This window comes from Mus musculus, chromosome 17 (assembly GCF_000001635.26).
Source record: "Mus musculus strain C57BL/6J chromosome 17, GRCm38.p6 C57BL/6J".
NCBI classification, from domain to species: Eukaryota; Metazoa; Chordata; class Mammalia; order Rodentia; family Muridae; genus Mus; species Mus musculus.
Genome location: NC_000083.6, coordinates 19,468,092 through 19,574,472, shown reverse-complemented (window position 1 = coordinate 19,574,472; position 106,381 = coordinate 19,468,092). Strand labels below are relative to the sequence as shown.

The 106,381-nt window shown below is 37.3% G+C and overlaps 1 protein-coding gene, 1 long non-coding RNA gene and 1 pseudogene across 2 annotated transcripts; all 3 read right to left on the bottom strand.

The window, feature by feature from the left end:
• Gm18710 (predicted gene, 18710) lies at nucleotides 41,207-41,749 on the bottom strand (annotated as a pseudogene).
• On the bottom strand, nucleotides 42,413-69,662 carry Vmn2r100 (vomeronasal 2, receptor 100). Its single transcript, NM_001104562.1, has 6 exons — nucleotides 69,442-69,662; nucleotides 52,930-53,224; nucleotides 51,800-52,591; nucleotides 50,873-51,088; nucleotides 48,434-48,557; nucleotides 42,413-43,317 (listed from the first exon to the last, which is right to left on the bottom strand). The coding sequence occupies exons 1-6, from the start codon at nucleotides 69,660-69,662 to the stop codon at nucleotides 42,413-42,415; spliced, it is 2,553 nt and encodes an 850-aa protein (NP_001098032.1).
• A 15,118-nt stretch (nucleotides 69,663-84,780) lies between these two features.
• On the bottom strand, nucleotides 84,781-101,770 carry 4930549P19Rik. Its single transcript, XR_003952401.1, has 2 exons — nucleotides 101,709-101,770; nucleotides 84,781-85,378 (listed from the first exon to the last, which is right to left on the bottom strand). It is a non-coding gene; the product is annotated as an RIKEN cDNA 4930549P19 gene (long non-coding RNA).
• Nucleotides 101,771-106,381: the final 4,611 nt, after the last annotated feature.

Genomic DNA, 106,381 nt, shown 5'->3' with positions numbered 1-106,381 from the left:
CTGAGTAAGCAGGATATGCAAACCAACTAGCTTCTGTTTGAAAAAAAAAAAAAAAAAAAGACAGAGATATACTGGCTCCTAGTACAATCGCCCATCTGTTTCAGTGGAGACATCCATTTTAGCAGCCATGCCTAGAAGTTCTGACTGTAAAGCAGAAATTTGGAGGAATCGCCTACGTTGTCTAGGAAATGTTGGGTAAGTTCCTATCAAGTATCTTGCTTGTCAACAATTTGGACTCTGTACTGTCATCAGTAAAGGTAAAGTGGACAGTTTTCTCAAATTTGTAGCAAAGTCAGGGGGAAGATTGATTTTTGCCCATCATCTTCTTTGGAGGAGATTCAGAGTGTTGCCTTTCTTGATGTGTATCTTTATCACAAAAAAGCTTTTTTTTTTTTTTTTTAATATCTTAAATGCCACAATCCCAAGTTATCTGTAGTCTGTCTAAATTCTTTCTGGATAGAAAAAGTTTTGCTTGTTTCTTGATACTCATTCTAAGCTTAAGCAGACAATGTTAGGCTTATTCACTTAATTAAGTACATCAATTCTGAGCATGGCTCCAGTGGTAATTCTTAATGCACTAAAGGATTTGAGTATTTGTAAGGTGACTGACTTCCAACATGAATTTCTTAATTATTACTATCAGTTTATAATAGTAGCTTTTATACGTGTAGAAAGTTAAACTAAGGATTTTAAATTCAAACTCTTTTATTATCAAATTAAATATGTAATCATGGACATAATTTAAATGGTAACAGGCCACTAAACTGAATATGAATATAAGCAAAATTTTTTTTAAAAGTCCATGCATGGGTTAAAGAGAAAAGGTTAATTCTAATTTACCAAAACTGTCTTCCAGGATATCATAGAGAAGTCTTAGTAGCCAGCATTGACTTTGACATAGCAATAGGTACCAGTCATATATTAATGGAAGAGACATAAGTTGTGCTTCTCAGAGATAGGAGAACTACTCACTTTTTAGGCAGTAGTCACCTTCTTCAACCTTCTGATGGATTGTATCTTCTGTCTAAATCACTGCCATTGGAAAAGGATTTTCTTGGGAGATCAAAAAAATCGGTTGTTCCTTATTTAACAGCTTGGTGATGAACAACTGGCAAAGAGATAAGTAGTTAGGCATAAATCTTTAATTATTGTTAATCTAATTAGGTCTTTATGACATTAAATTTTCAATCATCTTCCAAAAATCCTTATCAACATATCTCCAGACATTTGTCCCTTTAATATTCTAAATGGAGATATAATATTCTACCCTTCTTCTACTTTTCATCACAAAATTACCTCTAGTTTCACACCCTAACACTAGACAGAAGAGAAAGGAGAGAGGAGAAAGAGAGACAAAGAATCACTGGATATTTTTTCTTCCATCTTTGACCATCAACAAACTGCAAACAACCTCGCTATATGACCAAAATTTGTCAGCAGCAACCTTTCACCCCACCTCTCACAGGAATGAGAGAATTGTTCTCTACAGAAAGTTTCTTCAACAAAATGTTTGGAGACACAAAGTAAATAAGGATATTGGCAAAGTGTTGGGAGCACTGGCTCTTTCGTTCATTATAAAGGCCTTTTGGAAACATCTGACCAGAAAATTACAAGCCCACATGATGCAGTCATTGAATCTGGAACAACTAGGGCTAGTATCTTTGAAGCTGTCTTGGAATGCAGATTTTGAGGGAACAGCTCTACCAGGCAGGACCCTGGAAGAGTTGTTGATATTACCATCTTCGAAGTGATTCTTGTCAGGATATTAAATTTAATGGTGTCTGTGTGCTTTTAATTTGAAAATCTGCAATGCTTTAAAAGTAACAATGTAGGGACACGTTTGTACTGATATATTATGAAATGTGTGGTATGCACAAAGCAGCTAATATTTTCTCTGCTCTGTGCATGAGCATGTGAATGAAATCTGTTGATCTTTTTAAGCCATTTTGGAGTGCATAAAGTAAGTGTAATAGTGGGTCATATCACCAATTGTGACTTACTTCTGAGTTGATGATATGTAACAATAAATCAAGGATTCCAGATTGTCAAAAGCTTCATTAGCTACTGTACAGACATTTATGTCTCCTTCAGTTATCTCACTGATTGTTGCAAGTGTTCTGGGAAAAAAAATGAGTGTTGTGACCTGTATGGTTATCATTAATACCTAAACCAGGAAGAAGTTTCAAGCATTCAGATATTGTTGACCTCTCTTTCTTTTGAGTTGTTCCCATGTAATGGGTTCAGCTTTTATGCCTTCACCTGCTATGTTGTCATTTTCATCTCTTCTTTGTACTTTCCATGGTAGGAATCAAGAGTTTTTAGACTGTGTTGCTGACATACAAAATTTTGAAGTTAATAAATCATTATAAAACATGTCTCTAACTGGGCAGTGGTGGCTCATGCCTGTAATCCCAACACTTGAGAGACAGAGGCATGCGGATTTTTGAGTTCAAGACCAGCCTCATGTACAGAGTGAGTGTTCCAGTATAGCCAGGGCTATAGTGAGAAACACTGTGTCGGAAAAAAAAAGAAAGAAAGAAAAAAAAGAAAAGAAAAGAAAAGAAAAGAAAAGAAAAGAAAAGAAATAAAGAAAAAACGCATCTCCAGGAGGTCTCATATCCCTCATTTATTATTATCTTGTTTAAAATCCAGAATCCAGTTAGATTTTTCTAAAATTGTTTGATCACTAGGATTGTACAGTGTACCCATAATAGGTTTTATGTTATAATATGAATTTTTTTAATTTAACTGCATACATAAACCAGAACATTATCAGCTTTAATGTATAAAAGTACTCCCATGATAGCGATCAGTAAGACTTAAGGATTTAATTCAATGATGAGCCAAAGCCAATTAATATCACCCAGTAATTTTCTGAAATAACCAGTAGTTGGTAACTGATCTTGTATAATCTCTACTTTACCTTACTGAATTTTCTGAAGACATAGCAAACATTGTAAATAGTTGATAGAATCCCCACTTTGTATTTTTCCAGAAAAAAATTTGCAATCACAAGTAAGGCAAAATATTTTTACTTCAATTAGTAATTTTTTAAGGTATCAATATTGGGATAATTCAATAGTATATCATTCATTTCATGATGTGATATAGATTGGGGAAACTGTTTAGTATTATTTATAGTATATGCTTTAAAATTTTTGAAAAAAGTAATAGCTGTTTAGAAATCCTTATGCCAACTTTTCCTTGACATCTTTTTTTTTGTGGGGGGGCACACTCAAGAGTAATTCTCTTTGTCCTGTTACTTTAAGGGTATAGTAAATGAAATAATCTTTTAAATTAATCACTAAAATATATCATGACTTAGATACCAAAAATTTTAATGATAAATCATGTTACAGAGAACAAATGGGATGAATTTATTTATAGCTTCTAATTCTATTCACATTCATTATTATATGAATTTTTAATGAAAAATATTGGAGATTTCTAAGCATAGGTGGACTCTTCTATACATCCAGTTTCTTTCTCTTCTTGGACCAACTCTGATAAGGCCTGTAACTTTTTTTTTTTTTAAACTTAAATGCCACTGTTCTACATGACTATATTTGTTAGTTAACCATTTCAATGGCATAATGCAGTGACCCATTTCAAACATTTGGAGAGTCAAAATATGTTGTTAGTTGTTTTTTATAATATTTTCCAATCTTTATCTGGAACATGCCCTTATTTACTGCTTCTATATGAAGTTGAAGAAACATTAGTCTATTTGTTCCACTGGTATAATAGATTACTTCCACATAATTCCAAGACTGTATCTGCTACATACAGCTTTCATCTCAACATTTGAAATTCTGGACCAATACATATAATCTATTTTAGACTCTGTTTTGTCTGAGGAAATGTCCCAGGCCCCAGTACAGGTAGACTTTTTGAGGTGACCAAGTTGAATTTCAAGAGTCATGTCATGTGAAATTATCATTACATTTGTCCTGGCATTTACTAGGCCATCAATCCCAATTCCATCTAACTGTAACTTTAACTTTGGCCTAAGATCTAGTTTAATATTTATAGCACTTACAGTTAGCCAAAATATGTTTTTCCTGATATTCGTAAAATTTATTCTACATATTAGAATTGGTTTGCCCCTTTTAAATGAGTTACATATAGGTAATTTTAGAGCAAATCACTGTCATATCAAGCATTAATGTTTCAATTTGCTCTCTAGAAGGGTATCCCAATGAATGGCAGAATAAATAGCTCATTTAATTTTATTTGGGGAGAGAGGGTCCAGAGTAAGCCCCCAGGCTATTTTATAATAGTAAGCAATTTCCTCATATTCATATGATGAACTATATTCATAAGCTCTGTGTGCCTTTTTGATTTCTTATACTTGGGCCAGGAAACCTTCTCTTTGATAATTATAAACAATGACTTCATGAAGTTTGTAAGCAAACGTTGGAACTAGAAAATATCAACTTGAGTGAGGTAACCCAGACAGAAAACTACACACATTGTATACACTTACTAATAAGTAGATATTAACCCAAAAGTTCACAATGCCTAGGCTTTCTTATGCCTATGGGTCATATGGAATAAATAAGGAAGGAGCATGAAATAAGGATGATTGTATCAGAAACTGGAGGAGATGTCAGAGATGTACAAAGGATCAGGAAACTGATCAAAATTCGGTAGCAGGTGAGATGAGGAACTGGGTTTGGCCAATGGAGGATCCCAGACACCAGAAAAGTGTGAGGTTCCCATGACCCAGAGAAAGGGTCTTTAGCCATGATGCACAGAGAAGGGGGAGATAGAACCTATGGAGACCACCTCCCGTAGATAGAAACTGTCCCAGTTCGAGGGATGTGGCTACCAACCTGTCTAAAAGCTTTTTTAACCCAGAAATGTTCCTGCCCAAGGAAGAACAGGGACAAAAAAATGGAACAGAGACTGAAGGTCAGGCCATTAGGGGACAGCCCCAACTGGGGATTAATGATGTTTAAAGACAGCAAACCCAACACTGTTGCTGTGGTCAAGTGGCATTTGCTGACAGGAACCTAGTGTTGTGGGCCCTTGTGAGGTCTAGCCAGTAGTTGACCAATGCAGATGCAGATACTTGGAACCAACCATCAGACTGAACTTAGGGAACCTGGTGATGGAGCTGGCAGAAAGATTGGAGGAGTGTAGGGGGATTGCAACCCCATTAGAAGAACAACATATTTTGGCCAGTCTATCAAGTTCTCCCAAAGGCTAGACCACCAACCAAGGAGTACACTTGGAGGACTCCATGGCTACAGATGTATATGTAGTAGAGCATGGCCTTACCTAACAACAATAGGAGGGGAGGACCTTGATCTCTGGTAGGTTTGTTGCCCCCATGGAAGAGGATGCTGGAGTGTTGGGCCTGGAAAGTGTGGGTTGTTATGGAAGCACTCTCATAAAGGCAAGGGGGAGAGGGAAGTGCAGATGTGGGATGCTGAGGTTGGTGGATAGGATTACTGGAAAGTTCAATATCAATGGATGAGGATTTTATGGGAGGGGTAATATGGAAGTGGTATATCATTTAAGATGTAAATGAATGTTATGATGAATAAAAAAAAGATGACAGGAAATTGTTAGTATCACTGTACTAGAAACAAAATGATCTAACTAGGCTGAGCTATCTTGCTGGCCATTCGTGTCACTTTTAGATAATTCTAGGTAGCTATGAAAAAGAGGGGCAATTTAATTAGAATTTGCAAGCATATTTAGTTTCTCATTTACATTCCATTTCTGTCCCTTTACCCAGTGGATTCTTCACTGAAAATTTTTCGTTTAGAAATTGGTTTATTTGGTTTGCTGGTGTCTAGTTTCTTGAGTTCGTTATATATTTTGGAAACCATCACTCCTTCATATGTACGTATAGCTGCTTTGGGAAATATTAAAAAGAATGGCAATATCCTGTACTATGCCCACCACCAGCAGGCCACCTGGCACCAGTGGAGTATTCTCATCTAGGATGACAATCTCTCCCAGAGCTCCTGATGTCTCTAAACACAGCTCACTAAGATCCCACTGGTGGGTCACAACCATGACAGCTTCAAACTTCAAAACCCCCATGTCCTTTTGATGCAAATCTGGCAAACCCATGCTTTGCCAACATACCTTTCTATCTGGACCACAGTTGTATAGCCATGTGAAGGAAAACAACACACAAACTTCGGTCTGAAATGATGGTAACTCAATTGTTGGGTGCAACAACTAGAATCCTAATCTTGTTAGCTATATTAAATCTAAATCCTCTGGTAGTACATCCTGGTGAGTCCATCACACAAACCTGGAGACCATAGAAGCTACATCTTATCCATATGCTATCCCCATCTAAAAGCCCCTAACTATCTTCTGCTTCCTCTCTTTCTCCATCCAACCTGGAAATCCTGTCTCCTCACACAGGGATTGATCCCTTTATTCTTTCTGGGAAAAGTTCAGTAATAGTCACCTGAGTATGTGACTCATTCTCCTTCTAGGAAACCCCTCCCTGGAAAGCAGAATTAGCCTCAAAATATAAGCAGTACCAGGGCCGTTCATGGCATGCAGATAGTAAAAATTTCTCCCCATTAGTGTTTAGGTTTTCTGGTATTTCTTTTGTTGTTGAAGTCTTGCTTTAACCCAAGTGGGTCTGATAAAACACAAAGCATTACTTTGAAAGTTATTGTATTTCTTGATGATAGCTTAGTGACTGAAAGATATACCATGCTCATGGATTGGCAGGAATAATATAGTAAAAATGGCTATCTTGTTGAAAGTAATATACAGATTCAATGCAATCCCCATCAAAATTCTAACTCAATTCTTCACTGAGTTTGAAAGGGCAATTTGCAAATTCATCTGGAATAACAGAAACCTAGGATAGCAAAAACTCTTCTCAACAATAAAAGAACCTCTGCTGGAATCACCATCCCTGCCTTCAAGCTGTACTACAGATCAATTGTGATAAAAACTACATGGTACTGGTAGAGCTACAGCCAGGTAGATCAATGGATTAGAATTGAAGACCCAGAAATGAACCCACACACCTATGGTCACTTGATCTTTGACAAAAGAGCTAAAACCATCCAGTGGAAAAAAGACAACATTTTCAACAAATGGTGCTGGCTCAACTGGCAGTTAGCGTGTAGAAGAATACAAATTGATGCATTCTTATTTCCTTGTACAAAGCTCAAGTCTAAATAGTTCAAGAAACTCCACACAAAACCAGAGACACTGAAATTTATAGAGGAGGATGTGGAGAAGAGCATCAAAGATATGGGCACAGGGAAATATTATTGACTAGAACACCAATGGTTTGTGTTGGAAGTTCAAGAATTAACAAATGGGACATAATAAAACTGCAAAGATTCAGTAAGGCAAAAGACACTGTCAATAAGGCAAAATAGTAACCTATAGATTGTTAAAAACTCTTTATCAATTCTAAATATGATAGGGGCTACTATCAAATATATATAAAGAACTCAAGAAGTTGAACTTGAGAAAAACAAATAACCATATTAAAAAATAGGGTACAGAGCTAAACAAAGAATTCCCAACTGAAGAATACCAAATGGCTGAGAAGTCCCTAAAAATAGTGTTAAACACCCTTAACCATCTGGGGAATTCAAATCAATACAACCCTGAGATTCCACATCACACCAGTCAGAATGGCTAAGAACAAAATTTCTGGTGTCAGCAGATGTTGGCAAGGATGTGGAGAAAGAGAAATACTCCTCTATTGCTGGTAGGATTGCAAGCTGGTACAACCACTCTGGAAAGCAGTTTGGTAGTTCCTCAGAAAATCAGACAAAGTACTACAGTAAGATCCAGCAATACTACTCCTGGGCATATACCCAGAAATGCTCCAACTGGTAATAAGGAAATATTCTCAACTATGTTCATAGAAACCTTATTTATAATAACCAGAATCTAGAAAGGTCCCAGATATCCCTCAACAAAGGAATGGGTACATAAATGCTGGTACCTTTACACAATGAAGTACTATGCAGCTATTAAAAACAATGAATTTATGAAATTCTCAGACAAATGGATGGCTCTGGAGGATATCATCCTATGTAAGGTAAGGTAATCACAAAAGAACGCAGATGATTTACACTCACTGATAAGTGGATATTAGCCCAGAACCTCAGGATAACCAAGATATAATTGCAAATCGAATGAAACTCAAGAAGAAAGAAGACAAAAGTGTTCATACTGTGTTCCTTCTAAGAAGGGGAACGGGATGCGCATGGGAGGGGTTACAGAGACAAAGTTCAGAGCAGTTACAGAAGGAATGACCATCAAGAGAGTGCCACTTCTGAGGATCCATTCCATAAACAGCGACCGAACCCAGACTCTATTGCAGATGCCAACAAGAACTTGTTAGCAGGAGCCTGATAGGCTGTCTCCTGAGAGGCTCTGCCACTGTCTGACAAATACAGAAGTGGATGCTCATAGTCATCCATTGGATAGAGCAAAGAGTCCCCAAAGAAAGAACTATAGAAAGTACCAAAGGAGTTGAAGTGGTTTGCAGCCCCCTAGGATGAACCACAATATGAACTAACTAGTACCCCCAGAGCTCCCTGGGACTAAACCACCTGTCAAAGAAAACACATGGTGGGATTAAAGCTCTAACTGCATATGTAACAAAGGATGTCCTAGTGGGTTATCAATGGGAGGAGAGGCCCTTGGTCCTGTGTAGGATCTATGTCCCACTATGGGGAAATGCCAGGCCCAGAAAATGGGAGTGGGTAGGTTGGGGCACAGAGGAAGGTGGTTGAATAGGGAATATTCGAGAAGAAACTAGGAAATGCGATAAAATTTGAAATGTAAATAAAGAAAATATTTACTAAAAATAAATAAAACTTTAAAAAATAGAAAATGCTTTATTTTCTTCACTGTATATTTATGACTTCTTGGTCAAAAAAAGTCACGTGTCCCATGGATATATATATTTATTTATTTATTTATTTCTGTGAATTCATTCAATTTTATTAATCAAAGTATCTATGTATATACCAATATCATACATATAATTTTTATTGCTCTATAGTTCAGTTTGATATTAGAATTGTCATACCTCTTTAAGTATTGTGTAGTATTGTAGATGTCTCAATTATTTGTTTTTCAATGTGACTCAGAACGTTTTTCCAGGCATATAATAAATTGTGCTGGAATTTTGGTGGGAATTGAATCTGTAGTATTCCCTTGGTAGGATTACTATTATTATTATTTTTTAATCCTTTCAATTCATGATGGGAAAATCTTCCCATATTCTGATATCAATACTTTCTTTCTTCAATGACTTGAAGATCATGTCACACTTGATTTACACTTCTTTGGTTAGAGTTCCAACAGATACTTTCATATTATTTGTAGCTACTGTGAAGGGTGTTCTTTCGTTGATTTTATTTAAAGTCCATTAACCATTTGTATAAAGGAGAGCCACAAATAATTTTGAGATAACTTTGTATCAGTATACTGTACTGAAAATGTTTTTCAGATTTGGTAGGTCCTAGGTTAGATTTTTGCTTTGGTTCATTTATATTATTATATCATCTGCAACTTGCTGTACTTTGACTCATTTTTAAAAAAAAAATATTTGTATTTTCCTTGTCTTATGGCTCTATCTAAAACATAGAGTTCTATATTGAATGCACATTGTGTGAAAAGACTTGTCTTATCCCTGATTTTGATGGAGTTCTTTTACATTTATCTCCCTTTAATTGATGTTGGTTCTTGGTTTGTTGTATATTGCTGCAATTTAGAATAGGTATGTACATTTTATCTCTAATATGTTCAAGAAGTTTATGATCAAATGGACCTAACTTTTGCAAAAATTATTTTCACCATCTAATGTGTTTGTCATTTTCTCCAGTTTGATTATATGGTGGATTACATTGACACATTTTTTTTCAACCTACATCTCTAGTATGAGGAGCTATCCTTGATCATGGTAGATATTTTTTATATGTTCCTAGATTCCATTTGTTATTTTTTATTGAGTACATTTCTATCAATATTCATGAGGACAATTAATCTGAAATCCCACTTTTCTTCCCTGATTCTTTGTATTGTTCAGATATCAGTGTAAATATGCCTTCATGAAATTAATTTGGCAACTTCTCTTTGGTTACTGTGTTATGAACTCATTAGTGGGTTAATTTCTTAGGCCTTCTGTGAGGAGCCGCCCTTGCAATCACCATTACAAGATGGCGCTGATATCCGGTGTTCTAACTGGTAAAGAATTAGTCTGTGCATGTGCTGGGGTAATTTTCCATTCCTTGTGCCCTGCCTGTCCTGTGGCGTCATCTGGGCTGATAGTGAGCAGCCAGTCAGGGTGAAAAACATCTCCAACCCCTCTTGTGGCCTATTTAAGGACGGAGTTTCCTGTGTTCTGGGCCTCCTCCCCCAGAAGCTAATCATCTTTCTCTCGAGATGGATTAAAGCTATGCTGCAGAAGAACCCGTGTGTGTCCTGTGTTTGTGTCCTCGCTGGCGAGACTCCTTATATAGGAACAGCTTTCTTTAAAAGTCTAGTAGAATTCTGTTCTTAAACATTATGCAACCCTGCATGGTGGTTCATGCCTTTAATCCCAGCACTTGGGAGGCAGAGACAGGCAGATCTCTGAGTTCTAGGCCAGCCTGGTCTACAGAGTGAGTTCTAGGACAGCCAAGGCTACACAGAGAAACCCTGTCTCTTAAAAAAAAAAAAAAAGAGTTAAACATTATGCCCAGAGTTTTTCTTGGATATATGAGTTCCAATGACTGCTTCAATTTTATTACAAGTTATAAGTCTACTTAAATGGCTTTTCTGTTATTTATTTTAAATTTTGTAAGTGTTACTGTCCAAGTTTGGGTTTAACTGCTGTGAGCAGAAACAAAAACAAAGGCCAAGGCAACTCATAAAAGAAAAACATTTAATTAGTGTTAGATTATAGGTTTTGAGGTTCAGTCCATTATCATCAAGGCAGTATCATAGCAGCATCAAGGCAGGCAGATCTGTACAGTAATCTGTGTAAGTTCTACACAGTCATCTGAAGGGTGTTAATAGAATACTGGCTTTCAGCAAGTTAGGACTAGGATATTAGACCCCAAAACCACAGTGGCACACCAAGTCCATCAAGTCTGTACCTCCTAATAATGCCACTCTCTCTACCAAGCATATTTAAATAACCACAACCACACCCTGGCTCCCATAGGCCTGTGCAAACATATGAGTCTATGGCGACCAAACCTAAACATAGCATAATACAAAATAAATTTAGTGTATCTTCAAAAATCACTATAATCTAAAGCAGTCTCAACAATGTTAAAAGTCCAATGTTCCACGTTTCTTCTGAGATTCATCTATTCACTGTAATACTCAAATCAAGAAAGGAAACCAGCTGGGCAAACTCCAAACACTGTATCTCTTTTTCTGCTGTCAACACTGTCTCCAGGTATCCAACTCTTTTTGCATGTTTGTTGAACACATCAAACTCTTTCTTCTGGGATTGTTCCACACCCTGTTAGCAGCTTTTCTCAGCATATAGTCCACATCTCTGGCTTCTCTAGCATATTGGGGTTTCTAATACAACTACAAAGTTCCTGCATCTTGTTTCAATGTCTGGAATAATCATATGATCTTCTGTGCTCCACTAAATGGCTGGCATCATTTCTCCAGTTCTTCCCTCTGTAGTGCTCTAAGCTTAGTTTTATCCATTCCACTGTTCCTGCTTTCTTTGTGATTGTCCCATTTTACTGGCATCTATAATATGCTGGGGCCTTATGCTTCAACTAGGTTTCACCAATAGCCTCCCATAGGCTTGCTTCATGGTGCCAAACCTCAACTTCTGTGCATTACCTCTTCAGTCCTGGAACATCAACTGCAACTGAGGCTTCACTTTCACCAATGGTCTTCCATGGCCTCTTACAGTGCTTTTCCTCAGCTACTCTTCTTGGATCCTTCATGACTTCAAACACATGCCAGCAGGGTGACTATTAACAATATCATGAACAGTTGCAGCACAAGGTACAACTTTGACTTTTTCTGTAACACAGCTTCTTTGAGCTCTCACAAAATACCTCCCAGAAGATTCCACCCACTGACACCGATCTCTTCTAAAATCATCACTAATTTCATAGCTCCAGCTAACCAAAATCAACTGTCCCATCTGCTTTTGACTATAAATCCAGAACCATATGACCAAAGTTACTGTTTTTTGCTGCTTCTAGGGCATGTTCCATGGGTCCCTTGTTAAATTATAATGTATTATGTTATATTATATTTTATTAATTATACTATATATCATTAGCTTTCAGTTTTCCAGCTCCTTCACAGTGTAAGCTTTGGTGTACTTAAACCTAATCTGTAGATTGAATTTGAACGTATGCCCATCTTCTAAGTGCTGCTTTTGAAGGTTTTTTTATACTACATATGGATCTAAAACAGGAACACAGATCTGCTTACCACAGGCTCCTAGAATTTAGGGCATATACTGCCATATCCTGTACAAATTTACCCTAAAGTCAACACTCCCTTACTTTAATTTAATATCCTTGAAAAAAGGATTCAGCTCCATTTGACTTCATGGTGCCCTTTTAATACTTGAACCATATCTTTTATATTCTTTTATTTTTATTCTTGCTATGCAGGTTCAAAATGCTTTTCATGAGACTTAACCTAAGAACAAAGTTTCTGCTGGCCTTTTTTTTTTTTTTTTTGAGATTTTGTTTGTCAATGCAATTAATATAAATCTCTATTCATTAGTCTCAGTACACTCCTCAATAAAGAGCAGAAAGCTGGAAATTCTTCAACAAAATATCACAAAATAGTCACTGGGTCTCATATTGAAATTCTTCTCCACTGAACCATCTCGGTCCTTGCCTGCACCACTCAAATCAATCTCAGCAACCACTGTTTTCATACTCTTACTTGAATATAGCCCATTAATCCCCACTTAATATATTCCATTGCTTTCTAAATCCAAAGTTCACAAATCCACATTTTTCCATACAAAAGCATGGTCAGGCTTATCAATACAATCCCCAGTCCCTGCTAACAACTTCTGTATTAGTTTGAATTTTACAGCTCTAAACAGACACCAAGACCAAGTCAACTCTTTTTATTATTATTATTAATTATTTTATTTGCTTATATTTCAAATAAAACCCCTCTTCCTGGTTACTTATCTACCACCCCCCCTACGTATTTCCCCCTTCCCTCCTCCTTTTTGCCTCTATGAAAATGCACCTTAGACCACTCACCTACTCCTGCCTCACTGCTCTAGCATCCCATTATTCTGGGGCATCAAACCTCCTAGGACCAAGGGCTTCCTTTCACTGAGATGTCAGACAAGGCCATGCTCTGCTACATATATATCTGGAGCCATGGATTCCTCCAAGTATGTTCTTCAGTTTATGAGTTCTGGGTAGCCTGGTTAGATAACATTGTTCTTCCTATCATGTTTTAATCCCCTTTAGCTCCTTCAGTCCATTCCCTAGCTCTGCCATTGGGGTCTGCAGGCACAGTCTGGTGGTTGGCTGTGAATCTGTTCATCCTTATTGATTAAGTGCTAGTAAAACCTCTCAGGGATCAGCCATACTAGGCACCTAGCAGCAAGTATTTCATGGCATCAGCAATATTGTCTGGGTTTGGTGTCTGCAGAAGGGATGGATCCCTAGGTGAGGCAGCCTCTGGATAAACTTCCCTTCAGTATTAGTTCCATTTTTGTCCCTGTCTTTCCTTTGGATTGGAACATTTCTGATTTAATTTTTTTAAGATGTTGATCTGATAGGATGCATGGAATTATTTCAATCTTCTTGCAACTGTATGTTGAATCTTGCTTTGTGGCCAATTATATGGTCAATATTGGAAACCATGAGGTGCTAAAAAGGTAGTGTATTCTTTTGTTTTTGGAAAAACAAACAATATCAACCAACCAGACTGCCCTGAGCAACCAGGTACTAAACCATGGAACAAATGATCCTCATGGAGGCACCCATGACTCCACTTGCTTCTGTAAGAGATGATGGCCTTATCTGGCATCAATGAGAAGAGAGGCTTTTGGGCCTGTGAAGACTTGATGCCCCAGCATAGGGAAATTCTAGAGCAGTGAGTCAGGAATGGGTATGTGGTTGGAGGAAGCCCTCATAAAAGCAGAGGCAAGGAGGTGCTATGTAGGGTTTTCAGGGGGAAACAAGGAAGTGGAATATCACTAGAAATGTAAATAAATAAAATAATGAATCAAAAATTTTAAAAAAGTAGGATGGGAAGTTGGCTCCACCCCTTACTTGGGAGCCATGCTTATCTACTGCAGGTAGTCTCTACAGGTTCTATCTCTACTTTTATGTGTATTTCAGCTAAAGGCATCCCTGTTTGTTTGTTTGTTTGTTTGTTTGTTTGTTTGTTGGTTTGTTTGTTTGTTTCTAGAGACTTTTTTCTCTGGTACTTTCTAATAGCTAACCCCAGTTACCCATCCCCCTTTGCAACATATTTATATTCAATTTCTTAACCATCTGTAATTTAATCAAGTTACTTTCTACACCTGACGCAGCCCTCCTTTTCTTACATCTTACTATACATTACCTCCCTGGTCCCTCTCTTTTTCTTCATCCTGTGATTACTTTTTCACACTTTCTATATAGGATTGAAGCATCTACATATTGTCTTGATTCATATTAAGGTCCATATGTTTCATGTGTCCATATGGTTTGAGGGAAAATGGATATTCTGAGCTTTTGCACCAATATCCACATAATATAAAATATTATTGTATTACTCTCACCAAGCAAGAGAAATATCTGCATGACAAGAAATTCAAGTCTTGAAAAAAAGAAATCTAAAAAGACATCACAAGATGGAAAATTCTCCCATTCTCATAGATCAGCAGAACATAACATAGTAAATTTAACATAGTAAAAAATGATATTTTACCAAAAGCAATTCCTCACAAAGTTAGAAAAAACAATTATCAACTTGGAATTCCAAAAAGCCCAGGATAGAATAAACTATTTTCAATAATAAAATAACTTCTCAGGGAAGCAATATTGCTGACCTCAAGATGAACTACAGAGCAATAGTGATAATACTTGCATGCTATTGGTACTAAGACAGGCAGGTATCTCAGTGGAATAGAACTAAAGACCCAGAAGTAAATTCACACTCTTATGGTCACTTGATGTTTGACAAAGAAGCTAAACCCATCCAGTGAATAAGGACAGAACTTTTAACCAATGTTGCTGATTAAAGAAGATGACATCCTGTAGAAGAATGAGAATTGATCTATACTTATCTCCTTGTATAAAGCTCAAGTTCAAGTGGATTAAAGACCTCAACATAAAACCAGATATGCTCAGTCTAACAAAAGACAAAAAAAAAAAAAATGGAATAGCGTGGAACACATCTGCACAAGGGAAATATTTCTGACAAGAACACTAGTGGCTCATGCTCTAATATCAACATTTTACAAATGTGATCTCAAAAAAAAAAAAAAAGAAAGAAAAAAAGAAAAACTTTTGTCTGGCAAAGAGCACTGTCAATAAGAGAAAAGGGTAACCCAGAGATTGCGAAAAGGTCTTTATGAACCTACATCATTTACAGATCTAATATCCCAAATATACAAAGAACTCATTAAGTTAAACTCTGAAAACAAAATAACTGTATTAAAACTTGCGTACAGAGAAGAACTTTGTCAGGAATAATTTGATACTGCACCAAGACCTGATTGGTAGTGAGTTTTGCAATGCTGCTCATCTGCTGCTTTAGAAACTGAAGGAGACAAGGTGCCAAGAGAAGCAAGGCTCCAGTGGCTAATATGGGGTCAAGTAGGGGAAGAACCCAGACTTCCAAGGGGTTAGAGTACCATGGGGTCAGGGTGTTGGGAGTATAGTGTGCCTGGAGGTTCCCTCAGAATTCTTTGAACATTTGTATATCTTGTTCTACCAGCTCATATTCATTGACATAAAATCAATATTTCACCCCCAGCAAAACCCAAGTTCCTCTCTGTTCAGCAGTCAGTAAGTCCAGGACTGTCCAGTTTGGAGAGTAACTCCTGCTAAGGAGGTTAACTGGTGTTGAAGAGACTCAAGGCTGTCTGTAGTGGAAGCCATAGCCTGGTCAAGCTTGTCTTGGAAGCCACTGGCCAGAAATTGTATTTGGATGAGGGTTGCTCCAGTTGTTCCTGTTGCACCCAGTGAGACAGCAAGGCCTAGTCCAATGAGCAGACAGATGAAGATCTCTATCTTCTTTTGGCTTTCTCCCATTTGCAAGGAAAGTTCCAGAGGGACAGTTATCACTGGAGTGCAGGAACCTTGAAAAGGAGAGGTAATACAGGTACCTGTAGTGCCTTTACACCAGAGGAGGGCAGAAGGGTTAAAACACTTAATTGGTGATGGTGATGTCATGGACACATGTAAGATGGGGTATTTCAGAGGGTCCTATAAGGCAAGATTTGGGAGGTGAAAAAGAGGAATGTCCTGTGTTTTCCTCATGGGTAGGGTTCAATGGAGATCATGAAGGGAAATGTTAATGGAAATAGCTGCTAGTAATGGTCTGGAGAGAGAAGCACAGAAAAAGCATTGGGAGAATTTTTATTGGGTTTTTAAGGGAAGGGTGTCAGCTGTGTATTGGATGTACTGTAGCCAGGCAAGTGTAGCTTGCAGCTCCTTCTGAGACTGATTTTCCTGTTGGATAATATTAGCGAGGATAAAGGCTGAGTTGGAGGCAGGAACAAGCTCACAGGAGATGTGCAGGTCAGCAACTGAGTATTTGGCATAGGCATTGGGTAAACGTTTACCCGTGACTCCTGTCTGCCAACGTGGATTGCTGATGGAAAGCTGAAAATGAGTTTTAAGGTTGGTGATCATGGTGCCACCATGACTGGTGGATTCTATGCTGCAGCTTCAGTATCTGCAACCTCCCTATGTGGAGACCTCCTGGAGACATTCACCTGTGTTTAGGTAAGGATAGCAGAGAAAAAGCCTGAGCATAGTGGATATAGAATCTGGGTGTAGAGGAATCTCAATCCTGCTTATACATCCTTTGAGTGGACAGTCCTGGGTTACTATAACTTTGTTGTATCTATTGTAGGTTTCCCGAGCATAGAATCTCCAATGGTAGGTATTGGGAAGACTAAGGAGATGCTGATCAGCAGCAGAGTTAGGATGAAGGAGGACAAAAACAGCCAAGAGAATAAAGAAGACAGGGCCTTGTGGAGGGCACAAGACCCGGACAGCAGTCACCAGGTCATGGATGTCTTTCCAGGAGATCTTCTTGTGCTTCTGGGTGTGATGTTTCCTTTGCCTCCTCCTCTTCTGTCCTTGTTCTGTCAGCAAGAGGAGGGCCATCTTCTTGGTTGGTGGGATAGTGTCAGACATTTCTGGCAGGAACCCAGATAGGCTTAGGCTGGTTCTGAGGAAAGACACAAGCAAAACCCCTCCCAGTGGTAAGGAGGGTTCTGGCCTCTTCCAAATTTCATCCGAAGGATATCACCATTGTACTAGAATGGGTGAGGTGGGGGCGAAAATTCTGGTGTGTGCCAATGGAAAGAGATAGGAAGATTTTTGGAGTTTTCATATATGTTAAATACATTTAGGGTATTCAGAGCCATCATTAATTTTACATTAGGGGAATAGGTGGTTGCCTTTTGTTTTAGGAGCTGGGCTTTTAGGGTTTGATGTGTTCTTTCTATTATTCCTTTACCCTAGGGGTTCGGGGGAATTCCTGTATGATGGGCAATTCCCCAGTTTGTGCAGAAGGTATGAATTGAGAGCTAGTGAAGGTCATTATCAATTTTTATCTGTTAAAGAATGCCGGTGATGGCAAAGGTGGAGTGTATATGATGAATCAGCCTTTCTGAGTTTTCACCTGTTTGGACTGTAGCCCATATAAAGTGTGAGTATGTATCAATGGCGACAAAAACATAATTCTGTCTACGGAATTGGGGAATATGGGTGACATCTATTTGCCATAAGGCATTGGACTTAAGGCCTCAGGGGTTAGTGCCCATCATCTGTAAAGCTGGGGTGGTAATGAGGGATGCAAAAGAGGAGCAGGTCTTTATGATCCTTTGGAGTTGAGCAAGAGGGATGTGGGGGAAGTGGGCCTGAAGCTCCTTTTTATTTGTGTGTGTGCATGAATGAAATTGATCTGCTTGCTCAGTGGAGGCCATGAATGTCCCTTTTGAGGAAGTTTGATTATCGAGTGGATTTCCCTCAGATATAGGACCTGGCAAGGGACTGTGAGAACAGACATGCTGGATATAGATAGGGGAATGCCTTTTCTATAGGAGGATGGAGACATGTATGAGTAGAGGGGAAAGTGTGTTGGTGTCTACTTTCATGAAGAATCTTGACAACCAGGGGAGCAAATTGACAGCATATACACTGTCTGAGAAGAGGTTAAGGGGGCCCTTGACTTCTTTTAGAGCTAGATAGATGGCATGTAATTCTTTATATTGGGGGAGTGACTGGTAGCTCTTTGATTTGGAGGTTTGGGGGGTTCATCCTCTGGGAAGTAGTATATTACTGCTGCAGCTCCTCTCTCTCCCATCAGTAAATATTGAGGGGGGTCATGTTTTGGGCCTTTTTGAGAATAGTTTTGGGGGGCAGCCATCACAACAGAAGGAGGGCAGGGGCTCATTTCTAGTCAGGTAATGGTTGTCAGTTTCTCCTTGGAATCGTATTAAGTTGATAGCAAAGTGGGAGTGATTTTTGATTAGCCAATGAATGTAAGATAGGGAGAAAGTGATGATATGAATGTCAGGTTCTTTCCCTAGGGTTTGCAGGGCTCTACCCTGCCATTTCTAATCATGCTAGTGAGTCCGTCTACCTCATTTAAAATTTGGGATGCACCACCCATCAGGGTATGTAGCCATTCCAGCACCCCCTGAGGTTTTTAAATGGCTACCACAAGTGTAGGGGAGCAGTTACAGATGAGGAGCTGTATAGGTTTTGCTGGGTCATACCTAGAAAGCGCCATATTTTTTAGGGCTGCATTAACAGAATTTAGAGCTTGGACTGCCTCTGGGGACAGTGTTCTCAGGGAGGAGGGGCATTTGTCTCCTCTCAGGAGGCTAAAGGGGGGTTGAAGGGTACTTGTAGGACAGGGGAGCTAGGGCTGAAGCCAATTAATGTTGCCCAGAAGGCTCTATAGGGAGCTAATTTTTGAGGGAAGGAAAGAGTGAGTTTGAGGGGACATATTGAGGTAAGGGAAATGACTGTTCCTAAAAATGCAATGGGTGGAATACGTTGGATTTTATGAGGGGATATTTTGAATCCTACGGCAAATAGGGAGGGTATCAGCTGGTCCTTAAGTTGGGAAGGGGAGGTGGCAGAGTCTACCCAAATTAAAATATTATCCATATGATAGATATTGAGTCATTTGTCTAAATAGGGTTTCATTGCAGCGGCTACAGTCTCCTGACAAATGGTAGGACTGTTAGCCATTCCCTGAGGGAGAACAGTCCATTCATATCGTGAGTCTGGGCCAGAGTTGTTAATGGGAGATACCTATTGCCTTAGTCAGGGTTTCTATTCTTGCACAAACATCATGACCAAGAAGCAAGTTGAGGAGGAAAGGGTTTATTTGGCTTACATTTCCATACTGCTGTCCATCACCAAGGAAGTCAGGACTGGAACTCAAGCAGGGCAGGAAGCAGTAGTTGATGCAGAGGCCATGGAGGGATGATCCTTACTGTCATGGCTCCTCTGGTTTGCTCAGCCTGCTCTCTTATAGAACCCAAACTACCAGCCCTGAGATGGTCCCACCCACAAGGGGCCTCTCCCCCTTGATCGCTAATTCAGAAAATGCCCCACAGCTGGATCTCATGGAGGCATTTACCCAACTGAAGCTTCTTCCTCTGTGATAATTCCAGCCTGTGTCAAGAAGACACATAACTAGCTAGTACACCGAGAATGCAAAGTGTTCACAGTCTCTGGAGTAGAGAGGGATGGAAAAAAAAAAGTCTTTTATGTCTATTACTAACAGGGTAACATTGGCAATGGATGGCTGAGATGTGGGGTAGCCCTCATTGTGGGGAGTCCCAGACTCACATGGTTTTATTAATTGCCCTCAGGTCTTATAATAATCTCCATCCCCCTGAGCTCTTTTTTATAGCAAACACAGAGGTATTACATGGACTTTGAGAGTGGCAGTGGTATTGTAGTAACAGTTGATCTTCTACCAGATGTGTGAGGGCTCTGAGCTTCTCCGTTGATAGAGGCCATGGTTGGACTCAGAGGGCTTCATCAGAGAGCCAATCAAGGCAGGGAGTACTAAATCTGACAGAGATCCCATTTATCAATTCTTGATCTTAGAGCATGAGCCATTGGAGTTCTGTTTCAGAAATTTCTCCCTGTGCCAATGAGTTCAAGGCTCTTTCACTGTTACTCTCCTATTATATTCAGTGTATCTGGTATTATGTTGAGGAACTTGATCCACTTGGACTGAGCTTTCTGCCAGGTGACAAATGTGTCTATTTTCATTTTACTATATGTAGACAGACAGACCAGTACAATTTATTGAAGATGCTTTATTTTTTTCCATTGTATATTTTTGGCTTCTTTGTCAAAAATCAAATGTCTCTAAGTATTTAGTTTTGTTTTTGGGTCTTCAATTCTATACCATTGATCAATATGTCTGATTCTGTACTAGTCCCAAGCAGTTTTTAATCACTATTTCTCTATAGTAAAGCTTGAGGCCAGGGATGGTGATTCCCCCAGCTGTTCTTTATTGATAAGAATTTTTTTTTTGACAGATACATCCATTTGCCTAAGAATGCATTGTCTTTAATAGCTGAGTAGTACTCCATTGTGTAAATGTACCACATTTTCTATATCCACTCCTCTGTTGAGGGACATCTGGGTTTGTTCCAGCTTCTGGGTATTATAAATATGGCTACTATGAAAATAGTGGAGCATGTGTTCTTAGTACCAGTTGGAACATATTCTGGGTATAACCTGTCCAGGAGACATATTGCTGGATCTTCTGGTAGTATTATGACAAATTTTCTGAAGAAACTCCATACTGATTTCCAGAGTGGTTGTACCAGCTTGCAATCCCACCAGCAATGGAAAGTGTTCCTCTTTCTCCATATCCTCGCAAGCATCTGCTGTCACCTGGATTTTTGATCCTAGCCATTCTGCCTTGTGTGAGGTGGAATCTCAGTGTTGTTTGGATTTGCATTTCCCTGATGATTAAGGATGTTGAACATTTTTTTCAAGTAACCCAATCACAAAAGAAGTCACTTGATATTCACTCACTGAAGAGTGGATATTACCCCAGAAACATAGAATACCCAAGATACAATTTGCAAAACACAAGAAAAACAAGAAGAAGGAAGACCAACACATGGATTCTTCATTCCTCCCTAGAATAGGGAACAAAATATTCATGGAAGGAGTTACAGAGACAAAGTTTGGAGCTAATATGAAAGGAGAGACCACCCAGGGACTGCCCCACCCGGGGGTCCATCCCATAATCAGCCACCAAATGCAGACACTATTGCATATGCAAGCAAGATTATGTTGAAAGGACCCTGATATAGCTGTCTCTTGTGAGTCTATGCCAGTGCCTGGCAAATACAGAAGTGGATGCTCACAGTCATCTATTGGGTGGAACACAGGGTCCCCAATGGAGGAGCTAAAGAAAGTACCCAAAGAGCTGAAGGAGTCTGCAACCCTATAGGTGGAACAACATTATGAACTAATCAGTACCCCCAGAGCTCTTGTCTCTAACTGCATATGTAGCAGAAGATGTCCTAGTCTGCCATCATTGGGAAGAGAGGCCCCTTGGTCTTGCAAACTTTATATGCCCCAGTACAGGGGAATGCCAGGGCCAAGAAGTGGGAATGCATGGGTAGGGGAGCAGGGGGAGCGTTGAGGATATAGGGGACTTTTGGGATAGCATTTGAAATGTAAATGAAGAAACTATCTATTTAAAAAAATGAATTGTTTTTGCTTCCACTTCCATATTTGCTAGGCACTGGCATAGGCTCATAGGAGATATTTTATCAGGGTCCTGTCAGCAAATCTTGTTGGTATGTGCAATAGTGTCTGGATTGGATGGAACACAGGGTCTCCAATGAAGGAGCTAGAGAAATTACCAAAGGAGCTGAAGGTGTCTGCAGCCCTATAGGAGGAACAACAATATGAACTAACCGGTACCCCCAGAGCTAGTGTCTCTAGCTACATACGTAGCAGAGTATCACCTAGTCAGCAATCAATGGGAGTTGAGGCCTTTGGTCTGGTTAAGATTCTATGCCCCAGTATAGGGGAATACCAGGGCCAAGAAGTGGGAGTGGGTGGGTTCGGAAGTAGGGAGATGGGGGAGGGTATAGGGGATTTTCAGAGAGGAAACTAGGAAAGTGGATAGTATTTGAAATGTAAATGAATAAAACTTCTAATAAAAGAAGATTTATTTTTGCTTTTCTGGGTGTTTTGTTTTTTTTTGTTTTTGTTTTGTTTTGTTTTGTTTTTTTGGTTTTTTTTTTGTTTGTTTTTAATTTCCAAATGAATTTGAGAATTGCTCTTTCCATGTCTTTCAAAAATTGTGTTGAGATTTTGATGGAGATTACATTGAATATATACATTGCCTTTGGTAGGATGACAATTTTTTACTATGTTATTTCGCCAATCCATGAGCATGGGAGATCTCTCCATTTTCTGAAATCTTTGACTTTTTTCTTGAGCAACTTGAAGTTATTGTCACACAAGTCTTTCATTTGTTTTGCTAAAGCCACCCCAAGATATTTTATATTATTTGTGGCTATTGTCAAGGGAGTTGTTTCCCTAATTTCTTTCTCACTCTGTTTATCATTTGCATAAAGGAAGGCTACTGATTGGTTTCAGTTAGTTTTATATCCAGTCACATTGCTGAAGTTGTTTATCAGCTGGAGAAGTTTTTTGGTAGAATTTTTGCGGTCGCTTATGTATACTAACAAATTATCTGCAAATAGTGATACATTTATTTCTTCATTCCAATTTGTATCATTCTGAAGGTTCCTCAGAAAATTGCAAATAGATCTACCTGAACACCCAGCTATACCACTCTTGGGAATATACTGAAATGATAATGATACCTCAGCTTGCCGAAGGGGCATGTGTTCCTCTAAGTTCATAGCACCCATATTTGTGATAGCTGAAAACAACCTAAATTTCTCAAGACAGAGAATGGGTACAGGAAATGTGGTTCATTTACATAATGGAATATTACTCAGCAATTGAGAAAGAGGACAACCTGAGTTTTGTAGGTAAATGCATAGAAGTAGAAAATATCCCCTTGAGTGTGGTAACTCAGATGCAAAAGGACATGCGTGTTATGTACGCACTAATAAGAGGATATTTGCCAAAACAATAAAAAATATGCACAACAAACCCATAATATAGTCCACAGAACTCAAAAAGTTCATCAAGCTTAAGTTCCCAATAGAGGAAGTCTCAGTTCCTCTAGGGAGAGTAAGAAGAAAGCAACCACAAGTGGGGAGGGAGGTTGGACTTGAGGGAGAAAGAGGATAGTGTGTAGGGAAGAGAGGGGAACCTGATTTGGTATTGGGTGAGGGAAATGGACTGAATCTCTGAGGGTCAGAAGAAAGAATGGAAACAGGCAACCTCAGGTTGGGGGAACCCTTCAAAATGCAAAAGATCTCTGGGAAGTGTGAACCTCACAGGAATCAAAGGAAGAGAGAGACCTTACATGAAACGTCACATAGTAGGGAGAGTGAACTTATACAGACTGGAAGACAGGACATCGGTTGAGGGATGAGATTGCCATCCCCTCCCCCCCACACACACACACACAGATAATTCAAGTTTGATTCCCAGAAATAATAGGCAATTCACAAGCATCCACACTTTGAGGATACAATACAAGTGCTGGACTCAATGGGTACAAACATGAAAGGCTCATATATTCACACATAAAAACATACACAAACATACACAAAAAGTGAAAGAAAAGGTAGTCATAATAATATCAATGTGATGAAAAGCAATAGAGGTGTTGAAACATAAAAAGCAAGATCAACAGCCTGGCATCCTAGGTATAGGAAAATTGCTTATCCTACCTACTTGAGTACCTCTTTGATATTAATTATAATGCTATTGTGTGAATGCATGCATGTGTTTTGAAATTAACTTTGGTTTATATTTCAATGATTAATAAAGTTCTTTGATATCACAAACAAATGATAAAAATTAACAAATATTAATTTTAAAGGAAAGCAGACAGATAAAAATATAAATGAAATAATATGGTCTATAGGATAAAAATTGATAAGTAGGATGCTTAATTTGAGATATAAGATCAATGACAGTTTCTCATGTATAAATATATATTCAAATAAATTCATATAAAATTTAAAGATACATATGATTTTTGAGAATTCTATACAGGTGGTGAATTAAGTAGTAATCAGTACTAATTGAAGAGAGGATCACAAAATCTACAGCCACAGTATAAGGAACAGAGGCAACTTCAATAAAACAGATTTGATCACTCTCTTGCACAACTAATTTTTAAAGAACATGCTTTATAATCAATATATTTTGGAAATGAACACTAAATTTACCAGTTCTATTTCTGTTATTATAAAATGATTCTGTCATTTCTCCCTCCCTTTTTCTCTATGCAAATTTTTATGCACTTCCTTTCTCATTTTAATTTCATGGAGTCATCTTTCATTAATTGCCCAGGAGGATTTAAGCTTAAAAATCACAGACACAAACATACAAACAGACACACACAGGCATGTCCACACATACCCACACAAACATATATGCACCACACACACAATTATAGGTAACTAAAGAATGATGTGAAATAGTTTACTCAATGTGTAATATTCTTCCACAGGAAAGATTATAATTTTCCCCCAGAAAGCTTTTTACATAAAATCACTCTAAAACTGTCTCAATAGTTATGAAATGTGAATATTTTAGTTAGATATACACATCCACCTCTATAAGATTAATAATAAAACAATAATTACAGTGCTGACAAAAGGACCATCAGTCCTTACCACATTGAATACTTGCCAAACTTATGCCACAGAGCCTGCAGTACATACTATGAGCTGCTTTTATATTGTACTTTATATGTGATACTATATAACTCTGTGGTTTATGTCTTCTGTACACACAGAGGAAAAGAGAGCTCACCAAAAAAGACATTACTGCCAATGAAAAATGCAAATTGAATGAAGCAGTGGTTAGTTACAACAGGGTAGACAACAAGGAAGAACTTCCGTAGTTAATTCAAATAAAAATAAGACCACAAAGTACTTGTGTTTGCATTCAAAATCCAGTCAATGTTTTTGTACTGAAAAATTTTATTGCTGAAATTCAAAGTGAGAGTAAGATTAATTATAAAGCTAATAAAGAATCACAATATAGTTAGGAGTGAAGCCATATCGATTGCTAATATACAGGAAAGCCATTGACTTGTTTGAGGTAATTTTATATCCAGCTACTTCATTTAAGCTGTTTATCAGGCTTGATAGTTCTCTGGTGGAAGTTTTAGGGTAGCTGAGAAAGTCTACCATAACAGGGAGACAGGATAAAAAGGAGCAGAGAAAGAGAAAGAAAGAGATAGGGAAGGAATATACAGAGTCCTGGCTCTCAGGCTACAAGATGAATACAAGTTGTTTGAGACCTTGGACATGGCACCCTAGGACCTCGACTGGTGGTTCAAGTGCCAATCTGCTTGTAATATTCCTGCCTGTGAAGAAACCTGGGTCCCAAGACTAAGCAGGACTGTCTAGAGGGGACTAAACACCTCTTAGAGGAGATTAGAGGAGACGAGGAGAGGAGAGGAGAGGAGAGGAGAGGAGAGGAGAGGAGAGGAGAGGGAGGGAGGGAGGGAGAGAGAGAGAGAGAGAGAGAGAGAGAGAGAGAGAGAGAGAACAGAGTCAGGGCTGGTTCCAGTTTTAGTTTGACTCCTCCTCTTGATAAATCACCCTCATCCACCTTGTTGAGACCCCTAATTGCTTTCCTGCTATTGTCACTGTCATTGATAGTGGTAAGATCCCAGTAACAACCAGTTAACACGAACAGGCCTATAAAGAGTCCAAGATTGGACTCTAGAGTCACCAAAAGAAAGGGGGATGATGTAATCCCAAAATTACTGATACTAGAGAGACTTCAGTTTTGTACAGACAGTTTGCATCTGCGTTCCCTGCCAGAGGCTCCCATCCTCACTCCTCTTCCCCTAGCATTAGAATAGAACTCAACACTACTGCTGATAAGCAGGAAAACTCCAGTTGCTTGTCCTTGAGACTTTAGAGAAATAAGCTCAAGGGAGAACATGGAAAAAGTAAAAGTTAAACAGAGATCAAGTCACAGACAGTTACAACTGGTCCTAAAATTAGTCCTTGAACAGATACCTTGTTAATGCCTCTCACGCTTCAGTACTATTCCACCCTCTACTCCCCTTTTCTGTGAATATTCATACTATTCCTATGTACATAAACCTAATGTTTTCTGGTCTCAGGGTTGCTTGCCAGCATTCATGTAGTGAGTGCTAGGTGGGTAAACTGAGTACGAACTTGAAATTAAAAGACTCTTTTTCGTGTTGCAGCAGACTTTGCAATTCTTGGGCTTTTCTGAGTTTCCTGTTAACTCAGGCACAACAAATTGTGTCTTGGGTATTCTGTGTTTTTAAGCTAATATCCATTTATCAATGAGTGCATATCATGTGTGCTCTTTTCTGATTGGGTTACTGCACTTAGGATATTTTGTAGTTCCATCCATTTGCCTAAGAATTTTATGAATTTTTAGTTTTTAATAGTTGAGAAGCATTCCATTATTTAAATGTACCAGATTTTCTGTACCCATTCGTTTGTTGAAGGGCATCTAGGTTCTTTCCAGCTAATGGCTAGTATAAATAAGGCTGTTATGAATATAGGGGAACACATGTCTTTTGAGTATATATCCAATGTTACCTCCTTCCAGCCTAGCAAGGCTGGCTGTGACCATCTGCTGTTTATGCAGTGCCACCTTCTGTGCTGCTCCTTTTATGTGCCACTACCTGCCTGAGGCCTAACCTGCCTGAGACCAAACTGGTTCTCTTCCAAGATTTTCCAGAGTTAACACCGAACTGTTATATTAGCTAGTTTCCATTAAAAGGTTGATCTGTCTACTTCAAAAGAACTTTACTTGTCTAGGGATGGGCCTCCCCTCTTCTTTATAAAGTGTGTTTGCTGACATTATAATTGAACCTTGATCAGAATGGCTGTCTTGGTTTCATCTTTCTTTTGGCCCCCTAGCTCCCTCTTCTCTTCCAGATTCCAAGATGCCTTTCCAGACAAGAACCCAGACATGTGAGCCACTGGCCGGCCACAACAGTTCTGGCGCCCAAAGTGGGCTGAGAAACGGCAGAGGACATTTAGAAGAAGCACTGCTGGTTTGGAGCTCCATAGAAGAAGAAAATAATTAAAGGAAATTCATACCAGGGAAGGTCGGTATGGGCTAAGTTGAAACAGCGTTTAACCTGAGCACTAATTCACTTAGGTTCAGCAGTGAGATTTATCAGGAGCTAGGAACTTAACAGGCGATTAGCTGTAGCTCCCAGAAGCTACATTTTTAGGCATGAGAAAAGAAAGGGTTTATTAAAGGAAGTTAATAATCAGGCGGACTGCATCATTCGGGAGGAAAATGTCCCAAAAAAGCAGAGAGAAATTTCAGGAGTGCCTGAAGTATTCTGCCCTTTTTGTGTCTTGTCTAATGTCTGGTGCACCAATCTGTTCACATGTTCAACTCATGTTTGTTCGTGTCCAGTCTGTATGAATGAAAGTTCTGTTTTATTTTGGATAATAAGGATGGCTAAAATACTTTTTCTACAAAGATGAGAGCTGACACGTGCTTCAACCAGGAAACAGACACATGGCAGGAGGGCCTCTGGTAGAAAAACTGTTCATTATAGGAAAAAAAGGGGGGGAGGGGGAGAATCTACAGCCTCTTAGTTTCAGGGTAAAAAAGCTGATGAATGTTTTTTTTTGTTTTTTTTTTTTTTCCTGGAGAGTTCTTTACAATCATGATTAATGTGTTTGGCAAATGATAAAGTGCTTTTTATTCTATGATTGTAACTAGAAAAATTAATATTCTCTAATTGGTTTAAATGTAACTGCTTCATTTGGGTTTTTTATTGGTAATGTGCTCTGAGTGTTTTCACTATCAGCTTCTTACATTGCTACAGATGGTTAGTCTTAAAATTGATAACTCAAGTTTCATGTCTTTCTAACACGTGGCATAAGGCAGGCCAAGAGGCTGGGTCTCTAAAGATATTTCTAGTTGAGATAATAATTAATGTGGTTCCTATCCTAAAAAGTAAAACTAAAGGTAAGATTTAAAACAATGTCTCTTTATTAAAGCATTAAAGCTTACAAGTATTCATAGGTATTAATTGGCAGCCAAACTTTGTAACATGATAGTAATGCTTCTAATATTGATTTTAAACATGATGAATTGTTTTAAACTTGGGTTTTGCTTTCCCAAGGTTGTAGATATTATCCTAACGTTGCAAAAGAAACTTGAAAATTATGGTTAAAACTGCCAGTGTTCCATTGACTGCAACTTGCAATTTGATCACAAATTTAAGATTTTCTACTCACCCATATATTGTTAATTAAGATTGTTACAAGAGTAATCATCTTATGAGAGCACTAATACAGCTCTCTGTGGCCATACAGCTCTCTGGGGCCATACAGCCATACAAAGCTCAGAGCAGCCTCAGCAGGGCTTGTGTGACTTTCTTTTGTCTTGCAAATAGTGCCTAAGGAAGCTCTTGAAACTTGCCTCTCCCCGCCTCCAGGGGAAATTTGTTTTTGCTAAACAAACAGTGTTGCAAATCTATCCAGATGTTGTTCTAAATAAAGTTCTAATTCAAAGTTTATAGAAGGGTCAATCAAACTGTAGAACTTAGAAAGGCATTACAATCTGGCTTGCCTACTTCATGTAAAGTTATTATAGCTTTAAAGGTTCATTTTTGTTTTTGTTTTCCCTTGCATGTTAAAGGGTTTGCTTCAAATGAACTGGTAATCACTGGAAAATTTTGCCTCTAGGTATGGCTAATATAGCTTTACATTCTGTAAGAAAAATCTTTATTGTCTCTGCTTCTATACAAGAAGCTAAGAGTTTGAATTTTTCAGTGTATATTGTTTCCTAAGTGAAAAGTATTTTACTAACTAATACTTTTCAAGGGAAGTTTACCTTAAATCCTTGCTCTCACCCAAAAGATTCATAGACAATATCTTTTTATTACTTAGGGTTTTAGTTTACTACAAAAGGTTTTACAAAAAATAAGAAAGCTTTTATAATTGTTATTAATTATATTCATTGGTAATTAACTATTAGCTATGCCCAAAACAATTTCTTGGCCAGAAAAAACATTGTAAAGTCATTTTTCTCATCCTCCCAGCCAATCATTGGCACACGTGGGCCCAGCTAGCTGCTGGCTGCTATGGGGCGGGGCCTTGAGACACACAGTTTCCCAGAGCTATAGTATTGTGAGAGGCCGCTATAGGCAGGCAGCCTTACAGAGAACTCAGGAGAGGGTCGCGTTCACATTTGCCCCAAGCCTCCACCTGTCCAGACCAGAGTGGCCATATTTTCAGAGTAGTCATATTTTTCCCACTAAGGCCCAGGGTGCTCCGCGACCCTTGTTTGAGTTTTCTAGCCTGAGAAGAAGGCCAAGGTGGCAGCAGCAGTGACAAAAGCGACTGTGGCAATAGGGCCAGCTCCCCCCCAATGCCAGGACCAGAGCTGCCACAGAATGTCTTGTCAGGTGAGCACCGTCTTCTCAGCTTTAAAATTACAGGGCTCAACAGCAAGTTAAAATCCAGAGTCCTTTTCAAAGTGACTTCACATGCCAGGGCATCAGGTGGCCAGGGCTAAAGAAGACTTAGGGCAAATGCCCACCCCCACCCCCAGGCACCCTGTGGGTGTCAGGCCCTAGACCACAGAGACACAACTAGGCAGGTGGGCAGGGCCGAGGTAGCACTCACCTCAAAACACAGTTTCATCATCCTATTAAAGCCACTGTGATACTAATAAAAAATTGTAAAGTATATTCGTGTATTTTAGAAAACCTATAACAAAAATTGTGTCTTAAAAACCTAAGTGTCTGTTCCTTGTTTCAAACAGCAATTAATTTGGTTATTACAAAATATTAATGATTGACCTATTATGTACCATCATTTTAAATAGATTAGCAATCAATATACCAAAGATGAGTTGATTGTTTTTATACATGCTTTTTATAACTTCTACAATGGAGTCATCTGCTGTGCTGCTCCTTTGATGTGCCACTACCTGCCTGAGGTCCAACCTGCCTGAGGCCAAACCGGTTCTCTTCCAAGATTTTCCTGTTATCTTCGCTAGTTCCTACTAAAAGGTTGATCTGTCTACCTCAAAAGAACTTTACTCGTCTAGGGATGGGCCTCCCCTCTTCTTTATAAAGTGTGTTTGCTGACATTATAATTGAATCTTGATCAGAATGGCTGTCTTGGTTTCATCTTTCTTTTGTCTGCCTAGCTCCCTCTTCTCTTCCAGATTCCAAGATGCCTTTCCAGACTAGAGTCCAGACATGTGAGCCACTGGCCGGCTACAACAGTCCAGGAGTGGTATCACTATGTCCTCAGGTAGTACTATGTCCAATTTTCTGAGGAACTGCCAGACTGATTCCAGAATAGTTGTACCAGCTTGCAATCCCACTAAAAATAGAGGACTTTTCCTCTTTCACCACTCCCTTGCCAGTATCTGTTGTCACCTGAGATTTTTTTTTTATCTTTGCCATTTTGATTTGTGAGAAGTGGAATATCAGGGTTGTTTTGATTTGCATTCTCCTGATGACTAAGGACACTGAACATTTCTTTAGGTGCCTCTCAGTAATTTGGTATTCCTCCATTGATAATTCTTTGTTTAGTTCTGCACCTTATTTTTAATAGGGTTATTTGTTTCTCTGGAGTCTAACTTCTTGAGTTTTTTTGCATACATTTTCTTCTTTTTAATTTTTTAACATGGCTTTTTTTTCAAGTTTTTATTAGATATTTTCTTCATTTCCATTTCAAATGCTACCCTGAAAGCCCCCTATACCCCCCAACTCCCACCCTGCTCACCTACCCACCCACTCCCAATTCTTGGCCCTGGCATTCCCCTGTACTGGGACATATAAAGTTTGCAAGACCAAGGAGCCTCTCTTCCCAATGATGGCCGACTAGGCCATCTTCTGCTACATATGCAGCTAGAGACATGAGCTCTGGCGGTACTGTTTAGTTCATATTGTTGTTCCTCCTATAGGGTTGCAGACCCCTTTAGGTCCTTGGGTACTTTCTCTAGCTCCTCCACTGGGGGCCCTGTGTTCCATCCAATAGATGATTGTGAGCGTGCACTTCTGTATTTGCCATGCACTGGCATAGACTCACAAGAGACAGGTATATCTGGGTCCTTTCAGCAAAAATTTGCTGGCATATGCAATAGTTTATGCGTTTGGTGTCTGATTATGGGATGGATCCCCTGGTGGGGCAGTCTTTGGATGGTCCATCCTTTTAACTCAGCTCCATACTTTATCTCTTTAACTCCTTCATCGGTATTTTGTTCCCTATTCCAAGGAGGAATGAAGTATCCAAGCGTTGGTCTTCCTTCTTCTTGATTTTCTTTTATTTTGCAAATTGTATCTTGGATATCCTAAGTCTCTGGGCTAATATCTACTTATCAGTGAGTGCATATCAAATGAGTTCTTTTGTGATTGGGTTACCTTACCCTGGATGATATCTGTATAAATTTTATATTAGCCCTCTATGGGATGTTAAGTTGGTAATGATCTTTTCCCAATCTTTTGGGTGCTGTTTTGTTTTATTGATAGTGTCCTGTGGGGCTGTGGGTGTTGGGGAAGAGGATGGAGGGACTAAGGCCATGTCTGGCCAGAGTTCCTTTGCTCAGGGCAGGCAGGCATGGGAAGACTGCAGGATGCTTTCCACTCAGCCTTGGGTGAGCATCTGGCTATGTGAAACCACTGATCCCACTCGGCAGGGGTTGGACAAGGGGCAGCCCCCATACCAGGTTTTCAGTCTCTGGCATCCCACACTGGATACAGCAGAGGAGATGAGAACAGAATGTGGGCCCCAGAGCAGCATCTGGACCCATAGATACAGGAAGAGAGGGCAGGGGGAGAAGGTTCCCAAGCAGGTGAGTGTCCTTAGTTTGGTCGCTGGCTGGAGTACAGGAAGGCCTTCTGAGAGGAGATTAGGCACAGCTCATTAGAAGAAAGCCTATCCTATTGTCCAAGTACAGTGGGCCTTGATGAACAGAGACAGTCTATGGTTTTAGAGCTTTATGGTAGAAAGGCAGGGAGAAAGAGAGAAAGTGGGAAGGGAAGAGAGAGAGAGAGAGAGAGAGAGAGAGACAGAGAGAGACAGAGAGAGAGAACAGCCATGGTCAAGAGGAGGGAAGGGGGAAACAGAGAGAAAGAGGAAAGGCCAAAGAGTAAGAGGTTATAGAGAGAGAACAAGGAGAGAGCAAGGTAGGGCCAAGCAGACCCTCTAATACTGGGCTTGTTATCTTGTTGTTGCTAGGTAACTGGGAGCAGTCTAGCTTGAAGGTCAGAAGCTTGGAACATTGTGTACTTGACTAAAAGCCACACTTCTCCTGTGGGGGGGCTGTGGTGTGGTAATTTTGACACAAGCCAGGGTTCCAGGAGATATGAGGGAATGCCTTTCGTCCCATGTAGGTAGGAATTACTATCACTGGGTTTCACCTGTGTTCCACCTCTCAACTCAATTGGAGACCAGCCTGTCTGTGAATATAGACCATTGCCCCACAGTGTCCTTTGAGTTACAGAAGCTTTGCAATTTTATGAGGTTCCATTTTCAAATGTTAATCTTAGAACACAAGCCATTGGTGTTCTGCTCAGTATATTTTCCCATATGCCCATATGTTTGAGGCTCTTCCCCATTTTCTCTTCTATTAGTTTCAGTGTATATGGTTTTATGTAGAGGTCCTTGATCCACTTGGACTTAAGCTTTGTACCAGGAGATAACTTCCAAATGGAGAAGGTAGATAAAGGACAGAAGGAGCTGAAGGAATTTGCAACCACATAGGAAGAACAAAAATATCTATCAACCAGAACCACCAGTGCCCCTAGTAACTAAACCACTCACAAAAGAGTACAAATGGAGGTACAACAGCCTCAAATGTAGCAGTGGATGGCCTTGTCCTGCATCAATGGGTGGATAGGCCCTTGGCCTTGGGAAGGCTATATTCCCAAGTGTAGGGAAATGACAGAGCAGGGAGGCAGGAATGGGTGGATATGTGGGGGAACACTTTCATAGAAATAAGGGAAATGGGGGAATGTATAAAGAGCTTCTGGAGGGGTGGCTGGAAAGGTAATATCATTTAAAATGTAAATAAAAAATATCTAATAAAACTAACCAACAAATGGATCAACGTGTGTTCTTCTATATGCTAACCACGCACCATTTGTTGAAAATTCTGTCTTTTTTCCACTGGATGGTTTTAGACCCTTTGTCAAAAATCAAGTGAACATAGGTGTGTGGGTTTGTTTCTGGGTTTTCATTTCTGTTCCATTGATTTACCTGCCTGTCTCTGTACCAATACCATACAGTTATTATTATTATTATTGCTGTGTTATCCAGCTTGGCATAAATGATGTTGATTCCCCCAGAAGTTGATATCCTGGGTTTTTGGTCATTTCAAATGAATTTGCAAATTGTTCTTTCTAACTCTATGAAGAATTGAGTTGAAGTTTTGATGGGAATTGCATTGAATCTGTAGATTGTTTTGGGAAACATGGCAGTATTTACTATATTAATCCTGCCAATTCATAAGCATGGGAGATCTTTCCACCTTCTGAGATCTTCTTCAATTTCTTTCTTCAGAAATTTGAAGTTTTTGTCATACAGGTCTTTCATTTGCTTGGTTAGAGTCACACCATGTTATGTTATATTATTTGTGAATATTGTGAAGGGTGCTGTTTCCCTAAGTTCTTTCTCAGCCTGTTTATCCTTCCAGTTGAGAACAGTTACTGATTTGTTTGAGTTAATTTTATATCCAGACATGTTCTTTGCATTACCCCTCAATCCTGGGACATCAACGACAACAGAGGCTGCACATTCACCAATAGCCTTCCACAGCTTCTCACAATGCCAGATCTCACCTACTCTTCATGACTCCTTGATGCCTTCAAAATCAGTACCACCTGTGTGACTCTTACTCATTACCAATTACACCTGATGCATGAGGTATAACCTTGGCTATCACTGGAACACAGCTTCTGTGAACACTCAGAAAATACTTCCCAGAAGATTTCACCTGAGTGATGCTAGTTTCTTCTTAATCACACTAATTTCTTAGCTCCAGCTGACACTCAAAAATTGTGCCAGTAGTCTTTTTCTCTTCTTTAATATAAAGACAGAATCAAATGACCAACATTGCTGAGTTCTACTGCTTCCTGTGGCTGGACCTTGCCCCCTTGTTATAATACATTATCAACAACTTTATGTTTTCCAATTCTATCACTGCCTAAGCTTATCTGTGGCTGTACTTGGTCTGTAGATTGACTTTGCACTCATGCCCATCTTCTAAGTGCTGAGATTAAAGGTATGTGCCACTATGCCTGCATCTAAAACTTGTTTTGTCCCAGATTGACTTTGACCTTATACCTGCTTTCCTCACTCTCCTAGAAATAAAAGCATGAACTACCCTTACCTAAACTTAACTTGGTGGGATCTTTCCCAAGGTCACCACTCCCTTACTTTAATTTAATATCCTCAAACATAGGATTTGTCCTCATTTCACTTTCTATTGTCCCTTTACAACTTGAACCATATACTTTATATTATTCCTTTCTTAACCATGCTATGCTTGTTTAAATGCTCTTCATGAGACTTAACCAGAGAACAAAACTTCTGATGGGCTTTTATGAGATTTCTTTTACAATGCAATTAATATAAATCTCTTTAACTTATTCTCAGTAGACTCCTCAGACAAGGGCAGAAAGCAACCAAATTCTTCAACAAAATAGCCTAAAAACAGTTACTAAGCCACATATTAAAATTCTTCAACACTGAATTCTCTTGGGCCAGGTCTGCAACATTGAAATCAATCTCACCAACAAGGTCTTTCATATTCTTACTTGAATAGCCCATTTAGCCTCACTTGAAGCATCCCACTTCTTCCCAAATCCAAAGTCCCCAATTCAAAATTCTTTCAGACAAAAGCATGGCCACGACTATCATAGCATTACCCCAATACCTGAAACCAAGACATCTTAGTTTGTATTTTACTGATGTGAACAGGAACCATGACTTGAGTAATCTCTTATAGAAACAACATTAAATGGGTTTTAGCTTACTTGTTCAAAGGTTAAGTCCATATCCATAAATGTCAGAACACGACAGCATCCAGACTGCCTTGTTACCGGAGGAGCTGAGAGTTGTACATCTTCATCCTAACAATATACTGGCTTCCAGGCAGCTAGGATGAGGGTCTTATAGCTTACATGCACAGTGAAACACCTACTCCAATGGATCACACATTCTATTAGTTGCCCTCCCTGGACTGACTCTATACAAACCATCACAGTGAGGTAATCCAGACACAAAAGAACATGCATGGTATATACTAACTGATAAGTGGATATTAGTCCAAGACAACTCTTATAAAAACAACATTCAATTGGGGACTTACAGGTTCAGAGTTTCAGTGCATTATCATTAAGGCAGGAACATGGAGGCATCTAGGTTGTCATGGCTCAAGCAAAACTCAGAGTTCTGTATCTTTATCTGAAGACTGCTTGCAGAATTACTGGCTTCCAGACAGCTAGGACTAGGTACTAGAGCCCACACCCACAATGACACCCCTACTCCAACAATGCCAAAATTCCTAAATAATGCCACTCCCTGGACTGAGGATATACAAACCATCAGAGTTATCTAACAATAAAATTGTCCATTTTTTCAATATTTTCCAAGTGTGTGACTACAAGTTTTTGAAGTAATACCAAAAGTTTCTTAGAATTTCTTTGGTGTCTCTTGTTATCATTTTCATTTCAGATTTTGTTAGTTTTGATTTCTTCTCAATTACTTTTAGTTAGTTTAAAAATTGATATATCATGTTGATATTTTCAAAGAACCAGCCTCTGTTTGGTTGATTCTCTGTGTTGTTCTTTTTGTTTCCATTTTACTTATTTCAGCCCTGATTTTGATTACTCCCTACCATCTTTTGCTCTGGAGATTGTTTACCTCTTTTCATTCTATAGCTTTTCAGTATACTGTTAAGTTGCTAGTGAGATGCCAAAACTTTTAAATTCAGACTCCATTTAGAGAACCTGGCATAAGGTTGAACTCAGGTAAACTAACAAGATGGTACCTAGCTTAAGTTTTCAAGTTGCCCCCAAACAAAACCTGAGCCTAGCTTCAGTCTAATCCAGGTGTTTCCAGGTTATACCTTCAATAAGACCAGTGTCACCAGGTTATTCACCCAAAAAAATCTACACAAGCCCAACACTTGCCTAATGACTACCAATGCAGAGGAGAACAAAGATTAAGTTTATGATATAATTACCAGCACCAGCAAATTATGTAAAACTCCACAGTTTCTTTTCAATGAGATGTTTGCATGTTGAGGTATTCCCTGCTGGCTGCTTACCATAAAGCCTTGTTCTGATAGAAATTCAGCACTCTTCTCTCCACCAAAATCATCCTGCATGAAGGAGGTGGTTTGGGGTATGTGGTGATGGTTAGAGGGCGAGCTAGTTAGGATTGTATAATGACCCTGCTGTTTATTGCATCAGATAGGCTCCTGTCTGCTTTTGGGGAATCACTAACATTTTCCTGGCACAACACTAGTATGTGTCTCTCAATGTTTTTTATGAAGGATGTTGATATTTTGAACTTTGATCATATCACTGCTTTCATTGTGTGACATAAGTTTGGGTATGCTGTGCATTCAATGTCATTGAATTTAAGAAGTCTGTAATTTCTTTCTGTGTTTCTTCCTATATTAGAGTGTTATTCACTTACATGTGTTGTTTGACTTTCTATTGTTTCTGTTGTTGAAGTACAGCTTTAATCCATGGTGTTCTGATAAAATACAAGGTATTGTGTCAAGCTTCTTGTATCTGATTAGATTTTTGTTGTGACTCAGTACATGGAAATATTTGGAGAAAACTATTTGAGGTGCTAAACAGAAGGCACATTTTTTTTGTGTATGTGTCTGGGTGAAATCTTCTGAGAGTATCCATTTTGCCCATTTGATTAACAAGTTTTATTTATTAGTCCCACTTTTTTTCTAGTTTCTGTCTGTATGACCTGTCTATTTTTAAATGTGGAGTGTTCAAGTATCCTATTTTTAATGCAAAAGTTTAAGCATTAGTAGTGTTTCTTTTTATAAATTTGGATTCCCTTGCATTTGGAATTCATTTTATAAGCAGGCACACACCCTGACACTATTGCTGAAACAACTTTGTGCTTGAACATAGGAACCTATGCTGCATGGTCTGAGGCCTAAAACACATATTTAGCAGAGGACTGCCTTGTCTGGCCTCAGTGAGAGAGGAAGAGCCTAATATTGAAGAGACTTTATGCCCCAGGAATGGGAGATGCCGGGGGTGGGAGAGCACTACCTCAGAGGTAAAGGAGAGGGGTAATATGGTGAATAAATCTGGGAAGGAAGAACAACAGGGGGCATATTTTGGGATGTAAACTAATAAATAATTTTACAAACTAATCTAGAGGCATGTTTTCCCAAGACTTGACAGCCCATTCTCAGGCTAGCAGCTTTTGAGGTTTCAAGGGCAGTAGATATAAGTAAAATCTCCAAGCTCAGGTGGGAGCTTTCATTTCCCAACTGGTGCATTATCAACTTTAATGGCCAAAGTACCAGTTGTCATTTGAGGCTGAGAAAAACTTTCAGGCCAATGCTGCTGTTGTCATTTCAAATTCTGACATAATATAATGTGTGTGTGTGTGTGTGTGTGTGTCTTGGTAATTTTTTTTAAATTTGTCTGATATTGGTCTTATGTTGTTTCTTGGTCATTGGACACCACAGTGGCCCTTTGCAAGCTAACTTTTCCAAAAAGAAGAGGTCATGGTAACTTGATGGTTTCATTTTGTTTTGTTTTGTTTTTTAATCATTCTACCACACCATTCTTTTTCAATCAGTATTAGTGCTATGTAAGGGAGGTTTGTGTGTGTGTGTGTGTGTGTGTGTGTGTGTGTGTGTGTATTTCCTTTCTTTTTTTATTAGATATTTTCTTTTTTTACATTTAAAATGTTATCCCCTTTCCTAGTTTCCCCTCTGAAAAATTCCCTATCCTCTCCCCTCTCCCCCTGCTCCCCAACCCACCCACTCCCATTCCTGGTCCTGGCATTCCCCTATACTAAGGCATAGAACCTTCACAGGACCAAGGTCCTCTCCTCCCATTGGAAACCGACTAGGCCATCCTCTGCTACATATATAGCTAGGGCCACAAGTTCCACCATGCATTTTCTTTGATTGGTGGTATATAGTTCCAATGAGCTCTGTGGGGTACTGGTTAGTTCATATTAATGTTCCTTCAATGGAGCTTCAGTCCCCTTCAGATCTCTGAGTATTTCTCTGGCTCCTTCATTGGGGACCTTGTGCTCTGACCAATGGATAACTGTGAGCATCCACTTTTGTATTTGCCAGGCACCTGCAGAGCCTCACAGGAGACAACTATATCAGGCTCCTGTCAGCAGAAATTTTAATACCAGCCATTTTAACTTTGTTCGTATATATTTTTTGTTATAGAGGCATACCATATATGAAACCACCAGTCTCATATGCCATCTAATTGCCTGAAGGCATTTTAAGAAGAAGCTTGAAATTTGATCTAGTTCCCCCTTCTCTAGCCCTCTCAGTCTTGTTTGAAATTCCAAAATTTACATTATTCTGATCACATTTTTGTTCCTTTGTAAGTCTAAAAGCAGATCTTCCAAGCAAATCTTAAAACCATTTCATCATAGGGAGATCTATGAGATACTTATATTTGTCACAACCTCCACAATGCAAGGGAATCTTCAGGTAGACCCAGATAAGGATGACTTTCTTAAAGCAGGATAGGTTGGTAGCATACTTAGAAAATCCCTGGGGAAACTTTGGAAACTATACTTGGAAGGTGGCATAAATGGTTCTTAAGAAATTTCCCATCAACCTAATATTCCCAAGACTTACAAATAATAAAAGCTTTCATCAGGCCTACAACATGTGGAAATCCAGAACAAAATTGAAAAACAGTTGATCATGATCTTAACATGGAGGTCTGCTTTATTGGATCTTTATCAAACAGCTGTGCAGGCTTTTTGACTTTCACTGTTCAGAATAGATATGGGGGTGTCAACGGTTTTTTTAGTATTATGGGAGGTGTATTTTTACCTCTAAGTCTCATGGTGTTTCTGCCATTGGGTAGACCTAAATAGATTTCCAATGAAGACATGGTTTCATCATCAGCCAAATAGAAAAGTTACCAAGAAAATCTTGAAAGGGTATAACCTAGGATATAGTGATAAGAGGAAAGAATGACCATGTCTAAGAGAAAAGTCATATGCTATTTTTCTAACAATTTTATATTTTTTTCTTTCATATAACAGTGGGATAGAAAGAAGGCAATTTTAAGTATAATATTTATTATTTTTACCAAATAATAATGAATCATGGAGGAATGAGTAGTAATAATATAGAAGGCTATAAGTGATATTTGATTTTATTTAGTATTTTATACCAATATATAGAAAATTAGGTGAGAGCAAATTGAATGAATAAAAATAAGGTGAATTGCTTGTATTTAAAAATGATACAAAATACAACATGAACAAATTGTGACACCAGCAATTCTCAAATGAGCTGATGCATCAGAAAAGTAAATATTACATAATATATATGTAAATTTCTAAATTTAAATACATGTGAATGTAGTCAGCTAACTTTCAACCAGCTGGACATGTCACAAACTTTGTCAAGCTTTGAATATGGGCTCTAAGTGGATTGTTCTGGTTGACTCATATTTCACTTTGATAATAAAATACATTTCTAAATTAACCTTCACACCAAATTAGTATAAAAACATAAAGCCATGAACTAGAATGCTTTTATATTATACAAGATTTCATTTAAATTATGGCAGATGGAGGATTTCAATATAAAAGCAGAAATTCAATCAGATCATTTTGAATCAACTAAACACCTTGAGGGATATATATATATATATATATCAATATCATGTTGATTGTTTTTAACATGGTATATTGAAATTTGAATATATAATAGATTTATACACTACCTATATGACAATTAAGTTTTTTGTATGATTAATTAATAAACATTCTAATGGATTTTAAAACTAAATGTTTTTTCTATTTCAGACAGACAGAATACTCATGAAGCTCAATAAACTTAAAACAATACAAGAAAAGAAAGAGTTTATGTCAAGAAAGGACACAAATATTTGACATGATCCAGGAATGGAGCCATCAGGTCAAGGAGAATCATCACAGAGATTGTGGTTTTCTTTCTTTCTTGTTTTAAAATTAAGATAGAAATTTATTAAAATCCAAAATAATATGACTATAGTTAGAATTTTATAATATGTATCTGAAGGAATATCATCATTGGCTCTGAGACATTCTAAAGGTGTCATTGTTCTGGACTAAATTCTTTAGTAAGAATGCACAGGAAGCAAAATTACAGAAGCAAGCTGGCTGAGTCTGGAAGCTGTAACAGGAGGGTGCACTAAGGTATTGTAACATTCCAAACAGGAAGACAAGTGTCAACCATCTTTCTTACCTATCAAGCCCTGGACAGTAAGTCAGCAACACAGAATGAAGGAATAATAGCATGTGGTTAACAGGGCAAATGTCCCTCTAATTTGTCTTTATAACTGATTTCTTTCCTTTTTACCATGGGTTCCATCATGTTGACAAAACAATTGGTTTTATTTGTAAAGTTGAGTAAATAAAATGTCCTGATCAGAGTGCTCAATTTTGTTGAAGGTGATCAAGGTTCAGATTTTTAAAAGGTCAACTGGGCTAGTTAGTGGAAACCATCAACTGGGATATGAAAGCATCAGCATTTAAAATGTGTAAGAATTCCCTGGGATTGCTGTGAGTGATGTAGACAATTAAAAGCAGACAGATGAATTTTGATTAAACCCATTATTTCTAGAGTGAGCTGGAGGAAGTTCAAGAGAGAGTTTGGTTCCTAACACTGTCCAGGTCCCCAGGGCACAGTCAGAAGGTCTCCTCCTCCTTTAGATAGTGGAAGACAAATGAGAAGACTTTTTTTTTAGTAACTCTTTGAATACATCATCCTGTATGTCTGATGGGCCAGGCTTCCTAGGAGAAATAGGGTCTTGGTGCTTGTGGCAATCCCAGATCCTTAGCCATGAGTGTTGTTCCAAATCAACCTTGGTAGTTATTAGATGAGGGGACTCCATGCATAACCCCAGGAACAGGGTTCTAAGTGTCCCTGGACAAGCATCATCCAGAGCTCATACTCAGGATGTTAGCCAATAGTTTGGGGTCAAGGCCTGAACTGATTCCAGGGTTCATAGCTTCAGCAATTCCAATCATATTTATAGCCGACAGCGTGTTGTTGCAGATATTTGCAGATTGCCCAGTCCCAACAGCTCCACAGTATACCACAGCAGCAAATTCATCTTCGACTCCTCCCACTATAAATGTAGGGTTTCTAGACCGAGCAGCTCCTACACCACCGGAAACAGGCAGGTCTATGAAAACAGCTCCCATTTTCTCAACTTCTTTTGCCAATATTTTTCTTTTCTTTTCTTTTCTTTTCTTTTCTTTTCTTTTCTTTTCTTTTCTCTTCTCTTCTCTTCTCCTTTTCTTTTATTTTCTCTTCTTTTTCTTTTTCCTTCCTTTTTTTCTTTCTTTCTTTCTTTTTTTTTTTTTTTTTTTTTTTTTTTTTTTAGTTTTTTTCTTGAGTTTTTTTGAGACAGGGTTTCTCTGTGTATCCCTGCCTGTCCTGGAACTCACTCTGTAGACCAGGCTGGCCTCAAACTCAGAAATCTACCTGCCTCTGCCTCCTAAATTCTGGGATTAAAGGCATGTGCCACCACTGCCTGGCTCTTTTATCAATTCTTTTTGAACTGAAGAATCAATAGTACTGCAATCTATTAATAATGAGCCTTTCTTTCTTTCTTTCTTTTTTTTTTTTTTTGACTGTGAATGTGTGCATCAGAGATGGCCAGCACTAGGGTAAGAACCACAAATGTGGCTTTCAAACACAGAAAATGAATGGTTTTCCTACTATAACACTAAAATATAGTTATATTAAGGAATAAAACCTTATATAATTTTCTTCACACTATAACTGTATAACATATTTTATAAAGATAGATGAATGACTCCTTTTATGAAGTTGTTAATATAAAAACTATTTTTGTTTTTTCAACCAAATTTTAGAAAAAAATCTTCCTTCTAGTGTGAGGTTTTTTTTTTGATGTGATTAAAGGAATTCTTGTCTGGTCTCAACAAGATAATGTAACACTTGGGACCAAATATGAAGGCAAGGAGTGCTGTGCTGGAAACCAAAATAGAGAATACTTCCATAGCCACCATGATCTTCCCTTTAGTGCTGTGGTAAACAGGAAGAAAGGTGACCCAGACACAGAAGAACACTAGCATACTGAATGACACAAATTTGGATTCATTGAATGTATCAGGCAAATTTCTCGACAAAAAGGCCATAGTATAACTCCCAAGGGCCAATAAACAGAGGTACCCCAGGACAGAGTGGAAGGCAACAGCTGATCCCTTGTTGCACAAAATGATGATGTGTCCATGTTCAGTATGAGCATCTTGGTCAATGAATGGTGGAGATGTTGCCATCCATATTCCACAAATAAGAAGTTGGATCAGGGTGCAGATAGGAATGATGTAGTTTGGACCCTTTGATATCATTAGCCACCTTACCATTCTACCTGGAAAACTGACTTTAAAGGCAAGGACCACAGTAATAGCTTTGGCCAACACAGTAGCAAGGGCCATAGTAAAAGCAACTGCAAAGGTTGTCTGCTGAAGGATGCAGGCAGCTATGTTTGGCTGACCAATGAAGTTCAAAGGACATAGGAAACAGAAGGTGAGTGTGATGAGCAAAATGTAACTCAGAGCTCGATTATTGGCCTTTACAATCGGAGTGTCTCTGTATTTCACAAAGATGCCAATAACAAAGGCAGTGAGTGCAGATAAACACAAAGCTATGCTTGCTAATGCCATCCCCAAGGGGTCTTCATAGGCCAGAAAGCTCACAGATTTTTGATAGCACATGCTCTTCTCTGTATTTGCATAATGACTCTCTGGACACTTCACACACTGATCTACATCTGGTTAGAAATGTAGGTTAACATGAGAACTTGACTCTAGGCTAACGAGATTCATTTTATGCTGAGAATTTTCTAACTACAGCGACTGTCACAGAAGTGACTGTACTTGTTTTCTCAGGGACAAAGTAATTAGTACACCGATATGCAAAATTCTTGATTCATAAACTTCACCTTGTTCCTTATATATTTCTTTCCATATTTATGTTCACATATAATAGGTTTTGATGCAACCTTTCTTTAATTACTACCATAGCATACTTTCCTTTCCCTCAGTTTTTACTCACAACTCAATGAGCTCTCTACTGTTATTTTTTATATTTTAATAACCACTCAGTCCATTCAGTAGTGCCAGTTTATGTAAAATTGGCAATGGGTTCATTGGGAAAATATGTAGACTTTCAAGCTATACTTTTTTAAAAGATTAGTATTTTATCTTTTCAGGTACCCACCAACTTCCAGTAAATTACTTAACAACATTCACAATTGTGATTTAAATTGTACTAGGAAATGCCTCTGTTCTCTTTTCCTACAATATCACTCTGCCTTTAATGACAATGCTGTACCTCTTTTGAAAGTAACTGGAATACTAAATTAGATTGCAAAAACCTACTGAGGCCCTGATAGTACTCATGATTCACATATCCTTCGTAACTTAAATATAGAAAATTATCTAGATTAGAGGAAGAGTTTTTTGAAAAACATTTCAGATAATTAATTGTTATATGTAAATACTAAATTTCCTTTTCTCCTTAAAATTCCTTGTGTTTTGAAATTCTGTTCATTCTCTGGTGGATTTTATGGAATATATAACCTATTACATTAGATAGTGCTAAAAGTCACCAAATAATATGTTTTCATAACATTTAAAGCAAGCATATGACTGGACCTCTGAACTAGTAACCCAGTCCCAATTCAAAGTTTTCCTTTTAGGAGTTGCCTTTGTCTCATGGTGTTTGTTCTCAGCAGGAAAGACCTAACTAAGAAAATGGATTACACAATATTTCTCTTTTCTTAAAATATAATAGATAACCAGAGAGTCAATGTTATTTCATTAATAACATTGAATTGATATTTTAACTTATAAAAGATAGTAGTACCATACTGTTCAACTTTCTATCAGCAATATCTTTAAGTTTACAGTGTTTAACATTTATTCAAGCTGCATACTTTTTTACAACACAATCAATTAACAAACACTGCTCAGATTTGTTTTTAATGTGTGAACAACAGTTATTGTAAAACTTTTACTTTACATACTCATGTGTGTGTGTTTATGTGTGTGTGTATGTGTGTGTGTGTGTGTGTGTGTGTGTGTGTGTGTGTGTGTGTGTAAGAATTTTGGTGGCTGAAACTTTAAGAGTGAAATTTCTTATTATTGAAAGTTGATATTAAAGGAAGATAGTGTGGACACTTCATAAGAATCAGAAGCCTCCATATGAAGTTGAGAATTGTTTCAAAATTTGTGAAGAATTGTGTTATGTTTTTGATGGGGATATTGAATCTGGACATTGCTTTGGGTTAGAGAGTCATTTCCACTATGTTAATTCTACTGACCTAGAAGCAAGGGAGATGTTTCCATCTTCTGATATCTACCCAGAAGTAAGAGAGACGTTTCCATCTTCTGATCTATTACAAGAGTGTAATTACTGTCTTCGGAGACCTGTAATTTGTCTCATACTGATCTTTCACTTACTTGGTTAGAGCTATATGAAGTTGATGTTATTTGTGATAATGTGAACAGTATTGTTTCCCTAAGTTCCTTCTTGGATATTTTATTGCTTATGTATAGGAGGTTACTGATTTCTTTGAATTAATTTTGTATCCAGCCACATTTGTGAGTAAAAATATCAGCTGTAGGAAGAATTCTGTAGAATTTTGTGGATCCAGAGATTGTTCAATATACAAAATTCCATTAATGCAATCCACTATATAAACAAACTCAATGAAAAAATCAACTGATTATCTCATTAGAAGCTGAAAAAGCATTTGAGTAAATACAACACCCCTTCATGATAAAGGCATTGGAGAGATCAGGAAGCCAATGTCCTTACCTAAACTTAGTAAAAGAAATGTACAGCAAACCATCAATCAAGCTCAAATTAAATCGAAAGATACTTGAAACAATCCCCCTAAATTAAGGGACAAGACAAAAATGCCCACTCTCTCCCTTTCTATTTAATATAGTATTCAAAGTTCTAGATATAGCAATAAAACAGCAATAGTAGATCAAGTGGACAAAAACTTGAAAAGAAATAGTCAAGGTATCACTATTTGTGGATGATACGGCAGTTTACATAAGTGATCTCAAACAATCTATCAGATTCCTTCTATGCTTAATAAACAACTTAAAGTGGCTCTGTAATAAATTAACTCAAACAAATTAGAAGACTTCCTCTATGTAAAAGATAAACAGGATAAGAAAAAAATAGAGAAACAACATTCTTTACCACAGGCAGAAATGGTATAAAATATTTTGGTGTAACTCTTACCAAGCAAATGAAAGATATGTATGACAAGAACTTCAAGTCTTTCATGAAAGAAAATGAAGAAGACCTCAAAAAATGGAAAGATTTCCCATGCTCATAGAGAGGTTACCTCATTCAGCATTGGAAAATTGGATGAAATTATAAAGTATCATACTGAGTGAGGGAACCCAGGTCCAAAAGGATATGCATCATATGTACTCACTAATAATGTAATATTAGCCAAAAAGCAAAAAGCACTAAGGATACAACAAACTGAGTTTAAGAACTTTAAGAAGCAGAATGTCCAAGACAGGGGAAATGAAGGAATGGACTAAGAAAATGTAGGAGGGGGGTCACAGAGTGTGGACCATGACTGGATTGTAAATAAATGAATGCATTCATTAAATATGGTATGTGCTTATAGATTTAGAGTATTTGTTTATTACCATAACAGCAAGAAGCATAAAGCAGACAGGGATAGATCACAATAGAACACAATTTAAATGCTTAAATCCTGATTTGAAGGCAGCATTAGAAAAAAATAGAGACTAGCCTTATTTATAATAGCCAGAAGCTGGAAAGAACCCAGATGTCCCTCAATAGAGGAATGGATACAGAAAATGTGGTACATTTGCACAATGGAGTACTACTCAGCTATTAAAAAGAAAGAATTTATGAAATTCCTAGGCAAATGGATGGACCTGGAGGGCATCATCCTGAGTGAGGTAACCCAATCACAAAGGAACTCACACAATATGTACTCACTGATAAGTGGATATTAGCCAAGAAACTTAGGATACCCAAGATATAAGATACAATTTGCTAAACACATGAAACTCAAGAAGAACGAAGACCAAAGTGTGGACACTTTGCCCCTTCTTAGAATTGGGAACAAAACACCCATGGAAGGAGTTACAGAGACAAAATTTGGAGCTGAGGCGAAAGGATGGACCATCTAGAGACTGCCATATCCGGGGATCCATCCCATAATCAGCTTCCAAACGCTGACACATTGCATACACTAGCAAGATTTTGCTGAAAGGACCCAGATATAGCTGTCTCTTGTGAGACTGTGCCGGGGCCTAGCAAACACAGAAGTGGATGCTCACAGTCAGCTATTGGATGGATCACAGGGCCCCCAATGGAGGAGCTGGATAAAGTACCCAAGGAGCTAAAGGGATCTGCAACCCTATAGGTGGAACAACAATATGAACTAACCAATACCCCGGAGCTCTTGGCTCTAGCTGCATATGTATCAAAAGATGGCCTAGCAGAGAGGCCCATTGGACTTGCAAAGTTTCGCCAGGGCAAAAAAGTGGGAGTGGGTGGTTAGGGGAGTGGGGTGGGGGTATGGGGGACTTTTGGGATAGCATTGGACATGTAAATGAGGAAAATACCTAATAAAAATATTTTTTAAAAAATCAAAAAAAAAAAAAAAAAGAAAAAAATAGAGGTCAGATGTCACTGGGACTTATAAAAACTAAAGCCAGTACTTGGCCATACACCTTCCCCTAATAGACCACAACCCCTAATCTTCCCTAATGGGTCCAGTAACAAAATTAAAAGTTGCCAGGCGGTGGTGGCGGTGGTGTATGCCTTTAATCCCAGCACTTGGGAGGAAGAGGCAGGCAGATTTCTGAGTTCAAGGCCAGCCTGGTCTACAAAGTGATTTCCAGGACAGCCAGGTCTATACAGAGAAACCCTGTCTCGAAAAAAAAACAAAAACAAAAACAAAAACAAAAAAAACAAAAAACCAAAAAACAAAATAAAACAAACAAACAAACAAACAAACAAACAAAAAAACAAAGCAATTAAAAGTTATGTAAAACTCTAATCAAAGAGAAGCCAGAAAGTTAGCAAGACCTTCAGTGTACAAAATAACACTATTTACTGAACACAGAGAAATTGTTCCAATAAATTCATAATACATGAAAAATGTGTTAGATGTATGCCAGCTTAACCTAGACCTAATTTCAGCATAGATATTGGAGGTAGTCATGAAGACACCCACTCCCCAGAAACTGTGAGGTATGAGCAGTTGTTAGCTACTGGGAGGAGACTAAGTTTTCTTTTTCAGTGGTTGGTTAACAACTTTTAATTGACATGTACACACCTAAGTATAGATGAGTATCATGAATTGTATTAGATAGCTTAATTACAAATTTTGGGAGTTATGGAAGGAAGGCATAAATCTGGGAGGAGTGTGAGTGGTGAATGTGATGAAAACATTATATGAAATTACCAAACAAGTAAAAATGAGAAATGAGCTGTTAATATTCTCTATGCAGATACAACAGATCTGAGCCTTATATGGTTCTTAAAAATCATTGAAATACATTTGGAAAAACTAACATTGATATTTTATTAAAATGTATTAAATGGCAGAGTGAAAATGAACATCATGGAGAAGTACTCGGGAATATATTGTATCTTCAAATATCAATATTGGCACTGTATTAAAATATATATCAGGAATGATTTATAATGGCTGTGGTGAGCTATTTTAAGGGATGGTGATGAATTATGATATTTAAATTCCTTTAAAATAATATAAAATTTGTATTTGACTTCCCCTCAGATCTTGCTCATTTGCTAGCACATTGTGGAATAAAATAGATAAATAGGATGTTAACTATAAAATCTGCATTTACCTGTCTCATTAGAAATCTCATTGTCTGCACAAGGAGTGCACTTGTAGCAGCAGATGGCCTTGCCCTCCAGGGTTACTTTCCTGAATCCGGGCACACAACTCTCACTGCACACAGACTTGGGGATCTGAGAAGAATGAAAAGAATGTTTTCTAATGCTTAGAGTTTTAAGAAAAAAAATCATTAAAAATCATTAAAACAGACTTTTTGAAGGTCATGCACTAAAGTATTGTTATTAAAACCTAGAGTTATATAAAAGATTAATTGTAGTAATCTGGGATGGGAAACTGGGGGTAGCCACCTGAAAGTCCCAGATGCCTGGAAAGCAATAGATTACCAGGATCCTACTGGGATGACATTAGATGCAATTCCCCACAAAGGGGCAAGAGAACCTGTAGATATCATATCCATAGGTCATGTATGACCCTCAATTGAGAGACGGGACCACCCATCTGTCTCAAATATATTAGAATAGAATTGCTCCTATTTAAAGAAAATACAGGGACAAAGAGTAGAGCAGAGACTAATGGAAAGGTAATCTAGAGACTGTCCCACGTGGGGATCCATCCCTTATGCTACCATGAAAACCCAGACACTACTGCTGATACCAAGAAGTGCTTGCTGGCATAAACCTGATATAGCTGTCTCCTGTGAGGCTCTATCAGAGTCTTACCAACATGATGTAGATGCTTACAGCCAACCATTTGACTAAGCATAGAGACCTCAATGGAGGAATTAGGGGAAGGACTGAAGGAGCTGAAGGGGTTTGCAACCACATGGGAATAACAACAACATAAACCAAGCAGATGATCCAGAGCTCCCAGGGACTAAATCACCAACCAAAGAATAATCATGGAGGTATCTATGGCTCCATCTGCATATGTAGCAGAGAATGGCCTTATTAGGGATCAGTGGGTGGGGAGGATCTTGGTGTTCTGAAGGCTTGATGCCCAGAATAGGGGAATGCTAAGGAAGTAAGACAGGAATGGGGGTAGGTGGGAAGCACACTCATAGAAGCAGGGTGAGGGGGGACAGGATAGGGGCTATGTACACAGGAAACTGGGAAGGTGGATAACATTTGAAATTTAAATAAATAAAATATCCAATAAAAAATTTCAAAGAAATTTTTTAAAAAGTAAAAAAGAAATAAAAGTTATTCCCTTGTGAAGGCTAATATGTTTAAATTTTGATCTGAGAATTATCATACTGTTAAAAAAACTGGAATCTTAATGAATTATAAACAATTTTGTGAAACATTAGTGATTAGGCACATGATATAGAAGTCCATGGTGTACATCTCTTCTAACACTATTGTACTTTCTGATGCCTGTGTTGAGCATGTTAACTTCCACCATTATTGTGAATATTGATTATCAGTAAGAGAGGATTTAAAATTATCATGGAAGCAAACAAATGTATATTTGCAGGAAGAAATATACAGATACATTTAGCTAAGGTGAGGTCCCTTAAAATTTAAGTGTCACTATTGTACATCTATGATAAATGCAGAGGAGATAGAATGCTGCAGTATTCATTGTTTCCTGCATTCAGAGAATATTATCATCAGCACCCTCTTACATTTAAAAATTATACATTTTCAAATATAAAGCCCTGCACGCTTAAATTGTTCTGTAAGTTATTTCAAGTTATCATTAAACATTGAATGAGATAGGACATATTGAGTATCAAAGGACAATTAAGGAATGCTAGTGGAGTCATGCTAGAGTATTTTGAAAGAAAAGTATTCCATAGAGGTTAAAGCATTTGACTTCTCATTTCCTTATTGGAGACATCATATGGCAAGTTGTTGAAACTTTAGGGGATTCAGACTTGCTGATGAAATTATGACAGAGTGGTTTGGAATTGAAATATTATAACATTTCCTCATTTCCAGGTTTCTAATTTTATTTACTTTTAATACATATGGATAGAATCATTTTCTTTCAGTTTCTTAGGCCTGTGTCCAGTATGACCAATTTTTATTATGCTTCTATCCATCATAGACACTTATACCTCTGAGGCCATAAAACAAAATATAGTCTTTCTTATGAAAGTCATTTTTAGTCATGATTTTTGAACATACAATACAAAATTAATTTGATATTGTTTCATGATATTAATCCCAAATGAGAGCTTTTTCTCTAGCACATGAACATGAGTCATTTGGAGATGAAAATTTCCTCTTACTACATGTCACAACCCTAATTTGAAATTAATGGAGGAAACCTAATCCTTATATGAGTTATCAATGGGGGAGTAATTTAACACCATATACTTCTATAGGTCTGTCAAGGAAACTGAAAAAAAAAACAGTACACTAGTATAACTTTATGTTATTTTATCCTCAAAGTGTAATGGAACATGAGCCAATCATCATTATATCAGAAAACATAATTGTGTTAGTGATATAAGCACAAAGAATTTAGATAATACTTAACCCACTTCTGAAAATATTTCTGGCCATTGGATTATCTGTTCAGATAAAGACAACTGTTGACCCTGGGGAGCACTTGCAGAATATGATCCTACTTTCACTTTTAGTCCAAGACCTTTTGGTAAATTCCAAAGGTTAAGAATTTCATATTCTGCATCTATTGCCAGTTTCCAATCAATACTCCTGTTTTCTCTCACCTCAATATTCTTGAGGAAAGTGTTAAGCTGAAAGAGAAACATAATCTGATATTACATTGTGCCCAAGTGGCTGAATAAAATGTGGATTTTGTAATGCATCTTATTGTTCATAATTTCTGAAGTGAACATCAACATTAATGAATATTCCATTAATGATTGGATAGTAAAAATGTGATTATTAAGAATAAAATTCTGCTTATAAGTATTATTCATCTTCACATGAAAACTTTGAACCAAGCTCAAGAAAGAAATCAATGACAACTGATCTTTGAAAACATCAACTTTTGAAACCTAGCAATACCCACTTGATTTTAGAATATCTTCAGAGGACCAGAGTCTAAAATGAGGATGCTAATGTCTAGAATTTAATTAGAAGGCATCATTGATAAATGAACCAAACAACATTGTTTCACTTAGGTGTCCCTGTTTTAATTATTCTTGTAACAAATATATAAAGCAATGACTTTTTAAATTGCAACTATTACCATGAGAAGATTGTACAGCTTGATAGTGATAACAGGAACTTAATTGTGACTAAGCACATTTTCTCCTGGTATCTTGCACACCATTTTGCAACATCATACACTTAAATCCATCTTGCCTTCTACATAAGGTTATAAATACAAAAAATTCTGTGATTATGGACAAGATAAACTGAATTTTACAATACCTAGTAGTGTTGTTACAAATTTCATATGTCAGAGTTTTGAAAATAAAATATAATCGAAAGGTTATTACCTGCCATGGAATGAACTCCATCCCTTCTCCATTTTCAAATGGTTGCCTTTGAAGTTGCTGAAGTCTCATCTCATGGAGACTGTGAGCCACAGCATATACACCATTGTAAATACTTGTGCTCTCTTCACTCATGGCCACATCAAATATGTGACTAGGTAATATATCTAAAGAAGCATTGCTTTGACAGTTGTCCAACACATGACAATTAACATCAGCAAATGAGCACTTGAAGAACAAATACCACAACTTAGGAAGATAAATGTCTTTTGGGTATTTACTAGGATTGACTGTTTGAATAAACTTGGTAAACTCAAAATTCTCTCTAAAGTTGTGCTTAAAAATAAGGCTTCCATGAAATGAGTCTAACAAGAAATAATCAGTAATTAATTTAATATTGTATTCAACGTTCATGACCCAAACATTCCATGTCAATAACCTTTGCCCAATATTTCTCACTAGACCTTCTAGAGAATCAATGTCACCATAAATAATTATTACATTTGTCTCTTCCATATTTTGCCAGAATTTGGTAAAATATGAAGTCCATGTGGCTGGAATCATTTTTACAAAAGCTATGCAGATTCTTCTTCTCTCCATCTCCTGTTTAAAATCTGATAGCACTTTATTTCCTTTGTGGTCATCAGGAAGAATGAGACCAACCCAAGACCACCTAAAATGAACCATTAAAGAAACAATTGCAAGTGTCAGAGATGTGTCCTTGGGGGCAATCTGGTAGAGTGAAGAATACTGACTACGGTCACTCAAGAGAGGATCATAAGGTCCAAAAGTAATCTGAAGAGATGTGGAAAGAAAAATAAGAATATTAACAGCAAACAAAATTTTATTTCTAAAGCAGTAGATTATATCAGGAAAACATTTTAAAGAGACATTCCATTTACTACATTTTACAGAAATTTATGTTAAACCTCTAATTTCCAAGGACTTACATAGTTACATTTACTCCACCAACCTTTTTCTTACAAGCAAAAGAGAAATCTGGACTGAATTGTATGGGTCTCTGTATTGCTTTGATGTGTGGATAATTGATCAATCACTCTTTCAGTTTAAATATACCTATAATATGAACAAAAAGAACTGACTCTTAGTTCCCACAATCCAAATTTTCCCACCTGTGGAAATTTAAAGAGGTGAAGCAATGTCCCAATTTGAGCAGATGTTATCCATGATGTTCCTGTGAATGCAGCAGTAAAATTTCTCTTTTTACAATTGTAATTAGGTAAAACCTTTCTTTCCACATGGGCTGTGAGCCAAATACCAGCATTCATAAGAGTGTCCTTCTCAGTGAATCTGACATTGTAGAAATCAAATCCGAGAGATATGTTGGGTAAAAGATTGGGGTTCCCATTTATCTCCTCAATGGCAAAGAGCAGAGCCAGAATATATTGGTAATTCTTAAAGTTATACCTGTGTACGTGGCATAAAAACACACAAGAGGATGATGATATGAACCACACACATTTAATACAGTAATTTTTATAGTTCAACTTTGAATTTATAAAACATGTAAATTAATTTCTTCACCATTAATAGATGAACAAGATTAGTTATATAAGTTAAGTTTAGGCAAGATCTTTTCCCCTACTACTCATTATTTTGAAAATCCTCTAAGCATATATTATTAATATTTCATAACTTGATTCTTTGCACATTATTTAAACAAGTAAGTAATCATTTTTCCCCAAAAAGCAGATCTGTTGGATCTTGATGTCTGGCTTTCTGGGGTCTTCAGATATGAAAACCCACTACTTGATTATCAACATAACCAGTTTTTTTTAAAAACAATATCTCAATTAAATAATATTCTATAGGTAATTTCATTGCATGAGGTCATTTTAGCAATTTCTCTGAAATAATTTTATTTTTTGAGTATGGCAGCATGGAATTACTAGTATCATAGAACAACTGTTGAAAATCCTGCTTCCCAGGGAGCTCTGGAGATACTGGGTAGTTCATATTGTTGTTCCTCCTATGGGGCTGCAAACCCCTTCAGCTCCTTAGATACTTTCTCTAGCTCCTTCATTGCAGACCCTGTGCTCTGTCCAATGGATGGCTGTGAGCATCCACTTCTTTATTTGTCAGACACTGGCAGATCCTCTCAGGAGACAGCTATATCAGGCTCCTGTCACTATGCTCTTGTTGGCATTCACAAGTGTCTGGCTTTGGTTTTTGTGTATGGGATGGATCCCCAGGTGGGGCAGTCTCTGGATTGTCATTACTTCTGTCTCTGCTTCAGACTTTGTCTCTGTAACTCCCTCTAAACCACCAACCAAAGAAAACACATGGCTGGACTTATGGCTGTAGCTGCATATGTATTAGAAGATGGCCTAGTTGGTCATAAATGGGAGGAGAGGCCCTTGGTTCTGTGAAGGTTATATACTCCAGTATGGGAGAATGCCAGGTCAGGAAATCAGGAGTGGGTAGGTCGGTGAACAAGGTGAGGGGAGAGGGGATAGTGAAACTAGAGGGGAAACTAGGAAAGGGGATAACATTTGAAATGTAAATAAGGAAAATATTTAATAAAAAATAAAATAAAAAAAAGAAAAGCTTGCTTCTGCTTCTGTATCTGAACAGATTAGATTGAATGAATGTAGCACCATGCTCTTTATATTTGTATTATAATGTCTATTTATGGTAATTTTATGTGATGCTGTGTGCATGCTTGTATCTTAGTATCTACAGTTGTATAGAGTTCAGAAAATATGAATTCAAAACAAGGTAACCCCAGGTTCATTCCTAGCTATTCACCTTTTGTAGTATATTTTATTCATTTTATGTATTTATGCATTTATGCATTTCATTAACTTAGTGCTCAGTTGCATGCTTGGCTTACTCACCAACACAAAGTCTATGACTTGACTGTAAGTTTTTGTGTATATCACACTTGTCTTGAACTCAGAAATACCCACCTGTCATCTCTTTTTCTAAAGTACTGGGAATAAAGACTTGCACCATAATATCTACCTGCTTGATTTTCTTTTTCTTATTACATATGCCTAGATCTCTACACAGCAAACCATTAGAGATTCCCTTGTTTCTCTCTCCTACCCTCCATATAATCACTGAATTACAGGCATGTACTCATCATCTTTTAGGGGCTATGAACTCATTTTCTCACACTTGGAGAGTTCTACTCTCTGAAACATCTCTTCATTTATTTAATAATAACTTTCGAGAAAAAAATGCATTTTACTTCAAAAGGCCCCAAATCCCCACTCACAAGAATATATAACTTAATTTCTCTGTCAAAGTGTGTTGATCACAGAAAACAAACTTCATTAAGGTTTAATTGTATTTATTTTTCTTCTCCCCCAGTGGTTAAAAATTTAGTGCAAAAGCAGTGCAAATTAACTAAGAACCAGAGGTTATCAATAACCTCAGGGGGGGAAAAGTGTGTTCTCAAGACAAATGAAAAGTTTTATTTATGATCTCACATTGGAAGTTTTAAATGCCAGTGACCTGTGAATGGTCAAGTAAATCAAAGCGCCAGCAAGAAAAATGGAGTTCACCAAGAAATCCAACCCCTATCTAAGAGGGAATTCTTCTTAGTGTTTTATTGCTGTGAGGTAACACAATGAGCATGGCTACTCTCATAAAGGAAAACATTTAACTGGTCTAGCTTACAATTTCAGGGTTTTAGTCTATTATCATCTTGGTGGGAACAGGGAGAAAGAAATGGTCTTCAAATTTTATCTAAGTGTTTTGCATCTTAATCCAAAGGCAGCAAAAGTAGAAACTGGGGTACAATGGATAGACTTGTTCTATTCAGATATGTAACCCCACCAATGAGTAAAACCCTTCCTCTAACAAGTCCATGCCTATTCCAGCAAGGCTACATATCCCAACAGTGCTATTCAGCATTGTCAAAACATCTAAACAGAATAGTCTATTTGGCCATTCCTGTACTAAAATCTTAATTCCACTCCTTGACCACGATAGTTCTACAGCCATAAAATAGCGCAAAATGCATCTAGTCCAATTTAATTCCCATAATATAAAACAGCCTCAAGTTTTTTTGAAGTACAGACTTCAAAGTCTATTCTAAAATTCATGCAACCATGCAATGTAGTAGCCCTAAAACATTAAAATAAAAAAGTACATCACATACTTCCATCATATAATGTCACAGAATTTACAATACCATTTCAAATTTGAGAAAAAGAATATAGTTAGAATTTTCTGGATCAAAGCAAGATCAAAATCAAGCCAAACAAACTGGAAAACCTGCAATGGCAGAATGATTGAGCAGCAAGCTCCACTCCTGAGCAAGCAAGTTTCAGGCTGGTGGAGGGGAGACTACATCTCCTCCCTGTTGTTAATTAAAAAAAAAAAAAATTAAAAAAAAAAAAAAAAGAAAAGGCTGGCCTGAGGCATAAAATTTATCTATGCTCAATAGTTCTGCCTGCATTTTTAGGGCTAAAGAAAAAACCCCGTCTCTGTGGGATTTCTTAACTTTCCTTATTGTAAACTGTATCTGGATAAGACTGTCCTTTCTGTCCTAGTAAACAACTAACAGAATAACCCTGGGATGTAGAATCTGACATTATAATGCTAATTAGTACTGAATAGGTAACTTCCTCGTTGAATTTTAAGTAGGGCATTGGAACCCTGGTGAAGGTTGATTGTACGAATTTGAAATGCACTATATTATGAATAACACTGAGTAGATAGTCCTCCACATTTTTGGATGATTGGAGGGAACAGGGAGAAGGGGGTTATGACCAGCTCCGTATTACATGGCCAATTGGCTTTTTTAGGGTGGGAGGCTGTGAAGGGCTTGCCCTTCCAAAAGTACGGTCTCCAACCTCTCCCCCCACCCTATTAATTAAGTTTAATAAGGCCATGCTTAACTGAGGTGTTCAAATGATTTTCTCATCCGTAGATGAGTGGGCTTTTAACCTTGGCTTGGGTGGAAATTGACCTGATTCCTCCCATGGGTGCTGTCACGCCCCACACCTGTGGCTCTTGGTATCTTTTGGGGAGGGGAGGCAGAGCCTTAGAAAGATATTTTTGGTTGTAACTGGAAATAGATACCAACCTCCATCCAAACCGGGTGTATCTCACCTGGAACTCAGAAATGGTCAAGCTGGACCTTCACCTGCAGTAAATCTCTGCACCAAGCAATACCCATACTGTATTTGTATGATCACGAACCAGTATGCACAATTCTGAGTATTTTACAGCTCCTAAAGGAGAATTGTCAACCTCAGATTTAGCAAGGCCTAGACAAGAATTATGTCATTAGTAACATCACAATTTGTGGCTAAAATAGGAGCTGGAAGTAATCCTCCTCATCTCTGTTATTCCCACTGCCTGAGGAACTAAGGGGACCTTGTAGTAACACCAAGGATGAAAAACCAGAGGCCAGCTAAGGGACTAAGCCCGCCTATCAGAATAAAAGCTAATCTCTTTTAGTATTAGAAATATCTGCCCTTTTAGCTAAACCAAAATCTCAAATCAGACCCAAAGCTATGAGACCTGGGATAACAGTCACCACCTGTATGCTCTTGGGGTCAGGGATGCACGCTCGCTTTGGTCTGGTCCGGCAGGAGGATGTTGATTGACCTGCTTAAAATAAAACAAGATCTAGACAATGAGAAGGTAGCAATGCAAATCTTTTTTTTGGGGGGGGGGAAGTCCAGGTACTTTATTCAGTTGCGAATTAGCAATGCTTAAGCTCAGAAGGTCAGAGACTCTTGGAAGTGGGGGATGTGCTCTGAATTAACTTGCTAGGTAATTAAGAATATAGGAATCTCTAATATTGGACTGAATATTAGACCAGTCTAAGACTGAGTTAGAATGACTGGTCACACTGAAGAAAAGAGAAAAATCATTATGACTCTATTAAATGACTAATCTCACTAAGTTAGAATATACAGTCTCTGATGTACTATTATCATAAAGTTAAAAGGCTAGAAGCTAGTCTAAACTGGAAAAACTTTAAGCAAGGATGGATCAAAAACATGTATCTAATTTAGTTTTTTAGTCATTTTAATCAGGACACTGAGTCAACTTACCTGTCAGCTCGTCACACAAATTAACTAATATGCTCTTGCAGCGTTCAGTGGAGAGAACCTGTTTTTCTTTTCTTTCCTAATAAGTTAGCTGTTTTAGGATCAATCTATAAGCCTATAAGTAGATCTTTTTTTAAGATACTATAAAGCATTTATTAAATTCTTTGACATTTAAATTTTAAATTTTGAAAATAAAGGTATGATTTAAATAGTGTGCATGGGAATGCCCTAAATAGTATGTATGGGGATACAATTTTTCTCTTTTTTGTCTTTTAAGAAGTTAAAGTTTTAAAGTTTCACAATATCTAACCTTTTGAATTAATAACTTGTTGAGAAAATATTTTAAGTTCTTGGCTGTAAAGGGGCAGTGACTAATTGCACTTTCAATCAGTTTTCTTAAGGAGCGGTTGTAACTACAAAGATTGAAAAGTTATTAAGAGTCACATGTGCATGATTTATTTATTTATTTATTAACTAGAATTTAGAGCATTAATTGTAGCAAATTATTAAGTAAAAGTTCTCAAGAATAAACACTATTATGTGGAAACAAGCAGTAACTGAGGACACTAAAAGGAAAGAATTATACATGCACAATTTTTAAGAATATTAAAATATTATCTTAAACTATAACTGTTATGAATATATAAAGAACGAGGTTATATATCTAACCTATTTTATATGGACGGCCTATACACTGTCTCAGATATAAATTTATCCTGGCATTGTTTTAAAAATGTCCAGGCAATTAGAACAATTTAATAAATGTCTAAAAACCGCCTTTTTAAAAGGACAGCATGTTTTATGAGTTGTATATGAATAAGCAATTGCAAATTTGAGAATTAATAGCATCTGAGGGACGAACAATCTTAAGCAATTGTGAGCTCAGAGATATAGCATTGACTATTAATATACAAATTAAAGTTTGATAGTTTAGTATTTTAATACACCATCTACAGCACACAACTAGATTATTTGTGCTGAAACAGGGGAAACTGTGTGTCTCAAGACTCAGCCTCACAGCAGCTGGCAGCTAGCTGGGCCCACTTGGGCCAAGGATCGGCTGGGAGGATAATAAAAATGACTTTATAATAATGTTTTTTCTGGCCAAAGAATTGTCTTGGGCACAGCTAATATTTGATTACTAATGAATATAATTAATAAAAATTATAAAAGCTTTTTTTAAATTTTTTGTAAAACCTTTTGTAGTAAACTAAAACCCTAAGTAAAAAAAAAGATATTGTGTTTGAATCCTTTGGGTGAGAGCAAGGATTTAAGGTAAACTTCCCTTGAGACACATTAGTTAATACTTTCTACTTAGGAAACAATATATACTGAAAGATTTAAACTTTTTGCTTCTTGTATTGAAGCAGATAATATTTTTTTTTTTACATATTAAAAAGCCATGTTAGCCATACCTAGAGGCAAAATTATCTAGTGATTACCAGTTTACTAGAAGTAAAACTCTTTGAATTTAAGCATTATTTTAAACATCTGAATAGATTTGCAACAAAGATAAAAAGAAATTTTCTTGAACACAGGGAAAAACTTTTTCAGGCACTGTTTGCAAAACACAAGAAGGCCACAAGCTGCTCTGGGGCTGCCGAGAGCCCTGCATTGACTCAAACGTAAAATATTTTTTAATCTGAGCATCTTGGCCCTCCTGCAATAAGGAACGATTCTAGAGGAACAATTTAACTGTCTACGCCTCTAATTTTTGATACTATTTTTAAAGATGACTTACAGTTAAAATGTTCTTTACAACTTTAGTGTTGTGAAAAAATTGACCGTACTGCAGTTTCCTGCCAGGCAGCAACTATAGCCAAACTGATTGTTTGAGGGTCTAATCTATGCACAAAGACAAACATAGCTAGATAATGCTGTCTCAGTTTTGTATGAAGTGAGCTGTATTAGCGATCTCATAAGATGATTACTTTTGTAATAATCTTAATTAACAATATATGGGTGAGTAGAAAATCTTAAATTTGCAATCAAACTGCAAGTTGCAGTCAATGGAACACTGGCAGTTTTAACCATAATTTTCAAGTTTGTTTATGCAATGTTAGGATAATATCTATAACCTTGGGAAAGCAAAACCCAAGTTTAAAACAATTTATCAACTATAAAATCAATATTAGAAGCATTACTATCATGTTATGAAGTTTGGCTGCCAATTAATACCTATGAATACATGCAAGCTTTAATGTTTTAATAAAGAGACATTGTTTTAAATCTTATCTTTAATTTTACTTTTTAGGATAGGAATCACATTAAATATTATCTAAACTAGAAATATCTTTAGAGACTCAGCATCTTGGCCTGCCTTATGCCACGTGTCAGATAGACTGTAAATTTGAGTTATCAATTTTAAGACTAACCATATGTAGCAAAGTAAAAATTATTAAACTTAACAAACAACTTATGAGCTGATTGTGAAAACACGCAGAGCACATTATCAATAAAAAAGAACCAAATGAAGCAGGTACATTTAGACCAATCAGAGAATATTAATTTTTGTAGTTACAATCATAGAATAAAAGGCACTTTATCATTTGTCAAACACATTAATCATGAACCATTTATCAGTTTTTTTACCACAAAACTAAGAGTCTGTAGACGAGCCCTTTTTTCCTAAAACGAACAGTTTTTCTAGCAGGGGCCCTCCTGCCATGTGTCTGATTCCTGGCTGAAGCACATGACAGCTCTCGGCTTTGCAGATAAAGTTTTTTATACCATCTTTATTATCTAACATAAAACATAGAACATTCATTCATACAGACTGGACATGAACATACATGAATTGAACATGTGAACAGATTGGTGCACCACACATTAGACAAGACACAAAAGGGGACAGAGTACTTCTGCTATTTTAAGGCCCAGAGAGAACAAAGCATGGCACTCCTGAAATTTCTCTTTGCTTTTTGTGACGTTTTCCTCCTTCATGATGCAGGGTTTGTTGTTGTTGTTGTTGTTGTTGTTGTTGTTGTTGTTGTTTTAACTGCAGCCATCTGCCTGATCATTAATTTCCTTTTAATAAACCCTTTCTTTTCTAATGCCTAAAGATGTAGCTTCTGAGAGCCACGGCTAACCGCCTGTAACAGTTCCTAGCCTCTGTTAAGCTTCACTGCTGAACCTAAGTGAATTAGTGCTCAGGTTAAATGCTGTTTCAACTTAGCCCGTACCGACCTTCTCCGGTATGAATTTCCTTTAATTATTTTCTTCTTCTATGGAGCTCCAAACCAGCATTTCTTCTAAATGTCCTCTGCCGTTTCTCAGTCCCAGGTTGGTTTGCCAAATGTTGTGTCTGGCCAGCAGCTCACGTGCCTGGGTTCTACCCTGGAAAGGCATTTTGGAAACCTGGAAGAGAAGAGGGGCTAGGCTGCACGAGATAAGGACAGAACCAAGACAAGGCTCTGCTCAAGGTTCAATTTTTACTATTCCGACACTCCGTTATAAAGGAAGGAGGAGGGGCCCGATTTTTGCCAAATAATCTAGGAGTAAGGTTGCAGGTGAACATGTAATGGCTTCGGAACAACAAAACAGCAAACTCCAGCAGTGGGTGTGGCAGAACGATTGAGTGGCAAGCTCCACCCATGAGCAAGCAGGTTTCAGACTGGGGGAGGGGAGACTACAGTTTTAGTACACTTTTCTCTTCCATCTATACATTGTGAATTTTTGGCTATCAGCTTTGTAATTTTCTTCATGTCTTCATATGCTTAAACACTAGTGACCACATGCAAGTGTCAATAAGAGGCTGTATTGAGATTTCCTTTGCCAATGGAGTAAATCCATAGCTCTACACTTAAGCTTCACAGTCAGTTTTTGTACTAGGTCAAAATGCAGAATTATGGGGCAACGGGCTATGCAAAGACAGTCTGGTCTCCAGTCGAGCTGAGGTGTGGAGCCCCAGGACCCGGTGGTAATAATTTACCTACATGTGACAGTAGGCGTCCCCTCATGTCTCCTGGACTCAAAGCTTCTGTTGAAGTTATCGTCCCCACAGCCCCCATAGGAGAAGCATGGCTTTTAGTCACATAGACTGTCTCCCACTAGACTCCTCCTCGTTACCTAGCAATGACAAGCTTGGCCCCACCTCCCTCGTTCTCTCCTCTCACTCTTACCCTCTCTCCCTGTTACTCTCTCTTTCTTACTCTCTAGCCTTTCTTCTCTCTCTCTCTCTCTCTCTCTCTCTCTCTCTCTCTCTCTCTCTCTCTCTCTCTCTGTCTTTTCCCCCTTCTCTCCTCTTGGCCATGGCCAGTCTCTCTCTTTTACCTTCTGTCTTTCCCCCTAACTTTCTACAATAAAGCTCTAAAACCATAGACTGTCTCTGTTCATCAAGGCCCGCTGTGCTTAGATGATGGGATAGGCTTTCTTCTAATGAGCCGTGTCTAACCGCCCATCAAAAAGCCTTCCTGTGCTCTAGCCAAGGACTGGACTAAGGACTCTCACCTTCGTGGGAGCCTCTCTCCTGTAACTCCAGGGCAGAGGGTGTCGACTGGGGACCCCTTGTATTGGGGGTTGCCCCTTGTCTAGCCCCTGTCAGTGGAGTCCAGTGGCTTCACACAGCCAGATGCCCACCTGTGCCTGAGTGAAAAGCGTGTGGAAGCCCTCCTGTGTCTGCCTGCCCAGAGCATAAGATGAACTCTGGCCTGATGCAGGCTCTTTCCCTCCCCCTCACTCCCCTACACCCCATTGCTCAACACAGAATCATTCTTTTCCAAGATCTCTGAAGAGCAGTCTCTAGGAAACACTAATATTAATCTCCTCTGTGTCCACTTGAGCCAGGATCACAGTCGTCAAATTACAATCAGCAACACCTTTTTCCACATTCTTTTTTGGTTGATTCATTAAGCAGCACTTAAAGGATTTCACTAGTTTCCTAAAATTAAGTCCCAAAGTCAATATTCCCCCAAACATAAAAATATTGCCCTTCAAAGAAATAAACTTTTATCTAGTATGAATTTCTGTCTTTCATGCATTTGGTGGATGTGAAGGCACCCAATAACCATTACAAATCTTATGAAGGAAAACTGACAATTCAGAGTTCGTGTCCCATTTCTTCATGGTGGGAAGCATTGCAGTGTGCAGGCAGAAATGGTCTTGGTCAAGGAGCTCAGAGTTCTAAATTTTTATTCACAGGCAGCAGAACTAAAGACCTTGGGTACAATTGAGCTTCTTGGAGTTCTAAAACACCCCTGCATAGGGACACACTAAGTCTAGCAAGGCCACAGCTACTCCAATAAGGCCACTCATTATTGGCCAGGGATTCACACAAATGAGTCTATGGGACCCATTTCTACTAAAAGCACAAAAAATATTTCTATTTTATAAATTCTGGAAGAAGACTACAGAGATGATTTGATGATGTTGTAAGATTTTCCTATGTTACCTTCCTCAAAAAAATTAACACTTTTCTTTTTGTTAAATCAATGACTTACATTTATCCTTACCTTCATTCGTAGGACCAGAAACATAAAATGTACTTGACCATGTCCAATAGAGAAAAGGCAATTTCTAAATTGAAGCAAGATTTGTAATTCTGAAAGTTTGGGCTAAAATTGTAAAATAGCTATAAAACAGTGACACAGTTTTTAAAAAGGGGCTTGTCCTTAGAATTTAAATGGCAATAACTCCTGTCATTAGCTCCATTTATTAGGCAAAGGATTGTTTTGTGAGAAAAATTATTTTAACGTCTTAATAATTAAGGGAACCTGTTTGAGAAGGAGTCATGAGTAAATATTTTTTTGGAGGTTAAGTCCTATTGCTAAGGGTTGCCCACTGTACCTGTAGGACAGTTCTCTAATGAGAAATGGATTGGTTGCCTGAGGCTGTTGAATTACCTCTATTGTTTGAGGGGCCTGAGATAGGTTCCTCACAGTTTCCCTGGTTTGAAAAGATTCCTGTGTTATTAGGTGCTACATTAGCACCAGATAAGGCAGTGCCATTTTTATGAAAGCAGTTTGGCACTCTTATGCCAGTGGTACCCTTTCAGACCAGGAGAATATCTAGTTGGATTTCTGCTCTGAGTGGGGCAAGGAGCATTAAAATTTATGGCACTTCCTGCCTTACTGGGACATTATTTGCTTGTTACTTGAATAATTTTGTGAGCCAACCCTGATTAATTAATTTTTGTCCTTGATTAGTAAGATTCTGGGTAGTGTTTTGGGCTTGTGAGGTTGTTGTAATGGGTTCACCTTGAAAATATGAAATAATAACCTAAGCACATGCTTTAAATAAATTTCATGATATTGAAACACTGATGATAACTTCTAAAATGTCTGAAAAAAATTCTTGCTCGTTCTGAGGGTAAAAAGCTGCTGGTTTAGGAGATTGACATCAGTAGCCCGGCACCGAGGGATGAAGTAATGTGGTCTTTGATCTATATCATCAGGAACTGTGCTGCACTGAACTTTCAGTCTGCTAGTCAAATGTCTCAGGAAGGAAATGGGACACTTTGAAAAGTGATTATATAGATTATTTCTAAGTTGAAAATCATATCTGATGAAAGGTATTTGAGAAAATCAGGAAAAGCAGAAAGATCCTAAGTGATGCAAGTGAATTTTTTCTTGCTTCTTTTCCTCTTTGTCTAAGAAGAGTTCTGTCCAATAAATAAATAAATAGATAGATAGATAAATAAATAAATAATAATCTCCTCAGTTCAGTTCCTCTAAACCTTCTCTTTGTCCTTAGAACTTTTATATCTTCCAAGATACATGATCATATGTTAAAAATTTTTATCACAAGTTCACACATAAGTCAAATCATAAATTGAAATAGAAGTTTACAGCAGAGAATGTTTACATGCATATCCATTAGGAGTAATTATGTGCCTAAGCTTTCATTACCTGTCACAGCTTCACAGGTTCACTGAAAGTTAAAAATCATAACTAACTTATTAGTGAAGTTTTATATAAATAAACACAGTCAATATTTCATCTTCTGCTCTGGCACCTATAATATATTATAGTTCCCTTTTTATGACCTTTGCTTACTTGTTTTACAACCTCTTGGCATGTGCTCTGAGTAGTAGAAAGTGTGGTTACTATCGAGAAGCAATTAACTTGTGACAGGTGTGAGAGTGTCAGAGTTTTCATTGCAGTTATGACTATCAGAAAGGACCTAATAGGAGTCCCAATATAAAAAAGAAGTTTAATAAACAACAATATAATTTCATGAATTCTTATAGGATCATCATTAATGCCAGGGCCAGGAAGCAGGATTGGATGGGTTGGGAGCAGGGTGGGGGGAGGGTATAGGAGACTTTCCAGATAGCATTTGAAATGTAAATGAAGAAAATGTCTAACAAAAAAAAGAATTAAAAGTCATCTATTTGTCTGTATAGCATCATGACAAGACAGTACATCTTTCTCAATCTGCAGAGATCTGATCAAAGAAGTGGACAAATACCTAGTGATTGTCATGTATGTTTGATAATAACTAGAAAAGCATATTTACAGCAGCAATTTTTCCTAAACTGATTTATTCCTAGGCCTTACTTGTTGGAGCTTCATCATACATATAATCTGAAGTGAAATCATTTCAGTAAGATCACCTGGTAGTTATTAGCCTGTTCTATGATGGCTCCTGGCAAAATTTAAAGTTGGGGATTAGATATATGGGCAGAGAGGGTTGGTACTGGACTTGTTGAGGGCTTTAGAGATGATGATCCATGCACTGAATTGCTAAAACGTGTAAATATATTATCACTATTAAGATTTTCAAGAAAAAAAAATTATGGTGGGGAGGAAGACTTGCTCAGCAATTAAGGGTGTCATTTTCCCAGAAAATCCAAGTTTGATTTGCCAAAATAGTATTAGGCAGCTCACAAACATCCAGATCTTGAGAATCCAATACAACTACTGGACTCAATCGGTGAAAATATGGAAAGCTCTATATTCACACATAAACAAAGACACAAATACACACAAAAGAAAGAGAAAAGGTAATCATAATAATATCAATATGATGGCAAGAAATAGAGGTGTTGAAACATAAAAAGGAAGATCAACAGCCTGGTAGCCTGGCTATAGGTAAATGGCTTTATGTACCTAACTGAGTGTATCTAGGAAATTAACTATGTTGCTATATTGTGAATGGATGCATGTGTTTTGAAATTAACTTCATTTTTTACTTGAATGATTAATAAAGTTCTTTGATATCAGAAACAAAATAACAAAGTATTAGCAAATATTAATTTTAAATAAATGCAGACAGATATAAATATAAATGAAGTAATATATTTCAAAAGAAAAGAATTGATAAATAGGATGTTAATAAGATAAATAAGATAAATGACATATTCTAATGTATAAATATTATATACTCAAGTGAATACTTTTAAAACTTTTAAGAGACATATGATTTTTGAGAATTCCATATATGTGAGGAATTAAGTAATAATCACTACTAATAGAGCAGAGGAACTCAAAATCTACAGTCACAGAACAATGATCTGAGGCAACATAAAAAAAAAAAAACAGATTTTATCCCTCTCTTTTGCACACCGAACTTATAATGCAATTGCTCTATAATAAATATATTTTGAAAAGAAAACAATTTTTATCTTTACTTTTCTTAAGATTATAAAATGATTGTATCATTTCTCTCTTCATTATTTATGCGAATTCTTATACACTTTTTCTCTCATTTTGATTTCATGGACTCAACTTTCATTAAATGCTCAGGAGGAGCTTAAACTTACAGAAGAAACACACACACACACACACACACACACACACACACACACACACACACACAATTGCAGGTAACTAACGAATGCTGTGAAATAGTTTACTCGAGATAAAATATTCTTCCATAGGAAAGATTTTAATTTTCCCCAGTAAAGATTTTACATAAAATAAAATTGCAACTATCTTATTATTTATTCAATGTGAATGTTTTAGTTGGATGCACACATCCACTTCTGTAAGATGAATGGTAAAGTAATCATTATATTGCTGACAAAAAGGACAATCAGTCCTTACCACAGTGAAGACTTGTGAAACAAACTTATGCCACAAAGCCTGCCGTATATGCTATGATCTCTTTTTCATTGTATTTTAAAATTTGATCGAATATACCTGTGCAGGTTATGTGTTCATTAGAATACACACAGAGAAAAAGAGAGCTTACAAAAAAAGACATTATTGCCAATGAAAAGTGCAAATTAGATGAATGAAGGCCCGTGTTTATAGCAGGGTAGACTCCAAGGAGGAACTTTTGTAGTTAATTCAAATAAAAATAAGGCCATGAAGGAATTGTGTTTGCATGCAAAATCATTCAATGTTTTTGAACTGAAAAACTTCATTGCTGAAATTCAAAGAAAGAGTGACATCAATTTTAAAGCCAATTCAGAATCACAATATAGTTATGAATACAGCCATATTTACTGCTAATATAAATGAGGAAAAACATGGTAGGCAGGATCCAGAATGGCATTATCTGCATGAGAAATATTCTAGAAAATTGGCTTGACCTTTAAAATGTAAAATTATTCACAATGGTGAATAGCTCCAGTAAAATACTAAAGTATATTAAAAACAAAATAGCCTAGAATTAAATAACTTATGATACATCAATTTTATCAAACTATGAAGAGTAAAATTGAATATAATTTTGAAATTAATTTTGACGTATATGTTCAAACCCATATTATACTTGCTGTGAAGGAAAATAATACACTCTCATAAACCCCTAGAGAAAATTTTCAGTTTGACTTGAAAATATTCAGGATATATCAACCAATGCATTGAAGAAATTGGCCAATAATATGACTTATGCCTTGCAGGTTCCTAGTGCTTTACCTGGGGACCTAATATTTATGTTAGTACTCATATTCCAGGATGAGAATATTTGTAAGAACAATTTTACCTTCACCTACAAATGTGGGCTACATCAAAAGAATGTACACGTATGCAAATCATGAATGTAATAACAAGTTTGAAAAGACTGTACCATGCATATGACTATAAACTAAGCCACTTTTCTCTTAAAATTATTCAATACTCATAAGGAACATATATACAACAAATACACTTAATACATTATAATAAAAGTGACTGAATTGTGTCTTAATTTAACTTAGGTTTTTCTGATTTTTGTGCAAGTACAGTGTTTTTCTCAGGAATCAATCCTCTTATTTATGACTAAATCAGACTAATTGCTCACATATCAGGAAGTAGAGTCTTTTCAGTGAAGGTCTTGCTGTTGCACAATATTAAGAGAAGCACATACACATTGATACCTGAACCGCTGATAAGATAAGGCACCAGAAACATGAATTCATGAGGAGTATTAATTATAATAAAGTAGAAGAGGCCCTATCCAATAACCAAAATTGCCCTATCTACTAAGCATATGAGAAAACATTATGATTTCTTTTTAGTCAGCATGCGGTTCCCTTAAAAATTAGAAATGCTATGAAATATTTTATCCAAATAAAAACTTTTATATACCTGTATTTGATATGTTTTACAAATTCAGAATAACTTTGTCAAACAAATAAACAATTAAGTTTTAATTTGTATCTAAACATTTTCCACCTCCATTGTCTTTAATTCAATGCCTTAACACTTCAAAAACTTTTAGCAACCACAGTGCATCATAGAGCATAATTAACCTTTACACCTTATTTTTCTAATTATTATTTTGACAAATTCATTTTTAGAGATTCTAAAATCCTTCATGTATTTCTTTTGGTCATTTTCTACATGTTAATTTCTGACACATACTGTCATGTTTTCACAGGAGTTTATAAGTGGTATTGTTCTATTTCCATGCCTATCCATACAGATATAAGAAAGTATTCTTAGGAAAGGAAAATCTGGTTTGCATAAAACATCTTATTTACTTTATTGAGGAACATACATGAATATTTTTGTACAGATCAGCAATACCTGTCTGACACTATCCATTAACCTGAATTATTTAACACTAAGAAACAGCACCAAGATGAAACTCTCATAGTCACTAAGTCTTGGTAGATACATACATTAAAATGAGAATAAATACACCTGGAGTAAACAGGTGAACACAGGAAAGATGTCCGAGAATAAAAAGTAAATTATCAAACACTAATAATAAAACAAGAGATAGACCAAATGTCTCTGGAGCACAGAAGTATTCACAAGTATTTGTGACATTGTTAACTCTGGAGTCAACAGCATGTAACACACATGACCTCTTCACTCAAGTATCTTAACAAACACTCAGAATGTATTGTGTTTAGTGACATAATCTAATATCACAGGCACAGTCAAGATTTTCAAATAACTAAGAACAACAAGGTAACGATAAGGAATAAATCATTCTTCCTGGAAATCATAACACTGAAAAGTTTTCAGACATTGTGACATAACAAGAATGGCAAATAAGAGGTTATGGATACCATTCAAAGAAGGAAACTAAAGTGAATACAGTTAAAGTTTCCATTTCCTTTCCCCCTGAATGAGGAAAATAATCTACCAGGAAAATAAAACTGATAAAAATATGTTAGAAATTCTAAGAGTGACTTTTTCAAAATAAAAAATAAACAATAAGTAAATTTTAGTGACTACAGCCTCTAAGTCATGAGAATTCAGACTCAATAAATAAATAAATAATTGTACGTACTGTATGTAATTGTCCAAATATTGATATGGTAGAGTTGAATGTGGCATTTTCTTCTCAGTGTAGAAAGTATGCAGGGGGAAAAAGGCACCAATCACAACATCTCCTTCATGGTGAAATTCTTCAGAAATTATGTAATAACATCTACTGATATTAAACATAATGGCAGATATAAATTTGGGAATTTGCAAGAGACAGAAGATAAAAATACAGGAGAACATCATATTAGTACATGGAACTAATTGATTCAGAAGAGTGTCCAGTACATAAATGCTCAGTTTATGCTTTTGTGAATATGAACAAATGTTTTGAATTTGTTTATGACTCAGTCAGTCACACTAATCATTCCAAGGGATTGAGAATGCCACTGAGAATTTTTAAACTATCTTTTCCCATGGAGTCTGCTGATGAGTCCCTCTCTTCAAGTGAAAAACAAGTTGGGAAGTAATTTTGTTCATATTCTTCACTACACAAAAGCACTATGACTTCATCAAAGACTACAAACAGCAAGAGATCAGTGTTGATATTCTCTTGGGATGAATTGACTAACCATATGAAGCAAGAAACTTTTAATATGAAAAAAAAGTTATGCTGATCCCCACAGTTTCCATCACAGGTGTCCAACTAACTGAAAAATGAAAAGGCTAAAAAGAAAGCATTACATATATAAGTACTCAAAATTAATATATTGCAGTGCTTTTGGTGGCAAATAACAAGTGTGAATTATGGAAATCACCCTCCAAGACAGTTGATACAATATGCATTGGTATAGGTAATCCCAACATTTTCTGCTTTTGGTCTAAGTCAGGAACTTTGTGTGTAATATCTGTAAACATTATACAATAAGAAAACATATGAGAATTGTCAGGGCAAGAATTATTATTACAATGTGTAGGTCATTTGTGTTTACAACTTTGATCAAATTGTTTCTATTCTATCTTATATACTCCAAAGTTCTGTAAAGGGTTTAAGTCAAATGAGCACAATGAAACGTGCATTTAAATTTTATACTTAGAAGATAAGCTAAGGAAATGTCAGTTTTGGGGTTTGTGATAATGACAATATTATCAGTACTTTGCTGATTAATGTTAAGCTCTTTACTTGGGGATGTCTATCATTAGTCTACATTTTAAACTCATAAAATTACTGAGAAGGAAAATTTTCACCTGAGTAAGCAAGATGTGCAGACCAAGTGACTTCGTTTTAACATAAAAAAGTCAGATACATAATGGCTTCTGTGCCAGCCACTGAAAGTTTAGATGTGTCAGTAGAGACATCAATTTTGGCAGCTGTGCCCAGATTGTCTGACTGTAAAGCACAAATTTGGAGGAATCTCCTACTTTGTCTAGGAAATGTGGGTAATTGCCTATCCATTACCTTGCTTGTCAACCGTTTTGACTCTCTATTCCATAAGTTAAGGTAAAGGGACTTAAATTCTAGTGGACAGTTTTCACACATTTGTAGCAAACTCAAGGTAAAGATTGACTTTTGCCCATCATCTTCCTTGGAGGAGATTCAGAGCATTGTCTTGATATGACGTGTCTCTCTATCACAAAAAACTTTTTTTTAAATTAAAATAACTGCCACATTATCAAGATCTCTGTAGTGTATGAGAACTACCGAGCTGTCTAAAAATCTATCTAAATATAAAAATATTGCTTGTTTCTTGTTAGTTATCCAAAGCTTAAGCTGCAAAACATATTCAGCAATTAATGTTAGGCTTATTCCTGCAATTAAGTGCATCAATTCTGAGCGTGATTACAGTGGTAGTTTGGAATGCACTAAAGGATTTGATCATTTGTAAGGTGAATTAATTCCAACATGAAATTCTTATTATGAACAGTTTAGAGTAGTAGCTTTTATAGGTATAGAAGCTCAAAATAAGGATTTTAAATTCAAGCTTTCTTATTATCAAATTAAACATTTAATCATGGACATAGTATATAAGGAGACAAGCCACTTAACTGAACATGAAAATAGGCGCAGAAAAGAAACCAAAATAGTCACTCAATCAATTAAAGGGAAAATAATAATTCTAATTTGCCAAAACAGTTTTCCAGGAAACAATAAAGAAGTCCTAGTAGCCAGCTTGACTTTGACATACCATAGGTTCCTGTCCTATATTAATAGGATGCGCACAAGTTGATCTTCCCAGAGATAAAGAAAAATAAATCCTCTTTTAGCAAGCAGGCACTTCTTCAAAGTTCTGATGGATTGGGCTATGTGTCTAAATCACTGACCTTGGGAAAGGATTTTCTTGGGGGAATAACAAACAGATGTTGTTAATTATCTACATTATTTAACAGCTTAGATCTTATAAAAATCATTACAAACCTAAGAAATTCCAGACTATTGTCATCTTCATATTCTAAATGTAGATACAATATCCTACCTTTTTTCCTTTCACCACGTAATTACCATTTGTTCACACCCTAACACTACACAGAAGAGAAAGAAGAGACAAGAGTGAGAGAGAGACATTCCTTAATACTTTTTCTTTCATCCTTGACCATCAACAAACTGCAACCAACATTCTTGTATGATGAAAAACTGGAAAAAAAACCAAAAACCAAAAAACAACAACAACAACAACAAAAACAAAAAACATCTACCACATCTCTCACAGGAATGACAAAACTATACTCTACAGAAAGCTTCCTGCTGTGTGGAGGCAACAATGTGTTAGGAGACCCAAAGAAAATAGGGATATTGGTCAAGTCTTGGGAGAGCTGGTTCTTTCATCCAGTGTACAATCCTTTTGGGAACATCTATTACCAGACAGCTACTAGCCTACCTGATGCAATCACTGAAGCTAGAACACCAAGGTTTAACATCTTTGAAGCTGTCTTGGATGAAGATTTTGAGGAAACACCTGTACTGAGCAGGAATCTGGAAGAGATGTTGATCTTACTATCTTTGAGAAGAATCTTGTCAGGATGGTATTAACTTTAATGCTGTCTGGTGCTTTTGTTCTGAAAATCCACAATGTTTTAAAAGTAACATTCTAGGGACATTATTGTATGTATGTACGTTTGAAATTTGTGGTGTGCACAAAGCATCTAATACTGGTTCTGCTCTATGCATGAGCATGTGAATGCCATCTGTTGATTAAGCCATTTTGGACTGCATAAAGAAACTGCAATAGTGGGTCATATCCCCAATTATAAATGGATGGCATGTAACAAGAAATCAAGAAAAACAGGTTTCCAAAAAGATCCATTAGCTACTGTAGAGATATTGATGTTTCTTCCATATAATTATAATTTTAACTTTGCTTAAAGATTCCATTTTAAGCATTTATAGCTCTTCTGGTTTGCCAAAATATGTATTTCCTGATACCTTTAAATCTTGTTTTACTCATTATAATTTCTCTGCTCCTTTTAAATGTGTTACTTGCAGTTAAGTTTAGAGTGCATCACTCTATCATATTACACATTAATTTTTCAAGTCGCTCTCTAGAAAAGTCTCCTCATGACTGACAGAATAAATAGCTCATTTCACTTTCTGGGGTCCAGATCAAGGGCCCCCAGGATGTTTTGTAGTAATAAGGAATTTCCTCATATTTCTCTGATGAACTACATTCCTAAGCTGTGTGCTATTTTCATGTCTCTTACATATTCCAGGATACCTTCTTTTGAATTATCGTTAGAGTTAATATTATACTAAGGTGTTGTGGAAAAACGAAACATAGAGACATCTATACAAAGATATTGTCAGAAAGAAAATGAAAAACTCTTTTCTAATTACTAAAATATAGATATCTTAGGGTTTTACTGCTATGAACAGACACCAGGAATGAAACAACTCTAAGGAGAACAATTAATTGGGGCAGGCATTCTGTTCAGTTTCAGTTCATTATCATCAAGGTGGGAACAAGGCAGTGTCAAGGCATGCATACTGCAGAAAGATCTGAGAGTTCTACTACTTCATCTAAAGGTTGCTAGCAAAAGATTCACTTCACAGCAGCTAGAATGAGGGTCCTAAAGTCCACATTCACAGTAACACACCTAGTCTAACAAGGCCAAAGGTACTCCAACAAGGTAACACCTCCTAATAGTGTCACTCCTTGGCGCAAAGATATTCAAACCACAAGTGAAGATAATATTATTCACATGAAACTACCTGTTATATCATCTGTCTCTCCCATGGTTCTAGTAAAAATTAATGTTACTTTAGTGAGTCACTTCTCTATCAGTAGATTATCTATAAATACCTCAAGACATGGGTGTCTCAGCAAGACACATTACTATTTTACCTGTGGCAATCCCTAATTGTGGTAAAGATACATTTTGAAAAAGCCAAGTTGGATTCTAGTAACCTTGTGAAAACATTGTTACATTTGCCCTGGCATTCACTAGGTCTTCAATGTTTTAAACCTAGTTTTCCTTTTAACATATGTCCCAGATCATTTATTGAAGTTAGCTAAAATACTTATTTCCTCGTACCTTTAAAATATCCATTTCTGTACCCTGGGGTTGGATACACATCTATTACAAGCATCTATCACAACACAATGGTATACATGTTCTATGGTGTGTCTCAAGATGACACACAGGGACATAAAGGGGAGATAAGGAATTTAAGCTTTAGCTTCATTATTTCATCCTTTGAACATTGTTCTGCACACACTTTCTTATGGAAGTTTGCTGTTGGTTATGTAAATAGTGGGAGATGTGATGATATAATGGGACTGTGTGAGACAAAATATATCATTACAGAACATCTGGATGGAGAAGAAGAGGCAGGAGTATTATACAGTAACTAAAGTCAACTGTTTTGGCTGCAGTTATTGGTAACAAACTAAGGTAGTCCTATCATTGATGAATAACATTGTAATAAACACAGACTACACTAGAGATTCTGTCTAAGGCAAAAGATAAGAGTACTGTGGCAGGACAACTATCTTTCTGTGCTCTTGTCAGGTGACATCTTTTAAGACATGTCTCCTTAACTTCTTTGACATGAGGTACTATAATCTGAAATTATAAACCAAATGAGCATTTTTTCTACTATCCTTTTTGGTTGGAATCTTTTTTTCATAGCAACAAAAAATGAAACACCACCCTATTAAGCTAATCTGGGATAAGAGTGTAAAGGTCTGACATTCTTTTCCTCTCTCCCCTGAAAAAAAAAATCAAAGACTGCATATCATCCATCATCAGTCACTCATTTATTTACCACCCTACAATAGACAAGTAAACAGGCAAATTATTAGTCTCCAATCATAGAAAGAAAAGGACTGGTGTTGAGGAAATGGTAATAGTTACAAGTGGGACTTTATGAATGTTCAGAGGATCATTGAAGATTTCTCTCAGAAAGATTCTGAAATTTACAAAAAAAAATTAAAATTATGGCACAATATAAAACATGCAGCTTTCCAAGGTTTATTTCATTTTGTTTATCATTTATATATGTTTATGAATACTGTTCTTAGATGTGTGAGTAAGCCAAACATTAATGATTGATGCCACTCTCCATAAATCTACAGTTTCTTTCTTCCTTTTTTTTTTTTTGGTTTGTTTTTTTGTTTTTGTTTGTTTGTTTGTTTGTTTTTTGTGGGTTTCTTTTCTTTTCTTTTCTTTTTTTTTTTTTTTAGATAGGGTTTCTCTATGTAGACCTTCCTTTAGAAGTTTCATATAAAATGAAATAAACAACTCTACTAAAAATTGGAAAAAAATAGGAGAGCATGTGTCCTGATCACATGTTGGAGCATCTTCTATGTATATGCTTAGGAGTGGTATAGCTGTGCCCTCAGGTAGTACAGTGTCCATTTTTCTGAGGAACTGCCAAACTGATTTCTAACGTGGCTGTTCCAGCTTGCAATCCCACCAACAAAGGAAGAGTGCACCTCTATCTCCAAGTCATAACCAGCATCTGATGTCACCTGAGTTTTTGATTTTAACCATTCTGACTGGTGTGAGGTGGATTTTCAGGTTTGTTTTGATTTGCATTTTCATGATGACTAAAGATGTTCAACATTTCTTTATGTACTTCTCAACTATTTAATATTCCTCAGTTGAAAATTCTTTGTTTAGCTCTTTACCTAATTTTTAAACTTTATTTACTATTATTATTATTATTATTATTATTATTATTATTATTAGGTCTTTTCAAGACAGGGTTTGTCTGTGTAGCTCTAGCTGTCCTGGAAGTCACTCTCTACACCAGGCTAGCCTCCAACTCAGAAATCCACCTGCCTCTGCCTCCCAAGGGCTGGAATTAAAGGTGTGTGCCACCACTGCCTGGCTTTACCCCATTTTTAATAGGGTTATTTGATTTTCCTGAGTCTAACATTTTGAGTTCTTAGGATGGATTGGATATTCACCCTCAATCAGATGTAGGATTGGTGAAGATCTGTTCTCAATATGTTGTTTGCCGTTTTGTTTTGTCCCTTTGACAGTGTCCCATTTGTCAATTTTTGATCTTAGAGCATAAGCCAGTGTATTCTGTTCTGGAAATTTTCCCCTATGCCCATGTGTTCAAGGCTCTTCGCCACATTCCCCTCTATATGACTCAGTGTATCTGGTTTTATGTGGAGGTCCTTTATCCACTTGGAATTGAGTTTTGTGCAAGGAGAAGCGTATGGGTCAATCTGTATTTTCCTACACGCTGACTGACAGTTGAACAAGTTCCATTTGTTAAAAATATTTTCCCCCCACTGGATGATTTTAACTCTTTTGTCAAAGATCAAGTGACCATAGATGTGTGGTTGAATTTCTGGGTCTTCAATTATACTCCATTAATTTTCCTGTCTGTCTCTCTACCAACACCATGCTGTTTAATCACTATTGCTCTGTAATACAGCTTGAGGTCAGGGATGGTAATTCCCCCTTGAAGTTCCTTTATTGTTTAGAATAGTTTTAACTATCCTGGGATTCTGTTGTTCCAAATGAATTTGAAAATTGTTCTGTCTAACTATATAGAGAATTGACTTTGAATTTTGATGGGGATTTAATTGAATATAAAGCTTGCTTTTGACAACATGGCCATTTTCACTATATTAATTTTCCCAATCCATGAGCATGGGAGATTTCTCCATCTTCTGAGATCTTAGATTTCTTTCTTCAGAGACTTGAAGTTCTTGGCATACATATGTTTCATTTGTTTGTTAGAGTCATTCAAAGTTATGTAATATTTGTGACTATTGTGAAGGGTGTTGTTTTCCTAATTTCTTTCTCAGTCTGTTTATCCTTTGAGTAGAAGAAAGCTCCTAATTATTTGTGTTAATTTTATATCTAGACACTTTTATGAAGTAGTTTTTCAGCTATAGGTGTTTTCAGTTGGAATTTTTGGGGTCACTTAAGTATATGATCATAACATATTCAAATAGTGATATGTTGACTTCCTCCTTTTCAATTTATATCAATTTGATCTCCTTTAATTGTCTAATTGCTCTAGCTTGAACTTCAGGTACTATATTTAATAGAATATAAATATAAATATCATTCTTCTAATGAAGTGTGATTATGTGGTTTTTTCTTTGAGTTTGTTTATGCAGTGAATTACATTGATTGATTTCCATATATTGAACTATCCCTGCATTCCTGAGGTGAAATCTAAGTGATCATGATGAATGATGATTTTGTCATGTTCTTGGATTCTGTTGGCAAGAATTTTATTGAGTAATTTTTCATCTCTGTTCATAAGGAAGATTGGTCTGAAATTTTCCTTCTTTGTTTGGTCTTTGTGTGTTTTAGGTATAAGCGTTAGTGTTTCTGTGAAAACTCTCACAAAAACTACCCCCATTAAAAAATATTAGATATTTTCTTCATTTACATTTCAAATGCTATCCCAAAAGTCCCCTATACCCTCTCCCTGCCCTGCTCCCCTACCCACTCACTCCCACTTCTTGGTCCTGGCGTTCCTCTATACTGGGGCATACAAAATTTGTAAGACCAAGGGGTCTCTCTTCCCAATGATGGCCAACTAGGCCATCTTCTGCTACATATGCAGCTAGAGACATGAGCTCTGGGGGTACTGATTAGTTCATATTGTTGTTCCACCTATTAGGTTGCACACCCATTTAGGTCACTGGGTACTTTCTCTAGTTCCACCACTGAGGGCCCTGTGTTCCATCCTATAGATGACTGTGGGCATCCACCTCTGTATTTGCCAGGATTCTAAAACATCATTAGATCCTACTACAAAAGGCTACCTCATTTTTTTTTAAATTAGGTATTTTCCTCGTTTACATTTCCAATGCTATCCCAAAAGTCCCCCATACCCACCCCCCAATCCCCTATCCACCCACTCCCCCTTTTTGGCCCTGGCGTTCCCCTGTACAGGGGCATATAAAGTTTGCAAGTCCAAAGGGCCTCTCTTTCCAGTGATGGCTGACTAGGCTATCTTTTGATAAATATGCAGCTAGAGATAAGAGCTCCGGGGTACTTGTTAGTTCATATTGTTGTTCCACATATAGGGTTGCAGTTCCCTTTAGCTCCTTGGGTACATTCTCTAGCTCCTCCATTGGGTGCCCTGTGACCCATCCAATACCTGACTGTGAGCATCCACTTCTGTGTTTGCTAGGCCCTGGCATAGTTTCACAAGAGACAGCTATATCTGGGTCCTTAGAGCAAAATCTTGCTAGTGTAAGCAATGGTGTCAGGGTTTGGAAGCTGATTATGGGATGGATCCCTGGATATGGCAATCACTAGGTGGTCCATCCTTTCGTCACAGCTCCAAATTTTGTCTCTGTAACTCCTTCCATGGGTGAATTGTTCCCATTTCTAGGAAGAGGCAAAGGGTCCACACTTTGGTCTTCATTCTTCTTGAGTTTCATGCGTTTAGCAAATTGTATCTTATATCTTGTGTATCCTAAGTTTCTGGGCTAATATCCACTTATCAGCGAGTACATATTGTGCGAGTTCCTTTGGAATTGGGTTACCTCACTCAGGATGATGCCCTCCAGGTCCATCCATTTGCCTAGGAATTTCATAAATTCATTCTTTTTAATAGCTGAGTAGTACTCCATTGAGTAGATGTACCACATTTTCTGTATACATTCCTCTGTTGAGGGGAATCTGGGTTCTTTCCAGCTTCTGGCTATTATAAATAAGACTGCTATGAACATAGTGGAGCATGTGTCCCTCTTACCGGTTGGGACATCTTCTGATATATGCCCAGGAGAGGTATTGCGGGATCCTCCGGTAGTACTATGTCCAATTTTCTGAGGAACCACCAGACTGATTTCCAGAGTGGTTGTACAAGCTTGCAATCCCACCAACAGTGGAGGAGTGTTCCTCTTTCTCCACATCCTCCCCAGCATCTGCTGTCACCTGAATTTTTTATCTTAGCCATTCTGACTGGTGTGAGGTGGAATCTCAGGGTTGTTTTGATTTGCATTTCCCTGATGATTAAGGATGTTGAACATTTTTTCAGGTGCTTCTCTGCCATTCGGTATTCCTCAGGTGAGAATTCTTTGTTCAGCTCTGACCCCATTTTTTAATGAGGTTATTCGATTTTCTGGAGCCCACCTTCTTGAGTTCTTTATATATATTGGATATTATCCCCTATGCGATTTGGGATAGGTAAAGATCTTTTCCCAATCTGTTGGTGGTCTTTTTGTCTTATTGATGGTGTCTTTTGCCTTGCAGAAGCTTTGCAATTTTATAAGGTCCCATTTATCTATTCTCGAACTTACAGCACAAGCCATTGCTGTTCTATTCAGGAATTTTTCCCCTGTACCCATGTCTTCGAGGCTTCTCCCTACTTTCTCCTCTATAAATTTCAGTGTCTCTGGTTTTATGTGGAGTTCCTTAATCCACTTAGATTTGACCTTAGTACCGGAGATAGGAATGGATCAATTCTCATTCTTCTGCAAGATAACCACCAGTTGTGCCAGCACCATTTGTTGAAAATGCTGTCTTTTTTCCACTGTATGGGTTTAGCTCCCTTGTCAAAGATCAAGTGACCATAGGTGTGTGTGTTCATCTCTGGGTCTTCCATTCTGTTCCATTGATCTACTTGTCTGTCACTATACCAGTACCATGCAGTTTTTATCACAATTGCTCTGTAGTACAGATTTAGGTCAGGCATAGTGATTCCACCAGAGGTTTTTTTTATCCTTGAGAAAAGTTTTTGCTATCCTAGGTTTTTTGTTATTCCAGATGAATCTGCCGATTGCCCTTTCTAATTCGTTGAAGAATTGAGTTGGAATTTTGATGGGGATTGCATTGAATCTGTAGATTGCTTTTGGCAAGATAGCCATTTTTACAATGTTTATCCTGCCAATCCATGAGCATGGGAGATCTTTCCATCTTCTGAGATCTTCTTTAATTTCTTTCTTCAGAGACATGAAGTTCTTATCATACAGATCTTTCACTTCCATAGTTAGAGTCACCCCAAGGTATTTTATATTATTTGTGACTATTGAGAAGGATGTTGTTTCCTTAATTTCTTTCTCAGCCTGTTTATCCTTTGTGTACAGAAATGCCATTGACTTGTTTGAGTTAATTTTATATCCAGCTACTTCATTGAAGCTGTTTATCAGCCTTAGGAGTTCTCTGGTGGAATTTTTAGGGTCACTTACATATACTATCATATCATCTGCAAAGAGTGATATTTTGACTTCTTCCTTTCCAATTTTTATGCCCTTGATCTCCTTTTGTTGTCGAATTTCTCTGGCTAGGACTTCAAGTACAATGTTGAATAGTTAGGGAGAGAGTGGACAGCCTTGTCTAGTCCCTGATTTTAGTGGGATTGTTTCCAGCTTCTCACCATTTACTTTGATGTTGGCTACTGGTTTGCTGTAGATTGCTTTTATCATGTTTAGGTATGGGCCTTGAATTCCTGATCTTTCTAAGACTTTTATCATGAATGGGTGTTGGATTTTGTCAAATGCTTTCTCAGCATCTAACGATCATCTGAGATGATCATGTGGTTTTTGTCTTTGAGTTTGTTTATATACTGGATTACGTTGATGGATTTCTATATATTGAACCATCCCTGCATCCCTGGGATGAAACCTACTTGGTCAGGATGGATGATTGTTTTGATGTGTTCTTGGATTCTGTTAGCGAGAACTTTATTGAGGATTTTTTGCATCGATATTCATAAGAGAAATTGGTCTGAAGTTCTCTATCTTTGTTGGGTCTTTTTGTGGTTTAGGTATCAGAGTAATTGTGGCTTCATAGAATGAGTTGGGTAGAGTACCTTCTGTTTCTATTTTGTGGAATAGTTTGTGAAGAACTGGAATTAGATCTTCTTTGAAGGTCTGATAGAACTCTGCACTAAACCCATCTGGTCCTGGGCTTTTTTGGTTGGGAGACTATTAATGACCGCTTCTATTTCTTTAGGGGATATAGGACTGTTTAGATTATTAATCTGATCTTGATTTAACTTTGGTAACTTTGATATCTGTCTAGGAATTTGTCCATTTCATCCAGGTTTTCCAGTTTTGTTGAGTATAGCCTTTTATAGAAGAATCTGGTGGTGTTATGGATTTCTTCAGGATCTGTTGTTATGTTTCCCTTTTTTTCTGATTTTGTTACTTAGGATGCTTTCTCTGTGTCCTCTAGTGAGTCTGGCTAAGGGTTTATCTATCTTGTTGATTTTCTCAAAGAACCAGCTCCTCGATTGTTTGATTCTTTGAATAGTTCTTCTTGTTTCCACTTGGTTGATTTCACTACTGAGTTTGATTATTTCCTGCCTTCTACTCCTCTTGGGTGAATTTGCTTCTTTTTGTTCTAGAGCTTTTAGGTATGTTGTCAGGCTGCTAATGTTTGTTCTCTCTAGTTTCTTTTTGGAGGCACTCAGAGCTATGAGTTTTCCTCTTAGAAATGCTTTCATTGTGTCCCAGAAGTTTGGGTATGTTGTGGCTTCATTTTCATTAAACTCCAAAAAGTTCTTAATTTCTTTTTTTATTCCTTCCTTGACTGAGGTATCATTGAGAAGAGTGTTGTTCAGTTTCCATGTGAATGTTGGCTTTCTATTATTTATTTTGTTATTGAAGATCAGCCTTAGTCCATGGTGATCTGATAGGATGCATGGTACTATTTCAATATTTTTGTATAAGTTGAGGCTTGTTTTGTGACCAATTATGTGGTCAATTTTGGAGAAGTTACCATGAGGTGCTGAGAAGAAGGTATATCCTTTTGTTTTAGGATAAAATGTTCTGTAGATATCTGTTAAGTCCATGTGTTTCATCACTTCTGTTAGTTTCACTGTGTCCCTGTTTAGTTTCTGTTTCCATGATCTGTCAATTGGTAAAAGTGGTGTGTTGAACTCTCCCACTATTATTGTGTGAGGTGAAATGTGTACCCTCATTTTTTAAAGCTACCATAAATTGCCTAAAAATGACTGAAATGGCCATCAAGGTGGCTCAACCTAGTTAGAGCACTTTCATTCTAGTACAATGTTACTAGCACTTGCCTGTCATTTTTTTTCTTGTTGCTAATTAATCATTCCATTTATTTACTTCTCAAATGTTATCCCATTTCCCAGTTACCCCCTCCACCAATCCCCATCCTACATCTGCAGTTCTTGAGAACTCCTTTTGCCTGCATTAAATTGTTTCCCTACCTACCCACATCCCATCATCACCCTACTCTGGGACACCAGACACTGAAGGACTTAACCTCTTCTTGCTGTCAGGCAATGACATACTCTGCTACAAATATATGTATATATATATATATATATATATATATATATATATATATATATATGCCATGGATCCCTCCAAGTACACGTTTTGATTGGTGGACTAGACTTTGGGAGAACTGGCTAGTCAGGCCAGCCTATGTTGCACTCCAATGGGGTTGCCATTCTACCCGGTTTCCCCAGTCCTTCTGCAAGCTTCCTCACCAGGTTCCCCAAATTCAATCTGATGTTTGGCTCTAAGCATTAAAATCTGCATTTCTCCCTGACTGGCCATACCTCCCCAAGGTCCACCACACTTGATTCCTTTCAGCAAATACCTCTTGCCCACCCAAAAAGTGTTGGGTTTGGTGTCTGCAGATATAATGAATCCCCATTTGGGGCTGTCCCCAGTTGACCCTACCTTCAGTATCTGTTCCATTATTTTTCCCTGTTCTTCCTTCAGACAGGAACATTTCTAGGTTAAAAAAAATTGAGATGGTTGGGTGGCCACATCCCTCGACCAGGGGCTGTGTCTATCTACTGGAGGTAGTCTCAATGGTTTCTATCTCCCCCTTGTCCTGGCCTTATGGCTAAAGTCAGTCCCCTTGGGTCTTGGGAGGCTCACATTTCTCTGGTGTCCAGGCCCCTCCAGTGGCTATCTCCAGTTCCTCATCATCACTGCTACCTATTTTTGTTTAATTTCCTGACCCTCTATACCTCTCTCACATTTCCAGTTTTTAATACTGCCACCCTTATTTCCTGCTCCTTCTTTCTCCCATCCACTTCTCACAATTGTCCTACTATCCCCTCAAAGAAGGGCTGAAGCATCCACCTGCTAGTATTCCTTCCTTCTACAATCTATAGGGTCAATAGCATGTATTATTGGCATTGTGAGCTTTTGAGTTGGTATCCATGTATTAGCAAGTACCTATTATATGTGTACTTTTGTGTCTCGGTTATCTCACTCAGGTAGGTATTTTCTAGTTCCATCCATTTGCCTGTGAATTTCATGAAGTCATTGTTTTTAATCACTGTCTAGTATTCCATTTGTGTACATATACCACATTTTCTATATCCATTCTTCTGTCAAGGGACATTTGGTTTATTAACTTCTGGCTATTATAAATAAGACTGCTAAGAAAATAGTGGAGCATGTGTCCTTGTTACATGATGAAGCATCTTTTGGGTATATGCCTAGGAGTGGTATAGTTGAGTCTTCAGGTAGAAATATTTCCAATTTTTCCAGGAACTGCTAGGATGATTTTCAAAGTGGTTTAACCTGCTTGCAGTCCCACCAGTAATGGAAGACTGTTCCTCTTTCTCCACATCCTGGACAGCATCTTCTGTCACCTGGAGTTTTGATATTAGGCATTCTGACTGGTAGGAAGTGGAATCTTAGGGTTGTTTTGATTTGCATTTCCCTGATGTCTAAGGATGTTGAACATTTCTTTAAGTGTTTTTCAGCCATTTGAGATATTCCGAGGTTGAAAATGCTCTATTTAGCTCTGTAGTCCACTATACACACACACATACACACACACACACACACACACACACACACACACACACACACACCACACATGTATAATCATTAATTTATACAGTATGTAATGAACAATAAGAATTGTAAACATTAAGAATCCAAATAATCCAATTAGAAACAGGCTTAGGAAATTAACAGAAAGTAATTAAAGAATTAAATACAAATGTCTTTACAAATGTTCAACATCTTTAGCAATCAGGGAAATGCAGAATAACACTACTCTAATCTGTGATTTGTATTCTAGTACTAGGCTGGTATTTGTCAATTGAATGTTAATTATTGTGTGCAAAGATAAAAATATAGATTTTTTAAAAATAATTCTGCCTTTGCTCGGCAGTAATCTGTTCAACTATTGAGCATATGTATTATAAACAGATTGTCTTGATGCAATTTGACTCAAAAATTTGGATGTCTTTAGGCTTTGGCCTAGCCAATCTCTTCTGACTTGGTTCTTATAGGTGCCCTATTCCATTCACCCTACCCCTGCTCATGAACCCACCTACTCCAGCTCCCATGTCCTGTTATTCCCCTACACTGAGGCATTGAACCCTCTCAGGACCAAGGGTCTCTCTCTTCTCATTGATGATTTCATTGGCCTTAAGTCATAAGCTCTTCAAGTCCTCTTCATCTTGATGGATGTAAGGAATTACTTTTGCTTCCTTTACCTTAGATCTATATAATCTACATTTGGTTTTGTAGACATTAATAATTTCTTTCCAAACCACCTAAGTGCTTTTATTAATTAATTAATTTTTGCTTCAGTCAAATACTAAGAGATGGAAAAATACAGAGGTTAAATATATTAGGTATAACTTTATTACTTGATTTTTTTATCTTTTTTTTTTCACAAGTTCACACCTTAAGTTTTTATTGTCTTGGTACTCACATAAATTAATAGTGTACCTTTCCTATCCCAGTGAATCTTGAAAAATTTTGCCTAACAATATTTTTGTTCAGCATCTATGTCTTACCCTGGGAATATTCACATGCCCAAAATGAAATAACCAGAACAAAATAAACAGAAAACCAAAAGCCTGGTTAAAAAAAAAAGCTGGGACATGGTAGTACAAGCCTTTAATCCAGGCACTCGGGAGGCAGAGGCAGGCAGATTTTCTGAGATGGAGGCCAGCCTGGTCTACAGAGTGAGTTTCAGGACAGCCAGGGCCATATAGAGAAACCCTGTCTCAAAAAAAAAAAAAACAAACAAACAAACAAAATTGTCACCTTTTTTGCATTCTCTTTATGAACATGGCACTTTAAATGCCAACGTCCTTGCTTGATCCAACATCCCTTTAAACTGTTCTTTTTACTGTTCAACTATTGACCATATGTATAATAAACAGGTTGTCTTGATGCAATTTGACTCAAAAATTTTCGATGTCTTTAGGCTTTGGCATAGCCAATCTCTTCTGTCTTGTTTCTTATAGGTGCACTATCCCATTCACCCTATCCCTGCTCATGAACCCACCCACTCCAGCTCCCATTTCCTGTTATTCCCCTACACTGGGGCATCGAGCAGTGAAGGGTCTCTCTCTTCACATTGATGTCCAACAAGGCCATCCTCTGCTACATATGCAGCTGGAGCCATCGATTCCTCCATGTGTACTCTTTGGTTGGTGGTTTAGTCCCTGGAAGTTTTGGGGTGTACTGGTTGATGCATATTGTTGTTCCTCCCTTGGAGGTGCAAGCTCCTTCAGCTCCTTTAGTCCTTTCTTCTAGCTCATCCATTGGAGACCCCATGCACAGCTGTGAGCATCCACTTCTGTATTTATCAGGCACTGGATGGATATAAAATTAGTTCAAAAATCAGGAGCCTTCCTATATTTAAAAGATAAGCAGGGTGAGAAAGAAATTAGGGAAATGACACTCTCACAATAGTCACAAACAATATAAAGAATATTGGTGTGATTCTAGCCAAACAAGTGTGTGACAAGAACTTCAATTGTCTGAAGAAAGAAATTGAAGAAGATCTCATAAGATGGAAAGATCTTCCATGCTTGTGGATTGGCAGGATTAATATAGTAAAAATTGCCAAAAGCAATCTACAGATTTAATTCAATCCCCACCAAAATTCTCAACCCAATTCTTCACAGACTTAGAAAGAATTCTAATTCTTCTAGAATACATAACTTTTTATTGGAGGCTTTATTTATGTTTTAAATATTATCCCCTTTCCCAGTTTCCCCAGCTCCCAGAAACCCCCTATACCATCAACCAACCCCCTGCTTCTATGAGGGTATTACTCCACTCACCCATACATTCCCACCTCCCTGACCTCAATTCCCCCACACTGGGGTATCTATCCTATCTTAATAGGATCAATGACCTCTCCTCCAGGCCATCATCTGCTACACATGCAGCTGGAGCCAAGCTTGATAGATAGATTAGTCCCTGTTAGCTCTAGGGGATCTGGTTGGTTGATATTGTTGTTCTTGTTATGGGGTTGCAAACCCCATAAGAACTCCTTCATCCCCTTCTCTAACTCTTGTACTGTGGACCCCATACTCAGTCCAATGGTTGGCTTCATCCATCTGCCTCTGTATTTGTAGAGCTCTTGCAGGGCCTCTCAGGAGACAGCTATATCAGGCTCCTGACAGCCTGCACTTCTTGGCATCCACAATAGTGTCTGGGTTTGGTAACTGCATATGATATGAATTCTCAGTTGGGGCAGTCTCTGGATGGGCTTTCCTTTAGCGTCTGCCTTATACTTTATCTCCGTATTTGATCCTGTGAGTATTTGTGGCGCACTGAGCTGTGCACTGACAGCCTGGTGCCCAGTCAAGCACAGGCCTCAAACCACAGTGACACTAAGGGACAGAGGTGTTTGGCCGTGCCTTCTTGGATCCTAGCTCCTGTTGAAGCTATGGCCTCCCACAGCATCTCCACAGAAAGGTATCAGGCCATTAGTCATGTAGGCAATGCCCCAAGCTCTTGGAATTCTGTCTGGAATCCATCCCCACAGTTACCTGGCAACAGGCCTGCTCCTTCCTACAGTTAACTGGCAATAACCAGGATGGCCCAGCCCACAATAAAAGGAGCAGCTTACCTCTTCCTTGCTCTACTACCTTCTTAATCTTTTGCTCTTAAGCTTTCTCCCTTACTCCCCCCCCCCCACCTTCTTTTTGACCCCCCCCCCTGCTCTTTTCACAATGCCTCTACTTCTCTAATTTTCTTCCTCTCTAGGCCTTTCTCCAATAAACACCTTAAAAATCAAAGAAAGCACATGGTGGGACTCATGTTTCTTGCTTCATATGTAACAGAGGGTGGCCTAGTTGGTCATCAGTGGAGAAGAGGCCCTTGGTATTGTGAAGGTTCTATGCCCTATGTACAGGGGAATGCCAGGGCCAGGAAGCAGGAGTGGGTAGGTTGGGACGCAGGGTGAGGGGGGAGGGGATAGGAGATTTTTCAGAGAGAAACTAGGAAAGGGGATTGTAACCTCCCCCATCAGCCTGAAACCTGGCTGATCAGGTTTCTCTTTTAATATGAAAAGAGCATGGGGTAGAGCTTGCTGCCCTAGCCCTATCATTCTGCTACTCCCACTGCTGCTGCCTGCCTCCTTGCTGTTCAGGAGCCATACATGTGGTCACCTGCAACTGGACTCCCAGGATGATTTGGTGGGAATGGGTCCCTTCCCCTGCTTCATAACCGAGTGTCGGGAATAGTAAAATTGAGCTTTGATCAGAACCTGGTTTGTCTTAGCTGCGTTCTTTCTCTTGTCTGCCTAGCCCCCCATCTTCTCTTCCAGATTCCAAGATGCCTTCCACACAAGAACCCAGACATGTGAGCCGCTGGCTACAACAGATCTGGCACCCCAACGCGGGACTGAGAAACGGCAGAGGACATTTGGAAGAAGCACTGCCTGTTTGGAGCTCCATGGAAGAAGAAAATAATTAAAGGAAATTCATACAGGAGAAGGTCAGTATGGGCTAAGTTGAAACAGTGTTAACCTGCGCGCTAATTCACTTAGGTTCAGCAGTGAAGTTTATCAGGGGCTAGGAATGTAACAGGTGGTTAGCCGTAGCTCCCAGAAGCTACATTTTTAGGCGTGAGAAAAGAAAGGGTTTATTAAAAGGAAATTCATAATCAGGCAGATGGCTTTAGTTAGAAACTGCATCGTGCAGGAGGAAAATGTCCAGAAAAGCAGAGAAAAATTTCAAGGGTGCCCTGCTTTGTTCTCTCTGGGCTTTGCAGCACAAGTGCTTTGCCTCTTTTGTGTCTTTGTCTAATGTCTGGAGCACCAGTCTGTTCACTTGTTCAATTTCATGTTTGTTCGTGTCCAATCTGAATGAATGAATGTTCTATGTTTTATGTTAGATAGTAAAGATGGCTAAAAACTTTATCTGGTAGTTCATCAATGCAAAGACTCGCCACAAGCTTCAACAAGGAAACAGGCACACAGCAGGAGGGCCCTTGCTGGAATAACTGCTCCCAAAGGAGAGTCTACAGCCTCTTAGTTTTAGGGTAAAAAAGCTGATATATGTTTTTTCTTCCTAGAGGGTTCTCTACATTCATGATTAATGTGTTTGACAAATGATAAAGTGCTTTTTATTCTATGATTGTAGCTAGAAAAATTAATGTTCTCTGATTGGTCTAAATGTAACTGCTTCGTTTTTTGTTGTTGTTGTTTTGTTTTGTTTTGTTTTGTTTTATTGGCAATGTGCTCTGCGTGTTTTCACAATCAGCTCATAGTTACTGGTTAAAATTAAATAATTGTTACATTGCTGATAGATGGTTAGCCTTAAAATTGATAATTCAGGTTTAGAGTCCGTCCAACACATGGCATAAGGCAGGCCAAGAGGCTGGGTCTCTAAGGATATTTCTAGTTGAGATAATAATTATTAATTAATTAATAATTAACAATAAGAATAATTGTGATTCTTATCCTAGAAAGAAGAATTAAAGATAAGATTTAAAACAATGTCTCTTTAATGAAGCATTAAAGCTTACATGTATTCATAGGTATTAATTGGCAGCCAAACTTCATAATATGATAGTAATGCTTCTAATATTAATTCTATAAGAAATAAATTGTTTTAAAATTGGGTTTTACTTTTCCAAAGTTAATGGTACAAAAGAAACTTAGTAATCCTAATATCTTTCCTCTTGACAAGAAGAACTAAGCTCAGAGCAGCTTCTGCTCAGTTTATCAAGGCATTACAATCTGGCTTGCCTACCTTTTATATAGTTATTATAGATCCAAAAGTTTGTGTCTTTTTTTCTCTCCTTTGTATCTTAATGATTGTAAAGGTTTTACTTCTAGTGATTTTGTAATAACTAAAATATTTTGCCTCTAGTATAGTTAAATATTGATCTACATTATGTAAAAAAAAAATATCATTTCTGCTTCTATACAAGAAGCCAAGAGTTTTAATCTTTCAGTGTATATTGTTTCCTACGTGGAAAATGTTTTATTAGCTAATGCTTCTCAAGGGAAGTTTACTTTAAATCCTTACTCTCACCCAAAAGATTAAAGACAATATCTTTTCATTACTTATGGTTTAAGTTTACTAGAGAAGGCTTTACAGAAAATAAAGAAAGCTTTTACAATTGTTATTAATTATAGTCAAGGGTAATTAAATATTAGCTGTGCCTAAAACAATTCTTTGACAAAAAACAAAAAACAAAAAAAGAAACAAACAAACAAACAAAAAAAAACCCCACATTATTGTAAAGTCATTTTTCTCATCTTCCTAGCCGATCGTTGACCCACGTGGACCCAGCTAGCTGCTGGCTGCTGTGGGGCCGGGTCTTGAGACACACAGTTTCCCTGAGATATAGTGGTACAAGAAGCTGCCAAAAGGCGGGCAACTTTACAGCAAACTCAGGAGAGGGCCGTGTTCACCTCTGCCCCATGAGCCTCCACATGTTCCAACCAGAGGAGCCATATTGTTCTCATTAAGATCCGGAGTAGGTTTTCTGGCCTACAATAAATTAGGCTGCCTTCAGCCTCTTCTGCCTGAGAGAAAGGTTGAGGGCAGACGGCCAAGGTCGAGGTGGATTTCACCTCAAAACACAGTTTCAACGTCCTATTAGAACCATTGTTGTACTAATAAAGAATTATAAAGTATATTCATATATTTTTAGAAAACCTATAACAAAAATTGTGTCCTAAAAACCTGACTAAGGGTATGTTTCTTGTTCAATACAGCAATTTATTTGGTTATTACAAAATATTAATAATTGACCTATTACTTATTTTCATTTTAAGTAGATTAGCAATCAATATCCCAAAGATGAGTTTTATACATGCCTTTGTATCTTCTATAAATTCATTTATGTGTTTAAATTATTATTGTGTTTAAAGACAACCCCTATATGAGAAATAGTATATGTGAATTAGATCACATGCTTATTCTTTTGAGTTTCCCCCTGTTTCAGCACAGACAATCTAGTTTTATGCTGTAGATGGTGTTTTAAAATGCTGAAAAATCAAATCTTAATTTGTATTTAATAGTCAATGCTATATCTCAGAGCTCACAATTACTTAAGATTGTTCATCACTCAGATGGTATTAATTTTCAAATTTGCAATTGCTTATGCGTATACAACTCATAGAAAAAATGCTGTCCTTTTAGGAATGCGGTTTTTAGACATTTATTAAATTGTTCTAAATTGCCTGGACATCTTACAACAATGCCATGCTAGATTTATATCTAAGATAGTATATAGGTCGTACATATAAGATAGATTGGATATATAACCTCATTCTTTATATATTCATAGCAGTTATGGTTTAAGATAATATTTTAGTATTCTTAAAACTTGTACATGTATAATTGTTTCCTTTTAGTATCCTCAGTTACTACTTGTTTCCACATAATAATGTTAATTCTTGAGGACTTTTACCTAATAAATTGCTACAAATAAATGCTTTTATTTCTAGTTAATAAATAAATTATGCACATGTGACTCTTAATAACTTTTCAAGCTTTCTAGTTACAACTTCTGCTTAAGACAAACAATTAAAAGTGCAATTAGTCACTGCCCCTTTTTACATGAATACAGTCAAGTATTTAAAATGTTTTGTCAACAAGTTATTAATTCTAAGGGTTAGATATTGTGAAACTTTAAAACCTTAACTTCTTAAAAGAAAAAGAAGGGGGAAAATATATCCCTGTGCATAGTATTTAGTGCATTCTCGTACACACTGTTTAAATCATACTTTTATTTTTGAATTATGAAATTTAGATGTCAAAGAATTTAATAAATGCTTTATAGTATCTTAAAAGGATCTACTTATTGGCTTATGATTTGATCTTAAACAGCTACCTTATTAGGGAAGGTAAAAACAGGTTCTCTCCAAAGAACGCTGCAGAAATATGATGGTTAATTCATGTGACGAGCTGGCAGGTAAGTTGACTCAGAGATCTGATTGAAGTGACTAGAAAACTAAATTGGGTACATGTTTTAGATCCATCCTTGCTTGCCAATTTTTTCCAGTTTATACTAGTTTCAAGCCTTTTAACTTTATGGCAAAAGAACATCAGAGACTGTATATTCTGACTTAGTAAGATTAGTTATTTAATAGAGTCATAATGATTTTTCTCTTTTCTTCAATGTGACCAGTCATTCTAACTCAATCTTAGACTGGTCTAATATTTAATCCAATATTAGAGATTCCTATTGTAGATAACTAAAATTCTTAATTACATAGCAAACTTAATTCAAAGTGCAGCCTCCACTTCCAGAGAATTTCTGGCCTCTTTACTAATTGTAAAAATCAGCTCCCCTACAAAGAGGCTGGAGACTGAGCTGAGCCTTGCTAATTTGCAACTGAATAAAGTACCTGAACTTCCCCCCAAAAAGCTTTACATTGTTACCTTCTCATTGTCTAGATCTTGTCTTTCAAGCAGGTCAATCAACACCCTTTAGCCAGACTGCAGCAGGCCTGCATCCCCACCCCCTATTGCAAGAAGCAGCTACTAATTTTCATTCTAAAGACATTCCAGCACACATTGTGGCTTTCAGTCTGATTTGTGATTAAGGCTGCTACTAGGGCTAGAAGGAGAAAATTGCAAATATTAGAAGAAATTGTTTTTTATTCTGACAGATGGGCTTAGTCCCTTTGCTGGTCTCTGGTTTTCCACCCTTGCTCTTATTTCAAGGTCCCCTTAGTTCCTCAGGCTGTGGAAATAACAGAGATGAGGAGGGTGACCTCAAGCTCCTAATATAGCCTAAGAGCCACAAATTTTGGTGTTACTAGTGACATAATTCTTGTTGAAGCCTTGCTGAATCTGAGGTTGACAATTCTCCCTTGGGAGCTGCACAGTACTCAGAACTGTGCATGTTGATTCATAATAATATGAATACAGTATGGGAACCAGCGTGGGTGCAGAAAATATACTGCAGGGAAAGGTCCAACTTGACCATTTCTGAGTTCCCTGTGAGATATACCCGGTTTGGATTGAGGTTGGTATCTAGTTCCAGTTACAACCAAGAATATCTTTCTAAGGCTCTGCCTCCCCTCCCCAAAAGATACCAAGAGCCATGATTGTGGGTCGTGACAGCACCCACGGGAGGAATCGGGTCAATGTCCCCCCCAGCCATGGTTAGAGGCCACTGATTAAAGAATGAGGAAATCATTTGATCACCTCAGTTAAGTGTGACCTTATTAGCTTAATTCAAAGGCGGGGAGAGAGTTTGGAGACCATACCATGAGAAGGGCAAGCCCTTCACAGCCTCCCACCCTAACAAGCCAAATGGCCTTGTGCTACAGAGCTGGTCATCACCCCCTCCTCTCTGTTCCCCACCTGTCATCCAAGGCTGTTGAGGTGGAGAATCCACATACTCTCCTTCATTGTTATCATAATAAAGTGCCTTTCAAATTCATACAGTCAGTCTTCGCCAGTGTTCCAATGCCCTAGAAAGAGCATGTAGCTGACTACTTGGTATTCAGAAAAAATTCAACTAAGTAGCTACCTATTCAGTAACTAGTCAGCATTATAAAAGATGGAGCCTACAGCTCAGGGCTAGTCTGCTAGACGTTTACTAGGACAGAAAGGACAGTCTTATCCATGTACGGTTTACCATAAGAAAAGTTAGGAAATCCCACGAAGACAGGTTTTTTCATTAGGCCCTAAGAATTCAGGCAGAACTATAGAGCATAAATAAATTTTATGCCTCAGCCCAGACTTTTTTTTTTTATATTAACAACAGGGAGGAGATGTAACCTCCCCACCTCAGCTGGAAACCTGGCTTATCAAGTTTCACTGTTAATATGAAAAGAGCATCAGGGTGGAGCTTGCTGCCCTATCATTCTGCCACTCCCACTGCTGCTGCCTGTCACCTTGCTCTTTTGGAGCCAAACACGTTGTCACCTGCAACTGGACTCCCAGGATGATTTGGTGGGAGTGGACCCCTTTCCCTGCTTCATAACCGAGTGTCGGGAATAGTAAAATTGAGCTTTGATCAGAACCTGGTTTGTCTTAGCTCTGTTCTTTCTCTTGTCCGCCTAGCCCCTTCTCTTCTCTTGAAGATTCCAAGATGCCTTCCGGACTAGAACCCAGACATGTGAACCGCTGGTCCACCACAACAGGGGATAATATGTGAAATGTAAATAAAGAAAATATCTAATAAATAATCTAAAAAGAAAAAAAAAAAAAAACACAGACTGCCTCTTCTCATCAAGACCCTCCATGCTGGAGCAATAGAGCAGGCCTTCCCCTAGTGAGCCTCACATCTAAACTCCTGTTGAGAAGCCTCCCTGCACTCCATCCACAGCTTCCTCCTAAACAACCCAAGCTGCCAACTGAGTAAGCCAAGGGCTCTTATCCCTGCTGTGACCTGCCAGAGTTCTCACCTCCTAAGCTTTTCCCTTCTGCCCAAGGGGCCAGAGTATACCCGAGGGTTCCCACCTATTCTCATGTCTTCTGCAACATACAGAGGTGTTTGTGGTGCCCAAGAGTTGAAGCCCAACACTGGCAGTTCTGCAGGGACCTCAGGTAGTGCATTCCTCACCCTAGAGCAGGATCCCATCGCTTCTCACAGTTCAAAGCCCACCTGCTGGTAGCCTAGGGTGTGGGCAGTCTTGCTTCAAGCAGATGCAGGACCCCATTTTTGACCCACAAGTATTTTGTTCTCCTATGTAGGAGGACCAAAGCATCCACACTTTGGTCTTCCTTCTATTTGAGCTTTGTGTGGATTGTAAATTTGAATATTGAGTATTTAGTGCTGTGTGCTCTTTTGTGTTTGGGTTACTTGACTCAAGATGATATTTTCTAGTTCCATCCATTTAACTAAGAATTTTATAAATTCATCATTTTTAATAGCTGAGTCATAACCGATTGTATAAATGTACCACATTTTCTGAATCCATTCATCTGTTGAGGGACATTTCAGTTCTTTTCAGATTCTAGCTATTATAAATAAGGCTGCTAGGACCATAGTGGAGCATGTTTCCTTAATACATGTTGGAGCATCTTCTGCTTATTTGTCCAGGAATGGTATAGATGGCAGGGAATAATCAAACTCAGGGGTAAAATCAAACAAATAGAAACAAAAAGAACTATAAAAAGATTCAACAGAACCAGGAGCTGGTTATTTGAGAAAATCAAAAAGATAATTAAATCCGTACCTAGATTAATGAGAGGGCACAGAGACAGTATCCAAATTAATCAAATCAGAGGGCAAACATAACAATGGAAACTGGAAATTCAAAACATCATCAGATCCTACTACAAACACTTATACTCAAAAAATTGGAATATCTGGATGAAATGGGCAGTTTTCTAGACACACACCATGTGCCAAAGTTGGAACAGGATTATATAAATCATCTAAACAGTCCTAATACCCCTAATGATATAAAAGAGTAATTAATAGAAGCCAAGGACCAGATGGGTTCAGTGCAGAATTCTATGAGACCTTCAGAGAAGACCTAGTTTCAATACTCTTCAAACTATTCCACAAAATAGAAACAGAAGGAACACTACCCAATTCGTTCTATGAAACACTAACACTTATACCTAAACCCTCCTACTCCTGCTTCCTGGCCCTGGCATTCCCATATAATCTTTGCAAGACCAAGGGCCTCTCTTCCCATTGATTGCATACTAGGCCATCCTCTGCTGCATACGCAACTAGAGACAGAAGGTCTGGGGGATACTAGTTAGTTCATATTGTTGTTCCTCCTATAGGGTTGCAGACCCCTTTAACTCCTTGGGTACTTTCTCTAGCTCATTCATTGTGGGCCCTGTGTTCCATCCAACATATGGCTGTGAGCATCCACTTCTGGATTTGTCAGGCACTGGCATAGCCTCACAAGAGACAGCTATATATGGGTCCTGACAGCAAAATCTTGCTGGCATTTGCTATAGTGTCTGGGTTTGCTGCTTGTTTATTTGATGGATCCCTGGATGGTCCATCCTTCTCTCTCAGCTCTGAACATTGTCTCTGTAATTCCATACATGGGTACTTTATTCCCCATTCTAAGAAAGAATGAGTATCTACACTTTGGTCTTCCTTATTCTTGAGATTCATGTGTTTTGCAAATTGTTTCATGGGTATTCTAAGTTTCTGAGCTAATATCGACTAATCAGTGAGTGAATATCATGTGTGTTATTTTGAGATTAGGTTACCTCACTCAGGATGATATATTCCAGATGCATCCATTTGCCTAAGAATTTCATAAATTCACAGTTTATAATAGCTGAGTAGTGCTCCAATGTGTACATGTACCATATTTTCTGTATCCATTCCTCTGTTGAGGGACATCTGGGTCCTTTCCAACTTCTGGCTATTATAAATAAGTCTGCTATGACCATAGAGGAGCATGTGCCCTTATTCTGGTAGTACTATGTCCAGTTTTCTGAAGAACCACTAGGCAGACTTTCAGAGTGGTTGTACAAGCTTGCAATTCTACCAACAATGGAGAAGTGCTGCTCTTTCTCCACATCTTTGACAGCATCTGCACTCACCTGAATTTTTGTTCTTAGCCATTCTGACTGGTATGAGGTAGGATCTCATACAGATCTTTCACTTCTCATGGTTCTTTTGATTTGCATTTCCCTGAGGATTAAACATGTTGAACATTATTTCAGGTGCTTCTCACCCATTTGGTACTCATCAGGTGAGAATTCCTCTTTTTTATCACTGGACCCCTTTTTTTAATGAGGTTTTTTTTTTATTTTTCTTTTCTGGAGTCCAGCTTCTTCAGTTTTTTGTATATACTGATATCAGATCTAGAATTGGTAAAGAGACTTTACCAATATGTTGGTGGCTTTTTTGTCTTATTGAAAGTGTCTTTTGCCTTACAAAAGCTTTGCAGTTTCATAAGGTCCTACTTGTAGATTCTCAATCTTACAGCACCAGCCATTTCTCAGGAATTTTTATCCTGTGCCCTTATCTTCGAGGCTTTACCCCACTTTATCCTTTATAAGTTTCAGTGTCTCTGGTTTTATGTGGAGTTCCTTAATCCACTTAGAATTATGCTTTGTACAAGGAGATAATAATGGATTTGTTTGCATTCTTCTACATAATAACTGCCAGTTGAGCCAGCACCATTTGTTGAAATACTGTCTTTTTTTTTTCCCCCACTGAATGGTTTTAGCTCCCTTGTCAAAGATCAAGTGACCATAGGTGTGTGGGTTCTTTTCTGGATCTTCAATTCTATTCCATTGGTCTACCTGTCTGTCACTGTACCAGTACCATGCAGGTTTTATCACAATTGCTCTGTAGTACTGCTTGAGGTCAAGCATGGTGGTTCCACCAGAGGTTCTTTTATTGTTGAGAGTAATTTTTGCTATCCTAGGGTTTTTTGTTTGTTTGTTTGTTTGTTTTGTTTTGTTTTGTTTTGTTTTGTTTTGTTTTGTTTTGTTTTGTTTTGTTTGTTATTTCAGATGAATTTGCAAATGGCCATTTCTAACTCAGTGAAGAACTAAGTTGGAATTTTGATGGGGATTTCATTGAATCTGTAGATTGCTTATGGCAAGACAGTCATTTTTCCTATATTAATCCTGCCAATCCATGAGCATGGGAGATCTTTCCTTCTTCTGAGATCTTCCACTTCTTTCTTCAGAGACTTGAAGTTCTTATAATACAGATCTTTCACGTCCTTAGTTAGAGTCACACAGAATTATTTTATATTATTTGTGACTATTGTGAAGGTGTTGTTTTGCTAATTTCTTTCTCAGCCCATTTATCCTTTGTATAGAGAAAGGCCACTGATTTGTTTGAGTTAATTTTATATCCGTCTACTGCACTGAAGATGTTTATCAGGTCTAGAAGTTCTCTGGTGGAATTTTAAGGGTCACTTATATATACTAACATATCATCTGTTAATAGTGATATTTTGACTTCTTCCTTTCCAATTTGTATCCCCTTGATCTCCTTTTGTCGTCCACTTGCTCTGGCTAGGATTTTGAGTACTATATTTAATATATAGGGAGAAAGTGGACAGTCTTGTCTAGTCCCTGATTTTAGTGGGATTGTTTCAAGTTTCTCTCCATTTAGTTTGATGTTGGCTACAGGCTTGCTGTTTACTGCTTTTATTATGTATAGGTATGGGCCTTGAAAGAGAAGGTGCCATAAGCTATTGAGAAGAAGTTATATGCTTTTGTATTAAAATAAAATGTTTTGTAGATATCTGTTAAATCCATTTGTTTCATAACATCTGTCAGTTTCAATGTGTCTCTGTTTAGATTCTGTTTCCAGGATCTCTCCATTGAAGAGAGTGGAGTGTTGCAGTCTCCCACCATTATTGTGTGAGGTGCAATGTGTGCTTTGAACTTTAGTATAGTTTCCTTAATGGAATAGATGCCCTTGCATTTAGAGTATAGATATTCAGAACTGAGAGTTCATCATGAAAGATTTTACCTTTGATGAGTATGAAGTGCCCTTCCTTGTGTTTTTTGATAACTTTGCATCGGAAGTCAATTTTATTTGATATTAGAATTTCTACTCCAGGTTGTTTCTTCAGACCGTTTGCGTGGAAAGTTGTTTTCTAGCATTTTACTCTGATGTAGTGTCTGTGTTTGTCCCTTAGGTGGGTTTCCTATATGCAGGAAAATGTTGTGTCTTGTTTATTTAGCCAATCTGTTAGTCTATGTCTTTTTATTGGGGAACTAATCCCATTTATGTTAAGAGCTATTAAGGAAAAGTGATTGTTACTTCCTGTTGCTTTTGTTGTTAGATTTGGGATTCTGTTCTTGTGGCTATCTTCTTTTAGATTTGTTGAAATATTACTTTCTTGCTTTTTCCTTCCTTGCCTTGGTGCTTTCCCTTTATTATCTTTTGTACGGCTGGATTTGTGGAAAGATATTGTATAAATTTGGTTTCCTTATGAAATGCCTTGGTTTCTTCATCTATAGTAATTTAGAGTTTTGCTGGGAATAGTAATCTGGGATGGTATTTGTTTTCTCTTAAGGTCTGTTTGACATCTGTTCAGGATCATCTAGCTTTCATACTCTCTGTTGAGGAGTCTGGTGCAATTCTCATAGGTATAACTTTATATGTCACTTGACTTTATCCTTTTTTTGTTTTGTTTTGTTTTTTCATTTGTTGTTCATATTATTATGTGAATGGAGGAATTTCTTTTCTGGTCCAGTCTACTTGGAGTTCTGTAGGCTTTTTCTATATTCATGGGCATCTCTTTCTTTAGGTTATGAAAGTTTTCTTCTATAATTTTGCTGAAGATATTTACTGGTCCTATAATTTGGTAATCTTCACTCTCTTCTGTACCAATTATCCATCTCATTGTGTCCTCGATTTCCAGAATATTTTGGTTTAGGATCTTTTTGATTTTTTGCATTTTCTCTGACTGTTGTTTCAATGTTGTCTATGGATCTTGTGCCTCTGAGAATATCTCTTTTATCTCTTATATTCTGTTGATGATGGCTTGCATCTATGACTCCTGATTTCAATCCTAGGTTTTCTAACTCCAGGGTGGTCACCCTTTGTGATATCTTTATTGTTTCTGTTTCTATTTTTAGAGCTTGGATGCTTTGGTTCACTTTCTTCACCTGTTTGGTTTTGTTTTCCTGTAATTCTTTAAGGGATTTTTTTGTTTCCTCTTTAAGAGTTTCTAAATGTTTACCTGTGTTCTGTATTTCTTTAAGGCACTTATTTCCTTTTCAGTGTCCTCAAATATTGCCATGAAAAGTGATTTTTACATCCAAGGCTTGCTTTTCTGGTGTTATGGTGTATCCAGGACTTGTTATGGTGGGAGAATTGGGTTCTGATGATGACAATAACCTTGATTTCTGTTGCTTATGTTCTTTCTCTTGCCTCACACCATCTGAATATCTCTAGTGCTACATGCCCTCACTATCTGACTGGAGCCTGCCCCTCCTGTACTCCTGGTTGTTTCAGAACTCCTCATAATCCAGCTGTCTCTGTGATCCTGGGATTCTGGGTGTTTTAGAGTTCCTGGTGGTAAAGCTGTTTCTAGGACCCTGATATCCTAGTGTGACCAAGCTCCAGTGATCCTGGACCCTGTGATCCTGGCTGTGTTAGAACACATGGGATTCGAGTCTCCTATGGGTGCTGAGAGACTGGCTTCAGGGATTGCACCCAAGTTAAACACACAGAGATTGACAGGAGCCTGAGCCACTGCTCCAGTTGGTTTCCTGAGTCCCTGGAACCTGTTTTTTCCAGTTACTCCAGATGGTTCTGGAACAGAGGTTGTGTAGTACACACCCCTAGTCCTAAGGTCTTTGGCATGCTAGAGTGTCTGGGAGTGTTGTCTCCTTTGTGTGCAGTGGGACTGACTCCAGAGTTCCCAAACAGTGTAAACCAGCTCAGAACAGAAGAAGAAAAAGCCACTTATTTTGTGGGGTTCCCGAGTCTTTGGATCCTGCATATTGCAGTTAGTACAGGTGGTAAGTACAGATGTTGTATTCTAATCACCACTGATCCTAAGTTCCTGCAATATTCGTTCTTATGTATAACTTTCTTTGGATTACACTTCTTTACAGCACATTTCTTATCCATGCCTCATTGTATGAAATTTGAGTTTGCATTTTACTGCATGGCACAGTGGCTAAATAAAGATTTAAGTAGAAGCTTCTTTATATCCCTCACCAAGATTTCCTTTATGCCTGTTGACTACTACCTCGTGGATAATTATTCCCCAATTTGATGGCAACTCAAATAATTTTTGATTTCCATATACTGTATTTGCAATTTCTACTCTGTTATAACCCATATAAATATTTTCTTGTTTTTTCCATAGCATAAACCATTGATCACCATTCAATGCTTTATCTCTCTCCAATAAAAGTTATGTTTTTAATTTTTGAGTCATCTATATATTTTTACCAGCAAGGGGCTTTTCCTATGTATTGACACTGTATAGACATTTTATCTTTTCTTTTTTCTCTTTCCTTCTATTCCTTCCTTCCTTTACTTCTTCCTTTCTTCTTCCATTTTCTTCTTCCCATCTTTCCTTCTTTATTTCTTTCTTTTGAAAACTGATAATTTTATTGGGATTTTCTGAAAGCATATGTGTGGGGACTTACATACTGGAGCATAGATATCAGCTGACTACTAAAAAAGCTATGTCATCAAAGTAGGACATCAGGAAAGTTATATTATTGGACCTTATTCTATAAAAATCACACAATGAAATGCATATAATAATTATCCTATTCCCCTGAAAGATATTACTGTTTTTGAGACCACAAGATATATGAGGTTTACTATTTATATTATCTTTAGTAACTCTGAGACTCTTGTGAGTTGTTTAACTCTGAGTATAAAGGAGTTACTACATGTAATGGAATATTTCAAGTTAACACATTTTGTGTTAAAAGATCATCTCTCCAGTCTCTCCAGGATGAAAATGATTTAGTTTGTGTCTTTTTTTGTTTGTTTGTTTTTGTTTTTGTTTTTTGAGACAGGGTTTCTCTGTATAGCCCTGGCTCTCCTGGAACTCACTCTGTAGACCAGGTTGGCCTTGAACTAAGAAATCCACCTGCCTCTGCCTCCAAAGTGCTGGGATTAAAGGAGTGTGCCACCATGCTCTGCTTTAGTTTGTGTCTTAATCTGTGTTTCTATTCCTGCACAAATCATCATGACCAAAAAACAAGTTGGGAAGGAAAAGGATTATTCAGCTTATACTTCCACACTACTGCTTATCACCAAAGGAAGTCAGGACTTGAAGTCAAAACTATCAGGAAGAAGAATCTGATGAAGAGGCCATGGAGGGATGTTACTTACTGAGTTGCTTCCCCTTGCTTTGTCAACTTGCTTTCTTACAGAACCCAAGACTACCATCCAAGGGATAGCACCACCTACAATGGGGCCTCACCCCCTTGATCACTAATTGAGAAAATGCCTTAGAGTTTGGTCTTATGTAGGCATTTTCTCAACTCAAACTCCTTTCTCTGTGATAACTCCAATTTGTCTCAAGTTGACACAAATCCAGCCAGTTCAGTTTGGAAGATTATGTCTAGCCTATATCCAATGTTATCTGTGTTCTGTAAACCTTTTTTGTCCTTTGAAACTACTTTGACTGACATCATGAGGAGTGGAATATTTTATATAATATTCCACAGTGTAGACCTGGGTAAAACTATCAGTTGTAAGAATGTGCTTCTCTGAAAATATAATATTTAAGATGGTATAGAATACTGTTGCCAAAGCACTTACAGATATGGCAAATGTTTTTAGATTTCTTTACTTTTTTCAAACAGCATTTGAAATTTTTGAAACATTTACAGAGCCACCACCATATAGACTTGTGAGGAGGATAAGATACTTCATGTTTTCTCTGCTGTTACATTCCATTTTTAAATTTTTCTTATTGATTAATCCTAATTTAACAAAAGGCACCTCAATCCAACTCACTTGTCTGTCCCTTTGTACCACATTTGCCTTTGTATCTTTCCCCAAAAAATAAAAAATGAAGAAGGAGGAGGAGGAGGGGAAGAAGAAAAGAAGAAAAAGAAGAAGAAGAAGAAGAAGAAGAAGAAGAAGAAGAAGAAGAAGAAGAAGAAGAAGAAGAAGAAGAAGAAGAAGAAGAAGAAGAAGAAAAGCATCTTTTTTGTGGAATAGTTTGTCAATATGTGCCAGTATATACTTTACTGCCCACATTTCTTTGTTACATATTTTTTAATTGATTCTTTTATCTAGAGTCCTATGGCTTGTAAAACACTATCCATTTGAAATATTTACCCAGACTACTCTGATATATCATGTTATTGCCCAGTACCATGGCCATCCTGCAGCTTTGGATCTTCAGGTCTGTGCCTTTCATATACTCCAGCAGATTATAAAGTAAATGTGTGAAATGAGAAAATCAAGGTTCTGGATCTGTCTATGACTGCATAGTAGCAGAGCAACACCCATACCCCTAGGGAGAGCTCCCCATCTGTGTCCTGGCTACCTCATTGAATGATTCAACAATCAAGTGGCAGAGCCAGCATTCCTGTTCTAATGTCCTAGGGGCTATCTGATATACAATATTCAAAGCCATGACCAACTCTATTCTACTTGTAAGAAGAGATGCTGGTCATGTTCTTCCAAGTGTTATAGCCAGGGAGAGACAGGGAAAAGATAGCTTTTTTGCTCTCATTACCTTACACCAGCCCTCTTGCCTGCCATACTTGGTGGGAATGAAGGAAACTATTGGAAGCTCTCCATGGATCACACTACTGCATAATAAACAAACTGCAGGGCCAGAGGTCATAGAACCACATCACCACAGTCTACTCAATTTTGTCCACACCAACAGCATCATGCTTACTGTACTGATCATGTAAGGTACAGGTTCTTCTTTTCAGAGTGCTATAGTCAGTAAGTGGTAAGGAAATCTATGCTGTTTTCATGAGCATAGGAATAGCTCTCCTGATTACTGAAATTAGTGAATAAATTTTCATTTCTTTTTTTATGATTTGTTTGGTTTTTTTTTTTTTTTTTTTTTTTTTTTACAAAAGACATTTCTTATAAACTATTAAAACTCTGATTTGGAAATATTTACTTGAAGCTATGATATTGTTATATAGTGTTATTCTTTTTCTTTTTTGTTATTACATTGTATTGGTTAAATTTTAAAGCTTTCACACCCTGATTATAGCTTCCTGTCCCTCCTCTATTCTCAGTCCCTCCCTCTTAGCTCTTCTCCTCCATTGGCCACACATCTTCTTGTCCTCAGAAATGGAGAGGCTTTCCATGCATATCAATGTGTCTTGGAATATCAAGTTGCAATATGATTAGCCACATCTTCCTCTATTAAGACAGAAACATCTTTCCATTTAGTGGAAACATATCCAAATAAAGCTGATATAAGTTAATTTTCCTTGTAATGACATTAACTTCTGTCACATTTTTAAACGATGGGGCAGAAACAGTTTGCAACTCTCAAATTCCTCAGTCCCTTTTCTCAATAATTTTCTGTGTTCATATAATATATGATAACTAGCTTGTGTTATTTTTATTCTAGAATTGTAACACTGAAAAATAAATATTACCTAAGGTAACTGTTCTGTAAATTGTTCCTTTTTTTTTTTTTTTTTTTTTTTTTTTTAGTTCAATGTATATTTCAGTTTTTTAGAAAAAGGTCAGAAAGCCATAGGACCCTTGGAAAGATGTAATTGGATAGCCATGGAAGTTTCATTAGATTTGGTCTTGACTGTGAAAGCCTGAAAAATTGTGTTCCATTCAAAGAACCTATTTAAGCAGTTAAGAGCAACTGGGGACTGCATAGTTGTGAGACTTGTGCATATACCCACATAAGTTTTTTTTTTTTTTTTTTTTTTTTTTTTTTTGGACACAAACCTTTAAGCAATGTTAAGTTGATTCAAGTAAAGACTTTATGCCACCACTTCAATCTCATAACCTAAAATATAACATTATGTCTATCAATTACCAGTCAGGTAAGTAGTGTGTCATTTAGATTTTCTTCTTTCTTGCATAAAAGATCTGATCACTGCTTCTTAGTGGTTGTCCAGATGTCTGACATGAATACAAGCTTCATGTGTCAATCCACCATCATTTTCCAGGGATTTCCCACAGTCTACTCAAACCTCAGTTAAAACCTTCATTTCTTCCTGTCCATTTTTCCAATTGATGGCTAACTTTGTTTATGTTAAGAATAATATGGATTCTGAAACACCCACCCCTCTTCTTCTGAGTGATGTGGCCTCTCTTCTCCAAAATATATCTTCAATACTGCATATATCTCCTAGAATACATATTCTAAAAGGTCTATGTGGCTCTGAATCCTAACTAGAGACTTATGTCTCCTTCTTGAATGTCCCTTACCACTCAGGACTTCCCAAAGAATTACTAGCATAGTACAAATATTTTTCCTAATCTAAGCCCACTCTCATGTATTCTTATTAGATACAGATTCCTGTACTTCTGGGAATCTGTTTCTACATTCCAAAGCCAATGTGTCCAACTCCTTAAAGTTGTACCTTGTGGATTCCAGGGAATTCCTAATTAGCCCAAATTTACAAGACAGATCCTGTCTCAAAGATCACATGAACAGCTACAGTTTCCATTTTTGCAAAAATCAAAAACATATCTTGGTGACAACACTTTTAAGAATCACTTGCAAAACCATTGATCTGCCTGCGGAATGAATTTACTGTGTATTTTTCAACCAGCATATAGATAAATTCAAATCAGAGTACAGCTGTTCACTTAATGTCTGATACATTGAACATTCCATTAGAAAACACAGGGAATATACTTGAAGTTTAAGATAAAAACTCTCTAAACAAGATTGTGCAAGTAGTGAATGATCTTCAAAATATCAACAAATAAGACTACATGAAATTAGTTTATCTACAGCAAAGGGAACTCCTCCTATAGTAACTAACCAGCCTATGCAATGAGAAAAAATTAATTTGAAAGTCTATGTCACAGAGCATTTGATATCTAGAGTATATAAGGAATTGTCCAAGAAAAAACGTTTCTGACTTAAATTTCTCATCAATAAGGACTGTAATTCAGTGAAAAAACAGTTATAAAATGAACAAACATAAAGGATAACAAATATTTCTTTGCAACATTCAAAATTAGTAACTGTTAAGAGTAAAACTAAATGAATAAAACTTAATATTCCATTTCTTCACAGTAGAAACAACTACATCATAGACAGAAATGAGAACACATTGAGTGCAGTTTTTTGGAATATCAGAATATTTACCCAGTTCTGATAGACTTAATGACTTAAAAGTTACTATGGAAATTTTATTGTAAGTTCATTAATACATTTCAGCAGTATGAGGAGCATTATCCTTTCTGAGCACAAAGCCAAAGTATACTTCATCCAACATAGAAATAATTACTTATTTATGTTCACTGCTACAATATTTCTACTTACAAAGCTAGGAATCGGGTCCTAAACTGATATTCATAAAAAGTAAATCTATAAGAAAATTGTAGTATATTAATACAATGAAACGTTTGTTTCCCTTTTTATAAATACAAAGTCAAGGATACAATATATAACTTCACCCAAGACCGCACATTGGAGTTACAAACTTTCCTCACTGACTGTCCTCCATTCGAAAGTGACTTTGCCACAGTATTTTACTATGTCTCTAAACTGTATAGCCATGCCTATCATCCCTGACTCTAAATTTCTGATCATATAGCCCCTGCTAAGAGCTAAGAACCAAGTGAGCTTTTCTATCTAGAGCTGAGCTACAAATGTCTGGCCACACTACTTCTCACCCAGAGCCAGATGGTCGAGTATCCCCCCACACTATGTCCTTATTGCCTCGATGCTAGATGAATCCATGCCTTCTCGCACCTCTGCCACATAGGAGGAACTTAATAACTCTTCACTGAATGAGAGAAACTTAATCATCTACTACATAGGAAAAACAGGAGGATTAAAATTAAATGCTAACCCATCTGTTTGCCATGCTCTGAAAATCAAACAAATCCTCACAAGGTCTGTGAAACACTAACATGAACAATTCACTGTTTCTTCTGTAATCTTGTCTTTCCATGCTTTGTAACAACTTCAGTCTCACCAGAACACAGCAGGATTCTCAGGCACTGTTATGAATGGGAATTGGGGATATCTGTATTTGATAGGAGGCAACACAAGATTTTTAGAAAAAAATCAATGAGCTGAGCCAACTATAGTCCAAGAAACTATCTGAAAATATAAAAGTTACAAAACTCTACCAGACATAGATTAATAAAGGCAATTTTGGCAATTAACCTTAAAAAAACGAAGGTAGTATTAATGTTATTAATAAATTATTACTGTGGTTGAGAAAACTTGTGTTAAAGTATTAAAAATGAATTTATGAACCCTATAATCAGGAGTCAGTACTATATCCCAAAAATCACAGTATTTACTGGAGACCAGGCCAGGACCATGGACCCAATTAATGACCTTGCTCTCTAACACAACACATTCAGAAACCCACAGCCAAACATTACATGGAGGTTGTGGTAGAATTGAGGGCCCAAGCCCTGGATATTTCAATAGATCTAAATCACAACAAAGTGACCTTAAATCTAATGTTAGCAAGATAATAGAGGCCATAAAAATAAATAAATAAATAAATAATAAAAAATAAATAAATAAATAAATAAATAAATAAATAAATGAAACATTTAAGAAGTCACCCATAAGAATATAATAAGCAGGGGAAAGGACCTGAATATAGAAATAGAAGCTATAAAGAAAACACAAACTTGGGAATCTAAAGATGGCAACTCTAAGTAAGTATACAGAAATACAAGATCAATGCCTCATCAGTGAAATCAAACCAAAAATGTACAGAAAAAGAACGCATATTAAAAGCTACAGAGGGAAATGGTCACATAACATATATAGTTATACTTAAAATTACTCCAGACTTCACAAGAGAGAATCTAAAATATAAAAGGACCTAGAAAGATCCCTTGTAATGT

Excerpts from the sequence above, each read along its gene's own strand:
- Vmn2r100 (NM_001104562.1), bottom strand. The coding sequence starts at position 69,662 with ATGATGTTCTCCTGTATTTTTATCTTCTGTCTCTTGCAAATTCCCAAA. Across the intron at positions 52,592-52,929 it reads ACCTCTTTAAATTTCCACAG|ATTACTTTTGGACCTTATGA; the intron begins GTGGGAAAATTT and ends ACATCTCTTCAG. Across the intron at positions 48,558-50,872 it reads GGCCAGAAATATTTTCAGAA|ATCCCCAAGTCTGTGTGCAG; the intron begins GTGGGTTAAGTA and ends CATTCTTCTCAG.